Genomic DNA, 144,179 nt, shown 5'->3' with positions numbered 1-144,179 from the left:
CCCCAACCCCATGCCCAGCCTGAGCTTCAGGATCTATTTTGCACACAGTGGTAGAATTATGATTTTTTATATTTTCATTTATTTATTTTATTTCTGTTTTGCAGGGTCTTCGTGGTTGCGCACAGGCTTTCTCTAGTTGCAGAAAGCAGGGACTACTCTCTATAGTTGCAGTACACTGGCTTCTCGCTGTGGTGGCTTCTCTTGTTTCAGAGCAAAGGCTCTAGGGCACATGGGCTCGGTAGTTGTGGTTTATGGACTCAGTTGCTCCATAGCACGCGGGATCATCCAGGACCATTGGCAGGCAGACTCCCATCCACTGAACCACCAGGGAAGTCCAGAATGTTTCTTTATATGCCAAAAGACAAAAAATAAAATAATATGACAAAAATGATTTGCATGTCACAGCTCTGGGCTACATCATGTCACGGAATATGAAGTTAGTATTTATTTATAATACGTTCATTACGCGTGGAAGAAAGGTACTTCCCATGGGGCGTTCTCCTTTGAGATGATTTGCCTGGCTTACACCAGTCATAGTACATTACATCACACAAGAGAATGCTGATTGCCACTGTCAAACGCAGTGTGCCAGATGGAAACTGCCAAAGAAAATTGTCTTTGAGCTTGCATGATATGAATGTCTCACTGCTTCCCCTCATTGTAAGTAATTTGTAATTCAAAATGCATATCATGGGCAGGTAGAATTCTGGAGAATGTGATTAAAGATGTAGTGTTGGTTACATGTGTGTGATTAAGACTTTGCCACACTTTCCTTCTACGACTTTGAGCTCGTGTAGCCAAGTGAGAAATTGTGTAAGGAAAGTAAGGCTGAAGTTTATTGAGTTAAGTCACTTTGCCAGAGAAAGGAAATGGAATTTAGTGGGATTTCTGGCCTCCCTTTATTCCAGGTCTAACAATGGTCTTGTGCAAGTTGGATGGTTCTGGTTTGAAGTTATCCTGTTAAAGTGCTGTGGTTTTCATCTTCTGATGAATATAGCAGATTCTAAATAATTTAGATGTTAGCTTAAGGGCAGGTTTTGTATGGTACAGCCTCTCCTTCTGTTTCTGCATTTAGGGCACACTAATTAAGCATTTCAACCAGCTGTCGGAGGCAAGAGCAGGTTATTGGGTTTGGCTTATTGGCTGCTCTGATAAAGAGGATGATCCATGTTGGTTTGGGTCCTATTAACAAGGGAATCAAAAGGCAATTGGTTTTAAATTTCAGCTCCTGCTGGATCAATGCAATGGATCAAGATACAATAGTGAAAAGATACTAATTTATGAGGGCCAGAATTGGCCCTAATAATATCTCTTTGTATTTCTATAGTTGAATGTTATAAATACTTTTAACCTTATTGCTATGGACAATTAGATAAATACAGCCTACTAAATCACGAGTCAAATTTACTTACTTTCTGGTCTGTTTAGAGAAAAATTGATCATGATTATCTGTTTTTTGCTCAGATTCTTTATAATCAGTCAGGTGTCGCAAGTTTTCCCCCATCCAGACACATGTAATCCTGACAAAGTCTGCTTTCTTCCCTAATGCTGCTCCTGGTTGTTGCTTTCAGATGCCTTCAAGAAATCATTCTTTCCCACATCACATAAAAGATGAAATGCTTGTTCTAAGTAATTAACAGTGGTGGAAGAAAATGGTCAATTATTTTGTATTGTATTTAAGTTAGACTTATTACTCTATTATAAAATCACCTAGATAAAAACATTTATTTAAGAATAAAAAATGCAACTCTAACATGCTTTCTTGTTTGGTAAGTAAATGTGCATTTGAAAAATAAAGCCCTAAGAAAAAAGTGTGAACCGAATACTGCTTTGTCTTTCAATTTACCAAAGAGAAAGATAAAACATGTGAGTCAGAAAGACTTTCCTGAGATAACTGCATAGTCTGTTACAGATAGGCTTCCTTGGTGGCCCAGTGGTGAAGAATCAGCCTTAGCTGCAGGAGATTCAGGTTCGATCCCTGGATCAGGAAGATACCCTGGAGAAGGAAATGGCAACCCACTCCAGTAAACCCATGGACAGAGGAGCCTGGTGGGCTACAGTCCATGGGAACACAAAAGAGTCAAACACAACTTAGCAACTAAACAACAATGAACATTATAGATAAAACTGGCTGGATAAGGAAAAAAATGTTAATAACTTCTGTGTGAAATTGGCTGTAATCTCATGAATCAATATCCCTTTATGTAAATTTGTAGAAAAATGTATTCATTATTACAAAGCAAGGCTTATTTATTCTAGAATAAAGTAGAACATTAATTCATTTAAGAAATCTATAATTTCACCACCCAAAGCTTAATCTCTAATCCTTTGATTACTTATTATATACTTTCCACACAATTTTTTTAGCCCAGATAGTATCAAGAGATATGCAATTTTACTCTGATTTTAACTTGCTTTCTAATTCAACAGTATTTTGCTCACACATTTCTTTTCAGTAATGTGACATCAATATTAGTCTTGATGGCTGCATTAGTATTTCACTCTATGGCTATACCATACCTTGTTTAAACTTTAGGCATTGCTGGACATTATAATCTGTTGTTAAGCAGTCCTAAAATAAACTTTCCTATTCGTAACATTTTTTCAGTCCTTGTCAAATTCTTCCTTTAGGATACATTCCTAAAGTTACAATTTCAGGATTAATGGTATACGTTTTAAGTGTTTGGATACACTCAATTTATTTTATCAAGTGAGAATTTCTTTCATTTCTTAAAGGATATTTTCAGGATCCTTCTTGTTATTTGATCATTTTATACTTTGTAATATAAACAACTCTATTTCTCATGCCAATGTGTGTCTTGGATGACTACTGGAGGTCATCTAGGAAATTAAATATCCCACCTGCGACTCAAATTTTTCAGTCAGAGGTTGACCTTTATGTAAATCAAAGAGAAAAATTGTCTTGAGTTAATGTTTGCTAACTCGAATAACATTAAATATTAAAGTCAAATCTCTTTCCTTCCGCCACACCACCACCTGCTTTTAAAAAATGACTTTGTATTTGAGGAAGACTCAGCAGCATCGGATTGTGTTTTCTTTGTGGTTGAGAGGTAAGTTATGAGCTTATGCTGAGCACATGTTTCTCTTTCACAATCTTCCCTGTTCCTTTCATGTATCTTGCTCTATTGTACTCATTTGCATTAGTTTATGTCAAATAGTGAATCTAAGAAATCTTGGAATCAAAATGCCTGGTGGAGGTTTGCTCCTGCTTTATTAAGGTGGCAGATGTGTTTACTACTGTATTCTTCCTATCCCTCTGCCATGACATAGATTATGTATGGATGTGCCAGGGTTTGGTTAGCAGTTAATGTTTTGTTGATATACTTTCATCTTGATGGGTATATCATAATAATTTTCATTCTTGAAGGCTGTGGTAATTATACTTTTTAAACCATTTAGCCTACATAATAATAAAAAATTTTAATCCATTCTAATAATCTTCTATGATTACTTTGAAGGTATACTAGAGATGAACAACTCCACTTAAATATATGTATTACATATAGAGGTATTAGTTTATATTCTGAACATTTAGGTAGGTACTTATGTATCAAGAAAGTTGTCACACTGATCAAGTGAACACCTTAATTTTTCTTCTTTTTCAGACTTAACTTTTGATTTATTTAAATACTATCTATCTATCTCAGAGTATGTAACATTCCTGATATAATAGAAATTATATAAAGATTTCATTGTGGTTACATTTATATTATACACATGTACAGTGTTTTTAAAGTTAAGGGCTGTCATAATTTGTGGTAAGCTAGGGGCTTCATCCTCTTTCACTGTAGTCTGCTGAAGCTATTTTGACAATCTTTTACAATATGGACTCATTAAAACACATGCAATATAATGTGATAAAAGCATTCAGCTTCTCACATTCTAATTCATACTTCACTCTATTCCAACACAACTAAAAAAAAAAATCGTACTGCATCACCTGACAATAATCCCTTGAAGGTCTTTTCTCATAGAAAAGTAGTCTCAGTGGGGACAGATACAGAGATGAAAATGACACTGAATTTCAGGGTACCCTGAGAACTGCCAGGCTAAATATGTGCCCATTGAAAACCACTTGCATCAGCATGGATGGACTTGATGGTTATCATGCTGAGTGAAGTGGGTAAGACACAGAGAAACAGATGTCATGTGATGTTGCTTACATGTGGAATCTTAAAAAGATATGGATGATCTTATTTGCAAAACAGAGGCAGAGGCAGGGAGGTAGAGAACAGACTTGTGGATTCCAGGGGATGAGGAGCAGAGGGATGGGTTGAGAGAACGGGACTGACATAGACACATTACTGTATAAAATAGGGCTTCCCTGGTGGCTCAGAGGATAAAGCGTTTGCCTGCAATGCAGAAGACCTGGGTTCGATCCCTGGGTCAGGAAGATCCCCTGGAGAAGGAAATGGCACCCCACTCCAGTACTCTTGCCTGGAAAATCCCATGGACAGAGAAGCCTGGTAGACTACAGTCCATGGGATCGCAAAGAGTCAGACACGATACTGTGGGCTTCCTAGGTGGCGCTAGTGGTAAAGAACCCTCCTGCTGATGGAGGAGACATGGGTTCAATCCCTGGGTCGGGAAGATCCCCTGGAGAAGGGCATGGCAACCCATTCCAGTATTCTTATCTGGAGAATCCCATGGACAGAGGAGCCTGGTGGGCTACAGTCCAAGGTAGCAAACAGTCAGACACGACTGAAGAAACTTAGCACACACACGTGCAAGGACCTACTACTGTACAGCACAGGGAACTCTACTTGATACTCTGCCTATATGGGAAAGGAATCTTAAAGAAAAAGAGTGGATGTGGGTATGTTGTAGCTGATTCACTTTGCTGTACACTTGAGGCTAAAACAGCATTGTAAATTAACTATATGCCCATAAAATTTAAAAACAAGGAGGCGGTCCTAAGATGGCAGAGGAATAGGATGGGGACACCACTTTCTCCCCCACAAATTCATCAAAAGAACATTTAAACGCTGAGTAAATTCCACAAAACAACTTCTGAATGCTGGCAGAGGACATCAGGCACCCACAAAAGTAGCCCATTGTCTTCAAAAGGAGGTAGGAAAAAATATAAAAGACAAAAAAAGAGACAAAAGAGGTAGGGACGGAGCTTCGTCCTGGGAAGGGAGTCTTAAAAAGAGAGACGTTTCCAAACACCAGTAAACACTCTCACTGCCTAATCTGTGGCAAGCCTTGGCAGCACAGAGGGCAACATAACAGGGAGGAAAAATAAATAAACAATTAAAACCCACAGATTACGAGCCCAACGCTAACTCCCCCAGCGGAGAAGCAGCGCAGACGCCTGCACCCGCCACTAGCAAGTGGGGGCTGGGCAGGGAGGCACCGGCTGCCTTGCTTAGAGTAAGGATCTGGCCTGAATGTCCCGAGCGCAATCTGAGCGAACTAACTTGGGCTAGCAAACCAGACTGTGGTATAACTACCACGCAAAAAGCAAGCCCTAACCTAAGACACCACCAGGCCCGAGAACAGAACAAAGGACTGAACAGAGATAGCCCGCTGCAGACCATCCCTCTCCAGTGACAGGCAGCCAGAGCCAGAAGGGGGCAATCGCAGCCCCAGAGAGACATTATCTACAAAACTGTAAGCAGGCTTCTTTGCTAACTAAGACTTCTTGGGGTTCTAGACGGTCAACATCCGCTTGAGAAGGTGCGCCGGTTGTACACCCAGAAAACTGAGCTGCAGAGACAGGGGAGGCGATAAGTCGCAGCGACCGTGCTCACCAAACACCTCATCACCTGAGCTGCTCGGACCTGGGAAGGGCACAAAACGCAGGCCCAACCGAGTCTGCGCCTCTGAGGACTACTCGAGTGCCTGAACCTGAGCGGCTTAGACCTGGGAGGTACATGCAGCCCAGGGCAGGCCTCAGGCGGTTCCCAGTGGAGGAACCTAGGGCCTGAGCAGTGTGGGTAGGGAGGGTACACGCGCCGTGAGCGGGGGCAGGCCCAGTGTGGCTGAGGCACTGCGAACACACACCAGTGTTATTTGTTTGCAGCGTCCCTCCCTGCCCACAGTGCGACTGAACAAGTTAGCCTAAAAAAAGTGTCCACCACCGCCCCCTTTGTGTCAGGGTGGAAATCAGACACTGAAGAGACCGGCAAACAGAAGAAGCTAAAACAGAGGGAACCGCCTTGGAAGTGACAGGTGCAATAGATTAAAACCCTGTCGTTAGTACTGACTGCATAGGGAAGGGCCTATAGATCTTGAGAAATATAAGCCAGACCAAGGAACTATCTGAAAATGAACTGACCCCACAATACCCACAACAACACCAGAGAAAGTCTTAGATATATTTTTACTATTTTTACGATCATTCTTTTTTTTAAATTTTAAGTCCTCTATTACTCCTTTACTTTTCACTTTTATAACCTACTATTACTTTGCAAAAATAAAAAGACTATTTTTTAAAAGCAAACTTCATATATATATATTTTTTAATACTTTTTGTGACTTTTTTTTTTTTCTCTTTCTGTTTTTTCTTCTTTTCTTAAATATTGTATTTTTGAAATTCCAAACTCTACTCTAGATTTTTAATCTTTGCTTTTTGGTATTTCTTATCAATTTTGTACCTTTAAGAACCCAATCTTCAGTACCCATTTTTACTTGGGAGTGAGAGTACTGGCTTGACTGCTCTCTCCCGCTTTGGACTCTCCTTTTTCTCCACCAGGTCGCCTGTATCTGCTCCCTAACCCCTCTCTTCTCTACCCAAGTCTGTGAATTTCTGTGTGTTCCAGATGGTGGAGAACACTTAGGGAACGGTTTACTGTCTGGATCTGTCTCTCTCCTTTTGTTTCCCCCCTTTTATCCTCCTGGCCACCTCTGTCTCCTTCCTCCCTCTTCTCTTCTCTTCTCTGTATAACTCCATGAACATCTCTGAGTGGTCGGGTTGTGGAGTGCACATAAGAAAATGATTACTGGCTAGCCTGCTCTCTCCTCTTTTGATTCCACTTCATCTCATTCGGGTCACCTCTAACTCCCTCCTCCCTCTTCTCTTCTCCATGTAACTCTGTGAACTTCTCTGGGTGTCCCTCACTGTGGAGAAACTTTTCACCTTTAACCTAGATGTTTTATCAATGGTGCTGTATAGAAGGATAACTTTTGAGACTACTGTAAAAATAAGACTGAAAACTAGAAGCAGGAGGCTTAAGTCCAAACCCTGAGAACATCAGCGAACTCCTGACTCCAGGGAACATTAATTGACAGGAGCTTATCAAACGCCTCCATACCTACACTGAAACCAAGCACCACCCAAGGGCCAACAAGTTCCGGAGCAAGACATACCATGCAAATTCTCCAGCAACACAGTAACACAGCCCTGAGCTCCAATATACAGGCTGCCCAAAGTTACTCCAAAACCACAGACATCTCATAACACGTTACTGGACACTTCATTGCACTCAGAGAGAAGAAATCCAGCTCCACCCACCAGAACACCGACACAAGCTTCCCTAACCAAGAAACCTTGACAAGCCACCAGTACAACCCCACCCACAGCAAGGAAACTCCACAATAAAGAGAACTCCACAAACTGCCAGAATACAGAAAGGACACCCAAAACTCAGCAATATAAACAAGATGAAGAGACAGAAGAATACCCAGCAGGGTATTCCTGGATATCCCTGAACAGGATAAATGCCCACCAAACCAAACAAAAAGGAAGAGATAGGGAATCTACCTGATAAAGAATTCTGATTAATGATAGTGAAAATGATTCAAAATCTTGAAATCAAAATGGAATCACAGATAAATAGCCTGGAGACAAGGATTGAGAAGATGGAAGAAAGGTTTAACAAGGACCTAGAAGAAATAAAAAAGAGTCAATATATAATGAATAATGCAATAAATGAGATCAAAAACACTCTGGAGGCAGCAAATAGTAGAATAACAGAGGCAGAAGATAGGATGAGTGAATTAGAAGATAGAATGGTAGAAATAAATGAATCAGAGAGGAAAAAAGAAAAACGAATTAAAAGAAATGAGGACAATCTCAGAGACCTCCAGGACAGTGTTAAATGCTCCAACATTCGAATCATAGAAGTCCCAGAAGAAGAAGACAAAAAGAAAGACCATGAGAAAATACTTGAGGAGATAATAGTTGAAAACTTCCCTAAAATGGGGAAGGAAATAATCACCCAAGTCCAAGAAACCCAGAGAGTCCCAAACAGGATAAACCCAAGGCGAAATATCCCAAGACACATATTAATAAAATTAACAAAGATCAAACACAAAGAACAAATATTAAAAGCAGCAAGGGAAAAACATCAAATAACACACAAGGGGATTCCCATAAGGATAACAGATGATCTTTCAATAGAAACTCTTCAACCCAGGAGGGAATGGCAACACATCCTTAAAGTGGTAAAAGAAAATAACCTACAGCCCAGATTACTGTACCCAGCAAGGATCTCATTCAAATATGAAGGAGAAATCAAAAGCTTTACAGACAAGCAAAAGCTGAGAGAATTCACCACCACCAAACCAGCTCTCCAACAAATGCTAAAGGATATTCACTAGACAGGAAACACAAAAAGGGTGTATAAACCCAAACCCAAAACAATAAAGTAAATGGCAACGGGATTATATTTATCAATAATTACCTTAAACGTAAATGGGTTGAATGCCCCAACCAAAAGACAAAGACTGGCTGAATGGATACAAAAACAAGACCCCTATATATGTTGTCTACAAGAGACCCACCTCAAAACAGGGAACACATACAGACTGAAAGTGAAGGGCTGGAAAAAGATTTTCCATGCAAATAGAGACCAAAAGAAAGCAGGAGCAACAATACTCATATCAGATAAAATAGACTTTAAAACAAAGTCTGTGAAAAGAGACAAAGAAGGACACTACATAGTCATCAAGGGATCAATCCAAGAAGAAGATATAACAATTATAAATATATATACACCCAACATAGGAGCACCACAATATATAAGACAAATGCTAACAAGTATGAAAGGGGAAATTAACAATAACACAATAATAGTGGGAGACTTTAATACCCACTCACACCTATGGATAGATCAACTAAACAGAAAATTAACAAGGAAACACAAACTTTAAACGATACAATAGACCAGTTAGACCTAATTGATATCTATAGGACATTTCATCCCAAAACAATGAATTTCACCTTTTTCTCAAGCGCACACAGAACCTTCTCCAGGATAGATCACATCCTGGGCCATAAAGCTAGCCTTGGTAAATTCAGGAAAACTGAAATCATTCCAAGCATCTTTTCTGACCACAATGCAGTAAGATTAGATCTCAATTACAGGAGAAAAACTATTAAAAATTCCAACATATGGAGGCTGAACAACACGCTGAATAACCAACAAATCACAGAAAAAATCAAAAAAGAAATCAAAATTTGCATAGAAACAAATGAAAATGAAAACACAACAACCCAAAACCTGTGGGACACTGTAAAAGCAGTCCTAAGGGGAAAGTTCATAGCAATACAGGCATACCTCAAGAAACAAGAAAAAAGTCAAATAAATAATCTAACTCCACACCTAAAGCAACTAGAAAAGAAAGAAATGAAGAACCCCAGGGTTAGTAGAAGGAAAGAAATCTTAAAAATTAGGGCAGAAATAAATGCAAAAGAAACAAAAGAGACCATAGCAAATATCAACAAAGCCAAAAGCTGGTTCTTTGAAAAGATAAATAAAATTGACAAACCATTAGCCAGACTCATCAAGAAACAAAGGGAGAAAAATCAAATCAATAAAATTAGAAATGAAAACAGAGAGATCACAACAGACAACACAGAAATACAAAGGATCATAAGAGACTATATCAGCAATTATATGCCAATAAAATGGACAACTTGGAAGAAATGGACAAATTCTTAGAAAAGTACAACTTTCCAAAACTGAACCAGGAAGAAATAGAAAATCTTACCAGACCCACCACAAGAATGGAAATTGAAACTGTAATCAGAAATCTTCCAGCAAACAAAAGCCAAGGTCTAGACGGCTTCACAGCTGAATTCTACCATCCTACTCAAACTCTTCCAGAAAATTGCAGAGGAAGGTAAACTTCCAAACTCATTCTATGAGGCCACCATCACCCTAATACCAAAACCTGACAAAGATGCCACAAAAAAAGAAAACTACAGGCCAATATCACTGATGAACATAGGTGCAAAAATCCTTAACAAAATTCTAGCAATCAGAATCCAACAACACATCAAAAAGATCATACACCATGACCAAGTGGGCTTTATCCCAGGGATGCAAGGATTCTTCAATACCCACAAATCAATCAATGTAATACACCACATTAACAAATTGAAAAATAAAAACCATATGATTATCTCAATAGATGCAGAGAAAGCCTTTGACAAAATTCAACATCCATTTATGATAAAAACTCTCCAGAAATCAGGAAGAGAAGGAACATACCTCAACATAATAAAAGCTATATATGACAAACCCACAGCAAACATTATCCTCAATGGTGAAAAATTGAAAGCATTTCCCCTAAAGTCAGGAACAAGACAAGGGTGCCCACTTTCACCATTACTATTCAACATAGTTTTGGAAGTTATGGCCACAGCAATCAGAGCAGAAAAAGAAATAAAAGGAATCCAAATTGGAAAAGAAGAAGTAAAACTCTCACTGTTTGCAGATGACATGATCCTCTACATAGAAAACCCTAAAAACTCCACCAGAAAATTACTAGAGCTAATCAATGAATATGGCAAAGTTGCAGGATATAAAATCAACACACAGAAATCCCTTGCATTCCTGTACACTAATAATGAGAAAATAGAAAGAGAAATTAAGGAAACAATTCCATTCACCATTGCAACAAAAAGAATAAAATACTTAGGAATATATCTACCTAAAGAAACTAAAGACCTATACATAGAAAACTATAAAACACTGGTGAAAGAAATCAAAGAGGACACTAATAGATGGAGAAGTATACCGTGTTCATGGATCAGAAGAATCAATATAGTGAAAATGAGTATACTATCCAAAGCAATTTATAGATTCAATGCAATCCCTTAAGCTACCAACGGTATTTTTCACAGAGCTAGAACAAATAATTTCACAATTTGTATGGAAATACAAAAAACCTAAAATAGCCAAAGCAATCTTGAGAAAGAAGAATGGAACTGGAGGAATCAACCTGCCAGACTTCAGGCTCTACTACAAAGCCACAGTCATCAAGACAGTATGGTACTGGCACAAAGACAGAAATATAGATCAATGGAACAAAATAGAAAGCCCAGAGATAAACCCACACACCTATGGACGACTTATCTTTGACAAAGGAGGCAAGAATATACAATGGATTAAAGACAATCTCTTTAAGAAGTGGTGATGGGAAAACTGGCCAACCACTTGTAAAAGAATGAAACTAGAACACTTTCTAACACCATACAAAAAAGTAAACTCAAAATGGATTAAAGATCTAAATGTAAGACCAGAAACTATAAAACTCCTAGAAGAGAACATAGACAAAACATTCTCTGACATACATCATAGCAGGATCCTCTATGACCCACCTCCCAAAATATTGGAAATAAAAGCAAAAATAAACAAATGGGACCTAATCAAAATTAAAAGCTTCTGCACAACAAAGGAAACTATAAGCAAGGTGAAAAGACAGCCTTCAGAATGGGAGAAAATAATAGCAAATGAAGCAACTGACAAACAACTAATCTCAAAAATATACAAGTAACTCCTACAGCTCAATTCCAGAAAAATAAACGACCCAATCAAAAAATAGGCCGAAGAACTAAATAGAAATTTCTCCAAAGAAGATATACAGATGGCTAACAAACACATGAAAAGATGCTCAACATCACTCATTGTCAGATCAGATCAGATCAGATCAGTCGCTCAGTCGTGTCTGATTCTTTGCGACCTCATGAATAGCAGCACGCCAGGCCTCCCTGTCCATCACCAACACCTGGAGTTCACTCAGACTCACATCCATCGAGTCAGTGATGCCATCCAGCCATCTCATCCTCTGTCGTCCACTTCTCTTCTTGCTCCCAATCCCTCCCAGCATCAGAGTCTTTTCCAATGAGTCAACTCTTTGCATGAGGTGGCCAAAGTACTGGAGTTTCAGCTTTAGCATCATTCCTTCCAAAGAAATCCCAGGGCTGATCTCCTTCAGAATGGACTGGTTGGATCTCCTTGCAGTCCAAGGGACTCTCAAGAGTCTTCTCCAACACCACAGTTCAAAAGCATCAATTCTTCGGCGCTCAGCTTTCTTCACAGTCCAACTCTCACATCCAAACATGACCACAGGAAAAACCATAGCCTTGACTAGATGAACCTTTGTTGGCAAAGTAATGTCTCTGCTTTTGAATATGCTATCTAAGTTGGTCACAACTTTCCTTCCAAGGAGTAAGCGTCTTCTAATTTCATGGCTGCAGTCACCATCTGCAGTGATTTTGGAGCCCAGAAAAATAAAGTCTGACACTGTTTCCACTGTTTCCCCATCTATTTCCCATGAAGTGATGGGACCGGATGCCATGATCTTCGTTTTCTGGATGTTGAGCTTTAAGCCAACTTTTTCACTCTCCACTTTCACTTTCATCACGAGGCTTTTGAGTTCCTCCTCACTTTCTGCCATAAGGGTGGTGTCATCTGCATATCTGAGGTTATTGATATTTCTCCTGACAATCTTGATTCCAGCTTGTGCTTCTTCCAGTCCAGCGTTTCTCATGATGTACTCTGCATATAAGTTAAATAAGCAGGGTGACAATATACAGCCTTGACGTACTCCTTTTCCTATTTGGAACCAGTCTGTTGTTCCATGTCCAGTTCTAACTGTTGCTTCCTGACCTGCATACAAGTTTCTCAAGAGACAGGTCAGGTGGTCTGGTATTCCCATCTCTTTCAGAATTTTCCACAGTTTATTGTGATCCACACAGTCAAACGCTTTGGCATAGTCAATAAAGCAGAAATAGATGTTTTTCTGGAACTCTCTTGCTTTTTCCATGATCCAGCGGATGTTGGCAATTTGATCTCTGGTTCCTCTGCCTTTTCTAAAACCAGCTTGAACATCTCAAAGTTCACGGTTCACATATTGCTGAAGCCTGGCTTGGAGAATTTTGAGCATTACTTTACTAGCGTGTGAGATGAGTGCAATTGTGTGGTAGTTTGAGCATTCTTTGGCATTGCCTTTCTTTGGGATTCGGATGAAAACTGACCTTTTCCAGTCCTGTGGCCACTGCTGAGTTTTCCAAATTTGCTGGCATATTGAGTGCAGCACTTTCACAGCATCATCTTTCAGGAATTGGAATAGCTCAACTGGAATACCATCACCTCCACTAGCTTTGTTCGTAGTGATGCTTTCTAAGGCCCGCTTGACTTCACATTCCAGAATGTTTGGCTCTAGGTCAGTGATCACACCATCGTGATTATCTGGGTCGTGAAGATCTTTTTTGTACAGTTCTTATGTGTATTCTTGCCACCTCTTCTTAATATCTTCTGCTTCTGTCAGGTCCATACCGTTTCTGTCCTTTATCGAGGCCATCTTTGCATGAAATTTTCCTTTGGTATCCCTGATTTTCTTGAAGAGATCCCTAGTCTTTCCCATTCTGTTGTTTTCCTCTATTCTTTGCACTGATCGCTGAAGAAGGCTTTCTTATCCCTTCTTGCTATTCTTTGGAATTCTGCATTCAGATGTTTATATCTTTCCTTTTTTCCTTTGCTTTTCGCTTCTCTTCTTTTCACAGCTATTTGTAAGGCCTCCTCTGACAGCCATTTTGCTTTTTTGCATTTCTTTTCCATGGGGATGGTCTTGATCCCTGTCTCCTGTACAAGGTCACGAACCTCATTCCATAGTTCATCAGGCACTCTATCTATCAGATCTAGGCCCTTAAATCTATTTCTCACTTCCACTGTATAATCCTAAGGGATTTGATTTAGGTCATACCTGAATGGTCTAGTGTTTTTCCCTACTTTCTTCAATTTAAGTCTGAATTTGGCAATAAGGAGTTAATGTTCTGAGCCACAGTCCGCTCCTGGTCTTGTTTTTGCTGACTGTATAGAGCTTCTCCATCTTTGGCTGCAAAGAATATAATCAATCTGATTTCGGTGTTGACCATCTGGTGATGTCCATGTATAGAGTCTTCTCTTGTGTTTTTGGAAGAGGGTGTTTGCTATGACCAGTGCATTTTCTTGGCAAAACGCTATTAGTCTTTGCCCTGCTTCATTCTGTATTCCAAGGCCAAATTTGCCTGTTACTCCAGGTGTTTCTTGACTTCCTACTTTTGTATTCCAGTCCCCTATAATGAAAAGGACATCTTTTTTGGGTGTTAGTTCTTACCTGTCTTGTAGGTTTTCATAGAACTGTTCAACTTCAGCTTCTTCAGCATTACTGGTTGGGGAATAGACTTGGATTACTGTGATATTGAATGGTTTTCCTTGGAAACAAACAGAGATCATTCTGTCGTTTTTGAGATTGCATCCAAGTACTGCATTTTGGACTCTTTTGTTGACCATGATGGCCACTCCATTTCTTCTGAGGGATTCCTGCCCGCAGTAGTAGATATAATGGTCATCTGAGTTAAATTCACCCATTCCAGTCCATTTCAGTTCGCTGATTCCTAGAATGTCAACATTCACTCTTGCCATCTCTTGTTTGACCACTTACAATTTACCTTGATTCATGGACCTGACATTCCAGGTTCCTATGCAATATTGCTCTTTACAGCATCGGATCTTGCTTCTATCACCAGTCACATCCACAGTTGGGTATTCTTTTTGCTTTGGCTCCATCCCTTCGTTCTTTCTGGAGTTATTTCTCCACTGATCTGATTTTATTTGCGTTTCACTCATTATCAGAGAAATGCAAATCAAAACCACAATGAGGTACCATTTCACGCCAGTCAGAATGGCTGTGATCCAAAAGCCTCCAAGCAATAAATACTGGAGAGGGTGTGGAGAAAAGGGAACCCTCCTACACTGTTGGTGGGAATACAAACTAGTAAGCCACTATGGAGAACAGTGTGTAGATTCCTTAAAAAACTGGAAATAGAACTGCCTTATGACCCAGCAATCCCACTGCTGGGCATACACACTGAGGAAACCAGAATTGAAAGAGACACGTGTACCCCAATGTTCTTCACAGCACTGTTTATAATAGCCAGGACATGGAAGCAATCTAGATGTCCATCAGCAGATGAATGGATAAGAAAGCTGTGGTACATTACACAATGGAGTATTACTCAGCCATTAAAAAGAATACATTTGAATCACTTCTAATGAGGTGGATGAAACTGGAGCCTATTATACAGAGTGAAGTAAGCCAGAAAGAAAAACACCAATACAGTATACTAACGCATATATATGGAATTTAGAAAGATGGTAATGATAACCATGTATGCGAAACAGCAAAAGAGACACAGATGTATAGAACAGTCTTTTGGACTCTGTGGGAGAGGGCGAGGGTGGGATGTTTTGGGAGAATGGCATTGAAACATTTATAATATTATATATGAAAAGAGTCGCCAGTCCAGGTTCGATGCATGATACTGGATGCTTGGGACTGGTGCACTGGGATGACCCAGAGGGTTGGTACGCGGAGGGAGGAGGGAGGGGGGTTCAGGATGGGGAACATGTGTATACCCGTAGCGGTTTCATGTTGATGTATGGCAAAACCAATACAATATTGTAAAGTAATTAACATCTAATTAAAATAAATAAATTTATATTAAAAAATCAAAAACAAGCAAAAACAGTGTTTATATTATCTTGTTTTCTCTCTCTATGCTCTGGTGCTGACAGCAGCATGTTCTTCAGATCTCAAAATTTTTATTCTTAGGGTATCTCTAGACAACAGAATGGAAAAGACTAGAGATCTCTTCAAGAAAATTAGAGATACCAAGGGAACATTTCATGCAAAGACGGGCTCGATAAAGGAAAGAAATGGTATGGACCTAACAGAAGCAGAAGATATTAAGAAGAGGTGGCAAGAATACACATAAGAACGGTACAAAAAAGATCTTCACGACCCAGATAATCACGATGGTGTGATCACTCACCTAGAGCCAGACATTCTAGAATATGAAGTCAAGTGGGCCTTAGAAAGCATCACTACGAGCAAAGGAGGTGATGGAATTCCAGTTGAGCTATTCCAGTTCCTGAAAGATGATGCTGTGAAAGTGCTGCACTCAATATGCCAGCAAATTTGGAAAACTCAGCAGTGGCCCCAGGACTGGAAAAGGTCAGTTTTCATCCCAATCCCAAAGAAAGGCAATGCCAAAGAATGCTCAAACTACTGCACAATTGCACTCATCTCACACACTAGTAAAGTAATGCTCAAAATTCTCCAAGCCAGGCTTCAGCAATACGTGAACCGTAAACTTCCAGATGTTCAAGCTGGTTTTAGAAAAGGCAGAGGAACCAGAGATCAAATTGCCAACATCCGCTGGATCATGGAAAAAGCAAGAGAGTTCCAGAAAAATATCTATTTCTGCTTTATTGACTATGCCAAAGCGTTTGACTGTGTGGATCACAATAAACTGTGGAAAATTCTGAAAGAGATGGGAATACCAGACCACCTGACCTGTCTCTTGAGAAACTTGTATGCAGGTCAGGAAGCAACAGTTAGAACTGGACATGGAACAACAGACTGGTTCCAAATAGGAAAAGGAGTACGTCAAGGCTGTATATTATCACCCTGCTTATTTAACTTATATGCAGAGTACATCATGAGAAACGCTGGACTGGAAGAAGCACAAGCTGGAATCAAGATTGTCAGGAGAAATATCAATAACCTCAGATATGCAGATGACACCACCCTTATGGCAGAAAGTGAGGAGGAACTCAAAAGCCTCTTGATGAAGGTGAAAGAGGAGAGTGAAAAAGTTGGCTTAAAGCTCAACATACAGAAAACTAAGATCATGGCATCTGGTCCTGCCACTTCATGGGAAATAGATGGGGAAACAGTGGAAACAGTGTCAGACTTTGTTTTTGGGGCTCCAAAATCACTGCAGATGGTGACTGCAGCCATGAAATTAAAAGACCCTTACTCCTTGGAAGAAAAGTTATGACCAACCTAGATAGCATATTCAAAAGCAGAGACATTACTTTGCCAACAAATGTCCATCTAGTCAAGGCTATAGTTTTTCCAGTGGTCATGTTTGGATGTGAGAGTTGGACTGTGAAGAAAGCTGAGTGCTGAAGAATTGATGCTTTTGAACTGTGGTGTTGGAGAAGACTCTTGAGAGTCCCTTGGACTGGAAGGAGATCCAACCAGTCCATTCTGAAGGAGATCAGCCCTGGGATTTCTTTGGAAGGAATGATGCTAAAGCTGAAACTCCAGTACTTTGGCCACCTCATGCGAAGAGTTGACTCACTGGAAAAGACTCTGATGCTGGGAGGGATTGGGGGCAGGAGGAGAAGGGGACGACAGAGGATGAGATGGCTGGATGGCATCACCGACTCGATGGGCGTGAATCTGAGTGAACTCCGGGAGCTGGTGATGGACAGGGAGGCCTGGCATGCTGCGATTCATGGGGTCGCAACAAGTCGGACTCAACTGAGGGACTGAAGTGAACTGAACTGAACTGACTCATCTCTAGACTCTTAAAAATTATTGTAAATGGAGTGTAATTATTTTTTAGACATATTCTTGGACTACAAGAAGAATTATTGAGGCTCTGAAAAAGCTTTTCTCTATGAGTATATATATCTAGAGATACTTAGTGTATTCAAACTTAAAACTGAAAAATAATTAATATATGGATGATTTGTTTAGAAATAGCAATCCCCATTACATGTTAACATAAATAATGTCTTAATGAAAAATAATCTTGGGAATTCCCTGGTGGTCCAGCAGTTAAGACTTGTGCTCTTATTGCTGAGTTCCTGCTTTCAGTTCCTGGTCGGGGAGCTAAAATCCCACAAGCTGCATGGCACAGCCAAAAAAAAAAGTCTTATTTTCTAAAACGTAAAAATTAACTTTAGTGAGAAGAGTAGTATTGTTTTTATTTTTTTGCAAGTGTCTTTAATGTCTGGCTTAATAGAAGACATGTGTATTCTTATATCTGCTTCTGCGTTCAATCTGTTGTGACATCACAGGTCAGGCAGCCTCTGGTGAACTTCACTGTGGGCTCATAGCGGAGTGAGAGTAAGAAGACAAATAATGTTTTCTCATTATTATGAACATAGTTTTGATCTCATGGTCTCCCTGAAAAGGTCTTGAACACCCCCAGGGATTCCCAGACCACGCTCGTGAAACGCTGGGCTAGATTATAAAAATATGGATATCCTTATACATATGTCTTTCTTTTGGAAGAAGGGCATTTATGGGGACGGTTCCTGCATGGCAGTCCTGGGGAGTCCAGGCTAGGGCTTGAAGAGCTGCTCTACCATTCAGGCGCTTTGTTGCCATGGGAGAGTCAGACATCCCAATCTTAGTTCCCTCATGTGAACAATGAACATAGCAATGTTTACTTCACTCTAAGTGACCTATGATCTCTCTCTTTTGTGCTGTTCCTGAGAAACTGCTGGGCTCATTGATCAAGACCCCTTTCTGGTTCTGCAGTGTGGAGAACCTGGCTCTATACTGGGGTCCATTCAGAGAACAATTGAATGACTGGACCTGTGACCCTGGGGCATCTGTGTACCGTCTTGGGGCCCACAGGAGGACAGGCAGGTGTCATGAACCACGGACAGGGCCAGCGGCTGCACAGGTGAGACGGGAATCGGAGCCCACCTCCAGAGTCTGCCTCCCTAGCCTGTTCCTACGCAGCTTCTCTAGGTAGCATGTTGATGTGATACTTCACATCATGGAACTTGAACCTAGAGTTTGTTTCTTGTCATTTTCTGAACACATTTTACATTATGGAAAAGTTATTAAAATTTACATCAGTCCCACCTTTGTGTACTCATGGATACTGCGGTAAGAACTTTTACTATAATTGCCATTCTTTGCATCTGGTTTGATTTTGTCAGAATTTTATGTTACTGATGGTGTAGCTGTCTTCATTGTATAGAAAGTGGTTCTTTCTATACAGTGTCTCAGCCTGATTGTGTAAGGAATAATTTTAAGCATGGTTATTATCCAACCAAGATGTGCTTTTTAAATTTTTTTAAATTATTTTATTTTTTTCTTCCATTTTTATTAAGATATAATGACATAGAGCACTGTATTAGTTTAAGATGCAAAGATTTAATGTGTATATATATCACAGAACAGTGACCATTGTTAAAATTTTTTAAAAAAGAGAACTGTATGACTCTTACTTTAAAGATAATTTTTTTTCATGTTTGATTTAATTGAATTCTTTTATTTAAATTAATTTTTATCTATACTGGACTACCCTATGGTATAAGTGACATTCAGTTACCCCAAAGCAACTGAAATTAGGGTAATAGATTTAATTTGGTTGCCTCCAACACATATTTGGTACAAAAACTGTATTTTTACATATATGTAGCAGTTAGACTTCACTTTCACTTTTCACTTTCATGCATTGGAGAAGGAAATGGCAACCCATTCCAGTATTCTTGCCTGGAGAATCCCAGGGACAGAGGAGCCTAGTGGGCTGCTGTCTATGGGGTCGCACAGAGTCGGACACGACTGAAGTGACTTAGCAGCAGCAGCAGCAGCAGCAGTTAGACAGCTACGTCAGATCTCAGTGTTAAGAGAGGGTCAGATTAATCTTTTCTGAGAAGTTTTATTTTATCAGGGAAGACACTTCTGTGTAATTCTGGACTGCTAACAGTCATTGATTAGCTTGGATAAACTACATGGCACAGTTTAGGTGATAGGCACAGTTCAGTTTAGTCGCTGTCATGTCCAACTCTTTGTGACCCCATGGACTGCAGCACGCCAGGCTTCCCTGTCCATCACCAACTCCCAGAGCTTACTCAAACTCACGTCCATTGTGTTGGTGATGCCATCCAACCATCTCATCCTCTGTTGTCCCCTTCTCCTCCAGCCTTCAATCTTTCCCAGCATCAGGATCTTTTCCAATGAGTCAGGTGCTCAAAGTATTGGAGCTTCAGCTTCAGCATCGTTCCTTCCAATGAATATTCAGGACTGATTTCCTTTAGGATGGACTGGTTGGATATCCTTGCAATCCAAGGGACTCTCAAGAGTCTTCTCCAACACCACAGTTCAAAAGTACCAACTCTTCGGTGCTCAGCTTTCTTTATAGTCCAACTTTCACATCCATACATGACTACTGGAAAAACCATAGCCTTGACTAGACAGACCTTTGTGGGTAAAGTAACGTCTCTGCTTTTCAATATGTCTAGGTTGGTCATAGTTTTCTTCCAAGGAGCAAGTGTCTTTTAATTTCATGGCTGCAGTCACCATCTGCAGTGATTTTGGAGCCCAAAAAAATAAAGTCTGTCATCGTTTCCATTGTTTCCCCATCTATTTGCCTTGAAGTGATGGGACCGGATGCCATGATCTTCGTTTTCTGAATGTTGAGCTTTAAGCCAACTTTTTACTCTCTTTTTTCACTTTCATCAAGAGGCTCTTTAGTTCTTCTTCACTTTCTGCCATAAGGGTGGTGTCATCTGAGTGAGGTTATTGATATTTCTCCCAGTAATCTTGATTCTAGCTTGTGTGTCTTCCACTCCAGTGTTTCTCATGATGTACTCTGCATATAAGTAAAATAAGCAGGGTGACAATATACAGCCTTGACGTACTCCTTTCGCTATTTGGAACCAGTCTGTTGTTCCATGTCCAGCTCTAACTGTTGCTTCCTGACCTGCATACAGATTTCTCAGGAGGCAGGTCAGATGGTCTGGTATTCCCATCTCTTAAAGAATTTTCCACAGTTTGTTGTGATCCACACAGTCAAAGACTTTGGCATAGTCAATAAAGCAAAAGTAAATGTTTTTCCGGAACTCTCTTGCTTTTTCAGTGATCCAGCACATGTTGGCAATTTGATCTCTGGTTCCTCTGCCTTTTCGAAATCCATCTTGAACATCAGGGAGTTCACAGTTCATGTACTGTTGAAGGCTGGCTTGAAGAATGTTGAGCATTACTTTGCTAGCATGTGAGATGAATGCAATTGTGCAGTAGTTTGAGCATTCTTTAGCATTGCCTTTCTTTGGGGTTAGAATGAAAAGTGACCTTTTCCAGTCCTATGGCCACTGCTGAGTTTTCCAAATTTGCTGGCATATTGAGTGCAGCACTTTCACAGCATCATCTTTCAGGATTTGAAATAGCTCAACTGGAATTCCATCACCTCCACTAGCTTTGTTCGTAGTGATCCTTCCTAAGGCCCACTTGACTTCACATTCCAGGATGTCTGGCTCTAGATGAGTGATCACACCATCATGGATATCTGGGTCATGAAGATCTTTTTTTGTATAGTTCCTCTGTGTATTCTTGCCACCTCTTCTTAATATCTTCTGCTTCCATTAGGTTCATACCATTTCTGGTTTTTATTGTGACTATCTTTGCATGAAATGTTCCCTTGGTATCTCTAATTTTCTTGAAGAGATCTCTAGTCTTTCCCATTCCATAGTTTTCCTCTCTCTCTTTGTATTGATTGCTAAGGAAGGCTTTCTTATCTCTCCTTGCTATTCTTTGGAACTCTGCATTCAAATGGATATATCTTTCCTTTTCTCCTTTGCCTTTAGCTTCTCTTCTTTTCTCAGCTATTTGTAAGGCCTTGTCAGACAATCACTTAGCCTTGCTTTTTCTTGGGGACGGTCTTGATCACTGCCTCCTGTACAATTTGTGTTAATAAGGGTCAACATTGCCATCTGGACCCTAAAAGAAGGCCACCTCTTGAGGAAAGAAATGATCTCGTTTCTAAGCTTGTTATAAGAGCTTCCTTTTAACTACATTTATTTAATTATGATATTGAAGGGAAATTGCATCCTTTCAGGGACAGTTTTTTAAATATTTCGTAGTTAAAGCTGGCACAGATGCTGTGAAATAATATGGTATCAGTGGTTTGAACAAAGAGCTGAACAAAGTGTGAGAAATTAGAGATTGATTGTGGTCCTGTGCTCGCTGGCTCCCTTATGTAGAGAATTTCTGGCTCTCTCTGCCACCCCATCTCCTCTAAGCGTTTTGCTTTTAATCTCTTTTTAACCCTGAACTCTAAGTCTTGCCTCTCCAGGGTTTCTCATTGATCAAAGGCATCAACATCTTTCTTGCTCTTCCACTAATTCTCTCTAAAACAGACAGACCCCTACCAGGCTAAGTCTATAAGGTTTCCAGATCATTTTGTTGCACGTTTTCATTTCTCAGGTCTGCACCATTTCCTTCCCTACTCCCAGTCCATCTCCATCTATATTTGCTATAAAGAAGGATCCTCTTTGTGTGTTAAAAATAAAACTCCACTTTATAGTTTTTTTCTTATAAGAAATACAGTTTGATGTTGTTGTTGTTATAAATAGGAATCCTTGTTGTTGTTATAAATAGGAATCCTTCTGGTGGCCCCCCAATTAGGTGCCATAAAATCGTATACATCAGCCTCTGTAACTTGGTAGAATAATTATATATCATTTATATACTTCTGGGGATTAATAAATCAAATGAGATTTTAAACAATTTCAAATATAAGTGATTTTGAATAAGGCAGATCTAAACATTTGGCTTAGAGAAACACTGAAAAATCTCCTTCTGGTTTGGTTTACATTATTGGTGATTGATTTCCATTTTAATGAATTATTTCAACCCCAGACTAGAAAATAAGAAAGAGAACACAGATTTTGGGACACAGGAGACCGTACAGATGAACAGTATTTTTGATGTCCTGAAAGGATTGCTCACTTCATATCTTGGAAAATTATTAAAGATTTTACAGATCTGTTTTCCCAGGAATAGCAACAAGAATTGCTTTTAAAAAAGCTGTGCTGAAGGCGAGGATTCTAAGATTTCTCCATTGAAATCCCATGGGGGAGAAAGGACTCTAAGCATATCTCCTAAAAAGTTTAATGCAGGTTCAAAAATTATGTCTTAGATTAACACAGTCTCCCATGTGTGGGAGTCAATGTTTTTTCTTGTTGCCCAAGTTGCAGCTGACTCTTTTGTGACCCCATGGACTGCAGCATGTCAGGGTCCTCTGTCCACTGTCTCCCAGAGTTTGCTCAAACTCATGTCCATTGAATCAGTCATGCTATCTAACTATCTCATCCTCTGTCGTTTTCTTCGCCTCCTGCCTTCCATCTCTCCTAGCACCAGGGTCTTTCCCAATGAGTCAACTCTTCACATCAGGTGGCCAAAATATTAGAGCTTCAGATTCAGCATCAGTTCTTCCAACAAATATTCAGGGTTAGCTTCCTTTAGGATTGACTGATTTGATCTCCTTGCAGTCCAAGGGACTCTCAAGAATTCTCTCCAGCACCACAGTTTGAAAGCATCAGTTCTTTGGTGCTCAGTCTTCCTTATGGTCCAACTCTCAAGTTGGTATATGATTCTTGGAGAAGCCATAGCTTTAGCTTTAACTATACGGACCTTTTGTCAGCAAAGTGATGGCTCTGCTTTTTAATATGCTGTCTAAGTTTGTCCATGTCTTTAGTGATTACAATTTGAAACAACTTTTTCTGTCAAATGAGTACATTTGCCAGAGTGAGATGGTACACTGCATTTTTCTTTCCGGTGGCTCCTTAACTTGTCCCGATAGGGCTAAAATAGGAAGCAAATGAGCACTGGCATGTACAGACTGAATGGTTAAGGAAGCAGATGTGATCAGTACATTTCTTCCTAAAATACTTTCAGATTCATAAACTCTTTTGAAGCACAAGAATATTCCAAAGGGTTCTTTCTTCATCTCTAATCCAGATTGGATTGAGAACATCCAAGAAGGAAATATTGATTCTTTTTCTGGGGCAAAAAAGACATCTGCTGTTGATTCATCAGTTAATCTATTCTTTCAGTCAACAGCTATATAGTGAATACTTACTATCGACTGTCTACGAGGTAGAAGGTATTGTAGTGAATAATAGACAAATACTTCTGCCTTCTTTGGACTAGTTGAGATGAGTGGCTGCTTGAGGGGAGAAAGAAAATTGGGTTGTTGCCCGTTTCCAATTTTTATAGATTTTGTTGCTATAAATATTCTTGTATGCAGCTTTTGGTGAACATTATGCATATATACATATACATCTCTTTGGGGGTTCTAATTAGGAGGAAATACTTAGGATTGTGGAAAAGATATATATTTGGCTCCAGTCAAAGGTAAGATGTTCAGAAAGTTCCTCTTCAGTGATGTCACATTAGTAGCTTGAAATTGGCTCTCAGGGGAGCATTTGCATCATAGGCAGTACTAGAATCCACACCCCCCTTTCCCAGTCCCGTCCAGTGTTCTCCTGAAAGTCAGCTGCTCACCATTTTCTGGCATTCCACTAGCTTTAGGAGTTATTTTCTCATAGTTTTCCAAATGTGTATTTACCAGCTTACCAGTTTATACTCCTGTCAACAACATAAAAGAATTCATGTTGTTCTATATTCTCACCACCATTTATTATCTTGATTTTTAATTTTAGCCATCCTGGTGGGTATGTAATAGAATGCCACTTTGAGTTTAATGGCACTGGGGAAAGTTTTAGGTTATTTAAATTAGCCTGCTATGTGGATTTGTGAACATAGACAAGCACTGCACGAATAAAATTACCTAAAATTCATGCTACAGGAGAAATGCTTTTCTTCTACAGAAGACTAGAAATGCCCCCTATGTTAGATAATTTTCATCCTTTTAGAGAGATTTGAAACTTCATTTTAAACTTTCTCACTACTTCTTTCAGATTTTGATATCAAGTGAAATTTACCAATGCCTCTTTAAAAAAAAAAAAAGACATGTGTGATGTCAATATAAAAGATGAATTTCCTCTTGACTCCTACTTGTGTGGTCCGGTGGGATGACAGATGATCTGAACAACAATGAGATATTGGCTCTAACACCGCATCAACTTCTTCATGGGTGTTTTGGGGGGGGGGGGGGTGGGCGCTGCCTTTCTGTCTGTGTCACAACTGCGAGCAGCCTTCTCACTGGTGATTTGTGGTGATTGTTTCAGCCTCTTTAGCTTTATCTAAGTTACATGTTCTTCCATGAAGCGACTGACTGATGGTGGCAGAGTTTAAAATAACTCAGTGCATTTGGATTTGAAAAGTTAAAAACTCTTTTAAACTAAAGCAGTGTTTGCTACCATATTTGAAAATGATCTATCTATCCAGTTGGACAAGCATAGCATATGCTTTTTGGTACATCTATTATTTCTTTCTTAATTTGGTAATGGGAAGTAAATGAGGGGATATAGGAATATATAAATACACACACTTTCAAAGAAGGGACACATTCTACAAAACACTGCAGATATTATATCCGAGAAAGAATTTGAATGCCATGCAGATATGAAAAGTGGAAGTGGCATGGATGGAAATGAGTCCGAAGATGCTGGTGATATAATAAAAAAGATACTGAGGAAGAACGTATGGAAAACTCTATATGGTGATTCTGGATCTTGCCACTTTGGGGGGCCACCTTTAATTTATCCTTTGTCCTAAAATGTTTTGCTTATCACATTATGTTGTATAAACAAAACTGTAGGACAACTGTGTTAACAAAACAAACCAAAAAATCCTGTATTGACTTGGCTGTGCATAGGAAAGTAAACGATTATTTACACGGAATTCTTAGAGATTTTAAAGCAGATGGGATGTGTCGATGGTTTGAAGCCAGAAAGAAATTTGAGAGTCAAAGTGTAAATGAGTGTGATGGTGTAGCTCGGAAATTCTGAGGTAGGGAGGAGGTGAGGGTGACAGGGAACAGTGTTCTCGAAGCTTCTACCAGTAATTCCACACCTTGACTTATGTCCAATTTTTTCCTATCTTTGTCTCTCTTCATATTCTGTCTTTCACTTGTCTCTTGGGCCCCATCCTTGCTTCTCAACCATAACTCTCTCTCCCTGGACCATTCACAAGCCTATCAGAACACAAAGATGCTCTGATGTTTCCTGCCTTTGGGACAGAAATCTCAAATATCCCCCCCACCAATATCCCCTTCTTAGCTGAATGTGAGAGAGACAGAGATGTGAGTGTGTTACCCTGCTGGCTTTCTCTCCTACTCATCCTGGCAGGAGTCTTGATGCTGGCTCTCCCATACTATTCCCTGAACCTAGATACAGTGAGGGACACCGATCACATTGAGGTTGCCAAGACACCAGACATCTTCCGCCCTCATTTTCCTCTTCCCCAGTTCATCCTTCCTTCTCTCCTCTTTGTTTGCCAGGCTCCAGTCACAGTTGTCTTCTCTTAGATCTTTGAACAAGTCTAGCTCTCTTCCTCCTCAGAGTGTATACACTGCTTCCATCTTGGCAGGAGAGGGCTTCTCTCCACTCTTTGCATGATAACTTCTCACTATTAGGTCTGAGCTTTAATGTTATCTTCTCAGAGTTGCCTCCCCTAATAATTTCATTTAAACTCATCCCCTCAGTGCTTCTCTCTCTTAGCTACTTGTTTCTAGTTTGCATTTATGATATACTTTACATATTTGTGTATTTATGGTCAGGGGCTTCTCATTTTCTCCATCTTCCTCATTAGAATATAAACTCCATAAAGACTCCATTATATTCTAGGGACTAGGAACCATATCTGTGCATTATTCACGGTAGTGTCTTTGTTACCTAGAACTGTGCTAGGTATTATCCATGAATGAGTAAAAATGGAACCAGATTACAGTTCATATTATTACTATGTTTTCATTTCAAAAAATATGTGGTTTTGAATTCAAATAATTAAGTGAAAGAGGATAGTCTCAAGTATTTTGTGTGTGTGTTCGGTCGCTCAGTCGTGTCTGACTCTGCAACCCCATGAACTGTAGCGTGCCAGGTTTCCCTATCCTTCCCTATCTCCTGGAGTTTGCTCAAGTTCATGTCCATTGAGTCAGTGTGTTTTTTAAGTTTCATTTTTCATATATGTGATACTGCTATAAATAACTTTTCAAAGAATTTTCATCCAAAAAATTTAGGTAACATTTTAAAAGCTTTGGATTTCATCATAACACCCCACTTAACCGAATCTGAGTGCATTCAATTTAAGTAAAAGTGTGTGCCTTTGTGCGCTGTGAAAGCCTCTAATGTTCCTCATCCTCAAATCCACTCCTCTCCACTGGGTGACTTTGAGTTCTGCCTTCCTTCCGAGCTCTAATGTCATATGATTTGGGTCACTCCCCTTAGTCTTGTTAGCTTCCACTTCCCAGTGTAATTGCAGCCAGAAGTGCAGGGTAATTTGAATGCTTTTGACAGGAATAGCTTTGGATAATCTTTTATTAATGTAATTAGCTTGGCTTAATTAAGGGTCAAACCTGAGGGGCTTCTCCAACCATTGCTATTCTATACCCTGCTTTAAATGCTTTTAGTCTTACCCAGGGAACTTCCATTCCTGGACAGATAAATCCCAGCAGGACGTTCTGACCTGGTTCTGTCCCCAGAACACACAAATAGATAAATTCAACTTCAGCTCCATGGTCCTTGTTTTTGACTTGTTAATCTTTTCCAAGGCTGCATTGCAGAGATATTACTTCTGTCCTGTTTTTATTCTCTAACTCCCAATTCTTTTTCAACACTAAAATCAAAGGATTATCTTCAAAAAGTTATTGATAACTACATATATGTCTGAGAAGAGTGGCAGACCCTGATAGGGGCACAAGGGTTTTCCATTATTCCTTTTCTTCAGAAGACGAATTCTTACAAAATAGCTTTAAGGAAAAAAATAGGTATTATTGCTTCATACTGCTGTATCAGTTTCTGCTGTACAGCAAAACGGATCATCCACACATATACATATATTCCCTTTTTTGGATTTCCTTCCCAATTAGGTCACCACAGAGTTCCCTGAGCTATAAGTAGGTCTTCATTAGTTATCGATTTTAAACATAGTAGTGTATACATGTCAATCCCAATCTCCCAGTTCATCCCTTTCCCCCTTGGCATCCATATGAATATTCTCTACATCTGTGTCTCTATTTCTGTTTTGCAGATGGGCTCACCTGTACCATTTTTCTAGATTCCACATATATGCATTATTTTTTTTTCTCTTTTGGCTTCCCCCTGTATGACGGTCTCTAGGTTATCCACATCTCTGCAAAGGACACAATTTGTTCTTTTTTATGGCCAAGTAATATTCCATTGTACCACATCTTATCTGCTCATGTTGGTGGGCATATAGATTGCTTCCATGTCCTGGCTATTGCATAGTGCTGCAATGAACATTAGGGAGCACATATCTTTTAGAATTATAGTTTTCTCTGGGAGTGGGGTTCCTGGGTCATATGATAACTCTATTTTCAATTTTTTTTTTTAAGGAACCTCAATACTGTTCTCCATAGTGGCTTTATCAATTTACATTCCTACCAACAGTGTAAGAGGGTTCCCTTTTCTCCACATCCTCTCCAGTATTTATTGTTTGTAGATTTTTTGATGATGGCCTTTTAACTGGTGTGAGGTGATACCACATTGTAGTTTTGATTTGCATTTCTCAAATAACCAATGACATTTTTCACAGAATTAGAACAAAAAAATTTTAGTTTGCTATAAAAACACAAAAGACCCCCCTCCCCAAGCAACTTTGAAAATGTTCTATTTCATTCTTTCACATGTAGCTGTCCAGTTTTCCCAGTACTACTTGTTGAAGAGTCTGTGTTTGCTCCATTGCATGTTCTTGCCTTCATCATAGGTTAATTGACCATAGGTGTCTGGGTCTATTTATGGGTCTTCTATCCTATTCCATTGATCTATGTCTTTGTTTTTCTGGTAGCCTTGTAGTATAGTCGGAAGTCAGGGAGTCCGATTCCTCCTGCTTTATTTTTCCTTCTCAAGATTGCTTTGGCTATTTGGAGTCTTTTGTGCTTCCATACAAATTTTAACCTTTCTTGTTCTAGATCTTAAAAAAAAAAAATGCCATTGGTACTTTGATAGGGATTACATTGCATAATACATGCACATGAATCAAAAACCTAGAATTACATTTCAAGAATCTTGTCCTAATTTTTATTACTCCTGATTGCCTCTTCTCATAGGAAATTTTTTTTCCTTTTTCCATAGGAAATCAAATTTCATTTTGTTCTTTTAGTTGTTTTTAAAAAAATATTACCCTTTTTATCAAACACCCCTAAGTGCAACTTCAGAGCCAGACAACCTGACTTGCCTCCAGAGTTTGACTACTAGCTTCCGTCATCTCTGCAGGAACCAGCTCTGGGGCCCTACGTCACCTCCCTGAGTCGTGTACAAACAGGCTCTCACGCCCAGTCTACCTCCTACCTCCTACACCTCTTACCTCACATGAAGACTTCCCTATTGGCACTGACGTATCAGCTGGCACACGTGGTGACTATGTTTGCTTAACTTAATGTGAAGTGAACCTTTGACCAGTGAGATATGGAAGCTGGTGATTGTCTTCTTCCCTCTGTTATTGTTTAGTTGCTAAGTTGTGTCTGACTCTTCTGCAACCCCATCGACTGTAGCCCACCAGGGTCCTCTGTCCATGGGATTCTCCAGGCAAGAATATTGGAGTAGGTTGCCATTTCCTCCTCCAGGGGATCTTCCCGATCCAGGGATTGAACCCAAGTCTCCTGCATTGGCAGGAGGATTCTTTACCACTGAACCTCCAGGGAAACCTTCTTTCCTGGATTCCCACCAGAATGGGCTGTCTCCAGTCATGGCCATTTATATGGCCTCTCACTGATGTTCTCGTGAGAGTGAACCAGTGGTTGTGCTTGACGAGAGAGGCTGATCTGTTTTACACCTTAGCAACCACCTTTCATTAGTGCCCTCATTTCCCCATTTATCCTTCTCTGCCCCTAATAAAGGAGCAGCTTGTCTGCCTTTGCCTCAGGGTCTGCATTCTGAGGAACCCAGGTCAAAACTCTATTTCTAAACAACTTGTTCAAAGTCATAGCTCTTGATTTTTCAATTTAAGACATTATCAATTGACTTTCTTCGTGAAAGATGAGGACTTAGTGGTTTTATATTTTTATTCACCACCCAATACTTTTTTTCTCTCCCTATTCCCTCTAACCCTGGAGAACGAAATGGCAACCCACTCCAGTATTTGTGCCTGGGAAGTCGCATGGACAGAGGAGCCTGGCGGGGTACAGTCTGGGGCCAGAGTTGTACACGACTGAGCAACTAAACCTATCCTCTCTATTGGCTTCCTCGGTGGCTCAGGGGTAAAAAAAATTGCCTAATACAGCCAAACACTAAATCTATAAATATCCTGTTTACACACATAATTTTCATAACCACTTTATAATGTTGCTATTACCATCACCATGTAGCAAAGATGCGTTGAGAGGTTGAGTGGCTTGGCAGAGGTTACACAGTGGCGTGATTTCTAATTGGTTGTCTTTCATATTCATGTGAGATTCTCTCACAGTGAATCCAGGGAAGTTTACATAATCTAAATGTCCTTGGTGAGAGCTGAAACACATTTATAATCACACTCTACCAAATGCCTAAGTCTTTTAGAAAGTTGCTTTTGGCTAAATGGTGACAGGATCATAAACCTTACAGTCTTACGAAAGCACTCAGGGGCTACACATTTTTTAAAAATTTCATTTCTTGTGGAAAAAAGAAAATGTTCTTAGTTGTACTCTGTTGCTGAATTTTAACCCGGAGTGAGAGATGCCTTTCTCTGTGAAACAGAGCAGGACACTTTTCATTTGTTTTTCCCTGAGGGGTTGGCTTTTGGGGCTAATTTTTTGTGGTAAGCTGACTCAGGGTCAGGGAATGTCAGGAGTGCAAAAGCCAACAGAACCCTGGACAGGAAGAAGAAAGGATGGGATCAGGTGAGGACCATACATAGAATACCTGTCCGGGAAGGGTCAGACCCTGGTGACACGGAGATAACCCATCAGTTAGAGCTGGATTCAGGTTCTATACACCAGGTTGGGCCAAAATTTGGTTAATGAAGCTTAAGTCCTACCTGGAGAAAAAAAGTTTAAGCTGGGGAAGCTGCAAAAGTCACCTTTTATAAAAGTGAACACATGCTGGGATTCCCTGGTGGCTCGGTGGTAAATTACCCGCCTGCCAATGCAGGAGACATGGGAGATGCAGGTTCGATTCCTGGGTCAGGAAGATCCGCTGGAGAAGGAAATGGCTCTCCACTCCAGTATTCTTGCCTGGAGAATTCCATGGACAGAGGAGCCTGGGGTGCTACAGTCCATGGGGTTGCAGAGTCAGACACGACTGACTGACCACCACCACCTGCAGCTAAATGCTGGGGGCAGGGGGGTAGTATCACACCACAGTTCTGCTTAGTCACTATATCACCAAAACCCAAGAAGGATATGTTGCTGCCCAAATCCTACTGCACTTCTCCATGGGGTGGAGTTCCCTTATAATTTTTCTCCTCAAATTCCTACATCAACTTGCTTTAAACTACATTAATGCTCCTCAATTTATTTCATCATCAGTAACTCTCTTATACTTCCTTTCTGTGCTCAGCGGTGCATTATGGAATAAAAATGCATAACTAAGAATGCAAACTCTTTAAAATCAAAACCACCATAAACATTAGTAATGCCCAGCTGGGCTAAAATAACTAATGAGCCACGAACAAGTTCCTCTGATCTCCCCCAACCATTACAAATACACTGACTTGATCACATTACTCCATTTTAAAGAGAAACATGTTCATGTTATTTAACAAGTTTAAAAAAGAAAAAAAATCAATGCTATTACCACACTTACATCTTTAACACTGTAAACTCCATGATTGCAGTTCTGTGAATATACATTACCATATTTTTTCACAGTGAATGCTGTATGACCCAATGAACCTCCACTTAAGATTTTTTTGGCAAATGAAGCCCAATAAAATATCCAAATGTGATAAATACAATCTCTCAGATGTCTTCTTATGGTCTCAGCCCTATTCAAATCAGTTTCATGATATAAATCAACATTCTCTAGATGAGGGTGAATTATAAACTGTAAGTAATTCTATGCCAAAGGATCTACAAATAATTATGAGACAGGCTCAACAGCACAGCCTTCTCCAGGGCTAATTTTTACTGTTTTTCTGTGGTCATTTAAGAAAACTGACAGGGAAAGTCTTCTAACCAACCATAAATGCTGATCATTATACAATTAAATATAAAAGGAAAGTGTTTTAGAAAATGAGAAAAAAAAAAAAAGCTTATTTGGCAATGTGCTGTTACTTATATACTAGCACCTCTGAGCCCTAAAACAAATTCAACATTTACAACTCATGCTACATTTATTTTAGTTAGGTGAAAGCTCATCCAAGAGCAGAGGTTAAAGGAACAGGGAGCAGAATAAAATACATATTTAGTGGGCACTTATGAATTGGATGGAAATTAAGTTTGAATATGGCCCATTAAACTCTTCATTAAAGACATTCTGCTGCAGAAGATCCACACATTATTACTGGCCCCACCGATATGATGCTGCTGCTAATGATTTGATTATGTGGGAGTAGAGTTTTTTTGAAACTAAAAGTTGGGATGCTCAAACTGTAAAGATAATGTAATTTTATCAAGATACACTCTTAATTCTATTACAACAAGGATATAGAAAACTTGACCATAACCAAGCTGTAAGTTCAGCCAGGCACATAGTTTATTATCTTTATGAAGAACTATGAGTCGCTGTATTATTTAACTTATTAACAGAAAAGGTGACTATAAATGTACTTAGTTTTCAAAGTGGAAACTTATATTGCATTTATTTCCCAAGCAGAGGAATAGTATGCTTAAAAAAAAGTCTCATGAATCATTTTACATAAAGACTTTCATCATCTATATCCTACCCCAAACTACAGTGTCTTCTTGATTGAATGTAATTTTTCTGTCTTCTTGGTTGGGGTGGGGGGGGGGGGGAAGAAAGAGAGAGAGAGAGAGAGAGAGAGAGAGAGAGAGAGTGTGTGCGTGCGTGCATGCATGCATATTTGGGGGGGGTAATATTAAAGTACTACAAAACGTTTTATTCACAGTTAAACCTGAGACTTAAAATCCAGTGAAATTAAATCAGAATGAGTAGAACACTTTATCAGGTTTCGACTTAAACTCTATTCAAGAACCATTTTGCTTAAGAAATAAAAAAATTGATAAATAATCACTGATACTGCCTATACCATGTACATCAACTGCATTACATATGAAGCACTATAATCAAACATGGAGGTTAAATAGCTTTTAGTAACTTTAAAGTGGATAGAAATGGAATTCAGTGGCAATATTCTGAGAGGTAGGTCATTTACTAAAATTTGACATAGTATCACCCCACTTTTTGAACTTCGGCAATAAAACTAGTTTTATTTCATTAACTTTACTCACTTAAATGGCACACATTTATAACTCCCAAGATATTCTTATAAACACTACCTAAAATAATACATAAAAAAAACAAACAGACCAATAACCTGGAAGTGTTATCACCTATTATCCATTTACTAAATGTAATTCTTTATACATCTATTATACATTGAAATTTCTTCTCTTACTTATTATTCCAACATGTTAATGTAGAAACCATGCTGGGGTCTTGAGTCGGCAATGAGCTGGCAAAGTGGCTTCGAGCTGGCCAGAACACACAGCACGTGGCATTTCAAAATTTCTAATCCAATTCTTAAGTCAAATTCAGTCATTTCTCCCCTTTTTATTTCTAAAGTTAATATACCATGGTTAGAGCAGTCCATTTCACATCAAATCCAACTGAATAAAAAAAGCTCAGTCATATAATATTAAGGTTAATGTGATTATTTTTCATGGTTCTTTTAATTTTGACCAGCTTTTGTAAAGAATGCATTTGTAATATTATAAAATATACCACTGGTCTTAAAAAATTTCATAAACTAATTTATAAACTAGTAAGACTCATAGAACAGTTATCTGGAAGAGTGGCAATTTATTCCTGGCCATGTACATATGTATACCCTTATCATTACAGCTTCTATTATTAATACCAATAAAATAGAATTGCTATGTAATAAGAAATACGGCAACTAAATACCCCCCTCCCCACCTCCCAAAAAAAGAACAATGTCATCACTTTAATTTTATTAGGAGTCACAATATTTTTTATTTAGGAAAAATATTTCCTTCAATGTTCATTAGATAATGAATCTTATTTAAATGAATAATTGACTTTTACTTTTCTGTGTAGACCAATTAAAAAGTATGCCTCTTTCCTTTCATAAGCAAACTCTATTTGTCTAATTCTGCATGGCAGATAAGAAATTAATACTTTACTTCCTTCTACCTTAAAAATTATGAAATTTTCCTCATTATGAATCAGTTATTTCTTCTGGACTGTTGTCACGCTGCTGTTGAAAGAAAAAGTTAGTAAAGGATGGATACATGGGAAACAAATCATAAAGTATAAGACTAGTTTATAAGGAAATATATTAAACATTATTTAAATATTAAACAAAATATTCCTACATTAAATAAATAAGACTTGAATTTGTCATGTGGAACTCATAGGCCAATACCACCAATAATGGGGATGGTCTAGTGCAAAAGGTGGCCACAAAAGAAAAAAACAAAAACAAAAAAAGGAGGAGACGACACAATATTTAATTGTTTTCATATTTAACCAGTGATTTTCAATCCTTTTTGAACATAAAATTACCTGAAGGACTTTTTAAAAATACTGATGAACGGGTCTCATCCCAGACAAATAAAATCAGAAACAGGATTCAGGTAATGGAATGTTTTAAAGGCCCCCAAGTGATTCTAGTATACAGTCAGAGTTGAGAGCTGCTGATGGAAACCCACAAGCTTCTGATTGTTGCCCGACTCAGAAAGGTACCCTATGAATGAAGAAAAGGAGCTTTATTTTACTGGTGGGACAAGACACGGGTGTCTCCAGTTACTTGTGGATAAATCAAGCTTACTAATGTGTATTTCATTTCCATCAAAATATGTGCATAGGAGTCTTCATTCACTGTAATTCTATATTTTTAAGCTCCAAGATCAAGTAAAGTCAATGCTTTGTAATAAACCAGTTATACTGAAACTCCATCACTCATTCATGCACAGAACGTTTCCTGAATGCCTACTATGCGCAAGGCACTGTGACAGGCACTGCTACAGGACCTGGAGTCATGACAGAGGAAGAGTGATTGGCCAGAAGCTTGGTTTTTTTTTTTTTCCTTAGAACTAATGGCTATAAAATGAATTCCATGGACCTAGACAAAGGAATGAATTTTTAAAAAAGGAAAAGAAATTAAGTATGTATTAAGGGTCTGAGTTTAAGATACATGAAATAGCATATTTGTACTTTTCCTAATGATTTCCAGAGCCTTTGAATACAAGTAAGGCAATTCAAGATAGAAAAATAAACCCTATTGAAAGTAGATGTTCTGAGTTATAACCACACTCTGTAAAAGTAAATTTCATACATAAGTATAAATACTAAAAATCTTTATAGAAAGGTAGTTCATGTCCACTTGTAGTAGTCTTAACAAGTAATCTTACATTAAAATATTACAGATTCTAGTCCTTGACTATTTCATCATGGAGAAAGTTCATACAATACATAATTTATTTTGAAAACAATTTATATACTGAGAAATTCTAATGTGAACAAATTTGAATTTTCAAGAAGAAAGGATGCAGAGAAGGTAAGAAGTGGGGGGCGGGGCACAATCTGTTCAAATCTTATACATATCCTAAATCCTAATAATTTAAAATGCTGACCGCTTTTTTCCTGAAGAACCTAGTAAATTTCATATGAATAAATACTTTTCCTATTCATTACTGACATGGACTTTTGTGGTTACTTAAAAAATAAATAATAAGTGCTTCTCATTTTTATGACAGCATTAAGTTTCAAAATGAGGCTAGGTAATGTCAGCTTAACCCAGAAAGGAGCTAAATGTCGGGGGAGGGGGAGGACGGGAATGGCATAAGATGAATGATCAGCAACAATTCTAGTGGTAAAAACTCTTTAGGGGAGTAAAGGGTCCAAGTTGCTTTTTAAGGAATAAAAGATGGATCAAGACTCAAGAAAAATGCTCATTCATTGTACCTTGGAGGCAACACTCTGTCTAAAGTACAGAAGTAGTAAAATATTTTACTAAGTTAAAATATAGGTTTTATATTTTATACGATATTGAATACACACATAAAAATACCAGTGTTTTCATCTTGTTTCTGTTCAGACACTTAATTAAGCAAATATGTTCTTTGGTGTCTGGGAGAGTTATCAATATTAAAGATAATGGAAGATAAGAACATGCCTAGAAACAGAAGACGCAAAATCCTACACCATATAAAGGAAGAACTGAAGGTGGACTTAAGAGAAAAGATAAAGTTACACTGCAGAAGGACTTACACATTTCTTTCCCCCGAATCATATTCTGGCTCCCAAAATAAAAAGTATTATAGCCTATTAGGTTTTTAATCTTGTGTTTTGAGATTTTTCAAGTGGAAAGATATCACAGATAGAAATATATCACTCTAAGTTTTAAAATTACCAAAGTCAGTGAGAAGAATGTACATTCATTAAATGTATTCATTATAAGTAAAGAAGTCTTGAAAAACTGAACAGTTCAACCAAAGCTGAAGAACTGTTCTTGATTTTTCATTATTCCTTTTTAAATAAAGAGAAAGTATAGTACACATACAGGCTGACATTTTGATTCATTCAAAAGTCACATCCCTTTGCTTGGTTTTTGAAGTTTCAGAGACTAAAATTTAATACCATTCATAACATAGTATTTTCAATAAAAGGAATTAAAGAGCAATGAAAAATCAGAAGCAAGATGGCTTAGAGAGCCTTATAACCTCTACATATACACACATTTGTAACCTGTATTTATTTTCTAGAGAAACAAATTTTAAGTGATGCTAATGTAACCAATGGAGAAAAAACTTCTATCAAAATATACAATTTCCATTACAGACTAGAAGACTAATATTAAAAAAATAGTTGTAAGCCAAAAAGTTTGCTTATATGGATGACAGGCATCATCCCTTTGAAGCATAAATCATCAAATAAGGTTTTATAAAAGATCGATCCGTGACCTTCTTCATTTTTAAGTTCTTGATAAATTCATAAAGCTTCAGTCCCAGTCTTTTGAGCATGGTGTATCATGGTATATCCGCGGTGTTATCATCTTAATTCAGATTTCCAGAAAAGCAAGAAAACAAGTAACTCAGAATCTCAAGTGGGATTTGTGCTTTACCATGTACCTGAAAAATATTATAATAGGTCATAATGATTATAGGAATTTTAGAATTTTTAGAATACTACATGTAAAAATAAGTATTGGTATTTTTAAAGCTTAAAATCAACAGTGGAACAGGATGTTTTGCTTTCTAAAAAGTAGATACTGTAACCTTTGGGAATATGAAGATTCCTGAAGTAAGCCAGAAAAACCATTCATCTTATTAATTTCTACAATGTAAGGGCTTCTGGCTAGGATAATAAATGATTCTCTTTAATATATTATCAATTACAACCACTGGGTTATCTCAATCATCTCTGACTCTGAGGAAACACATAATATTTGGAGAGAGACCAAGAAAGTTACAGGCTTTAGAAAGTACCTCAAATGAGAACAGGTTCAGTGGTACTGTGATCATATGCTGTCCTTACTTTCCAATTATAAAACTGATATTATTGTAAAGGGCTTTAGAAAAAACCAATTTATACTAGTAATCAGGATAAATTCAAAAACCAAATTCCTTTCACAAGCTACCAGGTACCCATACCTCGAGTCAGAAACCTTTCGAAAGGTCCTGTCAAAAAATGAAGGGACTGCTTAAAGCCAGTTCCTTGGATAGACAGAAAACAAGGTTCAGAAAAGTCACAGGGTTCATTAGAGCCAAATCACAAAAACAAGACCAAATCTGAGTCTTTGAACTCAGCTTTAGTATTCTCTCTACTAAGCTTTAAGCCCTTTCTCCCTTTGTTTCCAAAGTCAATACAACAAAGATACTTTGCTAATTACCTATTTTAGATCAACATCAAATTAAGCAATGTTTGAAAGGGGAGCTGCGGGATATGGTTCACAACTTTAAGGAACCTAAAATACAACTGAGAGACAGGAAAACTACTGCAGTAAAGCAGAAGTAAGTGCATTTTAGGATCATGATTACCTATCCAATGTTTCCCAGAATCGTAAGAAAACTGGTCTGTCCAGATGACGTTTGTGATAGCTGAGTTCTAATACTGTTACGTCCCATTTTTGAACATTTGGGTCCAGACGAACTTCATCATATTTGAGATGGAAGGCTTTAACTAGAAGTAGGAGAAATAATGTTCTTTATTCAAACTGTAATCAACATTATAAAAATATTTTATAAAGGAATAAAAAACCAACCACAGACAGTAACCAAAAAAACTTAGAAAAAAAAAAAAAAGTTCAACCTTTCTTCTACTGAAAAAGCTTCATTACAACCTAAGTGATCTCTAAAATAGAGGCTAAGCACTATAGTATCTCCCAAAACATTTAATTCAACAAAAATTTACTGAGGCATATACACGTCAGCCACTGGGGACTGCAATGAAGAATGAAATAAAATGTGTATGATCCAGTGAAGGATAATAAGAAAATGCCTACTCACATAAAGCATGATAAAGGTAGTAGAATATCACAGAAACACCAGAGAGTAGTTTACCCAGATTACGGGATTCAGAAAAGGCTTGGATAGGTAGGGTGGCATAAGAATTAGGCAAACACAGAACAAAAGTGACCCAGTTAACAGAAGAGCACGTTCAAACAGAAACTGGTTTAGTTTAGAAACTAAAGAAATTTAACAAAGTTGTATCATGCAAAGTAACACAGGAAATGGATGAAGACCACAGAGGTTCAGAGCAATGTTCGTCCTAAAGGTCACATTAAGGAGCTTGCATGGTTGCCTAAGAGGCATGACGACCCACTCTGCAAAGTGTTTCAGTTCAGTTCAGTCGCTCAGTCATGTCCTACTCTTTGCGACCCCATGAATCGCAGCAGAGACCACTGATACAGTATAAAACCTAGAGGAGAGAGAGCGAGCTCTGCTCTACTGGGGAGAAGAAGATACACATATGACAGGAAAGATTCAAGAGCATGTTCAAAGAGAAACTGGTTTAGTTTAGAAACTAAAGAAATTTAACAAAGTTGCATCATGCAAAGTAACACAGGAAATGGATGAAGACCACAGAGGTTCAGAGCAATGTTGGTCCTAAAAGTCACATTAAGGAGCTTGCATGGTTGCCTAAGACATGACGACCCACTCTGCAAAGTGTTTAGCAGAGACCAATGATACGGTGACTGCAGCCAAGAGATTAAAAGACACTTACTCCTTGGAAGGAAAGTTATGACCAACCTAGATAGCACATTGAGAAGCACAGACATTACTCTGCCAACAAAGGTCCGTCTAGTCAAGGCTATGGTTTTTCCTGTGGTCATGTTGGATGTGAGAGTTGGACTGTGAAGAAGGCTCAGCGCCGAAGAATTGATGCTTTTGAACTGTGGTGTTGGAGAAGACTCTTGAGAGTCCCTTGGACTGCAAGGAGATCCAACCAGTCCATTCTGAAGGAGATCAGCCCTGGGATTTCTTTGGAAGGAATGATGCTAAAGCTGAAACTCCAGTACTTTGGCCACCTCGTGCGAAGAGTTGACTCATTGGAAAAGACTCTAATGCTGGGAGGGATTGGGGGCAGGAGGAAAAGGGGACGACAGAGGATGAGATGGCTGGATGGCATCACTGACTTGATGAACGTGAGTCTGGGTGAACTCCGGGAGTTGGTGATGGACAGGGAGGCCTGGCGTGCTGCGATTCATGGGGTCGCAAAGAGTCGGACACAACTCAGCGACTGAACTGAATGATACGGTATAAAACGTAGAGGAGAGAGAGACAGATCTGCTCTACTGGGGAGAAGATACACATATGACAGGAAAGATTCAAGAGGTAATTAGCAAGTGGGACACGGTAAGAAATGATGGGACATGGTAAGAAATGATGAAAAAGAAGAAGAACTGGAAGCTCTCTAGAGAAGGTGACCTAGAAATAGATATTTACTTGATATAAAAAGAGTCTAGCAAAGATCCTGAAAAACAGGATTTCGGGCAGAAGCAAGCTCAGAATGCCCTACCCAAGAACAACTCTCTGTAGGCAATGTCCTACGTGTAGATCCTACTCAGCCATGGTAAAAAAAAAAAAAAAAAAATTCTGAAATTTATTTCAAATGTGATAATAAACCACTGGGTAGTTTGAACCAAAAAGGTGAAATTATTTTCACTTTCAAAAGCTATCTCTAGGGAGATAAGAGACTCCAGGACAAAACTTCCCAACAAATGTATGCTGCCAAGGTTGACAGGTGACCACAAAACACTGACTCTGAATCTTCCTCTTTGATCATCTATCTGGCTGGACCATCCTCGGCAGTTTATCACTGTATCTGCAATCAGTTTATCATCAGTGGAGTGTTAGTTTTACTTGTGCACATGGAGGACGTTTTGCTTTTCTTTCCGTTTTTTGCTTTCTCTTCCAACATTCAAGATATAAACATTACTATCACCATTATGATCTCTAGTATTAGGAGTTTCTAAAGAGAAAAATGATTGACTGTTAATTGTTTTTAATAGCTCTTTATAGACTGCTTGTTCCATATCATTTGCAGGCTTACTGGCTTTTGATGTTAACAAGTAATCAAGGTCTAATTCTTGATTAAAATACAAAATAAACCATTTGTGACCCTCCAATGGCCCAAAAAACACATAAACATTATTGCTAAAGTATTTGCTTTTATACATAAAGGTCTCCTCACTGAGTATATTATTTATTTTGAATTTAATTCAAATTAATCAATTTAAACCAATTCATTAAAGGGACTGTATGTTATGGATTCAGAAAAGCCATTTTCAAAATACTTATTATATATGGAAAAAATATTTGTTTCTTTAAATTTTTAAATCAAATGAAGTCACTATTCAGTATTCTCTGCTTATTACACGTTTCTCTTTTCTGATCTTCTCATTATTTGTTTCAAATCATTCTTAAAAATACATGAGTTATAATTTTTTAAATGACTTATTTAAAGTCACAAGGGCCAATAATCCCCTTTACTAATTTCAGTAGATTTAGTTTACATAGCATTTATTTTTTACATTTTGTGTATTATTTACAGAATACACAATTTTTAAATTAAAACTGAATATCAGAGTTCAAAAAGTTTATGTCACAAAATGAGGAAACAGTTTCTTTCATCACACAAAGTATCTTATTAGCATGAAGCAATGGTGGCAAGCAAACTTATCTTTCTTATTCAGAAAAAGACATAGTTTTTAAGCCTCACCCAAAATAGAAGAAATAAGATTCTTTTATATATAGACAGTTATCTGGGAGTACTAAAGCAAAACTTTACAAAATTTGTTGTTGTTCATTTTCTGCAAACTGCATGACTGTTGTCAATACATTTTTTGCAGAAACAAAAAAACAGAAAAGGTGCTCTCATATAGCATTTTGGTAGATGATGGCACGGAAAATGACAAAGGGACAGAATAGAGAAGATTATTAAATCAGAAAATTTTCTCAATGATAACCAAAAAATTTGAAGAAATTGTCACTTAAAAATCTTGGACTTGAAGCCTAAAAAACAGTATTTTTAAAAATCAGTATCAAGCTCAAATTTCTCATAATTTTGAAAAGATTTTATTTGGCAATTTTATAGAGTTTAATATTTAAGATCTTCTCTAAACCTCTGTATTTTATTATGCAGCACAAAGAAAATACATTTTTTCACCAAGTACCCTCAGTTTATCCCTATGCTATACAGATATTATCATTTTCCATGTAGATTGGGGGAAAGGTGAGAAGCTAGAACAGTCAAGAGTTAATTTACAGCAAGCAGACCAGCTAAAAGCTGGAGATGACATATTTCTAAATTTCTGGCTTATGCAAATTATTAAAAAAACTGAGGAAAAGAACAGTCTGGGGAGGATGGAGAACGTAAGACAACAGATTCCTCTCGGAAGAGGCAGAGTCCAATGCACCAATGGGACTTCACAGGGAGCCACCTGGTCATCGGTGAGACAGAGAGGCCCATACATCAGCCAGAGACATAACTTAAAACTAAGGACAGAGATGGTGACGGGAAGCCACCAGATCTCCTCGAGTGTCTATAATTAAAGCAGGAGAGAAGCAGGAACACAAAAATGTCACTGATGTCACTGAAAGCCAGAGGAAAAATAGCTAGAGTCTGAATAAATTTAACAAGCCCTCAGAAAAGAACATTTTAAGAAGAGGAAATGGATCAAGAGTAATATTATAAGGAGACCAAAAGTAGCCACTATCTGGATCCCTGTGGGAGCGGTTCAGCAGGTGAGCAGGAGAGTACCACCACAGCTGCTTGTGATCAAACAGAAAGCGAGACAACTGTTTCAAAGGCTTGGCTGTGGAGGGAAAGAGGAAGCCAGAAGAAAAGGTGAGGGAAGAGGAAAGGGTTTTTTCCCATGTGTTTAGATGGAAGGGCAAGAGTACTTTCATTTTAAATGCTGGTTAAGTAAAGAAGGAAGGTTTAAGAGAAAGAGTAATTCATGGAAGAAAATCATAATTGTTAACTTAAAAAAAAATTCTCTAAGTCCTTATCTAAGTTTTTGAAGACTAATGATCTGAACAAAACCACAATTAAAAGTTATGTTCTTAATGAAATTTGGAGAGTATTTTTATCTTCAAGACATTCTAATCACTGTTTATTACAGTACCAGTCAACAAGGCAAGCAAGTAGGTAAAACACAACAAAATTAGTGTTCAGTGACATTTTGCTTTCATTAAAATTCCCACTCTCTCTGTATCTTTGACTTCTATTTATCAAATCTGTGCATTACTCAGGTTTTGGAAATAACAAAAAAAAACTATCGTCATATTAGCATTCATTTTAAAAACTGAATGAAGGTAGGAGAATGATGATTAAAAGCTTTCAAGCTTGGGCAGTTTTCGGCCTCAAAGAATGGTGGCACCACTGACAAAAACTAAACTGCTTTATTTAAAACAACAAACAGCTGGATTTCACAGTAGCACAATCTACATTCAAAATAACTAAAGATGTTATTTCTAACAAACAAACTTGTTTCATGAGGACACTTTTTAAAACATGATTTTATTACTGATACTAACTTCACTGGGTACTCAAATTAAATAATAATTTGAATATCCCTACGAATAAAAGGGCTTCCCTGGTGGCTCAAATGGTAAAGAATCTGCCTACAACGCAGGAGACTCAGGTTCAATCCCTGTGTCAGGAAGACCCCCTGGAGAAGAAATTGGCAACCTACTCCAGTACTCTTGCCTGAAGAATTCCACAGACAGACAGAGCAGCCTGACAGGCTACAGTTCATGGAATTGCTATGCAGTCAGACTTTAATTCTTCTACTTTTGGTGTATTAATAATGCCAAAATATGACCCACAAAAGATATGATACATGAAATTTACATATTTAATAATAGGTGTCTACAAAATGCTTCCCAGTGCCATGCTCTTTTCTGTGCTGATGACACGAGACTCAATGAGTCAGACCACGCTGCTCACATCCTGGAACTAGCATTACAGCCACGGAGGACTTACAATACAGATATAAACATGAGGTCAAGTCAAGCAACGAATGTTACCATGAGATCACCAGTAGAAAGTAAAGGCTACTTCCAGGACGGTCAGAGGAGGGGGTTCCCTAAAGGAGAGAGTAATTGGCTGAGATCTGAACAAACAGAAAAGGGCCACTTCTGCTGCAACCATTTCAGACAGCGGGAACAGCAGCCAACAGTCAAGTGGCATTGTTAGTTCAGCAAAAGTCAGCCTATTTAAAGACTGGCTGTATGTACATGCAACAAGATTAATGATTTCTAAGCAACCTACGAAGTAATTATTGATGTTGAAACATAGGCAATAATTCACTTTTAGATATAAATACACAGAAAATATTAATATTCCAAAGAAGACTTTTAAAATATTTCACAGGTGTTTAAAAGTAAAAATATATGGTACTTAATAAGAATCCTTTGATATACACACCACATGTACAGAGCCATAGATGGCTCTTTCTCTTAAATAATAAAGCATTTGTTAAATTTATTTTTAAATAATAAAACATTTCTACATTAGATAGGCAGTAAAAACAAAGAGAATCTTACTTTTAGCAAATATGTCAACTGGTGATCCATCAGGCAAAAGCCACGGCCAACCTTTGAACTGCCAAGCAGGACCCTGCACAAAAACTGCTACGACCCGGTCCCTGTTAGCAGAGAAGAGGAAAGGGAAGAGTGGAAACTGAGTAGCTCAGGCATTCTCAGTTACTACAACCCTTAGGGAAAGAGTCTCACCATCACTCCTGCAGTGGAGTCTCCTGTCCACATGTCTGTGAGGGAAACCACAGTGCTGCATGTCCACCATTCTCTTTATGTTACAGCAGTAGAGAACGTTAACGACTGCTATACTCCCCATGCGTTGTTTTTAACACCTAAGTCATTTAAACATAATTACGTGCACAGTCCTTACATGAGATCCTTTCAGAATTTTATCTCTGCCTGATCTATATTAGTGGGCCTATTTTTCTAAATGTAATAGGGAACAATAGTGTATCTGTTAATTGAAAAAGTTGGTTTTAAAATAAAATCATTTAAAATTCAAACACATCTTAAATGTTTCACTTTAATTAAAAATAGCATAAATTACAATAGTTCAGTATTTTGAATTCACTATTCACTAAAGCTCCAACACCTTATTTTGAGTTCTTCTGATTATCTGGAAAATAATCTGAGTACAGAAATCACCTAAACTTTTAAACTTTTTCGATTGTTTTACAACTATTTCACTCACTCTGAATTCTCTACTTTGTGTGTGTGTGTGTGTGTGTGTGTGACACGTGCGTGCTAAAGCAACTTGTTTTTCCCAGACATTTAACTTCCTGTTCCTAAAAAAGCACAAATCTCTTTCTGGGCCCTACATTTCATTAGTTTACAAAGTATTAATTAACTTGAGAAATTACAATAAAAACAACTACCATGAACAGTTTAAGCCTACAACTAAAGAAGTGGAAGCAAAATCATAACATTAACAGTAATAACCAACATTGTAAGATTTACTACAAGCATTCACAATGTTCCAGTGCTGGTCTACACAACCTATTCATGTCTATACATTTAAACTTCAAAATAATCCTGTGAGGTAATCTATTACCCCTATTTTACAGAACAGCAGAGTATGCTGGAGAGCAGGAGGCAGGACGTGGGGTGGGAGGAAGAGCGTGGAGAAGAGGAGGGTGTGGAGAGAGAGGGAGGAACCAATGACTGACCTTGTGCACCAGTCATGCTACCGTCCTATACGGGGACTGATAAATCATGACAACAGCCAACTCACTGTTATACTGGAAAACAGTTTTGACCTCATGACTCCCTTAAAGGGCCCTGGGAATGCCCAGAGGACCACAGACCATACTGTGATAATCACTGCGTTAGATGGAGACTTTACGCATCCAAGGGAATATTAAGCCAAGGTTACCTTCAAGTTAAAGACCTACAACAACATAGTTACTGTGAAAAACCACAGCTTAAAATTCTTAACAGCTCAAAATTTCTTACGGTTAAAATTAAATCTTAAATTAAAAATTTCATAGGATGTATGCTCCACACTGCCTAAACCATCTTTGGGAATGGAGCACACTATTAAATGGCCTCTCAATTTTATGACGTAACTTGCAGCACACACTAGTTGAAGGACAAAGGTGCCTGCTAAACAAAAGGGAATTTGTCAGACAGAGGTCACCCAGATCCTTCTGTGTCTCACAGGGTCAGCAGGGAAGCAGGATAATAAAAATACTACTCCCAGTGAATTCCCAAAAGGACAATTAACAGAAAAGAGAAGAAGAAAGGTAAGGAAAATACTTTCCCTAGGTTATGACACTGATGGCCAGGGCCCAAGCTAATATACAATAGCAGTACAATGCACAATGACGGCACTTGCACACACTGCATGACCGTTTCCTGCAAATATGTGCAAACATACAAATGACATAACTTTCTACTTATTACAAGTTTTAAACACACCTGAAATTCTCATCTTACACTTCATTTGTAACTCAAAGTATCTCTGTTAGGTACTAGGACAGAATTCTAATATGAGAGCCCTTAATTCTTCACTAAAATCTTTAACATACTAGTATTCTCACTGGCTTGATTTTCTAATATCTGAAGACTAATGAGTATGTCAAAGGTAAATTTCAGCTAATGAGTCAATGTGTTACACTCTTAGTATCAGAGAAATGCACACTCAGACTGTGTATTTTTATTCTGGCTTAGATTAATGAAATAATTTAAGGTAATTCATGTATCTGAATATATAGGCACTTTATATTATAAATAGCTCAATATTTTATTAAAGGATATTTTAATTCAATAAAAGAGCTGAACTGGGATGATGATGCTATTATTTTCATTAAATTATCCCCTCACTATAAAAGTAACAATGCTTTCACTTACCATTTCTTTACCAAGGAAAATTTGAATTCTCCAAATCAAAAATCTAAAATATAGGCCCTCTAAAACATCAGTCTACTTGTTTTGTTCCAAAAGCTGATCCAGAATAAGTGGACAAGTGGAAAGACTTTTTACTGTTTTCCACAAGTTTATGCTTCTTCTTCAGTTCAGTCACTCAGTCGTGTTTGACTCTTTGCGACCCCATGAATCGCAGCACGCCAGGCCTCCCTGTCCATCACCAACTCCCGGAGTTCACTCAGAGTCACGTCCATTGAGTCAGTGATGCCATCCAGCCATCTCATCCTTTGTCAGTGATGCCATCCAGCCATCTCACCCTCTGTTGTCCCTTCTCCTCCTGCCCCCAATCCCTCTCAGCATCAGAGTCTTTTCCAATGAGTCAACTCTTCGCATGAGGTGGCCAAAGTACTGGAGTTTCAGCTTTAGCACATTCCTTCCAAAGAACACCCATGACCAATCTCCTTTAGAATGGAGTGGTTGGATCTCCTTGCAGTCCAAGGGACTCTCAAGAGTCTTCTCCAACACCACAGTTCAAAAGCATCAATGCTTCTTCTTATAGACATCCAAATTATATTTACTTAATACTAGAATGTTAACCGGAGAAGGCGATGGCACCCCATTCCAGTACTCTTGCCTGGAAAATCCCATGGATGGAGGAGCCTGGTAGGCTGCAGTCCATGGGGTCGCAAAGAGTTGGACACAACTGAGAGACTTCACTTTCACTTTTCACTTTCATGCATTGGAGAAGGAAATGGCAACCCACTCCAGTGTTCTTGCCTGGAGAATCCCAGGGACAGGGGAGCCTGGTGGGCTGCCGTCTATGGGGTCACACGGAGTCGGACATGACTGAAGCGACTTAGCAGCAGCAGAATGTTAACATTATTGATGACTAAATTAGATACTAACACAGGTTTCAAGGATAGAATTCAATATCTCGAATTCATGATAAAATTTGGTATTTGTTAATTACACAAAAAATGAAGGACTACATAAAAGCATCAATTAACTTACCAGTCCTGAGGCATTAGTTTAAGGGGCTGGTCGACTACTCTGTAAGGAACTGTGACACTAATGGCAGTGCCCCCCGGTTGCATCTGGTCTTTTCTTCTCTGAATTAGAGTTTCATTTTCTCGTTGGCAGCCTTGTTTCTTCTTTTCATCTGATGGAACAAATCTTTTAAAAAATAGGAGACAAAATGATTCTACAACAATCTTAAATGAGAAAGAAACTGTACTGTGAAATTACTTTTAAAATGATAGTTTTAAACCAAAAACATTATTTTAAAAATAAACTCACTCTGCATGTACAGAATATGGGTCTTTCCTTTACACGCCAAACAGAAGTCAAGCTCGCCAAACAGAAGTCAAGCTCACTTACGTGAGAGGTCGGTGTGTGTGAATCTCACATTCAGACGCAATTTGTTTGTGTTGCTGTGACACTTAGCATCCCCATGGTTCCATACACAACCACACTAATCCTTGATTTCTCAAATGCTAATAAAAGGGAAATTTTACTATAAATCAAAGATCACTTGAAATGGAGCTGATGTGGCTAGATAGAGATAGGTGATTCAATCCATCAAGGAGTGTCACCAAATACCCCTTTCCACAAGGTAACCACCATGCCCACCAAGATACAGAACATGTGCAACAGACCAGAGAAATTTCCTCCTGCACACTTCAGTAATCCCTACACTTCTTCCCTGACAGGCAACCACACAACTCTGCTTTCCATCATCACAGGTGACTTCTAGGAATTCTATATATGGAATCACACAAGAATGTACTCTTCCATGCCTGGCTTCTTTCATTCAATTTAACATTTCTGACATTCATCCATGCTGAGGGGCAGACTGGTAGTTCATTCTTTTTTACTGTTGAGCAAAATTCTATTGTATGACTCTGACACAATCTGTTTATACATTCTCCTGTGGTATATTTGGGTGGTTCCAAAATTGGGGTTATTACAAATAAAGCTACTATAAACACTCTGGTATAAGCCTTTTTACAGACATATGTTTTCACTTCATTCTCTTACATAAATACCTATGAGTGGAACTGTTGGATCGCAGGATATGTTTAACTTTAAAAGAAACTGTCAGAAAGTTTTTCAATGTGGAATAAATTATAAAGAACATTCTAAAGGCATCTCTGAGCTCGCTGCTGCTGCTGCTAAGTCGCTTCAGTCGTGTCCGACTCTGTGGGACCCCACAGACAGCAGCCCACCAGGTTCTCCCGTCCCTGGGATTCTCCAGGCAAGAATACTGGAGTGGGTTGCCATTTCCTTCTCTTGCTAGCTAGCAAGAAGTAAAGAATCCTTGGGCCAGAGAACTGAGTAAAGAATGGAACTCAAAAAGGTCAGGATAACACTGCAGACTTCAACCCATGGAAGGCAGTGGCAAACTAATTAAACTTAAGTTTTGTCTCTTATTTCACTAGACTCTTGGAAGAAGAAACAAATCCCATATTCTGCTCAAGGTAGAGAATCTAACAGAAATTCCTTCCTTCATAAAGTTAGGACTCTGGGAGTTCAGTATAATGTAAACCAGAAATAAACCTACTGCCCACCCGTTTTCCTAACCTCATCTCAGCCCTAACCAACACCCTGACAACTGAAAGAAAAATCAAATCTCAGAATTGTAAACTGGACCTCATTTGGATTTAAAGCAAAAATTAACAACCCTGACCACAGTGGTTGGTTCAGAAATACACCTGTTACACTGTACAAGCCAGGCAAACAGGATTTAATCCCAGGATTTTTGCTGGAATTACAGGGAAATGAGCACTGTCTCTTTGTGGTGACTGGTAACTTGGAGTTTCTGATACGTCATCTTTGCCCCTGAAGAAGGAGAACCTGCCTAAGAGATAGAGGCACCAACTCCTGCTTATTTCATTTAGCACTGAATTCAACTGTGTCAGAAGCCAGGACTTTTCAGTTATGTTGAGCCAATTATTTTTTACAATAAAGCTACTTTGAGTTGATTTTTAATACTTAACACAAAAAATTATCTAACAAAAACAACCAGAACTGCACAATTGCCTGGATGGATATCTGCAATCTGGAGAAATATTCTGACATCCACCGACTCTACCATTATTTATTTATTCCACTTAACATTCTATGACTATGAAGGAGTATGGATAATATGATTAAAGTCACCAGTGTTTAAACAAGTAACAAATCTCTAAAATAATTTCCTTAGTATAATATAAAATGCAAATGAGATATCATTAGACAAGTTCCAGATTTTAAGTCTATGTATCATTTTGAAAAATGAACAATTTTATCAGTATTTCCCAGATTAAAAATACAGTTTTCCTTTCTTCTAAATAAAAGAAGTTGAAATTTGTGTGGGAAAAAAACAAGCAATAATATCTGGTGTTAAAAAAAACCTCAAACTGAGAATTTAACGTGAAGCTATCGATGTTGGATTGCGTATGCCACCAGGTGCTTATCAAACGCAAAAGCAAATCTTCGCCCGCCAGCCATGAGCTCCACGCACTTCAACAAGGGGCCCTCCCACAGGCTCTCGGCCAAGGTCAAGAACCAGCTCCAGTCCAAAAACGACCCTGGAGGAGGTGGAGCTCTAAAGCCAGATTGAGGACTGACCAGCCTCTCCATCAACCCGGACTTCCAGAAGGGTCTGAAGGACGGGACCATCCTGTGCACATGCATGAATAAACTGCAGCTGGGCTCAACCCCTGAGACCAACCGCTCCATGCAGAAGTGGCACCAGCTAGAAAACCTCTCCAACTTCATCAAGGCCATGGTCAGCTACAGCATGAACCCCGCTGACCTGTTGGAGGCTAACGACTTGTTTGAAAGTGGGAACTTGATGCAGGTGCAGGTGTCTCTTTCTTGCCCTGGCCAGGAAGGCCAAGACAAAGGGGATGCAGAGCGGCGTGGACACTGGCATCAAATACTTGGAGAAGTAGGGGCGAGACTCTGATGATGCCACCGTGAAGATGGGCCAGTGCGTCATTGGGTTCCTGTTGGGCACTAACAAATGTGCCAGCCAGTCGGACATGACCGCTTCTGGCACCAGATGGCATCTGTATGACCCCGAAAACCATATCCTGCCCCCCATGGACCACTTGACCATCAGCCTCCAGTTGGGCACAAATAAGTGTGACAGCCAGGTGGGCACGACGGCTCCAGGGACCCGGTGGCACATTTACAACACAAGGCTGGGGACAGACAAATGTGACAATTCCTCCATGTCCCTACAGATGGGCTACACGCAGGGTGCCAACCAGAGTGGTTAGGTCTTTGGCCTGGGCTGGCAGATATACGACCCCAAGTACTGCCCTCAGGGCCCAGTGGCACCCTCAGAGTGCCCCCTCTACTACAGCAGGAGGAGGGCTCCTGAGACACCCGTGTGGGTTGTCTTCCCACATCATTGCCCTATCTGGGTTTTCCTGTTTTTTGTCTTATTTTATGTCAGAGTGCTACCAGTTAAGAGTCTGGGGGAAAGGGAGAAAGGCCATAGCCAGATGCATGTGGGGTGGGGGTTCCCACCAGGGCAGCTCCAGGCATCAGGTTTCCCAGCAGACTTTGGGCCAAGCTGTTAGGTCAGGGAGAAAAAGAAACCCAGGCAGGGAGGGGAACTGGCCCTGAGTAGCTTCCGGTTATACCTACCCCACTTCTCTTTTTCCTGCCAATCAATCTGTGGTTTCTGGACCCACAGAAGTTTCAGGCAGTTTTAGTCAAACGAAAATACATTGTTCAGGGGAGTGTGTGTGTGTGTTGGGGTTGGGGGGGAGGGCGGCAGGGGTGGCAGTGATGCTGACAGAAGGTCAGACCATAGTCCCAAAATATTTTAGGTCTCATCAATTTCCCGAGGACCCTCAGACCACCAATACTGGCCCCTCCCAGGGGCCTAGTGGGGACACTGAGGCCCAGGCAGGACAGTGGAGTTCTGAGTGCTTGAGACAAAGCCGGCCCCCGCTCCCCTCACTGCCCAACCAAGTACTGCACAGGGACCCCCACCCAGAGGCCCCCACAGGGATCAGCCCCTTCCCAGGAGCCCTGGGACCAAGAAATAATGTGAAATACCAACTGTGGACCAAAGGAAATAAAACCTCTTTTGGGGGCGAGGCGGGGAAGCAAATCTTCGTTCTGGAACTCAAAGAATTTCTACAAGAAAAAATTCCAAGGAGAACAAACAGAAATCACAAAATGAAAACAAAGAAAACCACTAAATGAACAGTTAAAAGACAAAAGAAAAACCCCTAAATCACAAGGAAACAAGGTATCATGAATGAAACAACAGATAAAAGAAAGCGATTAGTAAGGACTTCCAATGATGCAGCCATCAAAGACCAAACTTGTGAAACAAGCCTGCAAGTATGTAGAGGGAAAAAGAAATTATTGAAAAAAAGGCAATGGGGAGCGAAGGAGCACCAAAGATTTGAAAAAGAACTAAACAGAACCTCTAAAATAGAAACAATAAGACATCTGAATTTTAAAATGAAATGAACAGACAACATCACACTAGGAGATAGCCAAAGGAACAGACAACTAGAAGTTAAATCTTCAGAAATGATCAAGAATGCAGGTGACAGAGAAACAGAAGGAAAGCAGAGCTGTATAACAGACATATATGATGAAATGAGAAAGTCTATAGTACGTCTCATTTAAGTCCCAGAAAGAAGAGAGAAACAAAAAGGGAAGAAGGGGAAGCAAAGAGATAATGTCAAAGTGCTAAGAAACAAGACTTTGTGAACGGATGAAAAACAAATCCACAGATTCAATTCTGATGAATCCCAAGGAGGGATATGTAAGAAATCTACACCTAGGTATAGCAGATAAACAAATTTACAATGACCTTTAACAAGATAAAGCAGATATCCTTCCAAGTACTGATTATCACAGCTGACCTCTGATCATAAAAAAAGTAAGCTATTATAAAGATGGTGCAATGACATCTTCAATGTAATAAATCAATTCCTATACAGTTTTCCAAAGTGGTTGAAGCATTCTGCACTGCTGTGGCAGCTGGGTACATGAAGCATTCATGGTCCAGTGTGAGCTTCAGACTGCTCTCCTGCCTGCTCTTTCCCAGGCCTTAAGTAGTCCCCCATATGCATGTGCTGAACAGTGTTCTACTGATGCAAGGGGAACTCTCGGTCTATCTCTGGAGCACGCCCTCTATGTAATCTTTCCCCGCTGGAACTCTACCCTATGCGAGGACCGTCATAGCCAGAATCACAAGCACCATTCAACCAGTTTATTTTAAATAAGCTCACGGGCCCAGTGAAACTTCTCTCAAGATCATGTTTATAAATGTCAAAGCACTTAATACTTCCATAATAGAACCTTGATTTTGTTACTTAGAATGTTAAAGGTGAGGGCAGGATTTATTTTGCCTCATTTCATTTACTTACTGAAGGGCTAGAAAACTGAAGAATCCTCAGTTTACATGAAACCAAACAGAATCTATGCCAACATGAGCTATGGGATACAGCCAGTACTATAATTGTGTGGAGGAGGTTTCAATTATGCATTAATTACATAGCAAAGCCTCAAGCTGACTCAAGCTGTAGGGGAGATGTCAGTTGCAATGAGGTGTTAAACAATGAAGGGAGTGTTTTAAACTCAGAAGAAAAATTAGGCATGATCTATCCAAAGAAGGTAGTCTGTTAAAATTCTTTGCTTTCTTGGTAGGAAGGCTAAGGAAAAAGATACTAAAATTTACTTTGTGACTTCTATGTACTAATTACTACTTTTATTATAATATTTTAACTATTATCAAATCTATTTCAAGAGATGGGCAAAAACAATTATGTTTCATATTTGCCCAGCTGCAGAGTACTTGAGGAACTGTAGATTATTTAGTAATCCACAGCACTGTCTCAATATTAAACTCCACAAAAAACAAGCCTAACAAAATATGAGGAAATAAAACCTAAAAATTCCTTCTTTCCATATTGTTATTGGAAAAAAGGTCATTGAAAATTTCACTCGTAAGTATTAAAGAAAAAATACCAAAGATACACTTGCATGTGCCAGTTACATAGGATTTTATACAGCTATTTAAGTCATTGGCACTTAAAATTCAATTGTGCATCTATTAAAACCTAGAGTCAGTAAGTATTACAACTTATTTTGCTACTCATTTTTAAGTTGTAAGTTATCTAGAAGCAGCATGATTTTCTTTTTGAAGGTTGTTTTTGTTTCTTTAAGAACTGTCATCTTTATTTTACTGAGAAAGTTAAGCATCTGGAAATTTTAATACAGGATATAGGTTTCCTCTTTGCTTCTTCAACCAATTTTTACTAATTAACGTCTAGGTTAACAAACTATGGTCCCCTTTCTAGCACCATCTGCTCACGGCACCACCTCTTGCTCCTCCCGCCACCCTGAGTCACTGCCTGCACAGCTCGGGCTGCCTGGCTCCCCGTGCTAGCCACCGATATTTGGCATTTGTACAACACGGCAGATATCAACAACAAAGAACAGTCTGAACTTGATCAAGATTTGGATGATGTTGAAGAAGTAGAAGAAGAAACTGGTGAAGAAAGAAAAATCAAAGCGTGTGAGCTGACTGTTCAGATGATGCAAAATCCTCAGATTCTTGCAGCCCTTCAAGAAAGACTTGATGGTCTGGTAGAAACACCAACAGGATATATTGAAAGCTTGCCGAGGGTAGTTAAAAGACGAGTGAATGCTCTCAAAAACCTTCAAGTTAAATGTGCACAGATAGAAGCCAAATTCTATGAGGAAGTTCATAATCTTGAAAGAAAGTATGCTGTTCTTTATCAGCCTCTGTTTGATAAGCAATTTGAGACCATTAATGCCATTTATGAACCTACATAAGAAGAATGTGAATGGAAACCAGATGAGGAAGATGAAATTTCAGAGGAGCTAAAAGAAAAGGCCAAGATTGAAGATGAGAAAAAGGATGAAGAAAAAGAAGATCCCAAGGGAATTCCTGTTTTGGTTGACCATTTTTAAGAATGTTGACTTGCTCAGTGATATGGTTCAGGAACATGAAGAACCTATTCTGAAGCACTTGAAAGACATTAAAGTGAAGTTCTCAGATGCTGGTCAACCTATGAGTTTTGTCTTAGAATTTCACTTTGAACCCAAGGAATATTTCACAAATGAAGTGTTGACAAAGACATATAGGATGAGGTCAGAACCAAATGATTCTGATCCCTTTTCTTTTGATGGACCGGAAATTGTGGGTTGTATAGGGTCCCAGATAGATTGGAAAAAAGGGAAGAATGTCACTCTGAAAATGATTAAGAGGAAGCAGAAACACAAGGGACGTGGGACAGTTCATACTGTGACCAAAACAGTTTCTAATGACTCTTTCTTTAGCCCCTCCTGAAGTTCCTGAGAGTGGAGATCTGGATGATGATTCTGAAACTATCCTCGCTGCAGACTTTGAAATTGGTCACTTTTTACGTGAGCATATAATCCCAAAACCAGTGTTATACTTTACTGGAGAAGCTATTGAAAATGATGACGATGATTACAATGAAGAAGGTGAAGAAGTGGATGAGGAAGGGGAAGAAGGAGGAGATGAGGAAAATGATCCAGACTGTAACCCAAAAAGGATCAAAATCCAGCAGAGTGCAAGCAACAGTGAAGCAGGATGTCTGTGGCCTTGAGGATAACCTGTACTGATCGACCTTCTGCTTCCCTGGAAAGGATGAATTTACATCATCTGACAAGCCTATTTCAAGTTTTTGGTTGTTTGTTTGTTTGCTCATTTTTGTTTTTGCAGCCTAAAATAAAAATGTCATATAATTTAAAAAAAAAAAACAAACACCAACTATGGTCCCCCCTCCTCCCTCTAGGGTATATACATCAATTAATCTAAAGTACGTTTTACTTTTCTGGTTCTTTCCTGGAACTTGGAAATGAGGAGAAGACAACCTGAATTTGTTTTACAACCCCTTCAAGCTCTCTAGCCAAAGCAAAACAATTCATGTTAAAAATTAAATGATAACCTTTTCATTAAGACTTTAGTCAGAGTTTCTATAGTTTTCCCTAAAGGATTCAGATATAAAAGAATATATTCTGTTTTTGAAAATTATATTTTAGACTATCTGCAAAGACAATAGCACTGAAATTGAATGTTTGTTTTCTCAAAATAAGAAATACTGAATCAGTAACTAGTAATTCTCAACAAAAGCTCCATGTCCTACAAAAAGAACAGTTTAGCAAATTACTTACTTCAGGTCCTGGAGAAGGTCCTTTGCATTAAGCATGGTTATTAAAGAGGTGGTAGCTGCAGGAATTATGATAATGGGTGTTCGAGATCCTATAAAGACAGAATTTTCAAGGTACCAAATAGGTTATTTAAAGGAATTATAGTTACTTTCATAATTAAAAAGTAAAAGCCTGCAAATTTATATTTTTCACTCTTTTGAGCTAAAAGCTACTTTAAGCAGCAGTGATATTCAGACTAGTTAATGATCAGGACAGCTTGAGCACTAACCACTCAGAATGGACACCAAACACAAACATCCGCTACAACTGCATGAGAAGGCCATCAGCCCTGGTTGTGTAAGCAAGAGCTTACTTTTTAAAGCAAGTTTAGAGTCACATGCACAACTTTACCTTTCTTCTGATTTGGGGGAGGTCTGGCTTGAGAAACTGTAAGAAAAAAAAAAAAATCCAAATATTTGAGTGTTATAAAAATCACATTCTTCTTTTCAAACTTACAAAGCAAATAAGGCCAAAAATATTTGTATTTACACGACTCATTAAAATTTTTTTTAATGTACTGCAAGTTTCTTAAATAATATGAAGCTATTTCTCTGCTTCAGAAAATCACTATAGTGCCTCAGCAGTTCAACAATCAGTAGTTATAAACAAAGTGGATATATAGCATTGCTAGGCACTGAGAATCTACATTCATAGACGTTAGGGTCCAGAAAAGGAGGCAAATAAATAATTTCTGAATTAACTGATTACTCTGTGATAAATATAAAAACACAGAGTACTACAAGAGGATATAAGACTGGGAGAAGGGCTGGGAAAGGGAAATGTAATTAACCTCTGTGGAGGAAAAACAAAGATGCTACCCCAGTAACTAAGACCTAAAATATTTATCTTTATCTCTCTTTTCAAAATTTTTTGTTTTTATTTTATTAGCAATGAGTCATGTGAAGGTCTTTTTTCTGGAACTGCCCATATTATCAATAATTTTGTATATTATAAAAACATGCATATTCATTTCTCTTTATTATTTATATATACAATGGACTTTATAATAAATAAAAACATTTGTTGGCATAATAATGGTAACATCAGTCTAGTTCAAGATGAACATATTTTAGGATAGAAAGTGCTGCATGTTCAATTTTCAGTATTTATTCATACAATAAATTTTTACTGACTGCCTTCTATGTGCCATGTGCTGTGCTAGAATTAATTTTTTAAATCACAAAAAATAAAAAGTCAACAGTTTAAAATTCTAATTCAACATCAGTTCTTCGACATACCACTTTTAGAGCAAAGTACACACATCTTTGGAATATGTTCTATTTCAAAAGCAGTAAAATGCTACATTTTAACTAGTACTTTGTTCTCCTTTGTATAGCTATTTGATTATGATAAAACATTATGGAGTCCAGAAGTATGATCTTGTAGCCACAGAAAGCAAAGAAAGATAAAATACAAACACAAGTTCACATGTATATTTATCAAAGTGTTGTCATCTTTCTTTTTGCTGAGAAACAGATACTAAAACTTTCTTAAATTATTTTTAGAAACAGGACTCATGGATACATCAACATGTAGAGCAAGACATTATCATCTGCAATATAATACAATCTCAATAAACACGTGGAATTTGACAGAGAGATAAAGGAAAGGTGGGATGGACAGACAGATGTACAAACTGGAGACAGGAGTAGCTAGGAGAACGAGTAAGGAGAACAAAGCAATCTTTGACTGAAATATCAGATATACTAAGGAAGCCCATAATGGACTCAGGAATATAAAGAAAGATTCATTAAAATCAAAGCTGAGAAGACAGAGTTAGAAAAAGATGAAATATAAAAGCTCACATGTTAAAAATAAACTTTAGATGTTTAGCAAAAAATAAATAAATAAATAACTACAATTAAGGACCAAGGCAGGGACACAGTGATGAACATGCTAAGGATGAGCTTGATCTAAAGGCAGGAGGAGCAAAGAGTGGAATAATGCTGAGTCCATGAGGAGCATGAAGGAAAAGCAATAGCCTGGAGTCGGAGCTTGATTCTGTCTCCATTCTGCCACTTTCTAGACAATGACCCCCCAGCACACTGAGATGAATGCCACTCAGCATCAGCTGTCCTCAGTCATAAAACAGAGACAATAATTTCTACATCTTGATTCTGTTGTAAGACTCATAAGAACAACAAAGCAAGTTAAGTTCTTCTCCAGATCCTGGGCATATTTACTATTTACCGAACCTCACAGCCATGGCCGATGCTAAATGTACTGCAGCAGAACCGCCACAACCAATGCCTTCAGCAAACACCATAACTGACCACTGACAAGCTGAGAACAGGCAATTACTGTTGCTGTACTTGCTTCCAAATAGAATTATATTTTCTCCTTAAGTATTCAGAGCCTACGTACAGGGCACTCTGCTAGGTTTTTATTTTTATAATGATAAATAAAACAAAAATAATCCCTGCCCTCAAAGACCGTTCAAGTAAAGGAGGGGAACCAGACGATAACAAAACAGACAAATAAACACATAAAAACAAATTTGAATACACAATATTAAGGAACAAAATGAATGTACACTGATATTAAAGTGTCCTTTAGACAGAATGCTTAGAAAAAGCCTCTCAAAGGAAATGGCATTTCAGCTGAGATTTGAAGGATAAAAAGGAGCAAACTTGCAAAGAACAAGTGAAAGAACAGTCTAGATAAGAGGTAGGAATGTGGGCCAATGCCAAAGGCAGGAAGAAACTGTCGTGCTTATGGAACTGCAAATGTGTAGACAGGCAAAAGGAAGGGTGCAGGACAGGAGGTTAAAAATATATGTAGGAGCCAATTCATGAAGGGCCTGCTAGGTCATGTTAAGCTTGTATTTAAATTCTGTTAGAAAACCCTGTAACTTTTAAGCCAGAAAGTGACATAATTTGATTTTCATATTACACTTTCTATAAGGGAAAAATAGTAATTTTAGTTAAGAGGTAAAAGGGAGACAACCAAAACAAAAAAAAAGGGGGGCGGGGGGACAACTGTGTAAGCAGCAAGCTCAGGATGATCACCAATATTCTACAGTGGTGCCGCCCAAATTAAATGTGGTTAATTAAGGCAAGGGTTCTCGTAAACTTTCCAAGGTCGACTGAATAACATGCAATAAAAATGAACAGCTAGAACCCTGGCCATGCACCTGGATGCTGTTAACAGTATTGGACTCTCAACTCCTATCTGTATCTTGTTAAGGACCAGAAATAAACAGGTCAGGGACTAATACTTCAAGATGCACTAGTCTAGAGAAATGATGGTAGCTCAGACTTGAATTGTGGCAGTGGAGATAAAGAGAAAATAGATAAATATGGAATACAGAAAAGGTAAATTTAACAAAACTCACTGGCACATTAGATGAGAAGAATAAACAAATATGAGGAATAAAGACTAACTTGTTTTGGACTTAAGAAACAGAGTTGATAGTGGTGTCATTTACTTGTGAAGAAGCAGAAGAATGTGAAGACCTTGTGGGGAAAATATCAAAGAAAAAAGGTTTTAAGCCAGTTTTAAGATACCTATGGCACATCCAAATGTTAAACAGTTAATAAAAGACACCAGAGGTAAGAAGAACTGGAGACACAAATTTGAAAACAATCAGCACATTGATTTAAAACTATGGAATGAGGCAATCCACCTACATTCTGAAGTGGATGACTGAAGAGCGTAAGAAATGTGTTTAAAATATACAAAGGGCTAATCCCCTCTCAATCTCACGTGCAGATCTTAAGACAGCAGATAAACTAGAGCTACAGGGTTATGGGTAGTCACCTGCCCACATCAGCATATCTGCAAGACAGAAGTAACGAATGAAAGCCAGAGAAGTGACTTATGTGTTGTCACTTATGCAAGAGGCAGCAAGAGCAGGGATGTGTGCAGGAGATTTAATCTGGCTAAAAAAGGAAATGACATTAAATTCCACTACGGAGCTTATCAAACGCTTGTGCTTCTTAATTCACTGGAAAACATGTGTCTCTTGTTAGTTACATTCCCTAAATGAATGTTTAGAAATTAGGAATGATTGTAAACACTTTAAAATACTACATTTACCCAGGGACTTGCCTGGTAAAACTAGTGCAAAGTATTTGGTGAAAAAATAAAGAAGAAAGAAACACTGAACAAAAATGGAACATCATCCCTGAGTCCCTTCACTGAAGGCAAAAAGGATAGATGGTTCAGTCCCTATTTCCTAATAATTCAAACTCTACCTAACAAACAACAGTATATAGATCTATGCTGTCTCACGTATAATATGTGACACGACCAGAAATACTGTGGGTTTTTTTTCCATTTTAAAAAGATAATCCAGATGAACCTACCCTATATTACAAAATATCCCTTCAAAACTGGGTAGCACCCAAAAAGCAAATACATTTTTAACAATCTGCAAAACAAAAATACACGAATCAAGACAAAGATGACAAACTGCTAACACCCACTCAAGTCAGTCTTATTGACTAGTGAGTATTAAAACTTATAATCTTTGCTTCTGGAATGATAGGTAGGGACTGTGGATCTATGGGGGTCAATCAGCGAGTGAAATGAGACCTCACATTGATGGACATCAGAATATCTGTTATATTATGAGATATTCTCGAAGATTTATTTCAGTCATTTTAATCACCAGTGCACCTTGGCAGATCTGAGAAAGAACGACAGATTAGGAGGTGAAAGGACCCACAGCTCCCTGCTTCACACGTGACCTTCTCCAAGATCACACACTAGCTGGGAGGACCCAGCCCCCTCCCTGTCCCTCTATTCCATGGCACACGCACACAAGCTGGTTTATGTGGGTGTTAGTGCCACCCCGACCCCTTTCCTTTGTTTGCCATGTGATTTTGAGCAAATGTGAAATGGAGACAATTATTCATACACAGCACAGTACAGAGCTAGAATCCTCGGGTGGTGACTTGTTCCTTTTTATACCATTTCTGAATTTCTCATGTGATCTTCCTTGGACTAACCATCCTTCCCCGTCCAAGGGAAAACAAAGAATTCTACATCAATCATTCCACTGTCTCTATAATATTCCAGGCTGCATTCCTGGGGTCCATGTCAGCCTGCCCATTCCTATTTCCCTGACTTTTTCTTCCTTCCTCTAAGGAGCTCCTTTAGCTCCTTCTTGTTTCTGGCACTGAGCACATGGAAGGCATTCAAATAATATTTAACTGATTTAATTGTTCTTCCTTGTACTCGCATAACAGCTTTTGGCATGGTCTTGTCTACTGAAAAACAGTCCCATAGTTCTGTCATCTGATATAAATTACATCCAGTGTGCTCCAAATTTAACAAAGATTTCAAACCAACCCAATGTCATTAAAAGAAAGAAAAAAAATACTGGTCATGCCAAGATCCAGGTGGATCCAAGACACAGTCAAAGAGCCTACAACACTATCCCAATATAACCCCTCTTAACATCATGCTTTTAATGTGCTTCCAAAAATCTGAACACTTATAATCATATAATTTTAGAATTAGCCTATGTGTGAACATACTATGAATAAAAATATGCAAATCTGTACTACTGACACTAACGAATTGAAAAGGAAGATCAACCAGTTAAATTCCTGACTGGGCCTTTTCAATTAATACCATTTTCTTAATAGCCACTTTTAACAGCACTGATACTAGACTATGCTAAACACTAAAATAAAATGAACAAATGAAAATAAAATGAACAAATGAACAGTAAATCAAACCTAAAACACTGAAAATGAATATAGTGTCTGTATCTATATGCATTTATAAAGATCAATCCTTTTAGGTACCAGGAAAAGGAAAGAAAACATTTTTAAAATAACTTCAGGGAATTCCCTGGTGGTCCAGTGGTTAGGACTCTGTGCTCTTACTGCTGAGGGGCTAGGTTCAATCCCTGGTCAGGGAACTAACATCCCACAGGCTGTGAAGTGTAACCAAAAAAATTTAAGGATTAAATTAAAAAAATAATATTAATATTAGCCTTGTTTATTAATATATATTTTTAAAGTTATAGAACCTAATATGCTCAATAATACAGGTATCTGAAATCCTAAACATCAAACTGCTTATCAATCTATTAGAATTATGGTTCTATGTTTTCATAGGAAAAGACAAAAATCACATCCACCATACTATCACGGAACTCAAACAAAACTGATGAGAGAATGGGTATGTAATAAAAAGCTTTTTAAAACATTTTCCTAAAATGTTAAAAATATTTTCTTAAAACTTTTCTGTAACTCAACCATACCTATTTACTCAAGTAAATATTCTTATGATACTAGTTTTGAAGTATTTTAAGTAAAATTTAATTCTTTTGAAGCAGTACATAGTATCAAAAATTTCAGTTGTGATAATAGAAAAAAACTAAAATTTTTCTATTTTTACCTGGCCTTGGTACAGGTTGTGCTGCAGGAGTCTGCGTCTTCCGGGCTGATGCACCTTCCTTTAAAAGAATAAAAATGGATGTGTTAAAATTCCTTTGCACAATAAACACTTTTGTTTAATTACGCAAAAAAAAATTAATGTCTGTCTCTCCCTCAGTCATGGAACATGCTATGAGTTAAAACAAACAAGCACCTTACCTTTTATGTTACTGGTTGTGAGTTGGTAAGAGAAATCTTTAGTCGAAAATATACTTAAATTGTTACTATTCATTAGTTACTGTAAGTATGTAAGATTTTTCGAATATTCAATGATTTACTTAATTGCTGACAATTTTAATATTCTCAGAAATGTCATTACCAGTTTTAAAATCAAGTCAATCTTTTTCCCCTTAAAGAATCTCAAAATTAATAAGTGATACATAATCTCACATTAGAAAGATGTAAACAGTGTTACTTTGAGTGAATCTTTAAAAAACACAAATATTTCAAATTAAACATCTTTAAATATTCAGGGAAAATAATCCATTTACAAACATGAGATTTGTTACATTTAAGAGTGGTTGAAAATTTCTTAAAAGCTGAATAACAAATCTCAAGTAATTACAAAGCACATAATCTATATAAGGAAATATGCTAGGATTGAAGTACATCAATTATATACTCAAGAACAGACACCTCTGAAGTGCTTAACAGACTTCAAAGTTGTCTATCTTTACTGCAATAGTTTCAATCATACTCACACTAAATTTTCATTAAAATATTTTTCTTTATAGAAAGCTACAAGTATAAATTTCAAAACAGCCAGTAACTCATGAAGATTTTATTCTAGCTGTACTTAAGTGAAGAAAATTTGATAAGTATCAGGAAAATTACACATATCCATAATAAGAAAAATCACTACTACAACCACAGAAACATTTCTAAAGAAGTCCTGCTAAACAATGTTCACTTTAATCATATTACATTTTCTTCAGAATCTGAGATTTTACGATGGTAAAATGTACAGAGAATGCATTTCACTTGGAATACAATAGGATTCCTGGCATTCAGTTTAAAGGCTTTTTAAAAAAAGGGTTAAAAAAGAGGACTCCCCTGGCAGTCCTGTGGTTAAGACTCTGCTTCCAATGCAAGGCACACAGGTTCCATCCCTGGGCGGTGAACTAAGATACCAAACGCCTCATGCATACCTTCCCCCTCAAAAAACCTAAAAAGCTAAATTAAAAAAAAAAAAAGCAGCAGCAGCAGCAGAGGCAACTAGCAAAAACTCTTTGGGGGAAAAAAGCACTTGAGGACAGCAGTACATCCTTTTCCAATATTTTCACTATTATGCATTTAGTTATATACACTGGTGTGGTTGAGACTGAGTCACTTTGGATGCTGGTTCCATGAATGTGTTAACTTTGTAAAAATTTGTCAAGCTTACTAATGATATGGTCATTATACTACAAGCAAATTATATTCAAGTAAAATTTTAAATGTAAAGGAAGTGAGTCACTATTAAGGTGGAGACCATTTTCAACATTTAACTTCCTTTAATGCACTGAAATTGTCTGACCTATATTTTTCTCTAAGTTCATGTTAGAGGACACAACTGCTTTTACTCATCTTTGTAAATCTAGTACCCAGGACACAACAGATGCTCTACAAATGTTGGTCATACTGAACTCAGTTTTACACTTCTAAAAACCAGAAGCCAAAGGATAATCACTAAATAGAAATTAACCAAAGAGATTTTAGCTTTCTCTCCCATCTTCTTTTATAAGGAGGAATCAACTAGATATTATATAATAACAAGGTCTTAACCGTATTCCTTTTGAATTCTTACATGTGAATACTGGGACTTCCCTGGTGCTCAGATGGTAAAGAATCTGCCTGGAGTGTGGGAGACCTGGGTTCAATCCCTGGGATGGGAAGATCCCCTGGAAGAGGGCATGACAACCCACTCTAGTATTCTTGCCTGGAGAACCCCCAGGGACAGAGGAGCCTGGCAGGCTACAGTCCATGGGGTCACAAAGAGTTTGGACACAACTGAGCGACAAAGCACAGCACACACATGTAAAATGGGTCAGTTTAAGTACACAGAAAAGGAAGAAAAATGAAGAAAATGAGACAGGAAGAACAATAAGCACGCACATAGGCAGACCTCCTTCTGTCTACATATGACTAGAAGGCTGGCTAGTCCTGGGCTCAGTCTACAGAGAGTTCTCTGTGTTTAATAAATGGGAGTCAGCTAGTCATAAGCCTATAAGGAGTTAAGTCTAAAATTACAGATAATTGTGTCTCATGACTCATGGAGAAAACCCATCTGCAGAATGATGTAAAGAAGTTACCAGCATGCAAGAAGAGACATGGAATATAATATCCCTCTTGATACCTATCTAGTTCCAGTGGCCTGTAAGACCTCTTCTCCCACTAATCCTTGGAATCTTCTTGATTCCAAGAGTCACCAAAATCCCTCATCTCATTCTATGCAACCCACACACTTTTTTGTCTTACTTACTAGAGCAGAATCTGTTAACTACAACCAGGAGAGTTTTATCTAATTTTGTCTTCTCAAATTCACTGAAAATTTTGAGTTGTCAGTCACTATAGTACAACTTTGCTTAATTTTGGGTAAGTAAACACAAATCAGTTCAAACGCACACACACATATAGCCATGCCACTTCATAGGCTGTGAGCTCCTTGAAATGAAAACAGCAAAGACCTCTGCTAATCATATGGTTAGTTCACAGCCATTTCTAGGTCTCCATAACCAATACAAGAGCAGCTAAAAGCTCATAGTACTCTGATCTGCATTATTTTGTATAAGTCACTACATAAAGGACCTCAGAAACCATATAACCTAATTCTAGCACCCTTTAAAGATGAAGAAAAGAGAGGTAAAATAGCTTTTCAAAGGCTACACAGAGGTCTATCTGGCATATGTTAAGAAACTGAAATAGAAGGAAAACAAAGAATAAAAGAAACAAAATGAAGAAATAATAATTGGCAGTAATATGGAGCAGACTGACAACTCTGTCTTCTTAAAGATATTTGGACTAGGGGAAAAATGCTACTCAGCTGAGAGAAGAAAAGTATCAGCACAAAACAACTGAAAGAGCTGACGAGTTGTGCTAACTGGAGAGGAAAACCTGCTTTCTTTTAAAAAGTCAGAATCATTATAATTTCACCAAGACTTTAGGCATTCTGGAAAAGAAGTAACTGGCAAAAAGGGATGGGGGAAAGTGACAGAATCCTTATCTGCAAAACATAACACAACCAAACAAGGTAACTGTTTACAATCCCTCCTTGCTTTCTTTTAGCAAGTGAAGAGAGTCTAGGTATTGGGAGAAAGAACATTGGTATCTGCCACTGTTTAAGTAGAAAATAACACCATAATATAAAATATTGTAAGAAAAGATATTTGTAACAAGTATCAGTATGAAAAATATACTGTATTTAATTCTGGAAAATGCTGTTTATATAAAAATTAATAAGACACTGAAATTTCTTAATGAAAAAACATATGGACTATATATATGTACACACACACACAGAGATTCTAGGAGTTGATAATCTACCTCTTTGCTGTATTTATGAGACAAAAAGTAACATTTTTAAAAAGTAAATCAATATTAATTGTACAACTGCATGTTTTGTTTTTTTAAAAAGTAACTTATTCCCATGAAATCTGTATTTGATATTCAGAACTCACAAATATTAGGATTTTTTTTTTAAGCAGCTGAATTTTTTAAGTTCCAGAATGAGTCTTTAAGAAAATCATTTCAGAAAAACTAGGTACAAAAAGGGAACTGCAACTCTGAGCAAATCACAAAGAAGCTGAAAAGCATTAAAGGTTTCAGGAGCAAAAAACTTGACACAAATTTTAAGTACAACTTATTTTTTGTTTTTTTAGACTAGTCATAACCTGGAGTATACATATACAATGTTTGCTAACACAGAAAACAGTTGACACATTTCTAAAACCCAGTACGGTGTGTCTATATAGGCACACCTCACAGATACTGCCAGTTTGGCTCCATACAACTGCAATAAAGCTAGTATCTCAATCAAGTGCGCCACACAAACTTTTTTGGTTTCCCAGTGCATATAAAAGTTATCTTCATACTATACTGTAGTCTACACAACTATCTCTGCAAAATTGCAGGATACAAAATCAACACATAAACATCCACAGCATCTCTAGATACTACCAATCAGTAATTTAAAAAAGAAATTAAGAAAACAATTCCATTTGGAATAGCATTTAAAAATCAAATACTCAAGAATAAATTTAATCAAGAAATTAAAAAAAAAACTGTCCACTGAAAACTTCAGATTGATGCTGAAAGAAATTAAAGCCATAAACAAATGGAAAGACATCTATGTTCGTGGACTGCTAAGATTAATAGCATTAAGATTTCAAAATTACCCAATGCAATCTATAGATGCAATGTAATCCCTTTCAAAATCCCAAAGGTGTTTTTGCAGAAAGAAAAACTTATCCTAGAACTGATGTGGAATTTCAAGCAGCCCCAAAGAGCCAAACTAATTCTGAAAAAGAACAAAGTTGGAGGACTAAAACTTTCAGATTTTAAAACTTGTAGATAGAGTAATCAAAATACTGTAGCAGGGAATGAAGGCAGATCCACAGACTAACAGAATAAGATAGCCCAGAAATAAACTTTCACGTACATGGCAAACTGATTTTTGACACAGGAGCTAAGACCATGCAATGGGAAAGGATAGTCTTCAACAAACAGTGCTAGGAAAACTGGATATGCACATGCAAAAGAATGAAGCTGGACCACTACCTTGCATCATCTACAAAAATTATTAATAACTCAAAATGGGTCAGAAACCTAAATTTAGGAGACAGAACTTTAAAACAAATTTAAAAACCTACAGATAAAAAATCAGAGTAAAAGCTTCATGACATTAGATTTGACATTAGTTTCAAGAATATGTGAATGTGAAAGTAGTACTAAAAGGTACAGGAAAACAAAAGAGAAGCAGATAAACCTGACTTGATCAAAATTAAAAGCTTTCATGCATCAAAGGACACTAACAACAGAGAAGTCAATCCAAAGAATGGGAGAAAAGATTTGATAAGGAATTAATATCCCTGGCATTTGGCTAAAACATTATTCTGGACATGTCTATGAGGATGCGTCCGGGTGAGATGAATGTTTGAATCTGTAGACTGAGTAAGGCAGATTGCCCTCCCACTGCAGACGGGCCTCGTCCAATCCACTGAAGAACTGAAGACAACACAGAGGCAGAACAGAGGAGCGTTCCCCTCTGCCTGGCTGCGTCGAGGGGGCACACCAGGGGTTCTCCTGCCCTGGACGCAGACTGGAGCGCTTACACCATGCGTCCTCCAGTTCTCAGTCCTTCAGGCTCAGACAAGAACTGCACTAGCCCATCAGCTTCCCTGGGTCACCAGCTTGCCGAGAGCAAATCCTGGAACTTTTCAGTCTTCCTAACCACATGTGCCAATTCCTCACAATCAATCTATCTACCCTATTGATTCTTTCTCTGGAGAACCCAGACAAATACACCAATAAAAATTTTCAAAAGAGAGTGAGATATAATGCAAAACTCTTTTAAAGAGGCATTCTATCATACTGGGAAAATGTCAGGTTTTTAAAAATTATTTATCTGGAGATTAAAAAATTACATCCACATGAATGTAGTTCCTTAATCTACAAATAAATAATTTAGATAAAATGCCAATTAGAGCATCGCAACTGGAAACAAACCAAAGTGTGTGTTCCGATCTTTAACATCGAAGTCCATAATGAACAATTCTTTCTCACTGAGATTTAATAAAAGTTTTCTTTCTCACTTAAAGTCAGCAGAATTGTTTTTATAGTGGAAGAGGGACACAGGTAATGTAGAAGGTCCACAGGATCATTTGTGAATCTCATGGGTCCATGGACTAAAAACAAATACACTAATGTAACTCAAGACAGAGTAAATCAATGCAAAAAAACACTTGACTTGCAAGTCTCAAGCTCTAGGTTCTACCTTAATGTGGCTTTGCTACATTAAGAGCAAACCTTTGAGAAAAATCTCAACCTCTCAGGGTCTTAGTTACCTTGCCTGTAAAATGAGGAAACTAGATTTTTAGATGACCTCAAAGGTCCAATTCTACTCTGAAATTCCATTATTCTAATGTAAGTAATACTTTTTCACTAGGAACAATGCCATTACAGTACAACCTGAAGGGTCCAATTAAATGATTACATTTGAAGACAATTCAACGTGGGTTTCTTCAAACCTATACAGCTTAAAATTTTGCTCTATAGCTTGTAAATTGGCTCTTCTTTTGTTTCATGTGGATAAACAATACTCTGTTGCCCAGCTCTCTCTATCAAAGGTTACATGTTTGGAATTATATTAATTTGATTATTTTGGGAATCAAAGAATTACAGCTACGGGCCAGTAAGATGCCTGAAACAATTTAAAGGTGCGGACCTAGTAGGCTTCGCAACTCTATCAAACTCAACACATCCCCTTTAAGAATATTTTACACTGACCCCTCTAACCATTTAAAATGAAATGCACAGGCAACATGCTGCTGCTGCTAAGTCACATCAGTCGTGTCCAACTGTGTGTGACCCCATACATGGCAGCCCACCAGGCTCCCCTGTCCCTGGGATTCTCCAGGCAAGAACACTGGAGTGGGTTGCCATTTCCTTCTCCAACGCATGAAAGTGAAAAGTGAAAGTGAAGTCACTGAGTCTTGTCTGACTCTTAGCAACCCCATGGACTGTGGCCCACCAGGCTCCTCCGTCCATGGGATTTTCCAGGCAAGAGTGCTGGAGTGGGGTGCCACTGCCTTCTCCGAGTGTATTCCAATTATGTTTTAGGTTCGTTTAATAATAAAAATGGTCTAACACAGTGGCCCCAACCTTTTGGCACCAGGGACTGGTTTCACGGAAGACAATTTTTCCATAGACCCAAGGAGATGGGGTGTGAAGGATGATTCAAGCACATTACCTTTGTTGTGGACTTTCTGTCATTAATTACGTCAGCTCCACCCCCGACCATCAAGCATTAGATCCCAGAGACTGGGGACTGACTCTCTCTCTCTCTCTCTCTCTCTCTCTCACACACACACACACACACACACGGACATTTGGAAGTCCTGCAGCACACAGGACTAGTCTTTGTTGTTTTCAAAAACTGTCCCAACACACTACATTCCCTGGCCACATATACTAAATGCTCTTCATTTTTTTTGTCAGCCCAGAACACCTTCCCTCGTAAACTTCTAGAACATGTCCTAGGAAAGCAGTATCAAGCTCAATACCAACCTCACTGATAACCCCAGCTCTAACCTCTAAGATTATTCTGTGTGTGCCAAAAAAACAATTGAAAGATTCTAGTTGATTTATGCTGAAAAGAAAGAGCTGTGCTACTGAGAAACCAAAGCATATACAAGCAAAAAGGCATACTTTGTTTAACTGCACTGCATATACTGCACTTTAAAAAAAAAAAAAAAGTTCGAAGGTTTATGGCAACCTTATGTTGTCAGATCACGGTTAGCATTTTTTAATTAAAATATGTACATTGTTTTTTAGACAAAATGCTATTATTGCACAAAATGTACTGGGAACATAACTTTTCTATGCACTGGTAAACAAAAAATTCCTGTAACTCACTTACTACAGTAGCCTGGAATTGAACCCCAAATATCTCTGAGATATGCCTTTATTATTACAGTACTTTCCACATTACTGCTGATTTTAGATGCTTTGCTTTTTCTCTTAGGATCATTTAATATTTTGTGTGAATTAAAATAGACAAATGTCAAAGAGACATTTAAATTTAGTTCCGCTTTCAAGTCAAAAGAAATTCTTAAACATTATGAGTAACTGGAGCATAAGCTTATGAAAACTGAAGGCAAAATAGTAAGGCAGGCAAACACTGACACTTGTGGTCATTCTGAGATTGCTAATTTGCAACCAGCTAATTCCTGCTCTGTGAGTTCAAAGAAAAGTAAAACTGCTTTGTAAAACATCAATAAAAGTCAAAGGAAAATACCAAATTCTTAATAAACACAACCATTTTTTTTCAAAAAGGAAAACTACTACTATTAAATAGTCAAAAATATGCCATCTGTCCAAATCTTTTTATGTAATGAAAAAGATGTCATTTGATTTTAAGTCAAAGCAGTCTCTAGATAAACTCCAAGTAAACACTGCCATGCAAAACTGCTGATTATCTCAATAAAACTGAAGGTGTTACCTAACTAACTGGTTCAAATGGAATTTTTCAGTGTATTACGTTGGAAATTACATCTGCTCCACAACATTAAGATTTTTCTCCAGGAGTGGAAAAAGATAGCTAGTTTTTCAGGTGAAATAAATGGCTTGCATTCAGGGGCCTACTAGCCAGACTAAAGCATAAACAGGAATGGAGACCAATGAAGGGAAAACTGATTCATGTCTCCCAAGGCTGTTTGCTCATCACCCGCCCTGGTTGAAGTGCTATCTCCACATTCTTTTCTCCAGCATTCTTTTTACTAAGGACATTTAGTTGAATTTATATAGACACGTAGTATAATTCCATGAAATCACTTACCTTTCCTTTTACATACTGAACCAATCTATACCTGACTGATCATGTGATAATCACTCAAAAACTATTAACAATATGAATAAAAAAATTATTATTATTTCTGTACCGATTTAAGACTTAAAGAGTTAGGAGGCACAGCAAATTCTGTCTTTAAATTCTGGCTCCTTAAGGGATATTCTAGACATGCACGGGGAAACCCTAATATGAACCTGGATAATTCTGGCCATGATGCATATAGTAATATTCACCTATTTTCCCACCAGGGATGTGCTATAAAATTAAAAAGCAGACCTATGCAAGTAAAAATTACAAGACATTTATAACTATAAAACTTAACAAAATAGCTGCCAGTCTGCTGAGTCTGATAAAGAAATCTGTCACATTTAGTGAGAAAGTTTAACCACAGAATTCAGATTTTAAAAGAAACCAGACTGAAGGAAGAGATTCTACAATCTTGCTTGTCATAAGATTTTTACAGCTTCTCTTGGCTGGAAACATGCAGGTTGCTAGAAAAAGTCACTGAAGGAACTTTTATCTCATGACTGCTGTTTTTCTGTAAAGTTCCTAAGCTAGCTTAACTTAAACATAAGAAACAGAATGCAGTTGTACCTGAAAGTTCAAAGTAAATTCTGATTCGGCACACAGGTATCCTTTCATGAGCTTTCAGGAGTCTCCTTTGCTATATGAACACTTGCTCCTCTGCAAGCACAGTTGAGACAATAGTCTACTGGGAATTCAAGGGCTCCACCTAACACTACAGGGACGACTAAGCAGCAGCTTATCTACGGAGTTCTCTTAATAGTCAAGATCCATAAGAAATTCAGTGGGACAATCAAAAAAACAGCCAAAAATAACTGCTTTATCCTTCCTGGAGAAAGGGCAAGGATGCATCTAAACCATTTTTGTATCATTTATTAAGGTGTGCCAAATTGCAAACGCTGGCACACAGCAGTTGATCAGATACCTATCTATTGATCAAGTAAATAAAACAAAAATACAAACATCCATTTAAAATCCTATGAATGATCTCTGGGTATGCTGTGCTGGTGTGCTCAGTCACATCTGACTCCTTGAGACCCCATGGACTGTAGTCCATCAGGCTCCTCTGTCCATGGGATTTCCCAGGCAAGAATACTGGAGTGAGTTGCGATTTCCTTCTCCAGGGGATTTTTCCAGCCCAGAGACTGAACCCACACCTCCTGAATTAGTAGGCAGATTATTTACCACTGAGCCACCAGGGAAGCCCCATGCTGTACTAGTAACAGGAAAAAAATTCCCACAGTTCTCCAGCAGGGCCATGCAGCATAATGGTTGAGAACAACTTACTTTTGCTTTAATTCCCAGCTGGACTCTTTCTTATCACGAATCATCTGATAGTTGGGATAATTGTTTTATAACTCTAAACACTGGTTCTTCATCTTTAAAATGGGTATTACAATAATAAAACCTTATCCGAAAAAAAGTCATTTATATAACAGCTCAAGCAGGCTTGGCATGCAACATGAATTGAGTCACTGCTGCTACTAGCACAGTCAAATCCTATGTCAGGAATTATTGATAAATAGTGACCTAGTAAGATCTACTTATACTTTTATAAAATAAGTCATTTTAAGCTTATTTAAAGCTTATATTTATATTTATATTTAAGCTTAACCATCACTCTGCCACCTAAGTTTAATTAAAAACAGAGTGGTGAACATGTAATATGTGTGGACTCAGGGACTAAATGCCAAGAAACCTGGGTTTTAGTTCTATCCTTCACACTTTACCAGGAAAAGCCAAAGCTCCAGGCCTTAGGTTTCCCATCTATAAAACTCTTAATGTTCCAACTAACATTTCCAGGAAAATCACATACACCCCTTAAAAAAAGAAGTCTTAGGATTCCTAAAACTACAAAACACAATTCATCATTTGTACTAAAAAATATAACAAAAACAAAAAATTAAAAATATTGGAAGAAACATAAATCTGTATTTGAAACAACATACATTAGTAGGGAAAATAGGTGGGACCAAAAATATATGACCACAAATATATAGCTTAAGTTTCAAAATGGTAAATTTCTATGAGTTAATGTCCCTAAAATCTGAGGAAAACTGATAACTCAAGTTATTTTAATAAAGGACAATGCCCCAGTACTTGTAGAAAAAAAGCAGCAAGGTGCCCAACAGACTAAACATACAAAGAAATATTTCAGAGTGAGTATCTAGTGTTTATGGAAAACTTTGCTTGATGGCAAGTTACTAAACCATCCTGAAATATTAGGACAAATAAATACGATTACTATGATCTCACTACCCAAGAAGATCCTGTTTAACTATGCTTTATCTATTACATTATTTTGTTGAATTCCACCATACAAGTAATTTTAAAGAAAAATAAAAAATAAATGATGACATTAAAAATAAAGTTTTGCTGCCTTCAAGAACACTAGAAACTGCACGTAAAAAAAGAAGTGGCTGTATCAAATCATGTGTCAGTACAATAATTCATGGCAGCTGATTTATATAAACTCCAGAAAATAATGGAGAGGTGTCTAAGTTACTCATTAAAAATGGTCTATGGGTTGTAACTAGATATTAGTAAAACTAAAGTTAGAACAATTTGAGGGGAAAAAAAAATTCAAGGGAAGGAGTGCAATGAAAGGGTTAAATTACACCAAGTTACACACTAACGCTATATGGCTTGTGCCCGGTAAAATCATGCAGGTAACATGAAAACCAACATCTAACACCGAAAACATTTAGAAAATTTGTGCTTGAATGTAAAGTTAAAAAAAAGGGGAGGAGGGATAAGCTGAAAAAAATAAAATAACCATTCATTTCATAATCCTTCCATTGTTGTATTATTCACTTATCACTACACTTACATTGACTACGTATAATTTAACACAAAGAAGCAAAATCTCTAAGCTTCTCCCTACCTTGGGTTTTTAAGCAAAATGAATGCAAACAATCACGTGGGACTCAGCCAAGCAGTGACGTTAAATTCTGCTCTGTCAGAGAGAGCATCTGTCAAGCCCACATTTAAACTGCTGCCTGCCTGTGCAGCAGCTGAGGAACCGTGGATTTCATATTACAGACTAAAACCCCAGTGAAACGGCTCAGTCCTTCCTGCAGCTGCCAGGCAACGACGAGAGAGTTAAATCCTGCTCTTTTCCAATACCATCGAAGCACTCCATTCTAGCTCTGGCTGCTTTACATTGCAGCTCAGGGTTCTTACTAGAAATATGGATACTGAAAAGAGAATAGAGCACTGCATTGTCCGGCCAGGAAGACAGCAGATGTAAAAAGCTTCAATGCATCAACTGTCAGAAGAGTCGACAGTGCTCCAAACAGAACGAAACCACCACAGCTCTTTTGTTAAAGAGAAAATGAAAGGAAAGACCTCAGAAGATTAGCACCCATATGAACAAGGAAGGGTACTCGAAGACAAGCAGACAGATGGACACTTTGGACATGTGATAAGCAATCGCAGGAGGCAGACTGTTGGGGGAGGTGTGTGTGTTCGATAGCGTCTTTTTGCTGGAGCGATGGCGTGCCAAAAGTATCTTCAGTGGGCATAATCCTCGCCACATAAATGGCCTGACCAAGGAAGGTATGTCGATATCTTGTGTGTGATACTCATTTAAATGTCTGTTACCTTTTGATAGCCCAGGAGGCACTAATCTCTAATAAACAAGTTCATACATTTCACTGTCCTTGAAACTGTGAGAGGGTTTCTAAATATGATTTTAAAATTTGTCACTGTTTAGAAGACAAGCTGTCACTGCTTTATTCAAGTAAATATGTAGCTCGCAGTAATTATGGATTACAGAAAAGGCAAATAGTAACAAGCTGTGCTTAAAGGCTTCTCTGAAAAATGAAACTTAAAAAAAAAAAAATCTGAAACCCGCTAAAGAAAACACAGTAATCCTCTATCAAATTAGGTCAAGTTGAATCCTTATCCAGTAAATTAAAGGGCTCTCCTTAAAATGGCTATCAAAGGAGTCAATGCAGTAAAATTACACTAAATGGTATAAAAAAATGATCCTAATATTAAGAGCTTTTTCAGTCCTTTTAAAGCAAAATCTTAATATAGAGCAGGTTTTAGTAACAAAATCTTCCCTCCTACGTCCATCTCCCTAAATAAAAGTAACGAACACAACCTCTGAAGACCATCAACAAATTTTAAGTACCACTGAACTGTAAGATACTAAAAGGAAAGCATTTGTACAGGATCACAGAAGGCAGTGTGTGTTTATGCACAGCACACTACCACAGGAGATTTACATGTCCACGAATACAACTTCAAACAAAGAAATATAAATATTTGCTACTATTACCCCTATTGCTAAAAGCAAGACTTGACTTTAGGCAACAGACTGATTCTAAATGATCAAAATATAAGATTGGTTTGGGTGATCATTTTTAAAGTGAAACTCAAAAACACAATATGAAAATACTCTGATATAAAAATATCCATGTAACAGCAATACAAGGTCAAAAAATTCAACTTAAATGTAGCCACTATGCCAGGCTATATAAATATGTAATAGTGAACTATTGGCACAGTATGTGTGTGCAGGGCAAAAATGAAATCTACTATTTTAGTAACAATCCCAGAATAGCAGCTCATGGCTCAGGAACTCATGTATTTCTAAAATTTTTTACAGGTCCTCTAAGATTCTGATTTTTGCTCAACTTCACAGCACAACTCATTATTTAATAATCACAAAAGGCAAACATTTTTAAGACATATGTAAGCATTCTATTCTAAAATTAAGATTAAACAAGTCTATCAGGCCTATTATTATTACAGTTCAACATCAACTCTCACTCACAGCATTTAGTCCATTAAAGAATGAAATCAGACAGTATTAAATAAACAAAAAAACCTCAAGTCTCTTTTAGAGCCTTTATCTCTCAATGTTAAAGTCACCCATTAAACATTTTTATTAGCTAGCTATTTCAAAATAGGAGTGCAGAGTTTTTATTCAAGCACCCCTAAACTCTAGAACTGTTCCAACAGACTAAAAACATCAACACTTTTAAAAGCCAGATAATAAAATCAGTGCATGCGTGTGTGTGAGAGAGAGAGAGAAAGGGAACAACATTTTACAGTAACATCCTCTCCGTGAGCGTCAACCCATAAGATGTAAATACACATGAACAACTTAACAATATTATCATAAAAACCCATATAATATAAATCAAAGCTACTGCTACTCTGAAAATGTAAAAGTGCAAAGACTATTTAGAATATCAAAATATTTCAACTTTCTAGTTTTATTACCACTTCTTAAGAATTAATGTACAACAGGCAGTAACTGGAAAAGGATTTTATCATTTAATAGCAGGAAGAATCGTTACTTTAATTGTACTTTCTTTTTAACAAAACAATTATGATAAATACCTGAAAAACTTTTAATAAAGAATTTTTAAAGGTTAGACATATGCACTACATTTACCAACGAGAGAGTTTTCAAACGGGTATATATATATATTTCAAGTTTGAGCAGCTTAATATTTACAAACATACAAATATCATGAATTTAAATTAAGATGCATCTCCATTACATATTGCTACAAAATCACACAGGACCATAAACTACGGGTACTATGCCAGATTACAATATATAATTGGCTCTTTTCTGTAACACTGAAATACTTTAGAAACATCACTTCAGGCATATTTTCATAAAAATACAATTTACTAATATATTTACCTGCATTCATTTTTCAGTCCTTTATTCATTCAAATATCTGAACTTCTATTTATTGCTTCTTAAACCATCAAATTTACACTCTTGAAAGATCTAAATGATTAGACTTCAACCAGATTTCAAGCATTCTCTATCAACAGAAAGCTGATACATTTAATTTAGTTTTGGAATGTTTAAAATAGATTATCAAATAAACATTAAAAGCAAGTTTTGTTTCTTTTAAATTTATATTCATAACCCTCGAAGCTATTGGCCTCTTTATGGGGTAGAGGAAGAGTTATTATTATTTATCTAATATTTCATTTGAAAATAAAAGCTTAGTTTTCTCATCTCAGCAGAATGGCCAACTATAAGAAAAAAAGTGAGTTTCTAAATTAGAACACTCAGCTCTATTATTTTCACAACAGAGTTCACAACAGAACTGTTTTACTGGTACAGTGAAGTCTTGGTCTTCATCAGAGTAATGTGAAATTAAAATTCAAGTGAATAAATTCTAATAAATAAATAACTAGATTCTATGTTTCTAAAACCTGAAAACTTAAAAAAAAAAAAACATTGCTCCTATCTCACAAGATGATTAAATAATTTCTTATTTCTGAGAAAAATGATAACTTTTAAAAGTACATTTCATATACTAGAAATTATCAAAAGATGGTGCCTATACTATTATACTTTAGAAGTCCGTTCAAATTCCCACCTACTTGCTCCTCCTAGTGGCTGTTACTAGAATAGTAGTACTTTCATTCATACATGTGTCTAATACTTTCAACCAATATTTTCTAAATACTTCATATTATATAAGTGAATGTTATTCTAGTTATTCAATTTTATGAGGACTTCCATGTAAATGTCATTATTTCCCCCAAATAATTAAATTTCATATCAAAGTATATTTGGTATTAACCATAAACTTCTCAGTATCACAAGCTAGATAAACATTTTCACACACATATTTATATAAAATTTCTAATAAACAAATGCTTACAATAAATTTTTAATTGACCAGTTTTCCTTAAATAATTTTCACGATAAAAAGTTGAAAAAGTTAAAATTAAACATCAGTCCCCATTTCAAAAAGTTTTTATTCTCTTGTAATAGAATTCAAGCTATAGCTCACCTATCCTCTACCCCCACACCTTGATCCAGAAAAACTAAGAACTGAAAAAACACGAACAAATTTGTGCTATGCACTGAGAAACTTCGAATACCGGTTCTTAATACGTGGCATCATGAATCTCCTATATTGACAGCCCATAATTTTTGTCTTCTAAATGTAGGGCTCTAACTGTCAAGCAAGTCTAAGTGTCATGCAAGTCCTACAAATGTAATAAATTCTCCACATGCAAATTTAGAACACAGCATAACTCAAAAATCTTTTAAAATGCATTCTGTGAAATTTAAAATTTTAAACTGAGGATATAACAGTACCTAATGTCTGTATTTTGAAAAACTCGGAAGACCGTTCAAAGCAGTTCTTTGCTAATTCTAATATGGAGATTCAACTGAAGTACATGATAGTACTCTGTGAAGGCCACAGATAATTAGTTGCTGTATTTTAAAAATCAATCTTAAGTCTAAGTAAAGACAGTGATCTGAATGCCTCACATTTAAAGTGGAAGGTTAAAATAAGAAAAGGGTATTTGCAAATGTTCATCATTTATTACTGTCTTAAAATCTTGCACTGAAGTTACTGAACCCTGAAAATTAATTTTGACAGGTGCATCTTCTCATTGACTTTCTCCACACAGTAGGGGCCAATGGAAACATGCCAGGCAGTGTACTGTGACTAACAGAACTCTGCCATAATCAACCTTGCACCGTCTGTCCCACAACTGACACATGACCATTTTACAAAAAAGGCCGCTGACTGTGCACCATACCACCAATGGTATGTCAAATCAATTTTAATTAATGCCAATACATTTTCCATCTGCTCTTAGGCCTTTTTACACGGCCTCTCTCAGGAATCCAGCAGCGTTTCTCTCTCCTCCATGCACACAACTTTCAGTCTTTAACTTTAGTCAAAAGAATAAATGACCAGAGCTACGGAGATGATGAAATAAGTGGAAGAAAAATCCATCACCTATCTTAAAAGTGCTCACTGCACTCCAAAGGTATATTTTTAAAGAAATTAATCCTGTTCTCAGGACATTAGGTTGCCAAGGGAAGACAAATTATAAACTTTGTTCCTGGGCGATCATATTTTCACAGCTTAAAAATTCCCATCTGCCCTAATTTTATTAGTCTCTTTAAAGCAGTTCTGTGGTATTTAGCATTTTTGTAAACTTTTATGATTCATCTTTATAGAATGACTGCGAGGGAGACGACGTGACCGAATTAGAAAATGACTACCAAAGAACAGTACTGATTCAGGAGAAGGACACGTTCCCCAGCCACCAGGATCTCTCATCCATTACTGGGTATTTACAACATGCTTCAGTGGAGAAGGAGACACTGCTGCTTCGCAAAGATGAGCTGGAATGCCAAGAGGTCTCTGTTTCGGACCCATCTTATTGGTGTACTTTCTCTCGTGTTTCTTTTTGCTATGTTTTTGTTTTTCAATCATCATGACTGGCTGCCAGGCAGAGCTGGATTCAAAGAAAACCCTGTGACATACACTTTCCGTGGATTTCGTTCTACAAAAAGTGAGACAAACCACAGCTCTCTTCGGAACATTTGGAAAGAAACTGTCCCTCAGACCCTGAGGCCTCAAACAGCAACTGACCCCAACAACACGGATCTGTCACTGCAAGGAGTCACAGGGCTGGAGAACACGCTCGGTGCCAACGGAAGCATTTACAACGAGAAAGGTACTGGACACCCAAATGCTTACCATTTCAAATACATTATCAACGAACCCGAAAAGTGCCAGGAGAAAAGCCCCTTTTTAATACTACTAATCGCTGCGGAACCTGGACAAATAGAAGCTAGACGAGCTATTCGGCAAACTTGGGGCAATGAGAGTCTAGCACCTGGCATTCAAATCACACGGATTTTTCTTTTAGGCGTAAGTATTAAGTCAAGTGGCTACCTTCAACGTGCAATATTGGAAGAAAGCAGACAGTACCATGATATTATCCAACAGGAATACTTAGATACATACTATAATCTGACCATTAAAACACTCATGGGCATGAACTGGGTTGCAACATACTGTCCGCGTATTCCTTATGTAATGAAAACTGACAGTGACATGTTTGTCAATACAGAGTATTTAATACATAAGTTATTGAAGCCAGACCTGCCTCCTAGACATAACTATTTTACTGGTTACCTAATGAGGGGATATGCACCCAATCGAAACAAAGACAGCAAGTGGTACATGCCACCAGACCTCTACCCTAGTGAACGCTATCCTGTCTTCTGCTCTGGGACTGGTTATGTTTTTTCTGGAGATCTGGCAGAGAAGATATTTAAAGTTTCTTTAAGTATCCGTCGTTTGCACTTGGAAGATGTATATGTGGGGATCTGTCTTGCCAAGTTGAGGATTGATCCTGTGCCCCCTCCCAATGAGTTTGTGTTCAATCACTGGCGAGTTTCTTACTCAAGCTGTAAATACAGCCACCTAATTACCTCTCATCAGTTCCAGCCTAGTGAACTGATAAAATACTGGAACCATTTACAACAAAATAAGCACAATGCTTGTGCCAATGCAGCAAAAGAAAAGGCAGGCAGATATCGCCACCGTAAACTACATTAGAAAAGACAACATTTTTTTTCCCCCCAAAACATGCAACCTGTAAAATATTGCTAAAAGCATGTGTAGTTAAAATGATTATGATTACATCCATAGGACAAGTTTTAGTTAAAACTCATCATATAAAGGAATCCAAAAATATATTTTTTAATTTCTGAAGAAGGTAATTCTTAAAAATACATTATATAACAAAAAAGTATCCCAAAACAACCTATTAAAAAATCTACCTAAAAAATCCACATGGGGGATTCTGTGTATTAACACGCAATAACAGGCATGCATACATCAATGGTTCGAATCTTATGTTAGGGGCCAAGAGGATGTATCTGCATGTTTTCCAAGTAAATTTTAATTTAAGAAATGGAGATGGTCAAAAGACTCTTCATTTTAGATTTAGTTTTCCATTTCAATATATGTAAATAAAACATTACTGTCAATTTTAAGTAAACTTCATAATTGTGCAAAGGACAAATTTTCTGACCTATTCTAGGGTTCTAAAAACCATATTCCATGCAATAAGATTTAATTGAGATATTCCATAAACATAAAGTTCAGAGGTTTCAGCAATGAAGCTCTCATCTAAGTATTCACTTTTTAAAAACAACTGATATGTTCATTTTCTTTTATCAGTACTCACATTTATTGGGGGAAATTATTTTGACATGATGTGATAAAATGTGAAAAATCAATGTGTCTCAGGCTCAAGTTTTTATAAAAAAAAAAAAATTAAATGTTCAAAACAGAAAATTTGTTTTCTCATTGGTGTTCAGGGCCAAGCTAGTATTTCACTGATTTCCTCAATCAGCTAGTTACTCCACTCTCAAGGAGCATCACCACTTAACTTCAAGCATATCTGAAAAAAATCTATCATTCTCCTCTAACTGAAGCAACTGCTGGTTACTTACAGGCACAAACAGGATGCACTGCTGAAAACAGATAAAGGATAAAGAGTGCAGCAGCAGTTTCATTTAATACATTTTAAGATGCATGTCTGCCAAACCACAACATATAGGAAGTTTATTTCCTGACAGCAAGTGTACACATGGCGATACTTCATCACTTTATGGCACCTACTTCGTTCTCTGAGTGCCAAGTTTACAAACTGCCTGCAGTTTTTAATTTGGTGGGTGACAAATATCCTGTTCCACCGATTAAACACTTTCGGGGAGGGATGGGGGAAAAACTACAAATGTTTGATGAACACTTGATTCTAGGATGAACAATGTATACAATGCACTTTTACCAAGTTTTTAATAAAAAGGGTAAACAAAAAACCTTCACTGAGTGTTATGGTCCGAATATTTCACAGAAATTTTGTTGGTTCCATTACAAATTTTAAAATCAAGAAATACTAACCCATTAATTTTAAAACAGTGCTTTTATTGCATACCAGTATATAAATCTATCCATCTTGATTCAGTAAGGATGTTACTTATGCTAATTCTAACATCAATCATTTTTATCCTTGATTCTATTCTGAAGAGTTATCCACTGAAACATCTATTAAAGTTCAGAATCACAGAGAATGTTTCAGTACTTAAAATTTAATGTGCTGAATTCTACTGACACTCAGCTTATCTCCCATTTTTAATTCAGTCATCTAAATGTTCTGTTCTACACAGAATAATTCTGAATGCTGAGCTGTATTACCCCACCTCTTGGTAAGGTCTGTTTTTCACTTACTTTATTCTGTTTGGTCATAAAAAGACTAAAATTACTAAGTACCAAAATTACTAGACAAAGTTCACACATAGGAGGATAATACCAAATTAGTGTGATGAAAAGTAAAAGGAACCCTTCCCTCAGTATAGAGAATTCTATTAATTCTTTTTTAAAAGTGTATGTGCACATGTGTGCATGCACAGGTATACACACTCAAACAGAATCCAAACACTATTCATACAAATTATTACTACAGTGCAGTATCTTTAAAAGCTAGTGTTTTCCTTCCAGAAAAATTCAAGTTTAAAAAGATAACTAATGAAAAACAGAATTCTTAACAGACGATAAATTCCTATCTCAGGTGTTAACTTAAAATCATTTCTATATCCCTGATAACACTATCTTGAAAACTTATGGGAATCTGATGACACTCCAAGTTCTCAAAGAGCACTGAATCCAATAATAAAGTGCTTTAGTACTGCTGAAAATCCTTATTTTAAAATAAATATTCTATCATTAATTTATTTTTGATCTTCCATTCTGAATATACAAGCAGATTTCTTCAGCAAGATGACTTTCATGTTCATATTATGATTTTAAAAATACAATACTTATTTAAACATCTCACCAAATATTCATTAGGCCAAGTACCATGTAATTTTTATTATACATGAAAATATAATTTTAATGACTGCACTTATGTCTGGCCAAAGAAAAAATTATAGGAACAACTATGTAATCTTTATGCTCAAAGTGTCAAGAGATATTATGTAAGATAAAAATACCAAAAGTTTCACTATCCACACTAGTTTGATTAAAATTATAGGTGGTGAAATTCTAATTCAACTAAATAATTTAAAGTTCTCACCTCTGAATATACAGTATTATCACATAAAGTCAATTGGAATCTTATTAAAATCTATTCCCAAACCCCTATAAAAATAGTGCCAGCAAAGCAGCAGGAACTATTTCCTGACTGAGCACACACTGTGTGCCTGGTAGTGTGTTAAAGGACTGTACACACACGATCGTATATAATCCTTCAAAGTAACACTAAAGGACAGGAAAGACTGCAAGAGGTTAAATATCTGAGATCACACACACAGTAAAGCAGCAGGGTTCCAGCTCAGATTCTTCACCATTATGCTCTTCTGCTACACTCTGCATGTATGATTCCTGCTAGAGTCTAAGAGCTAAGCAAAACGACCTGTCCTCTCTCGTAGTCTGCGCTCCTCCGTCACCTTCTGTGAGGCGCTCAGGCTGCACAACCATTTTCCCACACTGGCGGGACACCTGATGTCAAGTAAAGCGCAAATACAGAAAGGGGAGTAAAGCACAAACACAGAGACGGGGAAGGAGAGAAAGCTGGTCCCTCAGTCATTTTTTCTTCTTTTCAGTTATTGATGTCTGGGGGTCAGAAACTTAGACAAGCTACAAATTACTGCTTATCTCTTATTCCTTTGGGCACTGAGACCCATCTGTAAACAAACAGGCAGGTGACACAGAAATTATACAAAAGGTGCTTCTTTTGAAGTATAATTTGATTACTGTTGGTAGACAAAAGCAGCACCATATTTTCTCACTCTACTGGTTAGTCACCTACAGTTTTGTCATGAGCTGGTAACACTCATTTTATCCAACTGATTCAGGTTAGATTCAGTTTTTAATGGTTTGACAACATTTGACTATTAACACAGATTTAAGGAGCCAAAAAGTCTCTACCTTACATACACCCTAACATACCTCACAAAGTATCAGTGTATCACTTAACATGACTCTCATAAGACGGATAATGTATTAATACACCAAATACTAACAAGGGATGTCACAAGTTTTGGCAAGAAACCTGCTGCTGCCTACTCCGTCAGCGCACACACACACACCCTCCCCCAAGTGCAAGGTAACTATAAGCCTTATTACTTTCAAGATCTGATTTGCCAGAGAAGGAAGAAAACCATTTCTGTATTTGCAGGAAGTGTTTCTCCTCCCTCTAACTAGCAAATATCCAAACTGAAGAATGACCAGAGAGAAAGCAACTGCCTCCACCCTGTCACTAATCTAATTTAATTCAACTTCCAAATGAACCCTCCAGACTCTCAACATGAATTTCACCTGAGACAGTGTCCTGAACACTGAAAAAGGAAAACAAACCAGTACACTTCAGTTCAGTCGCTCAGTCGTGTCCGACTCTTTGCGACCCCATGGACCACAGCACACCAGACCTCCCTGTCCATCACCAACTCCCAGAGTTCACCCAAACCCATGTCCATTGAGTTGGTGATGCCATCCAACCATCTCATCCTCTATTGTCCTCTTCTCCTTTTGCCCTCAATCCTTCCCAACATTAGGGTCTTTTCAAATGAGTCAGCTCTTCACATCAGGTGGCAAAGTACTAGAGTCTCAGCTTTAGCATCAGTCCTTCCAATGAACACCCAGGAATGATCTCCTTTAGGAGGTGGCAAAGTACTGGAGTCTCAGCTTTAGCATCAGTCCTTCCAATGAACATCCAGGAATGATCTCCTTTAGGATGGACTGGTTGGATCTCCTTGTAGTCCAAGAGACTCTCAAGTCTTCTCCAACACCACAGTTCAAAAGCATCAATTCTTCAGTGCTCAGCTTTCATTATAGTCCAACTCTCACATCCATACATGACCACTGGAAAAACCATAGCCTTGACTAGATGGATCTTTATTGGCAAAGTAATGTCTCTGCTTTTCAATATGCTGTCTATGTTGGTTATAACTTTCCTTCCAAGGAGTAAGTGTCTTTTAATTTCATGGCTGTAATCACCATCTACAGTGATTTTGGAGCCCAGAAAAATAAAGTCAGCCACTGTTTCCCCATCTATTTGCCATGAAGTGATGGGACCAGATGCCATGATCTTCGTTTTCTGAATGTTGAGCTTTAAGCCAACTTTTTCACTCTCCTCTTTCACTTTCATCAAGAGGCTCTTTAATTCTTCATCACTTTCTGCCATAAGGGTGGTGTCATCTGCATATCTGAGGTTATTGATATTTCTCCTGGCAATCTTGATTCCAGCTTGTGCTTCTTCTAGCCCAGCGTTTCTCATGATGTACTCTGCATAGAAGTTAAATAAGCAGGGTGACAATATACAGCCTTGGCGTACTCTTTTTCCTATTTGGAACCAGTCTGTTATTCCATGTCCAGTTCTGACTGTTGCTTCCTGATCTGTATACAGGTTTCTCAAGAGGCAGGTCAGGTGGTCTGGTAGTCCCATCTCTTTCAGAATTTTCCACAGTTTATTGTGATCCACACAGTCAAAGGCTTTGGCATAGTTAATAAAGCAGAGAAGATGTTTTTCTGGAACTCTCTTGCTTTTTCGATGATCCAGCGGATGTTGGCAACTTGATCTCTGGTTCCTCTGCCTTTTCTAAAACCAGCTTGAACATCTCAAAGTTCACGGTTCACATATTGCTGAAGCCTGGCTTGGAGAATTTTGAGCATTATTTTACTAGCATGTGAGATGAGTGCAAGTGTGCAGTAGTATGAGTATTCTTTGGAGTTGTCTTTCTTTGGGATAAGAATGAATACTGACCTTTTCCAGTCCTGTGGCCACTGCTGTTTCCCAGATTTGCTGACATATTGAGTGCAGCACTTTCACAGCATCATCTTTTAGGATTTGAAATAGCTCAACTGGAATTCCATCACCTCCACTAGCTTTGTTCATAGTGATGCTTCCTAAGGCCCACCTGACTTCACATTCCAGGATGTCCAGCTCTAGGCGAGTGTGAGTGATCACACCTTCATGATTATCTGGGTTGTGAAGATCTTTTTGTATAGTTCTGTGTATTCTTGCCACCTCTTCTTAATATCTTCTGCTTCTGTTAGGTCCATACCATTTCTGTCCTTTATTGAGCTCATCTTTGCATGAAATGTTCCCTTGGTATCTCTCATTTTCTTGAAGAGATCTCTAGTCTTTCCCATTCTATTGTTTTCCTCTATTTCTTTGCATTGATCACTGAGGAAGGCTTTCTTATCTCTCCTTGCTATTCTTTGGAACTCTCCATTCAAATCAGTGTATCTTTCCTTTTCTCCTTTGTTTTTTGCAGACAACTAGCCAATCTGATCACATGGACCACAACCTTGTCTAACTCAATGAAGCTAAGCCATGCCTTGTGGGGCCACCCAAGACGAACGGGTCATTGTAGAGAGGTCTGACAGAATGTGGTCCACTGGAGAAGGGAATGGCAAACCACTTCAGATTCTTGCCTTGAGAACCCCATGAACAGTATGAAAAGGCAGAAAGATAGGATACTGAAAGAGGAACTTCCCAGGTCGGTAGGTGCCCAACATGCTACTGGAGATCAGTGGAGAAGTAACTCCAGAAAAAATGAAGGGACGGAGCCAAAGCAAAAACAACACACAGTTGTGGATGTGACTGGTGATAGAAGCAAGGTTTGACGCTGTAAAGAGCAATATTGCACAGGAACCTGGAATGTTAGGTCAATGAATCAAGGCAAATTGGAAGTGGTCAAACAGGAGATGGCAAGACTGAACATCAAAATTCTAGGAATCAGCCAACTAAGATGGAGTGGAATGGGAGAATTTAAGTCAGATGACTATTATATCTACTATTGTGGGCAGCAATCCCTTAGAAGAAATGGAGTAGCCATCATGATCAACGAAAGAGTCCAAAATGCAGTACTTGGATGCAATCTCAAAAACAACAGAATGATCTCTGTTCATTTCCAAGGAAAACCATTCAATATCACGGTAATCCAAGTCTGTGCCCTGACCAGTAACTCTGAAGAAGCTGAAGTTGAACAGTTCTTTGAAGATCTACAAAACCTTCTAGAACTAACACCCAAAAAAGATGTCCTTTTCATTATAGGGGACTGGAATGCAAAAGTAGGAAGTCAAGAAACACCTAGGGTAACAGGCAAATTTGACCTTGGAGTACAGAATGAAGAAGGGCAAAGGCTCACAGAGTTCTGCCAAGAGAATGCACTGGTCATAGCAAATACCCTTCTCCAACAACACAAGAGAAGACTCTATACATGGACATCACCAGATGGCCAACACAGAAATCAGACTGATTATATTCTTTGCAGCCAAAGATGGAGAAGCTCTATATAGTCAGCAAAAACAAGACCAGGAGCAGACTGTGGCTCAGATCATGAGCTCCTTATTGTCAAATTCAGACTTAAATTGAAGAAAGTGGGGAAAACCACTAGACCATTCAGGTATGACCTAAACCAAATCCCTTATGACTACACAGTGGAAGTGAGAAATAGATTTAAGGGACTAGATCTGATAGAGTGCCTGATGAATGATGGACGGAGGTTCATGACATTGTACAGGAGACAGGGAGCAAGACCACCCTCAAGAAAAAGAAACGCAAAAAAGCAAAATGGCTGTCTGCGGAGGCCTTACAAATAGCTGTGAAAATAAGAGAAGCGAAAAACAAAAAAAGCAAAGGAGAAAACAAACCAGAAGCATCATAAAAAATAAATGTTAAACAACAGAAAGCTATAACATTATATGCCAAATCTTAAATTCATATCTGTGTAAGTCTTAATTAAATGTTTAAAAGACACTAATTTACACAATATAATAAAATTAATAAGGGTTGTCTGTATCACTATCATATCTAAAAGGCTACTCAAAACATATCTTTGAATATAACAAGAACCAGAATCAGTATTATACTCTACCGGCAATGAGAACTTTTCAAACATACCTGCAGATGTCCTTTGGGAAGCTACTCCATCCTCCAATAAGAAAGTTCCAGGAAAACTTTCAATCCAGACACCCTGCCTGGCACTGGCTAAGACAACCAGAGAACCTCTCTCACGGCCATGTGAATTCTGAAGGAAATACACACATACACGCATACTGAGGTGCAGCCACATACACAAAACGGCTGGGGCTGGTTCATTTGGGCTCAGTACCTGCAGAGATTACCCACTGATTCTTGCTCTCTACATCCCCAGAGCTGCTATGGTTTCCATCCCTTCTACCACTTGGTTCTATCATTTTATGAACTCACTCATAGTATTCTGATACTTTTTGTTTTTCTGGCTTCAGTTAGCTAAAGTCGATTTTTTCTCATAACCAAAGAATCCTATGTGAGAGAAAACCCACAGCTAGCAAATGCTGCAGTAATCAAATTGTTCCTCGGTTCTGTGATGACCCTAGAATGCTCCATAAGACCATACCCTCTGTGCGCTTCACCATCTGAACAAGTCAGGAGCGCAAAGGGGTCCAAGAACAACTTCTCTGTTAAAGAAAATAGGGTGAAAATTTTAAGAGTTCTTCAGAGTCCACATTCATGGCCAAGCCCCACAAGAGCAACAAAGTAGTTTTTGTGCATATGACATGAAACTCCCAAGAGCAGGGTGCTGTCGATATCTTATTACTGAAGAGCAATGAGGGAAACTAGCTTGGGAGCTGTGTTTCTAGTCATACCAGTGGGGGGCGAGCCCACTGTCTCCCACGTAACCACCAGCAGGGGAGTGACCACCAGCATGGCTGCCTGAGCCCCCCAGCACTGTAAAATGCTGTGAGCTTAGAAATGAATGCAGGGAGAAGCCTGCAATGCATTTTGCACTTCCTGTTTAAAACTATTCCTTTATCAGAGATCTTCTCATCTCTGGGTAAGGTTTAAAAGAAAAAAGTTACAATGTTCTTCCTGGCAGATTTAGAAAAGAAAAAGCTAATAACTGGGCCAAAAAAGACAACTAAAGTTAATTCTTACAAAAATAAAATGCAATTTCTTAACCAAAGTTCATAAGTATAACTCCAAATTAAAGTATTTGTATGTTTTGGGCATCTTTAAGTACAAACATTTAACAGTAATATTTAAATCCAGTTATCTTCTCTCATCTCCAAATTTAAGAACTTTTAAAATCAAAGATCCTATCGCAATGAATGGTTATATCCAGTCAGTGGTCACATAAAAATATGAAGAGTCACCCTCGTCTCCATAGTCATCCTTGCCACTGCCTCCTCTTATTATCACCCATATCAATCTATCCCCAAGACCTGGATTCCTGGTGAAATCCACCCACTTCTCTTCACCTCACACCTCCAGTAGTTCAAGTGAGCAATACCTTAACAACTGGTTTCTTCACAGTCACCCAAACTGCTTCTCGTACTGCAGTCAAAACAGTACTTTCAAAACCACAAAGCTATTCATTAAAGCAATGGGGATGCTGTTTATTGCCACAATGAAAAAGTGAAAGTGAAAGTCACTGAGTTGTGTCTGACTCTTTCCAAGCCCATGGACTACACAGTCCATGGAATTCTCTAGGCCAGAATACTAGAGTAGGTAGCCGTTCCCTTCTCCACGGGATCTTCCCAACCCAGGGATCGAACCCAGGGTTCCCGCACTGCTCGCAGATTCTTTACCAACTGAGCCACCAGGGAAGCCCACTGCTGCAATAAACAAACCTAAAAATCCTAGATTATAAACACTGAACTGCAACCTGACTCCATAAAACATCCTCACCTTTTTGGTTTGCAGCATTCTCATCTTACTTGAAAGGAAACTTATTTTTAAGATGTCAAAATCAATTTTTCTCTACAGTGATGAGTCAACCACTGGTTTGGATACGGGCTCATCCACATTGCAAGTAAAGCAACATAAAGATAAATATATGTTGACAAAAAGAAAGCACAAGTATTCTTAAAATAATTACTATAATCATTTCTACAAAAATGAAGGTCCCTCATATCACAGTGCATTTCTAAGCAGCAACCATGATGCTGAAGAAGATCAAGAAGTGTTAACTTTCCTCAAGAGAAACTCAATGCCGATGAAACATCATTTCCCAAACAGACCAGTTTACCATGCTAAATTCCAGAACTCTAACACTAGCTCAATAGAAATTTCCTGAGTCAACTCCTCCTTAGTGTTGAAGAAACTTCCAAAGGTCCACTCGATAAATATTTACTGAGAGCCTAGGCATTAATACATGAGCTGTAGATACAATGATAAGCAAAAACAATCATTAAGTTGTTGCAGTAATACTCCTTTGATAGAGAAAGTCATGAATCAGATCTTCACAGAAACAACTGGAAAAGATAACTATGTTATCTGTCACAAAGGTCAGAAACACAGTGCTTTCCAAGCATAACAGAAGGACCCAATCTGTGTTGCCTAGAGTCAGAACAGCCTTCTCTGAGGAAATGTTTATGTTAACATATAAGAGATAACTAATCAGGCAAAGGGCGAACAATTCCAATAAGAGGAATCCGCAGGCTGGAGTAAACCAAGGCACAAAAATAAAGAGGAAGATTGGTATGAGCCGTTGACAAAAAGGTAAAAACAGGTAAAATCACATGAAGACTTGTAGCACAGAGTATTATTATGGCTTTTATCCGTAAGAGAAATGCAAAGCAACTGGAGATACAGCAGTATTTGGAAAACAGAAAAAATTGAGTCTAGCACATGCCTAACAGCTCCTCTCTTAGTGTGAGGCATCCTGAAGAGATGTTTGAGTGACACGAGAAGACCAATTCAGAGACCACTGCACAATCCAGGGAAGAAACAAAAGTAGCTGGACCAGGAAGGACGGTGGTGGTGTGCAAGTAAGAACTGCAGAGATGTTAGCAAGCAAAGTCCACAGGCCTTCAAGACATGCGGCTATTGGAGGTGAGGGAACGGAAATGAGTGGCAAGGCTTAAGATGCTGGCCAGGGCACTGAGGGCAAGGAGGGAAGACGCTGTATGACAACCTGATTCATCAAGGATAACATAGTGAAAAGCCACTGGAAATTGTACAGAGGACCGTCAAGCGGCCTGATGGCCTATACAGCACAAAATACTGACAATAATGATAATAAATTTAACTACAAGTCTACAGGCATATGAAAGGATGGGAAGTAACTAGAAATATATGGATAATAAGAGCTTAAGATTCATTCATTCAATAAATACTTTTCAAGCAACACCCATGTGACCACTACTCTGTGCTCAGCACTGGGGATGTGGTGGAGAGCAAAAAAGATGTGTTTCCTGACTTCAGACCCTCATAGGCAAAGAAAATCATCCATGTACACAAATACGTAAAATTACTAGCAGAAAAAAACTGGGAGGGTTTCCTGGTAAAGTGACCATTAAACTGAGATCTGAATTCTGAGGAGGCAGTCTTATGAAGAGCAACAGGAAAAATGAGCCAGGCAAACAGAACTAAAAAGACAAAGGCCATGAAGGTTGAGATAAGCCTGTAGAAAAACCAGAAACGAGCCAGTGAGGCAGACCTACAGCCAGGCTCTTTCTTAATATGTTTACTCTAGAATAGGGCGTTGTGGATAGAATTCAGAGTCCCTAATTTAGATGGGAAAAAAATCCATAATTTAATTTTCACCAATATCTGACAGAAATTGACACTGCCTTCTCTCATGATGTAGGCAACAAACCACAGTACTATTAACAATGGTTGTGGCTTTGTCACCAACAGAACTGAATATTTTCATATCACAACTGTTACAGATATATTCAAACACTGTATATAGTAGTACTTTAAAATTCTGGCATTTATTAGTTTTGTCCCTACATCTTGTTATATAATGCATTAGTAAAAGCAGCACAAAGTACCATGTGCATAAATTTGTATTTTTTTTAATTTTGATAACTTATTTTAATACAATTGGCTTTCTGTGTTATCTTATGTATTTTATGCATTAAAAACATGATAGAGAGAGGACTCAAAAGATTCATTAGTCTACTAAATGGGTCCACGGCACCAAAAAAAAAAAATCATGAATTTCTAACCCTGAATGAAAGAAATGTAGGATTCCTATCAACTAAATGCAACTCCTGTAACTACCAGTGGTTCTTTGGATCCTACTTCCAATAAACAAACTACAAAAAGATTTTTCAGGAAAATCAAATAAGCTGGAAAATGAACTGGATATTAGAGAATATCAACCATTACTATTTATTTTGTTGTATGTAATAATGCGAGGTTAAAAAAGAGCATTTTTCTAAGAAGTGCAAAGTACATAGGAACAAAATGTCTGTCTGGGTTTTGGGGAAGGCGATGGCACCCCACTCCAGTACTCTTGCTTGGAAAATCCCATGGACGGAGGCGCCTGGTGGGCTGCAGTCCATGGGGTTGCTCAGAGTCGGACAAGACTGAGCAACTTCACTTTCACTTTTCACTTTCATGCACTGGAGAAGGAAATGGCACCCCACTCCAGTACTCTTGCCTGGAGAATCCCAGGGACAGGGAAGCCTGGTGGGCTGCCATCTATGGGGTCGCACAGAGTCGGACACAACTGAAGCGACTTAGCAGCAGAAGTTCACGAGAAGGGGGAGAGGTGAACAGTTGAAGTAAAAGTGATTAAAAAACAATCATAGAATCTGTGTGATGGACAGATTAAAAAATCATATATTACTTTCCTTAATTATATGTACATCTGAAATTTTTCATAATGAAGAAAAAAGGAGGTTTGGGGAGGGGGGTCAGTGGGGAGGGATTCAGTCACTACTAAAGGTCTCCTGGCCTTTGCACTTGGTCTGACTTTACTGGGAAACACAAATACTATTTCTGATTTCCAAGAAGTTTCTCTGAGGGAGAGAAGAACTGAGTGCCTGCTGTCCTTGGCCATTACCTTTCTCACTGGAAACTGATAACTCAGCATTTGAAATGTTAGTTTCACAAGCTTGACAATGAAACATTAACATTACCCAGTTTCTCAGCCTTGCTCTGGGCCACGGCAAACTGCTAAGGAAAGGCCACCTTTTAAGGCAACCTGGGATCCACACGCGTGAACTCTGCCAGGGAGAATAACCTTCTGCACTGTGGCTCATCCCCAGCAGTTATTTATGCTTTGATCTGTTACTACAAAGACAGTGGTGGAAATTCTTCAGGTACTCACAACCAGATTGTATGACCAGGGACTGGTCTTCAGTAATCTACAAAGAGGGTTCCAATGTAAATTATAAGTGTAACACTACCATGTGTTACATGGGGAAGTTACATGGGGAAGCACATTTTTGTAAAATCTACTATCCTATGACCTTCGTGCTGATGATGAGTGCTTCTAAAAAAAATTATATGAACTTTTCAAAACTACTGAGGACTCAGGAAGTTTAGAAATAAGTCAAATGTGTGCCATAAAGTCACTCAATCGTGTCCAAGTAATTACGACCCTATGGAATGTGGCCCATCAGGCTACACTGTACATGGAATTCTCTAGGCAAGAATACTGGAGAGGGTAGCCATTTCCTTCTCCAAAGGATCTTCCCAACCCAGGGATCAAACCTGGGTCTCCCACACTGCAGGCAGACTCTTTACCATCTGAGCCACCAGGGAAGCCCCCAAATGCATGTCATAGATCTCCCCAAAACTGGTATCTATCAATTTATTACAAGGTATTAAATCAATTATATCTATTACATTTAATCCAGATAAAGAAAAAATGTTCCCTAAATCAATGTATTTAAATAGTTAAACTTTTAACATTTACTTTTCCTGTTAAAGGAACTTGGAGAAAGGGGCAGATGTGATAACATACACTAAAGTTATTGATGAATTATAATGTATCCACAAATTTACCATCAGAATGACTGTTATTAAAATGTAGCTCTCTCTGTTAAAAGCCAACAATTCCTAAGGATACAACGAACCATTCTGTATTGCCTTTTAGGGTAAATTATAATAGTCTAATCATATTAGAAACTGAATTTGCGGCTGTGGGGATTTATAAGGAAAACTAAAATTTTTTTGCATAATTAAAGTTAAAATTCTTCTGAAAAGTCAAAGACTTGCATAATTTAAATTCTCAGTTCAGTTCAGTCGTTCAGTCATGTCCAACTCTTTGCAACCCCATGAATCACAGCATGCCAGGCCTCCTTGTCCATCACAAACTCCCGGAGTTCACTCAGACTCACATCCATCGAGTCATCCTCTGTCATCTCCTTCTCCTCCTGCCCCCAATCCCTCCCAGCATCAGAGTCTTTTCCAATGAGTCAATTCTTCACATGAGGTGGCCAAAGTACTAGAGTTTCAGCTTCAGCATCATTCCCTTCAAAGAAATCCCAGGGCTGATCTCCTTCAGAATGGACTGGTTGGATCTCCTTGCAGTCTAGGGACTCTCAAGAGTCTTCTCCAACACCACAGTTCAAAAGCATCAATTCTTCAGCGCTCAGCCTTCTTCACAGTCCAACTCTCACATCCGTACATGATCACAGGAAAAACCATAGCCTTGACTAGACGAATCTTTGTTGGCAAAGTAATGTCTCTGCTTTTGAATATACTATCTAGGTTGGTCATAACTTTCCTTCCAAGGAGTAAGCGTCTTCTAATTTCATGGCTGCAGTCACCATCTGCAGTGATTTTAGAGCCCAGAAAAATAAAGTCTGACACCGTTTCCACTGTTTCCCCATCTATTTCCCATGAAGTGATAGGACCAGATGCCATGATCTTAGTTTTCTAAATGCTGAGCTTTAAGCCAACTTTTTAACTCTCCACTTCACTTTCATCAAGAGGCTTCTGAGCTCCTCCTCACTTTCTGCCATAAGGGTGGTGTCATCTGCATATCTATTGATATTTCTCCCGGCAATCTTGATTCCAGCTTCTGTTTCTTCCAGTCCAGCGTTTCTCATGATGTACTCTGCATATAAGTTAAATAAGCAGGGTGATAATATACAGCCTTGATGTACTCCTTTTCCTATTTGGAACCAGTCTGTTGTTCCATGTCCAGTTCCAACTGCTGCTTCCTGACCTGCATACAAATTTCTCAAGAGGCAGATCAGGCGGTCTGGTATTCCCATCTCTTGAAGAATTTTCCAGTTTATTGTGATCCACACAGTCAAACGCTTCAGCATAGTCAATAAAGCAGAAATAGATGTTTTTCTGGAACTCTCTTGCTTTTCCCATGATCCAGCAGATGTTGGCAGTTTGATCTCTGGTTCCTCTGCCTTTTCTAAAACCAGCTTGAACATTAGGAAGTTCACGGTTCACATACTGCTGAAGCCTGGCTTGGAGAATTTTGAGCATTACTTTACTAGCGTGTAAGATGAGTACAATTGTGTGGTAGTTTGAGCATTCTTTGGCATTGCCTTTCTTTGGGACTGGAATGAAAACTGACCTTTTCCAGTCCTGTAGCCACTGCTGAGTTTTCCAAATTTGCTGGCATATTGAGTGCAGCACTTTCACTGCATCATCTTTCAGGATTTGAAATAGCTCAACTGGAATTATTCTCAAGCTTGGTATATTAAAATAACTACAGAATTGAATTACAGGATATTAATGGCAACACACATAAAAGAGAGAAATGACAAAAAGACACTGAAAGAAGACCAAACCATCTAAAATATCAAAATTAGGGGAGGTAAATTAGTGTGATAGTGTCCAGAAGTCATTGTTGATAAATGATGATAATACACTGAAATCAACTCTTTTCTGGCTTAACTAGTAATTTGTAAAAAATGTTACACTGACTTGATTTCAAAATAATTTTGTGTTTGGTTCTGCACAAACCTAAATGTTAAGGAACCAAATGCTTTTTCAATAACATAAAATATGACTTCAACAGCAAGACAACTACTTGAGTTCTACAGTATGACTTTTGTCTCCAATTAAAACAAAACTAAAAATGTTAAAATATTTAATTCCTTAGCATTTCATATGTGTATGTCTTCAACTTATTCACAGTAAAGCACCATTCTGAAATTTCAACTAAAAACCTTAGTTCTAAACAGTAAGACTTGTCCAGACTAAGAGTTTTTTAAAAACAGGTAATAAGCCAGGCTTCAGCAATATGTGAACCGTGAACTTCTGATGTTCAAGCTGGTTTTAGAAAAGGCAGAGGAACCAGAGATAAAATTGCCAACATCTGCTGGATCATGGAAAAAGCAGGAAAGTTCCAGAAAAACATCTATTTCTGCTTTACTGACTATGCCAAAGCCTTTGACTGTGTGGATCACAATAAACTGTGGAAAATTCTGAAAAGAGATGGGAATACCAGACCACCTGACCTGCCTCTTGAGAAATTTGTATGCAGGTCAGGAAGCAGCAGTTAGAACTGAACATGGGACAACAGACTGGTTCCAAATAGGAAAAGGAGTATGGCAAGGCTGTATATTGTCGCCCTGCTTATTTAACTTATATGCAGAGTACATCATGAGAAACGCTGGACTGGAAGAAACAGAAGCTGGAATCAAGATTGCCGGGAGAAATATCAATAGCCTCAGATATGCAGATGACACCACCCTTATGGCAGAAAGTGAAGAGGAACTCAAAAGCCTCTTGATGAAAGTGAAAGTGGAGAGTGAAAAAGTTGGCTTAAAGCTCAACATCCAGGAAACAAAGATCATGGCATCCGGTCCCATCACTTCATGGGAAATAGATGGGGAAACAGTGGAAACAGTGTCAGACTTTATTTTTCTGGGCTCCAAAATCACTGCAGATGGTGACTGCAGCCATGAAATTAGAAGACGCTTACTCCTTGGAAGGAAAGTTATGACCAACCTAGATAGCATATTCAAAAGCAGAGACATTACTTTGCTAACAAAGGTTCGTCTAGTCAAGGCTATGGTTTTTCCTGTGGTCATGTATGGATGTGAGAGTTGGACTGTGAAGAAGGCTGAGTGCCAAAGAATTGATGCTTTTGAACTGTGGTGTTGGAGAAGACTCTTGAGAGTCCCTTGGATTGCAAGGAAATCAAACCAGTCCATTCTGAAGGAGATCAGCCCTGGGATTTCTTTGGAAGGACTGATGCTAAAGCTGAAGGAATGATGCTAAAGCTGAAACTCCAGTACTTTGGCCACCTCATGCGAAGAGTTGACTCATTGGAAAAGACTCTGATGCTGGGAGGGATTGGGGCAAGAGGAGAAGGGGACGACAGAGGATGAGATGGCTGGATGGCATCCCTGACTCGATGGACGTGAGTCTCAGTGAACTGCGGGAGTTGGTGATGGACAGGGAGGCCTGGCGTGCTGCGATTCATGGGGTCGCCAAGAGTCGGACACGACTGAGTGACTGATCTGATCTGATTTAAAATAAACATGGGAACAGTCACTCACAGAGGAAGATGAGAAGCAGGAAAGACCAGAAGAACAACACTAAAAGAAAAATCCATCAAGAAAATGACCTGGAAACAAAACCAAAACTTAGAATTAAAGACCCAATGAGTTTGTCAGAGTGTGGGACAGAGGGGACAGTGAGGGATGAATTAACAATCCAATGAGTTTTAAGAGAAAACATACTAAGACGCTTGGAAAATAAAACTTGAATGTAGGATTTATATAAAAGATTGGAAATTCACTGAAGATTTAAATCAATTTATGAAGACCTAGAAATTGATACAGCAAACAAAAACTCAGCCAACAACAACCTAACAGAAAAGTACCCATCAAGAGAATATCTAAATGCCCGATTACTAGTTATTAGTGAAAGTGAAAGTGAGGTCACTCAGTCGTGTCTGACTCTTTGCAACCCCATAGACTGTAGCCTACCAGGATTCTCCGTCCATGGGATTCTGCAGGCAAGAATACTGGAGTGGGTTACCATTTCCTTCTCCAGGGGATATTCCCAACCCAGGGATTGAACCGAAGTCTCCTGTATTGGAGGCAGACGCTTTAACCTCTGAGCCACCAGGGAAGCCACTTCCCTGGTGGCTCAGACGGAAAAGTGTCTCCCTACAATGCAGGAGACCCGGGTTCGAATGAAATGAAAAGCTACATTAATGGCATTTAACCATCTCAGCTTACACCAAAAGTACTATCCTCTGTGTAATGGATTTTCAGTAATCTTAACAAGATACATAAACTGAAAGCAACAGTATAGAAGAGCAATATCATGAAAATACCTTTTACTTTATAAGCATTAAAATTCCCTGACACTTATTAACATGATCTGTACTATTATTTGTTTTTTCTAAGTATATCAGCATCAAAATGCTGATTCTGTTAACAAAGTATTAAGGTAAAATGAGATTTTAATACCTATAAGAAGGTATCAGTGTTAGGACATGAATACCCACCCAAAGAAGTGTTCACTCTACATAGTGCCCAACTAATTTAAAAAAGGGAGTTGGTATACCAGGTTTGATGCACGATACTGGATGCTTAGGGCTGGTGCACTGGGACGACCCAGAGGGATGGTACGGGGAGGAAGGAGGGAGGAGGGTTCAGGATAGGGAACATGTGTACGCCCGTGGTGGATTCATGTTGATGTATAGTAAAACCAATACAATATTGTAAAGTTAAAAAATAAAATAAAATAAAACTTAAAAAAAAGGGAGTTGGGGGCACTGCATTATTCAGTGTAGAAAGTTTATAAAATACCTATAATATAAATATTCCTGCAATAACTACAATTAATTCAGTGCTACAAACAGCACTGAAAGAACAATGCTAAACTAGGTACATCTGTGCACATTTAAAACCCTCAAGACCTCAAAGGAGGTTATCATAATCCCATTTTTCAGATGAAAAAATCAATACCTAATCTGTTGCAACAAAGAGGCAAAGAAATCAAAACAAGGTGCTCTCCTCAGTCTCCCTTATGTTAACAGTATGTCCCAAATCTACAATAAGCACATTATAAAAGAATTTTTAAAAACCAGTATGGAAAAATCACTTGGGGAAAACTACTATAAGAGGGATACAAGTGAAGCTAAGAGTACAAAGAAAACATTCAACTTAGTGGTGAAATCTTAGAAAAGTCTATGAAAATGCAGATATAATAAAAAATAAACTATGTACAAAATATTAATATGTTAAAAGTTAAGTATTTACTTCATGTAACAGGTAAATCAAAGATATACAATTGACTTTCAAAAGCTTAAGACATATAACAAGTGACTGACAGAAAACATACAATGCTCTGTTTTGTTTAGGGGTACACCTTTATGTTGCTCAGGCTGACAAAGGAGAGAGTGCCCCTCCCATTTCCCAAAACATCAACAGAGTCAACAAGTTCTGAAAATTATTTCAAGTGTAATGTTCTCAAGCAAAAACATGCCAATCTAAATACAGAATACAGAAAATTATAAAAGTAATATTCTTACTTACAATTATGTGACCATATATTAAAATCTCAACACTTTATATACTTTTTGGATCAAAATAAATAGTTTAAATCTAAGTAAATTAAGCCTCTTTCTATATATGAGCCCTAGCAGGTAAATGGAAAAGCCTTAACTAGCTAAGCTGTCACACACTCAATATGATAACATCTTTGTAGTGATTTTATCTCAAAGAATAAAGAGCTCATAAAAACACACGGCTACAGTAAAAAACATTCCAGTTACTGGAGAAGAAAAGGGTTCTCATAATATTTAAATAAACTAGTCTTCATAGCTTTGAATGAAAATTGTATCATTAAACATGTAATATTAAGTTCATCACTGAAAGTAGAGTTGCCTACATTTACACATACAACAAACTGAGATTATACATAAAATTATAAGTTCATAATAAAAGTAGCCATCATTTATCTATTGAGTCCTTTCTGTGCTAGGCACTTTACTCACTCATTAATAATACTATGATGTAAATTCTACTATCCTTATTATAAAAACAAAACCTCTGGCAAAAAGGTTACATAACCTTCTCAACTTAGTGGCGGAATGAATGGAAGAGCTGAGAATCAAAGCCAGGACTGACTTCAAAGCTTTAAATTTGTGTTTCCAACTGACTGACTTCTCTTTAGCAAGCCAGTACTGCCTTTATTTAGAGCAGGGATTTCAAACTCAAAGGCCAATAGAACCTCAGTGGTGTACAGAAGTGAAGAAGGTGGCATAAAAGACCAGAGTAGTGAAGCTTGGAGCAACCCGGAGAACACACAGCAGGTAGAGAAAGTAAACTGCTCAGGTGGACATGGGGCTGTCACGGTGGACTGTGGGCCCAGAGGCTTCTCAAGGGGCTGGAAATGCAAACTGTTTATGTGACAGACTCTGATCTTTTAAGTGTTGATGAATAAAAATAAAATTCATGTGGGGCCACAGTGAAGGACCCCAGAAATGCACTAAGAGGCCCTGGCAAGCACAGACAGGCAAGCTGCACCTAGCTCTGGAAAGTTCCTTTCCCAGAGGCACCCTTCAAACCCACACAGTAACCCATCTTCTTTCCAGTCTTTCAAAGTGACACATCCTTCCCCCCGGGCATTGCTCCTTCCTGCCTTCTGATCCCTCGCTGTAAAAATGTGTTCTTCTGCAATCTTTATGTCAGCTCCTACTCAAACTCTGGACCTTACTTCAAGAGCTACCCCCTCAGTGAAGTGTTCTAACTCCCATAGAAATCCTCCAATTTTAGGTTTTATGGCACAATGGGTTTGCACACACCTGGCACAGTCATAACTGCACAAGAGCCATGTGCCTCTCCAACAGTCCATTTAAAAATAGTCCACATGCATGTCTGGTTGTGCTCACCAGTGATGTGCCAGCACCTAGCCTAGCACACAACAGGCACCCAGCAAACATCTGCTGAAGGGAGAGTAGAGGGAGGCGGGTCCCACATGACAAGTCTTGATCAGCTATCCCCATCTCCCACTGGCCTGGGCTCTGAACCCACCTCCACAGCAGTCCTGGTACTAGCACTCCCGTGACAATTCAATCCCAGATGAGCAAGTTAACTGACAGTGTAACTTTGTGAAAACTGAGATTCTGGATCCTTCTGAAAAGTGAAAATTGATGGTGCTAGTATTAAACCTCTCGCACAGATATGGGAAACCCACCCCAGTTTACTATCAGGAAAATGGTTTCCCAAAAAAAGAGATCATAAGAACTATGATGAGTGTTGGAGTGGCTTCAAATAACAACCTGAAATGAAAGCTTTTGATCTGTATGATTTCAGACTGCAAAAGGTTTCCTCAAAAATAAAAACAGCAAAAGGAGTCAATGATATTCAGTAAGAACAGGGGCTACAACATGTAGCCCTTTCACATAAACAAGCTAGATTGGGAGGTTAAAATAAAGTGGTTCGTGATGAAGGATTTCCACATCTTCTTATTCCCTCTCCAGTGGAACCACAGGTTTGCTACTACCCAACAAAAAAAGGTCTTCATCACCAGCTCTTATTTACTATACAAAGAAAAGCATGTTCTAGTGGCATTTTTTCAGTCTAAAAAGGCCCCTTTCATTAAAGAAATACATGAAAATATACTCTGATGTCCTCCATAGTGAACTGTTCCTACTCCCAAACCATGACTCCTAAGATCACGTCAATTAAATTGATGCCATGCAACTCTGGTTCTCTGCAGCATTCTCAACAGGAGGGAGAAAGGGGCCAACCTGGGGGGTAAACAGCCCGGGAAAGAGTTCACACTCTTTCAGTTAAGATATTTATAATTTTTAAATGACAACATTCCTGTACCACAAAATATGTTTAATCCAGTATTTCTTAAACATTAGAGAACCCAAGTGACACATGTGGAGGGAAGTCTCCCAACCAGGAAAGCCCCCAGCTATTCTTCAGCATAAAGGTCCTGTGACACTGCATTTCTTGGCACGATTCAAAATCTAACCAGAGGCCCAACTACACAAACTTGTGACTTTAAAGATGCCTGGGCTTCTGTTTCTATAATAAACTTCAATAAATCATCATCTTCATGAAACATTACAAAATACACTGCCTAGGCCTTTATTTCTATAGATTTCAATTATGATTCTTACGAAGTATTATCAAAACACATATCCTTGGAAATTCCCCAGTGGTCCAGTGATTAGGGCTCCGTGCTTCTACTTCTGGGGGCATGAGTTCAATCCCTAGTCAGGGAATTAAGATCCTTCAAGCACCACAGGGCAGCCAAAAAAGATGCAGAAAAAAAAAACCCACATATTCCTTCTGTATAATACATGTAGAGAACTCATCTGTACAAAAATTTTCTAGTCTCCATAAGTCAACTTACTAGTTTAGTCTAAAATCTAAGAGAACTCTAGCGTCTTCAACTTAAAAGATATGCAGATCAATCCTAATGTAGACTGAAACTAACCTTAATAACTATGTATATCAACGAGGCATTTCAAAACCCTGAAGAACAAGGGTAGCAAAAATAAACTGCACATAAATTAGTAAGGAAGTCATATCTGTACAACAAAGCCTTTAACATACTCTTAATAGCTTTGTATGTTTGTGTGGATCTCACAAGAGAAACTTTCTTAATTGGAGAATAAGGCAGAAAGCTAGTGAAACTCACAAGCTCACAAACAGGTAATAATTGAAAAAAAAAAAAGGGAGAAAAAAATTACATTGAAAGGATGAGTCAGAGGTTCATTTAAAATTTCAAAGCTTTTAGATTCAAAGTTCTCAGTGTATTATTCTCTAACAACGCTAAAATGACTCAGGTCACGAGCAGGACAGAGATTCAAACCGGGCATTAAAACATTAAAAGTACTAACAATTTAACCATGTTTAGTCTTTCTGCTGTATTCCTACACAATGTGTTTCTGTGATTGGTCCTGTAAAATCACACACCACAGAACTGTTTAAATTTGCCTCTTACAAGTATATTTAGGAACAAAGACTCTGATAAGGAAGCACAGCCTCATCATTCTCACCCTGTTTAATTAAGAAGCTGTCCTTGGATTTTAGAAAAACGGTTCTGTAAAAAGCATCTATTAAAAACTATCACACATTTTACTACTCGCATAGAAGTTCAATTATGAAATCTATTTCACAGCATTTCAGATGAGACAAAAGTAAAACCAACAGTGACAAAAATAACCACAAAAACCTTACTTTGATGGCTACATAATAGCATCAGTTCTATAGTTCACTATAGAACTGGCCAATAGGCAAGTTCTGCCCCCAAATAAACATCAATAAATAAATCTTTAAGAATTTAAGTTAAATCTTACAGCTGTGAGTTACCTTTTAAAGTCAGGAAGAACTAAGCAGATCTCATAAAACGGTTTACCTAGTCTTTTATCACATTCCCCTCACCCACTCTACTCCAGTGACCTGGCCCGGACACCGTGGCGTGTGGGGCCTTAGTCCTGACGCCTGCATGTCTTTTACACAACGCTCTTCACCAAGCCTCTCCTCAGCTGTCACCTTCTCAGAGAGGCCTCTCTGACTCCTCTGTCTAAAGAGTCCTATCTGGTTTAGTCACAGCAACAACCCTAGCAACCAGAACAATGTCTGACACAAGTACTCAATAAGCACTTGTTGAATGAATAAGGAGTCCTCATACAGTTTTAATAATATAAAATCAAATCTGATGACAATTTAAAAATCAGTGTATTACCAAAACAGAGATAAAGACAAATACCATGTGATTTCATTCATATGCAGAAACCGAAAAAAAAAATAAACCCCACAACAAATGGAAACACTCAAGAAAAACTCACTGATACAAAGATTACTGCATTAACCATAAGTAGTGACCAGAAATATAGGTAGTTGGGAGCTAAGAGACATGGGTGAGGGGGTCAGCTGTATGGCAGACTTGTGGTGATCGCTCAGTAGCGTACACAGATGTTAAATTACAACACTGTACAACTGAAACTTATTTTTTCTAAAAAAAAATAGGGCTTGGTCAGATCATCTAGAAATAATCATCTTTAGGAGGTTAAAAAATAAAAAAGACAAATTTGCTAAAAGTGAGCCAAAGGCTTACAATCACAGACATTAAGTATTCGGTTGTGTCAAGTATGCAATTCGTAGCATGACATGAACTACTACAATCTGTCTTTTCAGAACGTAAAACGTTACATTTTAAGGACATGAGATACTATGGCAAAGAACTCTCCCAAATGTAACCTCTTATCTCATCACTAACTTTAAAATCTCCAACCAGGTAGCATCCAATCTACTTGCAAGTTAATCAAAACAACTTTCATTTAAACATACTCAGCTTAAAAAAAAAAAAAAAAAGACACCCATGAATCAAATAATACCCCTCAGCTCTGTCAGCACAACTGGCCATTAAAGATAAATGCCTGAAATAGAAACTACTAGAGAACACAGATTTCCTTCAACATCTGCTACTCACATAAAATGACTGGAACATAACAACCTCTGGAGTCAGAGTGACTTACCGTCACAGACTTGAGAGTCATCCCATGGTAGGTGCCCATAGTGTCAATTTTGAAACCTTCCGTTTCTATAAAGAAAGTGAGGTTACCATTAGATTTTATATATTTTATGATAAATAGCAAATCTAAAGTAATAATCTACATTATATCTGATAGCTCAATAGAATAACAAAGCCTTGAATCTACTAGACATACAGTTAACTTACATACTTGTGAAGATGAAAACTTTCAAAGGAATACCAGGCTCAAAGATGCAAACAACACACACCAATGGGCCCAAAGTACAGAAGCTGGTTAGGACTGTCTCTACAACTGTGTTCAAGTCATATAGCTGGTTGGAAATACAAAAAGTGAAACTGAATAAAATATTTTATAATCCCCAAGTTATTTAGTCCTAATATGAACTCTTTAACATAAAAATCTGTGTTCCAAAGTAACAATCACCAGTACCTGCTATGTAATTCGTAGAAAAGCAACACTAAATATCGACAGGCACTCCAGGACAGAGTCTCAGTATACCTTTCTGTAACAGGTCAGAGAGGTAAATATTTTACACACTGCAAACCATACAGTCTCTGTCACAACTCCTGAATTCTGCATTTGGAGTGCAAAGGCAGGATGAACAACATAAGTATTCAAATGAGTATAGCCTGATTCTACCCCAGGAGGTTCAGATTTGGTCTATGGGCTGTAAGCTGCCAACCCCTACTTGACAAAAATCATTCCAAGAGAAAAACTGGATAAAAGGACAAACTACCATCTTTCTCGGAGAAGGCAATGGCACCCCACTCCAGTACTTTTGCCTGGAGAATCCCATGGACGGAGGAGCCTGGTAGGCTGCAGTCCATGGGGTCGCTAGAGTCGGATATGACTGAGCGACTTCACTTCACTTTTCACTTTCATGCATTGGAGAAGGAAATGGCAACCCACTCCAGTGTTCTTGCCTGGAGAATCCCAAGGATGGGGAAGCCTGGTGGGCTGCCCTCTATTGGGCTGCACAGAGTCGGACACAACTGAAGTGACGCAGCAGCAGCAGCAGCAGCAGCAACCGTCTTTCTATGCCATTCAGTACCTACCTTTATCCAGCCAATGGAACAAGCACACAAAATTCACTGCATCAAGGCAACAAGTTCTTTAATAAACTTATGGGGATTTCAGATTATGCAAGAAAGAAATCATAAATGCTACCCTTTTACAGTTGCTTCTGTCTCATTTTTTCATGAATGAGATAAATGAAGAGCCCAAGAAAAGTTACACTGACATTAGTCCCACCCTCACTAAGCACCTCGCTGATGTGGAAACGGCTCACTGCTGAATGAGCCTTGGAGCCATCACAAAGCCAGTCCTCACGTGGCTACTCCAGTCTATGTGCCCAAGTCCTCAATGCACACATTTATAACTGGGGAAATATGATTTGATATGTAGAGTTTCTACCCTAAAATAAACTTCTGAGAAACAGAATTAAGGCTAACAATAGCAATTATTTATAGGTAGCTTATTATATACACCAGTCACTATTCTGGGGACTTTATTAACTAGTTTAATCCCCACAATAACCCAAAGGGATTACTATTAATACTATTAGTATCGTAATGACACACAGAAGGAAACTGAGACAGACTACTGTTAAAGGAACATCAAAACTTTTCTGTAAAATGCCAGACAGTATTTTTAGACTTTGTAGGCCACATGATCTCTGTCAAAATTCAACACTGCTGTCACAGTGCTAGAGGAGACAGGAGTAATACAAAAATGAATGAGCGCGGCTGTTTTCCAACAAAACATAATTCAGAAAAACATGTGGTGGCACAGACTTGGCCTGCAGAAGTTAGCCAACTCCTGCTCCCACACATGAGGTCGCACTGCCTCTCAGGTTCAGCACAACCACAGCAAGGGAAAGAGAAAGATCAAGTAACTCACCTTCTTTTCCTTTGAATCGTTCCTGGTCATATCTGTTGTAAGCAGCCGGGATAGGCTGTTTGGTACGCAATGTGGGATCCTGCAGAAAAACATCGTAAGTTATATGTCAATATTGTCTAAACTGTTACTTAATACTTATAATAAAAACCACAATAAAGCTATTGTTTTCTAAGCTTTCCTCTTAATACCTTGGCCAATAAGACCAAAACAAGGAGTAGACAAAACTGGGGAATCGTCTGAAGCTGATTTTCAAGATACTGTTTACTGCTAGAAAACCATCTCAACTAGGGAGGAGGTAAAGAACACCAAGTAAATGTGCACCGAGGCGAAAAACAAAATTCTCAGAAACTGCAGAAATAAAATGGGTGCACTTAATAATTTCATTACGATTCAATTTCTTTAAAAATAAACTCACTCCAATCATAAACTATTTTTCTTTAACCCAAAAAATAAACTTTTAATTCAAACCTTATATTCAACTGGCATGTTGGAGTCTATTAACTGAATTATTCCCCAAATTATTAATCCTTATATTAAATAAATAAAATAATGACAATAAACCCATTTATCAATGTACAGTGCAAAGCTGAAGTTAACAAAGCTGTTTTTTTAAAACACTCAGAAAAACGTGCCAATCTAACATCTAATTAACTCACAAATACTTTCTATAAAAGTCTGTGATAAACTAAAAAAGTGTATTTAAAGAATATTCCCAAAATTGCTTGGGAAATTCATGGTATTTATAAAGACTGAAATATTTTTCATTTTGTTACAATAGGATGCTACCACAATTATTACTCCAAATAAAACATATTCATTCAAGACTGTCACTAGGTATATACTTCCACAGTCAAATGCCAAACATTAAAATTTTCAAGTAGTTTAATGATTATGAGAATACAGAGAATATTTAGTCACAAAGTTAACAGTTGAACTGTTTTAGGAGTTGATGTAAGTTTCCTACCAGTTGCTATTCAACAAGTCCACCAATTCATAATTATAAACACTCTGTTTTGCAATAACAGCACCTATCCCTGCCTTTTTTATTTATCTGTCTGTCCCACTAAACCATAAGTGCAAAGGAAGCTTTTCACTCTTATACGTCTTGTATCTCTGTCGGCACACTGCCTGACAAGTAAGAGGCACTTAAAAATGCGCACCTGTGGTTGACTCATGCCGATATATGGCAAAAACCACAACACTGCAAAGCAATTATCCTCCAATTAAAAAAAAAAAAAACCTGGCCAGCAAGTCACCTGAAGTGTTTATCTAAATACCAGCAAAAATTCACTACCTTGAAAAGGTTAAACACCAAGAATTTCATGAACAAATAAACCTACTTACTCTTGCAAAGACTGTATTAGTACTCTACCAAATTTTGACATACTTTTAGAAATTATAAAATGAAAAAGGTTTTATTTGCATGTTATTTTTCCTTTGCTGAATCTTATGAAACTGGCTTCATAGATTTCATTTATATGTGGAATCTAAAAAAAGAAAACAAATCAACAAACCAAACAGAACAGAAACACACTCACAGAAAGATGTAGAACAAACGTGTGGTCATTACAGGGGTTGGGAGGAGTTGGAACAAAACAAATAAAAGGGATTAAGAGGTACAAACTTCCAATTATAAAATAATTAAGTCACAAGGATACAAAATACAGCATGGGGAATACAGTCAATAAATAATAATATTGCAATAACTCTGTATGGTAACAGATGGATACTAGACTTCTGGTTCTGATCAATTTGCAATACATATAAATGTCAAATCACTACGCTGTATACTTGAAAAAATATAATTTTGTATGTCTCAATTCTAAAATAAATAAGCAAATAAATACTTAAAGATGTTTTCAATATGACAACACTGAATAATCACTTTTAATAAAACTACTATAGAAGCAACAAAATGTTCTTACAACAGGCGCTGCATTTGGGGCCGGTCGCTGTTCGGGTGCACGCCCTTCTTCTCTGGCCTTTACTGACTGAAGAATTGCAAAAATATTCTTGGAAAAATTCTGAAACAGAAATGGATTTCGATTATTGAGTCCACTTAAAATTAAATACTCAATAAACAATTTCAGATTCAGTTTTCTCTATTAATTCTTCCCTTACTACATCATAATGAGGCATGATTACTATACGCACAAAAGTAAAAATCAACTACTACTAGGAAGTTCATCCAAAGACCACTTATTATAAACCCAATGTTATTCACTTATTTTCATTTTACTTAAAGTACATAACTAGCTATAAATTCATTGATATTCTCCATTTATTCAAAAAATGTAAGCAGAAAACAAGGTAACATTTAAAAACAAAACTATAGCAGATCTACTGTCAAGGGAGCTTCTTAGTTGTAGAAGAAATTATTTCTTCTGAAAGAAATCAACTATTAAAGCTTCTTCTTGATAAACTCCAATGCTAATTTCAGACTACTATACTTTATAGATGTTGAAAGTTTGAGATACTGTTAGGAGTCAACATGCACTTTTCAAAGCTGTGTAAGTTGGAAAGATTTTTAAAAACATAACAACTTTTACATGAACAACCTTAGCAACATTGAACAAAGCTGGCAAATCTGACCACTCCTTCATGAAATACTCTTCTTTCACCTGAGACTCTCCCTCAGTTCCCTTGGGGCTCTTCTAATTCTGCCTGTTCATCACTCATCATTTTAAGCAACATTCTGTCTCCTGTTGAAGAATATAACCTTTGTGAAGGCCAGGACCAAGGCACCCCAAGTCAGTGCCCCCACGTGCCTGCTGGAGGATGTCACATAAATGTCACACAAATAAACATGGATAGGAGAGGAGAGACAGCCTGAAACATAATGTTAACCACTGCCACAGTAACAGCACGTACTAGTTCCTATAATTCTTTAGGACAACAAACACACATCTCACAACCACTTACTCTTAAAAATCATGGCACACCCCAAAGAGACTTGGTTTATACAGGTTATAATATTTATCAAATTAGAGATTTGCGCTATTTTTAAAATATTAATTCCTTCAAAAATGAGGGGAAAAGGTATCCCAAGTAAAAATAACTTGTTTTTATGAAAAACTATTTTCCAAAATGTTAATGACAAGCAAGTGTGACACTATGTTAAATTTAGGAAACTCTATGGTCTCAGTAGCAAAAAGGAACCTCCCAAATTCTAACTTTCTTTTAATTGACAAAAAAATACTGTCAATTTTATTTCTTGAACCCACAGCCTTTCCTCCCTCATTTTCCAAAAAATGCCAAATGCACATGTGCTTTTCATGGAGACAATCATCATATTTTGGTGTTCTGATTTCATCACAGAAAATACTGGTAAGAATATACTTAAAGGTTAAGATTTAATAAAATTAGTGAATTTTTTAATTTCATCAAGGCCATTATTAGTGGACAAAATTGCCACTAGCAAAGATTGGTGCCAATGCTTTAATTCACACCAAGATACTAGCAGTTAACTAACCACTGCTTTTGCACCAGAAGTGCAAATGTCAACACAGTGACAAATGCAAATCAAAGTCTTAATCTTATTAAGAAAATAGCTAAAAACATGAAAAGCAAATTTCACTATTTTAAAAATAAAGCATTTCATGAGAGACTCAAACTCCAGAAAAAAATTAATTAAAATGTTGCTATTTTTATGTGATAAAATTACAAGTGATTATTATACCTTCCTTTTAGTGATCTCTTTTATCAATTTTTCAACAATGACTATATATTAGTGTGTGTAAATTTAAAAGTATATCTTAAACAGTATCATAAAATTAGACTGCTTTTTTGTAAGGTGCTTGCAATGGAATTTTGAAAAAATAGCTTTTGCTCAAGAAACTCAGCCAATAAGAAAACCCTGCTATGTGGTAATAATGAAGATCTGTTTAAAATCATAGGGCCATTCAGGGCAATAAGCACCTAAAAGTTTTTTGTTTGTTTGTTTTAAGAGTTTGTCAGATGAAAACAGTATACAGAGGGACTACCAGTCAAAATCGTCATTTTGATTTTTAAAATGTTAATACTCACAGAAGCAAACCTAGCTACAAAACAGTTCTTCTAATGCTAACTTATTTTTAAATTACACATTGGTGCCAACAATGCTAAATTCTACTGTAACACTTAGTTGTGAAATGGTGGTACAATCCTGCCACCTAGAGCTCAAAGAAGTTATTCATTTCAAAAATTACAATGAACACTGGAAGAACAATATAAGTAGTAATACTTAACTATTAGCCACCCTAGGCACTAAAAATGAGTATCAACAGATCTACGACAGCTCCCTCATAGCTCAGTTGCTAAAGAATCCGCCTGCAGTGCAGGAGACCATGGGTTTGATTCCTGGGTCAGGAGGATCCGCTGGAGAAGGGAAAAAGCTACCCACTCTAGTATTCTGGCCTGGAGAATTCCACGGACTATACAGTCCACGGGGTCGAAAAGAGTTGGACACGACTGAGCGACTTTCACTATCTTTCATCAACAGATAAATTAAATACAAACTTAAGGTTTACTCATGTCTTCAGATTTCTTCATAATTCTAAGCTCTGGAGAATGATTCTTAATCTTGACATCAACTACTCTACAAAACAAGTCAAAGTACAAGAGAAAAAACTCTTCCCTTCATATATTATTCCTTGTAGTAGCTATTCTACTAAAATGGCACAGTGAACTTAGGGCCAGAATCCAAAAACAATGTGCAAACAAAATGCGTCTGCCTAGACCAATGATGAAGTTCACTTTCAACAGTAATCTCACCATTTCTAAAAAATCTTCTCACCAAATCATCACTGTGAACTGTGTCTCAGTGAACAATTAACATTTAAGAGAAAATTCAGATGTGTGGGAGGAAAAGAGAGGTGAAAATAGGTAAGTGAAACAGAACTGACTCAACCTTTTTGGAGATATATTAAGACACTAAATAACCAGTATCTTTGAACTTATCTTTCAAAATTTAAAGTACATGTCTCCTTTAACCAGCATTTGGCTTCTAGGCATTAATCCCTCTGCTATGTAGTAATAAATGCATGAAGGTGTATGTACAAGGATGTTTTTTAATGCAGTTATTTATAATCATGAATAGGAAACGAGAGAAGAAGACAGGAGAGAGGAGGCAGGAAAAAGGGGGAAAGGAAATGAAGAAAACCCACCATTCTGCAGCCAAAAACAAAACAACTCCATTAATGAGGAACCAGCAAACACTGCCACAACCACCCAACAGAAGAGAATGTATCAAATAAACAAATAAATGTTTGTTGGGCCATTTTCATTAAGTCCTCTACTTTGTGAAGAAAAAAATTAATATTGGTATTAATGACCAGAGAGCTCACCATCAATATTCCCTGTTCACTGGGTTTAAGCAAAAAATCTCACCAAAATTGTAAATCTCTTTGGATTTATAAATAAGGTGGAAAGAAAGGGACTCGCACTTTGACTCAGACTTTTTCATCAGCTTATCTGATGACCAACCACCAATCATACACTAGCATGGAATGGTAAACAGGTCAGTTAGAAAGCTAAATGATTACTGCTCTCTTAGATACAAAAAATTCCTCCTCACAGGAAATTTTAACCAACTTTAAAATCAACCGTAGTTGAAATACACACAGACACTAACAAACAAGAAGTGGAATATTTTAATTACCTTTCCTGTGCTCTGTAAAATAGTTGTTCGCGTCCGCCACACTCTTTCTCTGCTGACAATATCTCGGGTCACATCTACTTCAGCGTCCACAAAACTCCTCTGTTTTAAGGCAGTTATATCATCATCTAAGTCAGTCTTAATGGTAGATCTTTTCTTAGCCATAATTTTGGCTTTGATTGCGGCAATTTTTTCCACTGACATAGCTTCAGACAAAGACCTGAAAGCAACGTCTTTTTTAATATTCACAGCAAGGATCTCTTGAGCACACTATAAACTATTTTGTTACATTTATAACTTCCTGGTAATAATACTTTAAGTGGCAATTATTAACATTTCCTCCATATACATAAAACTGACACACTTGATAACTTATAACCATCTAAGAGTCCACATAAAAATACTACACTATAAGCAAATTAGTAATTTTTAGGAGGAACGATGCACAATTATTTTTCACATTTTTAAAAATATCTTCCCCTACCCAAATAATTCATTAATATAGCCTTTTAGATTGATCACCATCAACCAATCAGAGAATTCTGCACAAGCCAATCACATACCCTGGGACACCGCTCCCTCACTGTCTTTAAAAATACTTTGCTGAAACCCATCAGTTTGGGTTTTCTGAGCACAAGCCACCGGTCCTTCTTATGTGGCCCTGTAATAAAACTTTCTCTGCTCTCCCTCCACAAAAAAGCCTTTTATATGAGACTTTTGTTTGCTAACCCTCCCCATCCTGTATGCAAATACACACACATACATACATACATACACACAAACACACACACACACACCCCCCCCCATAAGCATGTGCACACAACACCTTGAAAGGCGGGGTGGGGGGGGGGGGAGGAATTTCATTCTGTAAAGAATCCAAAGTTTAGGTTTTCCTTGAAATTTATTTCAAGGTTTCAAATCTATGTTATAATACACAACATATCAATTTTACAGCTGACAGAGACATTTATGTGCCACATAAACATATACCCCTTTTAAAGTCTGGAACATAAAACGATACTTTGAAGTTCTCATTTTCTTTCTTTTACTTCATTTTCAAAAAGCACTGAAATAGCAAACAGAAACTATGCTTTCAGAAGTAATAAAAAACAGACTTAACAATGAAAGTATAGATTTCATTAAAATGATAAGCTTAGTGTCATTTCTTACAACATAAAAACAAGAAAAAGAGTTTGGATACCTTAACAGCAGTTGATAAAATTATTACTCTAATCACAAGATGACAATCTTGAAATACGTTTAAACAACATGTGGGGAAAAGACAGGAATTCCTGCAGGTTTAAACATGGTAGTATTATGTAGTATGCTATTTTATTTCCATTAGGTATGAAAGTACTTTATAGCAGATGCTCAATATGTTATCAGCATTTGATTCATTTTATATAATACTATGCAGCTTTCCCTTAAAATCGAAAGCATACCAGCATACCTTGAGCCAAATTCAAACACTTTTCTAAACTATAATCAAAACGTGCACTGGACAAGCTCTGGAGTTTTACTTCTAGCCAGGATGAAGTAACAGGCATTGGTTAATCATCCTACCTTGAAACAGTCAAAATATATGAAACAACAGTTTACTCAATATCTTCTATCAAGTAATGAAAGACAGTGATCTCTCACACATGAAAACTGAGTAAGTAAGCCCTATGGAGGTTGCAATTTACACCCTTGTTAAGTTCCCAACACAGCACAGGGGGGAGAACTCAGGCAAAACTTACCGTATATCCTGATTTGGGAAAATAGAGCTGGGATTCCAGCAAGATCAAAGAGTACACGAACTCACAGGCCAGAGTGCCTGAGAAGAGAGAGTTGCACAGGACCCCTCGAGTACTCTGGCAGATTACTGATTAGTCCATAAGTAGTTGGAAACTAAAGCGAGGAACAGAACCACCTAGAGGGAACGGAGTCCAGCACCCACACAGGAGGAAGAGCAGAACCTAGTCCCACCAGCCAGACTGAAAACCTCATATTTATGGGGCGTTAGATGGCGTAATGGTCAAAATGGTCCTGTCTCAACAATGGTGGGCAGTAACTACACACAGTTCAAACAATTCTTACACCCTAACTAAACACTGTTCAAACAACAATTCTTTAAATTAAAAAATCAAGACTCAAAAGGAACAAACTGTTTCAAAGGAGTAACTATGTCCCAAAACAAAACAAAAAAGAAAATTTAGAAAAACACAAAAACATCCAGCACTCAACAATGTAAAATGCACAATGTCTGGTATCCAAACAGTACAGGCATATAAAGGAGCAGGAACATGTGAGCCAGAACGAGGAGAAATCTAAACTGGAAAAAACTGCAGGACTGGCAAAGGCACCAAAATAATATAACTATTCTACACATTCAACAGAAAGACATGGGCTGTATATTTAACTTGTAAAGGTAAAAAATACAATGTTCGAGACTACCAATATAATACGAATATAATTATATAAGAAAAAATGAGAGAACTACATACAAAACTACAGAAACTATCCAAAATGAACAGAAAAAAGAATCAATCCAAAAAAAGAAAAGAACATAAGCGAGCTGTTGAACAATTATGAGTACGAGTAATTAGGTCAGAAAGAGGGGAGAAAGGGGGAAAAAAAAATTGAGGAAGCGGTATAAAAGCTTTTCTAAATTCACTGAAAATTATGAACCCAAAAATCCCCTCAAAAACTCAAGCACAAGAAACATGAACAACACTCTCCAAAGTTATGTGATAATTAAATAGTTCCAAACCTGCAATACAGAAAACTTTTTAAGTAGTCAAAGGAAAAAAGCCACATTAAAAGACACAAAAGAGAATTCCCTGGTGGTTCAGTGGTCAGGACTCCATGCTTTCACTGCCAAGGACCCCAGGTTCAATCTCTGATCAGGGAACAAAGATCCCACAAGCCACAAGCTGCCACCAAAAAAAGAAAAAGGGGTAACAGCAGATTTTTAACCAGAAACAATGCAATCAAGGAGACAGTGGTATATCACACTTTAAAAAGAGGTAGTCTGGAATTCCACATCCAATGAAAATTTTTTAAAAAGGGGGGGGGGGAGGGGGATTTTTTCCAAAATAAAAAAGTTGAAAGAAACACCAGCAGTCCTAAACAGAAAGAAATGTTAAAAGAACGTTAAGTTAAAAAAAAAAAAGTAAGTCAGCCAGGCCAAAGAGGAAAAAAACGGGTACATAAGTCTACAACAGGGAAGAGGAGGCATGGAAATAGTACACACAATTTTCCCTAGATGCTTAAACAAGAGTAAGAACAATGCACTGTGGTGTTTGGAACACGTTTATGAGTAAAACGTATGACAACAGCAGCACAAACGCCAAAAGAGAACAGGAAGCGCCTCGTGCTGAGGTTCCTGCCCTGCACACAAGGTGGCAGACCCTGCAGGCAGACTGTGATGCCACACGCCACACACAACGACCCCCAGCAGCCACTCGGAGAGAACAGCAGCACACACTACTCAGCCAACAGAGGACAGAACAGAATCATAGCATATATTCATTTAATCCAAAATCAAGTTAATCTGCGCTTTAGGGAACAAAATTTTGAAAAGAACAAAGAGACAAACAGAAAACAGCAGCGAATTATTGACCTAGAATTAAGCATGTTAATAATCTCAATAAATGTAAATATTTAACATATGGTACTTTACCGGAAAAGTCTGCTGATCACTGCTATAAACCAATAAGAGATTTCATGACAAATGAGTGGCTTGGATATGGAATAATTTTTTAAAAGATCAATATGGTATCAGAATCAAGAAACTTCCAGAAAGCCTAAGCAGCACAATGGCTTCCAATCCTCCATCATAAAAAATGCTCGAGCATCTTCTTTCGAACTGAGGGCAGGGAGACACACACTGAAGAATGTCATATATGTAGACAGCATGTTAATACCCCTGTTTCCACATACACTTATATATACTGCCTAAATTGCCTATTTTCTATCAAAGAAATTCTTACCTGATCTGTTCAGTCTGTACAATCCCTTCTTTGTGACCCTCCAAACGAGCAGCCAATCTCTCTTTATCAAGGCGTACACACTCTTCATCCTGAAAATAGTCAGTAAATATTTTAAAATTTTACTTAACTTTTAAAACAACAAAAAAACCATAAACACTGCACGTAACTTTTGCCAAAGGTCCCACCTATAAAGTCCCAGGCATCACTGGCCTTGGGTCAATTTTATAATACTTTTAGTTACATAAAGAACTGACTCATTGGATAAGACCTTGATATGCGGAAAGATTGAAGGCAGGAGGAGAAGGGGACGACAGAAGATGAGATGGTTGGATGGCATCACCAACTCGATGGACATGAGTCTCAGTAAACTCCGGAGTTGGTGATGGACAGGGAGGCCTGGCGTGTTGCAATCCAGGGGGTCGCAGTCAGACACGACTTAAGCAACTGAACTGAACTTTACATAAAAACAGTAACAAATGTATGCTGGAGCACCTAAGATTAGAACTGAAAGCTTACAAATAAACTTTAGTAAGTTTTTCCTATGATTAAGGCTTTTTTATAATATAGCATAGCTACTCTTACTCAGAAAGACAATATACAACAAAAAATTCCTTCTCCTCAGAAAAGTAACATTTTATTAGTTCTAAATGTTCACTGGAAGGACTGATGCTGAAGCTGAAACCCCAATACTTTGGCCACCTGATGCGAAGAACTGACTCCTTGGAAAAGACCCTGATGCTGGGAAAGACTGAAGGTAGAAGGAGGGGATGATAGTGGATGAGATGGTTGGATGGCATCACCCACTCAACAGATATGAGTTTGAGCAAGCTCTGGGAGATGGTGAAGGACAGGGAGGCCTGGCGTGCTGCAGTCCATGGGGTCGCCAAGAGTCAGACACGACTGAGCGACTGAACTGAACTGATGAGGAGCCTTAACCACAGTCAAAACTTTCATCTTGGATCCAGATGGTTTTCGTATATTGCCCCAGGTCCTGAACCTTTTAGCACAGAACAACACCAGAAGTGAAAGCTGAATGTTTTTCAAAGGATCTTCTTCAGAACGCCATGCACTTCCTACAAAGTGCCCATGAGCCATTTCATACCTGACTTCAACCTTTGCAACTCAGCTTCTACCTTATTTAGGTATTAGAATCTCAGGTAAAAGTTAAGTCTGAAAAGTGGTTACTTAAAAAACAAAACTTACTAACTCTGATCTAGTTCAATGCCTACATTCAACAAATGAGAAAACTGAGAACCAGAGTCAGTGTCTATGGCTAACAAATATGAAATTGTATAAAATCCATCAGTAGATTCTACAAACCCAGAGAAACGCCGTGCTCTAACTGTGTTCTAACCATGTTAAACTTAAAACTGCCATGTTGCCGGGGTGAATGCAAAGACTAATATCTCAACAAATGTGTTAAATTACATCTAAAATAAAAGTTTAACACATATTACTCAAGTTCCTTAAGAGACTGATTTTAAAGACAACTGCAGCCTAGGTTTCAACCAGATCCCAAGGTTTCTCTCTGCTGGCAAAGTGCCTAGCAGGCCCTCAACAGATATTTGAACTGAAAACTCTCGGTGTGTAATATGGCTATTTATGTAATTCAATTTAACTCTACAAATACTCTGGAAAGAATTTTATTATGCTATTTCTTGTTGATTTTTAAAGTTATCAGAATCCTAGCAAATCTGCAATTCTGAGATATTCAACTCTTTCAAATAATTAAACCATGGATTTCAGTTTTTCCCCAATAAATGAAGAATTTAAATTCACTTATTTTGTACACAATGTGTTACAACCTCCTTTTACACACAAAGAGTTGTGGAAAATTTCAGTTTTGCTGCCACAAAATCTGTACCCTGCAGAGGGGAGCAGCCAGGAGCCAGACTGCCTGGGCTCTAATCCTGGTTATGTGCTCCCCAGCAAGTCACTGCTCTCTGAGCCTGTGAGCTCACAGATGACATATGTGGTACTGCCGACTTCAGGAGGTGATGGTGAGGATTACAGGAGTTAACAAAGTACATCAAGTACATAGAGTATCACCTGGCGCAGAATAACAACAATGAGCTAATTATCTCTATCATTATCTGAAAAAACAAGGCTCAGAGTACACTGAAGCAAAATTACATAATCTTGGCATGAAATTTTGTCAGTGATTCTACTGTATGTATTTACCAACCAACCTTGCCCCTAAGAGTTACTTTCCTTATCCTTTTCTAACTGTGGATGCTTTGCTGTTCATGAAGCAGGCAAAAGGTACAACTATTGGATTGTTACACAAGTATCAAATGAAAAGACTTACAGTTTCTAGTAATGTTAACCCTACCAGTGATTACAAGTGTTATTCCTATACTGGTCATTTATTTATAGCCGATTTAGTCATTTCTCAGATTTTAAGCAAGCCTCTAATGCATTATCTTCCATTTTCAGAATGTTTATATGTAACTGATCTGAGGCTTGTTATAAACTTAAATAAACAGTACTGTAATTATACAATTTAAATTCCTAACATTTTAAAACTTTGTAAAGTTTTAAGACAACTGACCTAGTTAATAAATTATCTTTTCAACATTAGCTGCATTTCTTAAAGGGTTCTATTCAACATAAACTGTCCTTGTTTACCAACAGTAATATTCCACTTGCTGACTATAAAATACTACCAAATCATCTAACCTGACAAGTTAACATAGGAAAAAGTAACTGTTCACAGCTCTTCAGAGGGGAGCAAACTCCCACACCACCTTATTCCAAGGGAAAGTGAACCACAACACAAAGGCCAAATCTGCCCCATTGCCCGTTTTATGAAGTTTTTTTGGAGTACAGCCTCGCCTCGTCATTCATGCACCGCTCTGCCTACAGTGCAGAGGGGAGGAACTGGATGAAGACAAGGCCCCAAAAGCCTGAAGGAGGGCTTGTCTGGCCCTTTATAGAACAGGCTCTGACTACTCATCTAGTCCAACACTTCCATCAACAAGGATATAAAGGCAAAGAAAATAAAGTAATTTGTCCATCATGCAGCCAGTATGTGAGAGATCTTATAGAATATAAGAGCTCAAGCTACTTATTAATCAATTGCAAATATAACCACTTTTCAAGAAAAAAAGCTCTTAGGACTACAATGAGCAAAGAATTCTTACTACTACACAATTTCAATCTCCATTTAAAAAAAAAGAATCACTTTAAAAATAAAGTTCCATTACCTCAATTCGTGGTTTTTTTGCTTCTGCCAAAACTTCATCTGCAGCTCGTTTGACTGTAAGAAAAAAAGAAATAAATGTACAGTTTGGGGACAGGTGTTTGAGAGTTCAGTATAAACATGAAACAAGACATACCTTGAGTAGATCTCTGCAGACCTATTTCTAGAGGGGCACTTCTGTCTATACTGGCTGATGTTGCTGAAGATTTAAAAAGATATGTGAAAAGATAAATATTTGAATATGTAAGATCAGAAATTTATGCAAGGGAAATACTCAATATCTGTTACATTTCTTAATATAGGATTACGTCTCTTAAAAAACTAAGTTTTAAAGCAAGTTTGTAAAAGCATTTTATTATAAAAGATTGATCTGTAATAAAAAGTATGTAAGAGGACAAACTATTTTTGACCATTTAACTTACAATGTGACTGAAATCAACTATAAAGAACATATTCCCAACATATTACAACGTAGGTATGTAGAAGTGTATGACAACATAAATAAAAATATAAACGTACGTATTAATTCACAAGGGATCAACATTAGAGCACAGCTCTGAATCGGGTGGCGAGTAGTGAGCCATGTGACAATGTGAAACAAAATTAACACAGAGGGAATAGCAAGTGCATAGGATCTAAAGTCAGAAAAGCTACAAGAACCAGGGAGACTGAGAGCTGATGAGGTCACAGAGATGAGCAGAGCATGACTGTGCAGGTCAGGGAAGGAGGATGAGCTGTATTCCAAGTGTGATGGGAAGGTACAGGATGGCCTTGAGCAGGTGAGTGACACAATCAAGTTCAGATGCTCTTCAAAAACAGGTCCCTCTAAGTGGTGAGCAGAGACTACACGGTAGGAAACGAACAGCAAGGACCTTCAAGAGGGCTGTGCAATGGTCTAAGGAAGAAGGTGGATCAGGGTGGTTATACAATGCTAAGAAGCTGTCATACTTTCAAAGATAAAGAAAGGATTTGCTGGTGGAAAGGATGTGAGCTATGAGAGAAGAGGAATCAAAGATTTCTCCAGGGTTTGCAGCCTAAGCCACTACATGAATGGGGGACCATTTGCTGAGATGGAAACACTGGGAGACCAGACCTGCTCTTTCATTGTCTGTGGCGAGAAGGGAAAGAGGGAGTCGGCACTCTATTTAGGATATGTTACATTTCAGACACCTGTTCAATACCCAAGAGAAGATGCTGACAGTGAATTTATAAATGTGAAGCTCAGTAAAACGTCAATGTTGGAGATAAGGAATCAAGAAAAAAAGTGAGGTGGACAATGAGTAGAAAGAGAACCTCAAGAGTCTGTTGCCCCAGATGCCAAGTCAAGAAAAGCTTTCCAAAGAGGAGTAAGCAGTCAACAGTATCAAATGCTACTGAGGTCAGGTTAGCTGTGAAAAGCAGAGACCAAAGGATCTGCCAATCATGCGTCAGCATTGACCTTATAAGAGTGATGTGAGTGAGACAGTGAGGAAGAAAGTTAGACTAGAGTAGACTCAAGAGAGAATCAGAGGTAAAGAGGAAGCAGTGATACCACACAACTCTCACAAAGAATTTTGTAATAAAAAGGAGAAGAAAAATGGAGCAGTAGAGAACAGGAAGCGTGTGCATTCTAAGTCTGTTAAGTTGTGTCCCACTTTTTGCGACCCCATGGACTGTATTGCCAGGCTCCTCTGTCCATGGGATTCTCCAGGCAAGAATACTGGAGTGGGTTTCCATTTCCTCCTCAAGGGATCTTTCCTACCCAGAGATAGAACCTGCATCTTATGTCTCCTGAATTGGCAGGCAGGTTATTTACCACTAGCGCCACCTGGGAAGCCCAGCAAATAGGAAGGAGGGAGTTTAAAAAAAGTTGTTAATGAGAGATATTACTGTGTACATCCTAAATGGAATGATTCAGAAGAGAACTGATGATGCAAGAGAGAAGCAACCATTTACAAAGGAAAAGTCTCTGAGAGTGCAAAAGGCAATGGACTTCACATGCAGGGAAGGGCTAGCTGGTCCTAGGAGTAAAGTGCATACACGGTAACAGGAAAGAGAAAGCAGCACGTGGACAGAGTTGCAGGTAGGGGAAGTTTATAATGAGAATTCATAATCTCTTCCCACTGATTCTTATTTTACAGGGAGTGGAAACCAACTCCTGTTTAAGAATGAGACCAACTTAAAAATTACTCACATGCTTCACCATTGAGATATCCAAGTAGATCTTTTCGGTCAGGTCTTCTAACCACTGGAATATTTTCGGTCTAGAGCCAAAATTTTAAAATAGATTATCAAATCAATAACAATTATAAGAAGCTTTAGTAAAGTTAAACAACTTTTAACATCTGAATTTTATTCCAACTTATCTTGGCAACATATATTAGAATCATATTTCCAGAAAATAACCAGACTGAACAAATCTAATAAAATCTTGAAAATTTTTAAGCATATTGATTTTTGGTAACTTTATTCTCAGTTCCAGTAACATATACAAAAGATAACCATTAGAAATGAAACAATAATCCTAACCCTCTTCAAAATACCAATTATATTCTTATTTTTTCCCTTGGATTATTCTAAGTATTTATTAATTCTACTCATGATGTTTTGGATTTAGTCCCATAGACTGTTCATTTTATTTAGGGTTTCCAAAGTACTTTTGTTTCTCACACCCTAACCATACCTCCTCAAAATATGGTACCTGAACTCTTTCAAATAAACTAAATTAGCACTTAAACTAAATTTTCATAATTAACAATAAGTACATGTCCCAACAATATACACTAGGGAAAAGACAGGCTTTTCAAGAAATGGTGCTTGGAAAACTGGACTATTACAGGAACAAGAATCAAACTGGGCCACTTTCTTATAACATATACAAAAATAAACTCAAAATGGATTAAATACAACAATAAAACTCCAGGAGAAAAAAACAGGCAGTGTGTTCTTTGATATGAATCTAAGCAGTATTTTTCTGGATCTGCCTCCTCAGGCAAGGGCAACAAAATAAAAAAATAAACAAATGGACTACATCAAACAAAAAAGCTTTTGCATCATGAAGGAAACCATCAACAAAATGAAAAGGCAACCTACTGAATGGGAGAAGATATTTGCAAACAATATATTCAGTAAGGGATTAGCCTCCAAAATAGAATAACTCACACAACTCAACATCAAAAAAACAATCAATCCAATTATGAAGTCAGTCATGGGAATGTAATGTATAGCATGAGGACTATCATCAATAATACTGTAAAGATGTTGTATGATGACAGTCGGTTACTACTTAGACTTACTGTGGTGATCAAGTCACAATGTATATAAATGCAGAGTCACTATGCTGTACACCTGAAACTACTATTGAATGCTGACTATACTTCAATAAAGAAAAAAGAAAATGACTAAAAAACAGGTATGTGTTGTTTAGGAATGGGAAAAAATTTAGGAGACTATACAGTAAAATGTTAATGACAGCTGTTTACTTTCTACATTACATATCTCTTTTCTCTACTGTTGAGTGTGCATAAATTTGTAAGCAGGAGACAAAGAGTAAAAAATTAAATTTGGAAAATGTGTCTATTGTGATAAATGAGTAGTTCTCCTTTGTTCTCTTATATTAGCAATTTGTAAAGAGGTGAGCAAAACAAATAAAACTGTATACTTTAGGCACCAAGTCATCCTTGGTGATAAATCCAATGAATTCTGTCATTACCACAGTTTTCTCCACAGTTTTCATAATGTAAGCAAGCAATAGCAGAGTACAGGGAAAAGCTGGTTACAGGATTATACAGTTAGAAACTCTCTGTTACTTTATTTAGGCAACAATGAGTAAGCACCCTTAATATTTTGGCTAATTACCTTATACTAAATACTGACCATATTTTACTGCACCAAATATTCTGCACATACACCCTAATGACACGAGATAAACAATATTTAATCACTTGAAGTTAATTTGTTTTTTAAAAGTTAGGTTAAATTTAAATTTCTGCTTATGAGTATAAACAAGTAAGAGCGCACAGGTTTTTTGGGGCTTGTTTTTAAAAACTAGTCTACATGGACTACCATTAAGTTAAAAGATTTGAATTAATTTTCTTTAAATTACTGTATCTAAGTTTGATAATACACTTGACCATTTAGTCACTAATGGATTATGTATGTTATCACCAACAGAAAACAGGGGCTATGAGTCAGAAAAAGTTGTTTCAGAAGGTCTGCTCAAAGGAAAGAGCAACAAAGGAGTTAAAAATTTTGTAGAACCCTAGACTTTCCAAATTCTACCCTTTCAATCTAGCAAATATTCAAGAGAAATGATAGTTAAACCTTATGGGACCAAAGATCCTAAGGACCACAGTAACAGTTATGGCATCAGTTATGTGCTACAGTCATTCCCCAGAGACATAATGTAAACCTAAACAAAGAGTCTGGACTATCTTTATTACCTCAAAATGAATGGACCTATTCAACAAAACATTCTAATCAGTGCCTGATTTCATTTTTAAAGACCTGAGTTAACAGAGCTTTATAGAGCAAGACGCTGCTATTTTATACCACAATTTCCCAAGTCACAAATACTTTCACCCCACATAGTGCATTTTTCAATACACACTTGACACTAAACATATATTTCTTGTTCAAAGAAGCTGTGTTCAAGCACTCTGAGGCAGAAAGCAGGCACCTTTCAATCATCTGAAAACAAATAAATTTATCAACAATGAAAAAAGTTTGTTGATTAAAAAATTCATTTTAAAAAGCTGTCTACTGGAACTTCCCAGCAGTCCAGTGGTAGAGACTCTACACTTCCACTACAGGGGGTATGGGTCTGATCCCAGGTCAGGGAACTACAATCCCTGAAAAAAGGGGGGGAAAAAAAAAAAGGGAAGGGAAAAAAGCTGTCTACTAAACCTGACTCTTTTTGATGCCAAAAAATCCTTTTTTCTTTGAGATTAAACTAGAGCTCCAAAATCACTGCAGATGGTGACTGCAGCCATGAAATAAAAAGACGCTTGCTCCCTGGAAGAACCTAGACAGCATATTAAAAAGCAGAGACATTACTTTGCCAACAAAGGTCCATCTACTCAAAGCTATGGTTTTTCCAGTAGTCATGTACAGATGTGAGAGTTGGACTATAAAGAAAGCTGAGCGCCGAAGAATTGATGCTTTTGCACTGTGGTGCTGGAGAAGACTCTTGAGAGTCCCTTGGACTATAAGGAAATCCAACCAGTCCACCCTAAAGGAGATCAGTCCTGAATATTCATTGGAAGGACTGATGCTGAAGCTAAAACTTCAGTACTTTGGTCACCTGATATGAAGAACCGACTCACTGGAAAAGACCCTGATGCTGGGCAAGATTGAAGGTGGGAGGAGAAGGGGATGATGATTGGATAGCATCACCGATACAATGGACATGAGTTTGAGTAGGCTCCAGGAGTTGGTGATGGACAGGGAAGCCTGGCGTGCTGCAATCCATGGGATCGCAAAGTCAGACAAGACTGAGCAACCGAACTGAACTGAAACTAGAGTTCTGAATATCTGAGTCTTCCCACAGGCTTACACAATTTTTAAAACATCCCTAAAAAACAGCTCTGAAACTCCTACTAATATAAACATTACTCACAACTCACAAATTAAAAAAAAAAAATCACAAATTAAAAAAAATCCACATAAATTGATCTAACTTTGACCCTCCAGGAGACTTTATTACAGATAAACCTTTCATTCTTTTGATCTGAAACTCATGAGGGAAGTTATCGCCAAATAGGATCAACTATCAAATTCAAAACAAGTCTCTAAATGAATTCTACTTACAGCTGCACGTCGGACATAGACAGGATGCGATAGGTGCACATTATTAAGTAGAAATAAGATCGAATCCAATGTGTAGTACTCTCTAGGTTGGCCTTCCTTCCCAGTCCTGAAATGATTAAGACAAGATTGTTACTCACAATTCTAATACAACTCCTTGGGCTTAATCATATAATATTATCTACACACACGGTGCTATCCAAAGAAAAATATTCTTAAGAGTATGAAATCTAATAAGTGAAAACGGCATTTGGGCAAAAGAAATACAAATGCAAACAATGACAAAAAGCAAGAGGTAAGGAAAGTACTATTCAAACTTTATTACTACAGACTTTTTAGAATTTGGTCCAAATTAGCTTCTGGGCTTTGTTAATAGAGAAACCTAATCAGTTAGGAAGGATCCTTAAGAGAAACAAACTGATTAAAAGAAGCACACTAGTCACTTAGGCTAAACTTGCAAGAAACTTACCATGTTTTCTAAGTAAGATTCTGCTGAGAAAACACCCTTACCAACATTCTTTAACACTACAATTAAATTCAGAGATTCTTATGATTCTTATGACTTCTCTCAAATTAAATCAGTGATGTAAAACCAAAACTAATTCTACCTGTGATAAAACAGTCGTCCAGGAGTGCAAGCCCTTTCATGCAAATACATAATACTACTTGCTCAACAAATGTTACTGTCCAATCCCACTGTCCTATTACATTCTCCCCATCTAGAAATATCAACGTATTGTTTAAATCCATCTGAATATGGCTCAATATAATCAGTCTCAAACTTATTTTTCTAGCCTCTATTTCCACTTTTTCTCTAAATCAATATACTTCAAACCACATATCACTTATCACTGTACTATGAAGTAGATAATACATGATTAACAAGTTGTATCTCTTCATGATACATTAAAAAAAAACAATGCACTGCATTCAGTAAGGGTAAATATTAAGGTCATGCATATGTGTGCATTTCCCTATACAAAGAGAATAACACTCAATGAAAATACATGTATTGGTGTGATTCACTGCTGCAAAGGTTTGAAATCTACTGTTCTAAGCACACTTTTCTTACTACTGGCTTCACTCAGCTATCAAAACATTTCCTTTCCAGCTCTCAGGTCTTTAAGCACGCAGTTCCCTCAGCTGCGAAGACCCAGCCCACTACTTCGTCCTCAGAATTCCTATCCATTCCTTAACATTTGTTCATTCATTTATTCAAGAAAAACCTAGCATGTCCATAGGTCAAACACACTTCTATGAAAACTTTCCCAGTTAGAAGTGATTGCTCTCTTTAGGAACTGGAATTCGATTCTTATCAACTTATGTGTCATCTCTTCCACTCTGACTGAGGTAACCTCCTTTGAGGCACCGACCCAGGTTTTCAAAATATTTTCCAGTTCTCGGACTGAACACCCTCACACTGTGAATACTCAACCATTTTTTCAAGAAAAACCCATCAGTCAAAAATCCAATCAGCGCTGAGCTCCTACACAATGTGTGGGGCAGAGGACTCCTAACCTTTTCCAGCTTGTTCCTCCTCAAATCAAATAAACTTTTCTTCACATAAGCTGTTAATTTGTTTTTAAAATGTAAATCTGCCTGTGCAAGTTCCTTTTGAAAGGAAAAAAAAACAGAAAACTCAGAATGATTTTAGCCATCTGCACAAAGCTAATTAAACCATAAGCAGCCCAAGATGCCAAAAAAGTAAATAAAAACCAAGGAACTAAACTTCCCCTAGCTTTTCATCAACTCTTCCTAAAGTCCACTGCTCCCATTCAATCAAGCAAAGCAAGTATGGAAGTTTCCGTCTAGGGTTCTAGCTATCCAAATGAAACGCCACTGAGAGACGGTTCACTCAAAAAGCCCCTCACGATGATCAGACCTTTTTTTCTTTTGAAGTACATATGCATATATCTATTTTTTTCAGATACTTTTCCCATGTAGGTTACCCACAGACCTCCCTTCAGGTGTCTTCCTTAAGGACTTAAAGTCGGGCAACCCCCACCGGAATCAACATTCCCAGAAACACTCTCTTCACACACATTTCCCCCAGTCGCACACTCTACCCGTTTCCCATTTAGAACGGCAAAGTTGACTTCATTTCAATGCAGGAACTTTCTCCCTGAGGAAGACCCCTGCCTTCAACTCCAACAGATTCCGACGACTTGTCCCAGGTCGCCGAAATCTCTTTCCCGTCCTAACCTGATGGAGTGGGTTCCCTTCTCTCTCTGCTTGACGGAATCGCGAAAGGAGACGGAACCGACCAGGAGCTGCCAAGGGCCAGCAGAGACCAACGCAGAAAAGCCTCAGAGAGAAATTTAAAAAACAACAACAACTAAAGGACAAAAAGAGCAGCCCTAGGACCCGGCGGGGCGCTCCTTTATATGCACCTATGCACCCGGCCGGCTCTCCAACACACAGGGGCAGAGACCTCCACACGGAGGCAGAAACCTCCATACGGAGCCGCGGAGGAGGGACCCCTCCGGACGCCGCTCCTCCTCACAGACGAGCTGCAACTTCTGCTCCCGGGAAAACTTTTCCCCGGAGCACCCTTGGTTTTCCTCCACCCCCAAGGGGAGCGGGGGGGAGGGGTTCGGAGAGAGAGGGGGGGGGGACCCGGCGGCGCCCAGCCCTGCCCCCCGCCGCAGCAGACTCACCCCCAAACCACATAGTTGGTCTTCACGTTCTTGGGCCAGGAGAACTCGCCGAAGATCACTTCGTCCCCTTTCACCACAATCTCCTTCTTCTGGATGTTGTACTGTCGCAGGACGCTGAGCACGTCCGCCATCTTCGCCCCCCTCGCCGCCGCCGGCCCCGGGCCCCGCCGCCGCCGCCGCGCCCGCCGCCCCCTTCGCCTGTCGCCTCAACCCCCCCCACCCCCCGCCCCTCTGCCTCGGCCGCCGCCGCCGCCGCCGCCGCCGCGAGCCAACTGCAGCCGCACTGGCAGCCGTCCGCGCCTACGACAGCAGCGGGGGAAGGAGCCACCCAGGCCGCCGAGGACCCCGCGCTAGGAGGCAAGGCCCCGCCGCGGGCTGCCCGCGGAGAACGCCTGACCGCGCGCGCCGCCGCCGCCCGCCGCCAGGGGGCGCCGCGCCCGCCCGGGAAACGCCCCGCCCAGACTCCCACTTGGTGCGCGGGGCCGACTCCCGGCCCGCAACTCACAGGACGCGGGGACGCAGCGCCCACGTACGGCGCACGTACGGGGTAGCTTTGACCGACGCACGCGCGGGAGCACGTACCTCATCCTCCTCCCCGCCCCCGACCCCGCCCCCACGCGCAGCGCGCACGCGGCAGGCGACAGGTGCGCGCGCACCTGCGCCCGGGGTCTGGGAGTCAGTCCTCAGAGAGCGCACTGAGTGCTCCCGGACGGCCCCGCAGTGTTGGCCCCTGGCCAGTGCAGTGTGGTCTCTGCTTTAACCAGGCTGCAGCCTGGTGAGAGGTTTGCCGAGCCAAGGTTGCCGTCCCGACGAGGTCGTACCCACCTATCAAATGGCCTCTTGATAAACCCCTATAGAAGGGAAAGCTGTTTGGGGGAAGGTGTTGCTTTGGGGGTTATTTTTTATTTTGTGTTTTTAGTGGACTCGCCTAGATCAATGCCGGGGCACTGGTGTTTGTTAGCTGCCTTTTGACCTCAGTCAAGTTACACACCTTCTCACAGAATCAATTGGTTAATGGAGAACATGGAAGGTAAAAGCATCACGCAAATCAAAAAATCATAAATATTGGATCTTCCCCCTCTCCGTTCCTTAGATGGTGGCTTTTTCCATCTTGTCCCCTTCTCCTGGCCAGCCTCAAGGGGCTACAGTTTAATAGCTGTCTAACGAGATGCTAATAGGAGAGTTGAGAACACAAGCTCAATTTATTGATATAAACTCAGTTTACTGTGGCATGTCTACCTTAAACATACCCCATGGGCCATTTAAAAAAAGTATCTTACTATAGAAGAAAAGGGGAAAAGTCAACTTTGTGATTGACATAACCAAATTCTTTTACCTGATTTGAAAGAAAGCAATTTTCCTTATGTGCACTGCAGAGAGATCTGTAGAAGAATGTGGTTCACTTTTCTGTATTCACTCTTCAGCCATTTTGCAGCTGAATTTGAGAAATTTTGACTATTCTGTAGATTTTCCTGTTACAATAGTATTTTCCTAAACTTCACCACAAACACGTTAAAAAGAACCTTTTTATTTATCCCCAGTACTATCTACTCTATTTATACTTGTATCAGAACATCCAGTACTACTTGACTATCTCACCACAGAGGAATTCGAGGAAGTCAGGGTTTTATGATACGACTCTTTGCGACCCCATGGACTGTAGCCTACCAGGCTCTTCTGTGCATTGGATTTTCAAGGCAATAGTCCTGGAGTGGATTGCCATTTCCTTCTCCAGGGGATTTTCCCAACCCAGGGATAGAACCCGGGTCTCCCGCATTGTAAACAGACACTTTACCGTCTGAGCCACCAGGGAAGTCCTATGATACATTAGGAGAGTCAATTAGAGTCTCCTCAGAAGATACTGAAATTTACTTCCCACACAAACAGTGACTTGGTCCATTAAGGCTGCTACAAGAGAATGACCTATACTAGGTGAATCCCAGGGACGGGGAGCCTGGTGGGCTGCCGTCTATGGAGTCGCACAGTCAGACACGACTGAAGCAACGCAGCAGCAGAAGCAGCAGGTGTCCTATAGACAGATTTATTCCTGATAATTCTGAAGGCTAGGAAGTCCAGGATGAAGGCACCCGTAGACTCAGTGTCTGGTGAGAGCCTACACTCTCTCCACTCTCAGAGAAACACCTGAGTCTTCACATTGCATCCTCATCTGGTGGGAAGAAGAGTGGTCTCTGAGGTCTTTTTTGAGTAAGGTCTTAGTCACCCCCACAAAGGTCTCACTCTTAGTACTATCACTCTGGAATTAGAATTTCAACTTATAGAAGAAAAAAAAAAAATTTCAACTTATGAATTTGAGGAGGACACAAACATTCAGTTTTATAGCAATAAGCAAAAGCAGTTTCTCTTTGGGGGTAAATTATGTGTTTTTTTTTTTTTTTTTGAAGGGTAATGATTCTTTTTTTTCCTATTCCATTAAAGTTTCTTACAAGATATTGAATGTAGTTTCCTAGGCTATACAGTAAGCCCTTGTTATTTATCTGTTTCATGTACAGTAGTTTGTATCTGCTGATCCCAAACTCTTAATTTATCCCTCCTTCTTTCCCCTTTGATAACCATGTTTGTTCTCTGTCTGTGAGCCTGTTTCTGTTTTGTAAATAAGTCCATTCGTATCATAATTTAGATTCCACATATAAGTGATGTCATACTATTTGTCTTTGACTTCAGTTAGTGTGATCATGTCTAGCTCCATCTATATTGCTGCAAATGACATTATTTCATTATTTGTTTGGCTGAGTAGTATTCCATTGCATACTACGTCTTCTTTATCCATTCATTCATTCAGGTTGCTTCCATGTCTTTACTATTGTAAATAGTGCCGCTATGAATATTGAGGTGCATGTATCTTTTCCAATTGGAGTTTTATCCATACATATGTCCAGGGGTAGGATTGCTGGATCATGTGGTAGTTCTAGTTTTACCTTTTTTAAGGAACCTCCAAACTGTTCTCCATAGTGGCTGCACCAATTTATATTACCACCAACAGTATAGGAGGGGGTACCATTTCTCTACACCTTGAGAGTAATGATATTTAATGTAGTAAGATATAGCATTAATAATCTATTGCCTTTAACAGTCAAGGGGCTGAAAATTGTAGATCATTTAGTTTTTAAATCCCTTAAAACTGCCCCACTAATGTTGGTTCAGTAATGTTGCTGTCAAAATACAATAAAAGGCAAGATCAGTTGTAGAGCTGAAAAATTAGAAAATTAATTTTTCCAGTAGTCATGTACAGATGTGAGAGTTGGACCATAAAGAAGGCTGAGCACCAAAGAACTAATGCTTTCAAATTGTGGTGCTGGAGAAGCCTTTTTTGAGAGTCCTTTTGGACTGCAAGGAGATCAAAGAAGACAATCCTAAAGGAAGTCAACTCTGAATATTCGTTGGAAGGACTGATGTTGAACTGAACCTCCAGTACTTTGGCCACCTGATTCGAAGAGCTGACATATCAGAAAAGATCCTGATGCTGGGAAAGATTGAAGGCAAAAGGAGAAAGGAATGGCAGAGGATGAGATGGTTAGATAGCATCTCTGACTCAATAGACATGAATTTGAGAAAACTCCAGGAGATAGTAAAGGAGGGGGAAGCGTGACATGCTGCAGTCCATGGGGTGACAAAGTCAGACATGAGTTAGCAACTGAACAACAACAAATAGAAAAATATTGAGAAATTAGCCTTGTTTCTTGGTCTTAGAATGAAAGCTGCTCATTTTCTCCAGTCATTATCATCTTCTAAAGAATTCCTAACAATCCTCAATTTGAAGTCTACTAACGGAGAAGGCAATGGCAACCCACTCCAGTACTCTTGCCTGGAAAATCCCATGGATGGAGGAGCCTGGTAGGCTGCAGTCCATGGGGTCGCTAAGAGTCGGACGGGACTGAGCGACTTCACTTTCACTTTTCACTTTCATGCATTGGAGAAGGAAATGGCAACCCACTCCAGTGTTCTTGCCTGGAGAATCCCAGGGACGGTGGAGCCAGGTGGGCTGCCGTCTATGGGGTCACACAGAGTCAGACACGACTGAAGCGACTTAGCAGCAGCAGTAGAATAAAGCCCAGCAGGACTTCCCTGGTTGCCCAGTGGTTAAGAATCTGCCTTGCAATACGGAGGACTTGGGTTTGATCCCTAGTGAGAGAACTAAGATCTGACATGCCATGGGGCAACTAAGCCAATGCACAGCAACTAAAGTCCCTGTAAGCTGCAACTAGAGAAATAAGCCCATGCACCGAAACAAAGACTTAGCACAGCCAAAATTTAAACAATAATTTTTAAAAAGAGTATATTGGAAGACAGGAAACCAGTAATTCTCTCACTAATTTTTTTCTCCGTGAATGTGCATTTTTATATCATTTTAATAATTTGGAGGTAGTAAAAATAAGCATACATACCACCCAGAGACATATGTGTATTTTGTTAATCCATTTCCTTTCCTAAATATAGGAGTAAACAAAAATTATGTTTAGTATGCCAGCAAATTTGGAAAACTCAGCAGTGGCCACAGGACTGGAAAAGGTCAGTTTTCATTCCAATCCCAAAGAAAGGCAATGCCAAAGAATGCTCAAACTACCGCACTCATCTCACACGCTAGTAAAGTAATGCTCAAAATTCTCCAAGCCAGGCTTCAGCAATACGTGAACCATGAACTTCCAGATGTTCAAGCTGGTTTTAGAAAAGGCAGAGGAACCAGAGATCAAATTGCCAACATCCACTGGATCATCTAAAAAGCAAGAGAGTTCCAGAAAAACATTTATTTCTGCTTTATTGACTATGCCAAAGCCTTTGACTGTGTGGATCACAATAAACTGTGGAAAATTCTGAAAGAGATGGGAATACCATACCACCTGACCTGCCTCTTGAAAAACCTGTATGCAAGTCAGGAAGCAGCAGTTAGAACTGAACATGGAACAACAGACTGGTTCCAAATAGGAAAAGGAGTACATCAAGTCGGTATATTGTCACCCTGCTTATTTAACTTCTATGCAGAGTACATCATGAGAAACGCTGGGCTAGAAGAAGCACAAGCTGGAATCAAGATTGCTGGGAGAAATATCAATAACCTCAGATATGCAGATGACACCACCCTTATGGCAGAAAGTGGTGAAGAATTAAAGAGCCTCTTGATGAAAGAGGAGAGTGAAAAAGTTGGCTTAAAGCTCAACATTCAGAAAACGAAGATCATGGCATCTGGTCCCATCACTTCATGGGAAATAGATGGGGAAACAGTGGAAACAGTGTCAGACTTTATTTTGGGGGGCTCCAAAATCACTACAGATGGTGACTGCAGCCATGAAATTAAAAGACACTTACTCCTTGGAAGGAAAGTTATGACCAACCTAGATAGCATATTCAAAAGCAGAGACATTACTTTGCCAACAAAGGTCTGTCTAGTCAAGGCTATGGTTTTTCCTGTGGTCATGTATGGATGTGAGAGTTGGACTGTGAAGAAAGCTGAGCACCGAAGAATGGATGCTTTTGAACTGTGGTGTTGGAGAAGACTCTTGAGAGTCCCTTGGACTGCAAGGAGATCCAACCAGTCCATTCTAAAGGAGATTAGCCCTGGGTGTTCTTTGAAAGGAATGATGCTAAAGCTGAAACTCCAGTACTTTGGCCACCTCATGTGAAGAGTTGACTCATTGGAAAAGACTCTGATGCTGGGAGGGATTGGGGGCAGGAGGAGAAGGAGACGACAGAGGATGAGATGGCTAGATGGCATTACCGACTGGATGGACATGAGTTTGAGTGAACTCCAAAAGATGGTGATGGACAGAGAGGCCTGGTGGGCTGCAGTTCATGGGGTCGCAAAGAGTTGGACATGACTGAGTGACTGAACTGAACTAAACTGAACGGAACCAGTGGTTTTTCATCCTGCTTTTTACTTAGAAATTGTCCAGGCATCAAAAGATTAATTATTAGTTAATTTAATTCTGTGTCTCACATCTTAAAGTTAGTTAAGGATCTGGAATTTATGATTTTTAGCTAACACATTAATTCCTCATTATTTGTAGCATTCTAAGAATTTAACTATTGAAAAAGATATCTGTTATTACCATTTCTTTTAGTTAAATATAATAACATATATTTTATTTTTATATATGTATTTATATATGCACACATGTATGAATATAATTTTAACCATGTTGTAGAAACAATGATAATTCATTTAACTCATAAAACCAACTTTGCAAATTTAAGAAATTTAAATTATGAGAAGTTTAACCCTAGTCCTGTATAAAACAAAACATTGTGTTGACATTATTTTTATATAGTAAATTAAAATGTAAAATACATACCATAACGTCTTCTTTTCTTTTGGAATTAAGTTAAGCTTTGTATTCTTATAAGTATATAACTAGGGCTATTCAGTATATAACTAGGGCTATTCAGTATAAACACTTCTCAGGGTTCACAAAATAAACGCTAAAAGTGTGACAACTTTTTTTTTTAATATTTTGACTGTTTATCTGGACTAGATATTCCTAACTATGCCAGTTAGAAAGCTAAGCGTACAAGTTAATGTTGTGGTGTGAAACATGAAGGAAGAAGGTTTGGGACATGGAAGTGGCAGTTTTTGATTGCAAGGAACCCACGAGAACTGCAGTGTTCCCCAAAGATATGCTTGTGCAATGCTGCATCTCTGGAAGTTGGCCAAAGGCTCAGCATCACCAAACACAAGTTGGACAAACCTCTTGCTTTGAAGTAGGTGGAATTAAAGGAATCAGGGACACAAAGACAATACTCAGGAGAAAGTCTTCATATAATTTTAAAACAGAGACTTGAGGCAAAGTTGGTTCAGAGACACTGGTCCGAGGAGACTGCGCTCATCAGCCCAGGACCAGCTCAAGCATAGACTTATGAGATCTCTGCCTATCCTCTTCCCATAGACTTTCCTTCTAATAGACAACAAAAGAAGCAGACAGGCCTCAGGGAAAAAAATGTTAGAAAGCTAGAAAACAATTTCACTAAGGAGCAGTTCAGATAACAGATATCTGATAACAGATACTCTTCTGATCAAATAACAGAAGGATCCCTGACACTTTATTCCAAGGAAAAGAAAGTAAAACCCAACACGAAGGCCCTCAACAAAATATTGCTGCTGCTGCTGCTGCTGCTAAGTCGCTTCAGTCGTGTCCAACTCTATGCGACCCCATAGACGGCAGCCCACTAGGCTCCTCTGTCCCTAGTATTCTCCAGCAAGAGTACTGGAGTGGGGTGCCATTGCCTTCTCCACCCCATTCCAGGAATGAGGGCTTTAACCAGGAGACTATGGAAAAGATTTCAGCTGTCCAGCCTAGCAAGTTGTGGGTCCTGTTTGTAGCCATGAAGATCTGAACTCAGTCTTGGTGGAAATTTCACTTCTGTCAATGACCTTCAAAGAGTGACCACCAGGAGCCCACTGTAGGGGAGAGGCAGTCCATCAAGGGACCTGGGTGCCCCTGTGTGTTCTTTCTGAGACTGCCAGACTGCAAGGCTCACCCATCTTCTCATTGTAAATAGTTTCTGTGTAAAGTAATAGAGGCAACTAAATGTCATGGTAACTGCAACCTCACTTCTGTTCAGGCGGCAAGCAAGAGACTGGTTTAACTGTTATAACCTTTGCTGTTGCTTGAAAAGTGCTGGACACTGCTTCGCCCTGGATTCTTTTTCTGTAAAGCAACACCCTGAATATACTGGTGTCATCTGGCCCTCCACATCTCCCTGTTAGAACTGGGGCTCAGGAAACCAGTGTAAACATGCTGACAATCTAGCTACTGCTTCCAGTAATAAAGTCCTTCTTCTCTGATCCAGGAATCTTGTGTCTTTTGTCATCATCTATGAAACTGATGCAAATTAGCTTGGCAGCTTGTAAGTACAGTAAAATCTCAGACCCTTCACAGTTCTTGACCAGGAGTTGGCAAATTTTTCTTGAAGGGTCGAATAAGAGATATTTTAGCATTTGTGAGACATATATAGTCTCTGTTACATATTCTCCTCATTTTGTTTGATTTGAAACAATCCTTTGATTTACAAAAAATCACTCATAGCTTTCAAGTCATAGGAAAAAAAGGCCACAGAGAGGATTTGGCTTGAGTTTGCTGGCTGTTGTTCTTGATACATTTATTAGTCAAAGGAAGTTGGGCATACTGACTGCTCTAAGAAAGACTACACATTATGTGTATCTGTACAGTATCTCTGTAACAGGATGTTAGGATTACTGTAGGCTTTGGGGCCTGACTTAGGTAATTTGGGGAAGTATTTATGGATGTGGAGCTTTTCTCAGCTTATGACTGGATATCTTAATTTTCTCCAACGCTATGGTTGATAAACTTTTTCTGTAAATGGCCAGATGGAAAAAACATTTTAGGCTTTGTAGGTTACCTATGGTCTCTTTCACATATTATTCTCTGTTTTTATTTTTATTTTTTTACCTTTAAAAAATGTTAAAAACCATTCTTCACTCAGAGGCTATATGGGAACAGTCAAGGTCCAGATCTGGTCTTATCTCAAAGGCGAGAGGAATGAAGTGAGACCTAAGCTGTAACTGGCAAAGGAACCCCAATAATGCTCATGTTTTGATGTGTGCTCAGATCTGATTCTTGAGTGATCTTGTTTTGTCTTGATCCATCGTGGTCACAGAGTGATCTCATTTGAAGTTAGTGCTCTGTAAAATTCTCTGTATTTAGCAGGAGAGCATCAAGGCCTCGCTGTTGGTGTGGACCCAGACCCTAGACGGCAAGGACAACTTTTCTCTTTGTGAACAGACAGAGGGCCGGACTGACTTCTCTCACTACTGTTGGCCTAGCTGGGCCCGCCTCAGGTGCCCAGTAAGATTTACACTTTACAGCAAACAGTTTAGTGGGCCTTTTTTTCTGTGCTTGATCCTCATAGCATACTGGAACATTGGTGAGATTTGAATTAGAGAAACCTGAGATCAAATTTCAATTCTGTCAGCAGTAAGTATAGCCTTGGTCCTGTTACTTGCCCTTCCTGTTTTCATTACTGATTAGAGATAGAAATATTTCATCCTGGGGTTTGGTTTCGGACTACTTGGATTAAAAACCCAATCTATCAGCTGCGTAACTCTAGACAAGTTACTTAACCTTGTGGTGCTTTGGGTTTTTTATATGTAAAATGGAGGTAAGAACAAACCTGTTTCATAGAGTGGCTAAGAATAGTCAATGAAAAAACATGTCAAGTACACTTGATCCTTGAACAACAGATTTGGAATTAATGTGTCCACTCGTACATGGATTTTTTTTTCTACAGTAGATACTATAGTCCTGCACAATCTGAGGTAGGTTGGACTCCCAGATCCAGAACCTTAAATATAGAGAAATCGAGGATACAGAAGACCAACTAGGAATTACACGTGGGGATTTCTGACTGTCCAGTGCCCTTAACCCCAGCATTGTTCAAGGGTCAACTGGATTTTCCAAGTAAGCTGTTGTTTGCCAAGTGAGTTTCTATATTGGGATCACTCAAATGCGGCATCTGACATTATCATTAAGTGTGAGTTATTTTCCCTCTTCATCGCGCTGAAAACCTCCTTTTCACCTGGGAGATGGTCCGGCATTTTGATCTTTGTTACCTAGTAGGAGGATGGAGTGAAGACAGCAGTGGTCTTCTCTAGGCTCCAGGTCCTTTCCTTCTAGCTCAGACCTGGAGCATTGCTGAGAGGTTCTCTGTGTGCCTTGGACCTGCCCCTTTACCTTTTTTTCTCCTTCCTTCACTTCAGCTGTCCAGACCACCTGGGCCTGCTTCATACACAGCTTCACAATCAATCCCTTTGCCAGTCACTTCAATCTGACTTCTGCTACCTCCATGACCATTCAATGAGAATTTGGTCCCTTGAAAGATAACAATATCTTCCTCTTACAAATCTAAGAATCTGTATAAGTTCTCAGTCCCTCACTCCCATTAATGTCCTTTTTTTTTTTTTTTTTGCTACTATAGCCTCACCTCTCTTTTCAGAAAACTTTTTCCCTTCATAATTCTGCCTACATTGTCTTGTGTGGATTTTCGGAAAGGATAAAAGATAAAATTCAAGGAAAATGAAATGGATTACTGAAGTCCCTCTATGTCCCTTGCCACTTTTTTTTTTTATTATTACTATCATTTTAATATTTCCTTGGCTGTGCCATGCAGGATATTAGATCTTAGTTCTCCAACCAGAGACAGATCTCACACCCTTTGCAATGGAAATGGAGTCTTAACCAGTGGATCACGGGGAATTCCTATCCGCACCTCCCCACCCAGAACTGTGCCATCTCTTGCTTGTAGAAAAGCTGAAGCTTCCCAGGCTTCCCAAAATCACAGAGTAGCATTCTCGAGCAGTAGATGATTAGGACAATACAGTCAGAGACTCAGTGTCTGATGCACATCGCTGAGTTGTTTTACAGATACTGTAACTGCCACCAGAGGACATGACATAGCTATTCCAACCTGAACAGTACTGAATCTATGGTTGTTGAGACTCTAAGAACTGGCCTCAAGAGCATGGGATTAACATGATTGCTCATAGTAATCTATATCTTTGTGGGCATCAAAATAATTGTAACCTGCTCTGCCCATATACGTAAGGGGGCAGATAAAATTGTCAGCAGAGAGATGCTACAGACCTGTGTTGACATCTTCCCCTCAAAGGAGATGGCGCCCTATGTCAGCATGAGAAAGTTACAAAAGATAAACCTTGGCCCCCAGTCCCACAGAAACGAAATGATGTCTGACAATGGGGCATTGAAAGCAGCTCTTCTGACCAACCAAAGACAGCATATTGAAAAGTAGAGACATTACTTTGTCAATAAAGGTCTGTCTAGTCAAGGCTATGGTTTTTCCAGTGGTCATGTATAGCTGTGAGAGTTGGATTATAAAGAAAGCTTAGTGCTGAAGAATTGATGCTTTTGAACCATGGTGTTGGAGAAGACTCTTGAGAGTCTCTTGGACTGCAAGGAGATCCAACCAGTCCATCCTAAAGGAGATCAGTCCTGGGTGTTCATTGGTAGGACTGATGTTGAAGATGAAACTCCAATACATCGGCCACCTGATACAAAGAGCTGACTCATTTGAAAAGATCCTGATGCTGGGAAATATTGAGGGCAGGAGGAGAAGGGGACGACAGAGGATGAGATGGTTGGATGGCATCTCCGAGTTAATGGACATGGATTTGGGTGGACTCTGGGAGATGGTGATGGATAGGGAGGCCTGGCGTGCTGTGGTTCACGGGGTCGCAAAGAGTCAGACACGACTGAGTGACTGAACTGAACTGAACTTCTGCCCCTTTCCTGTTTACCCATTTCTGTCCCCTCTGACCTTGAAAGAACCAATATAGCCTAACTCCAGACTTATGCTCTCCTAAATGCACACCATGCCTTGTCTAATCTGTCAGTTTTTTTCCTAGATAAAAAGAAGTAAGAATTAAATAATTGGAGAATGAACTCTTTCTCCCCAAAGACCTCCTAAGGACCTGCAGGCAGATCCTTCAGGTAAGATAACATCTGAAGAAAGAATCAGCCAGTCTGCTGTCTGCTTACAAGGGACAATGATGCAGAACCCAACCACCTGCCTCCATGATTCACCGAGATTCTTCCCTTCACCCCAATTTTCCCTTTAAAAATCATCATGGTTGAGCAGGATCTTTGGGATTGGTCTCTGGATTTTAGTCCAGATTGTCAACTTTTCTGGTTAAATCACCTTTCTTTTCTATTAGCACTTGCCCTCGGATTATTGGCTTTTGAGCAGCAAACAGCTGAACCTGAGTTCTGTAACAAGTCCAGCCTCCTCTTAAAAAAACAGATAGGACAGCACAAAGCAATATTGACCTCCATGGAGACAGAGAGAAGAGATAAAACTTTGGCACGCAAAGGTTGCTGCTGCTGCTGCTAAGTCGCTTCAGTCATGTCCAACTCTGTGCGACCCCATAGATGGCAGCCCACCAGGCTCCTCTGTCCCTGGGATTCTCCAGGCAAGAATACTGGAGTGGGTTGCCATCTCCTTCTCCAATGCACACATCCATGCTAAGTCACTTCAGTCATGTCTGACTCTGTGTGACCCTACTGACGGCAGCCCATCAGGCTCCTATGTCCACAGGATTCTCTAGGCGAGAATACTGGAGTGGGTTTACATTTCCTTCTCCAATGCAAAGGTTAGGAAACATTTATCACAAATGCTGTTTGTTCAACACCAGATGGCACTCTGAGTTATTAATTTGTCTAGTGCAAGGCTTAAAGACTACTCAAGATCTTTTTTTAATGTGAGGTATGGCTGATTTATAATATTATAGAAGTTTCAGGTATGCAATATAGTGATTCACAACTTTTAAAGGTTGTACTCCATGTATAGTTATTATAAAATATTGGTCCTATTCTCTGTGCTGTACAACATATCCTTAAAGTGAAAGTGAAGTTGCTCAGTCATGTCTGACTCTGCAACCCCATGGACTGTAGCCTACCATGGTCCTACCATGAGACTTTCCAGGCAAGAATACTGGAGTTGGTTGCCATTTCCTTCTCTCTGTAGCTTATCTATGCATAATGGTTTGTACCTCTTAATCCCTAACACCTATCTTGCTCCTCCTCTCTTCCCTCTCCCCCCTGGTAAGCAATAGTTTGTTCTCTGTATCTGTGTGTTCACCCAAGATTTAAAAAAACAATTTGCTCACACTTCAAAACATAATATTTTCTGGTCTTGTCCTTCCAAGTCTGTTGACCAGAGACTTAAGAACACACATATTAGGAATGTAGAAATGACACAGAAGTTAAGAAGTGCTTGACAAAAAATAAAAGCTAAATAAATATTTTCATTAGAGCATGTGTGTGTGTGTGTGTGTGTGTGTGTTGCTCAGTTGTGTCCGACTCTTTATGACCCCATGGACTGTAGCCTGCCAGGCTCCTTTGTCCATGGAATTCTCCAGGCAAGAGTCCTGGAATGGGTTCCCATGGCCTCTTCCAGGCGATCTTCCTGAACCAGGAATCAAACCTGTGTCTCATGCCTCCTACATTGATAGATGGGTTCTTTACCACTAGCACCACCTAGGAAATTCTTCATTAGAGCCTACTGGATGCTAAATCTTCAGTGAATTAAAGTAGTAGAGCTACTTTTTAAAAAGTTCCCTTAATTCACGATTTATCTTTCATTTCCTTCTTAAGTATGTCCAGGTCATACTTGGTTGAGGAATTCCAAGTCTTCCATATGGGTATAAAATACTCCCTATCTTTTTTTCTGTCCCCTGTTCTCCAGGCTAAAGCATTTAGATATCTCTCAGTTTGACACTTACAGATTCTGAGTAACTTTTGACATAATCCTTTCCCTTCTTGCTATGCTGGCTGATATTCTAATCTACCTATCAAATGATATTTTCTTATTCATTTCATTCTTGAATTAGGAACCTTAGCTATATGCCTTTTGAGTATAAGAACTTAAATAACATTTGACATGCCCATTCATTATGGCTTACCCTGGGTTTCTACAAAAAGATCAGATAGGTCCTTGTGGTGTAATAAAAAAATATATATTTGAGTTTTGCTTCTGGTTTGGTTCCCAGCACAGAGCTCCTAAAACTCTTGCAATTTCCTGAGTGATTGAAGTGTCTTGTTATCCATAACAAGTCTCTTTCTCTCATAACTGAGTTTATGTTAATGAAGTTATTATTATTTTTTTTATTCATTTATTTTTTGCCGTGCTGGGTCTTCAATGCTACTCGGGCTTTCTCTCGTTGCAGTGAGCAGGGGCTACTCTTCATTGCAATGCGCAGGCCGTGGCTTTTCCTGTTGCCAAGCACGGGCTCTAAGACACATGGGCTTCAGGAGTTGCAGCTCATGGGCTCAGTAGTTGTAGCACACAGACTTAGTTGCCTTGCAGCAAGTGCGATCTTCCCAGACCTGAGATCTTCCCAGATCGAACCCCTGTCCCTTGCAGTGATAGGAGAATTCTTAAACCCTGAACCACCAGGGAAGACCCTGTGAAGTTATTCTTGATGGCTCCATATTTAGTTTCAAGGGAAGCACTGCTGCTGCTGCTGCTGCTAAGTCGCTTCAGTCGTGTCCGACTCTGTGAGACCCCATAGACGGCAGCCCACCAGGCTCCCCGGTCCCTGGGATTCTCCAGGCAAGAACACTGGCGTGGGTTGCATTTTTTTCTCCAATGTATGAAAGTGAAAAGTGAAAGTGAAGTCGCTCAGCTGTGTCTGACTCTTAGCGACCCCATGGACTGCAGCCCACCAGGCTCCTCCATTCATGGGATTTTTCAGGCAAGAGTACTGGAGTGGGGTGCCATTGCTTTCTCCGAAGGGAAGCACTAGCTCTGCTTAAAAGATGGACTTTCAATGCCTCTTGCCCCTTCCCCAAACACACATCTCAAAGGAAGGGACTGTTTCAAGTACCACCAAGTCAGTGGTCCAATCAGCGTCACCCACCCAATGGGATTTTAATACAACTCTGGAGTAACAAGGTTTCAGGGACCTTCCAGGTTGGTGAACAGGGTGATTTGCTGGGAGGGTGCTGCTCCTGGAGAAGTTGCTGGACTTTGGAACCCAACCTCCTCCCAGTTGCACCCCAAGCATTGCTTCCATTTGCCTGTTCCTGGATTGTATCCTACATAATAAAACTGTAATTGTAAATACAGTGCTCTCCTGGGTTTTGTTTGTTTTGTCAATTATTGAACCTGAGGTGAGGTCATAGTAACTTGTAAGTTACTGGCTAGGCAAAAGTGTGGGCAGCCTGGACACCCCATTAGTGGCTCGTGTTTGAAGTGGAGGCAGTGTTGTAGGACTGAGCCCTTGATCTTTGGAGTCTGTGTCAATTCCGGGTAGTTAGCGTCAGAATTAAATAGAATTGCAGAACACCCAGTTGATGTCAGAGCATTGGAAAACTGGCTGCTGTTTGAAAAACCGGAGTCCTTATCAAGCTTTCCTGTGAAATAATGTGTTGTGATTTTTGTACTTGTTGAATGAGAAACTCTGTAATGCCAAAAAGCTTGTAATGAATTTCAGGCATAGTTTTAAACTGCTGCTGCTGCTAAGTCGCTTCAGTGGTGTCCGACTCTGTTCGACCCCATAGACAGAAGCCCACCAGGTTCCCCTGTCCCTGGGATTCTCCAGGCAAGAACACTGGAGTGGGTTGCCATTTCCTTCTCCAATGCATGAAAGTGAAAAGTGAAAGTGAAGTCACTCAGTCATGTCTGACTCTTAGCGACCCCATGGACTGCAGCCCACCAGGCTCCTCCGTCCATGGGATTTTCCAGGCAAGAGTACTGGAGTGGGTTGCCATTGTCTTCTCCAAGTTTTAAACTAATGTGCTTTTAATTTAGAGTTGGAGTCTATTTGGGAGGAAAACACAAGGGGGAGACATTGTTCAGAATGAGACAGTGGATGGGCACATATAAGTTTGTTTTTGCCTTTTCAGATGGGGGTGTTTTTAACAGCGATGTCAAAGTAAAAATATGACACACCTTTGTAAACGATGAAGTTTACACTGAACTTTACAATGTTCAAAAATTTATTGAATGAAAATAAAAACAACAAAAAACAAATGGGATCTAATTAAACTTAAAAGTTTTTGTACAGCAAAGGAAAAGAAACCATGAATAAAACAAGCAGACAACCCTCAGAACGGGAGGAAATATTTGCAGATGAAGCAACCAACAAGGCATTAATTTCCAAAATATACAAGTAGCTCGTGCAGCTCAATATAAAAAAAGAAACAGACAACCCATCAAAACTAGGCAGAAGGTCTACATAGACATTACTCCAAAGAAGATGTACAAGTGGCCAAAGAGTACATGAAAACATCAACAGCACTAATTATTGGAGAAATGCTAATCAAAACTACAATGAGGTATTGTCTCACACTGGTCAGTACAACCACCATCAAAAACCTACAAACAATACATGCTGGGGAGAGTATGAAGAAAAGGGAACGATCCTACACTACTAGTGGGAATTTAAATTGGTACAACCACTATGGAGAACAGTATGCTGGTTCTATAAAAAAAAACTAAAAATAGAGCTACTATGTGACTTAGCAACCCCACTCCTGGGCATATACGTGAAGAAAACCAGAATTCAAAAAGATACATGCACCCCAGTGTTCTCTGCAGCACTTTACAATTGCCAGGACACGGAACCAACCTAAATGTCCATCAGCAGAGGAATGGATAAAGAAGATATAGTACATGTATACAATGGAATGTTACTCAACCATAAAAAAGAACAAAATAATGCCATCCATAGCAACATGGATGAACATAGAGATTGTCATATTGAGTGAAATAAGTCAGATACAGAAAGACAAATATCATATCAATTATATGTGGAATCTAAAAATAAAAGGTACAAATGAGCTTATTTACCAACAGAAGTAGAGTTACAGATGTAGAAAACAAAATTATGGTTACCAGGAGATAAAGGAGGGGAAGGATAAACTGGGAGATTGGGGTTAACATATACACACTACTATACATGAAATATAATAGTGTATATATGTCAATTCCCTGGTGGCTCTGATAGTGGAGAATCAGCCTGCAATGCAGGGGACCTGGGTTCAATCCCTGGGTTGGGAAGATCCCCTAGAGAAGGGCATGGCAACCCACTCCAGTTGACTTGCCTGGAGAATCCCATGGACAGAAGAGCCTGGCGGGCTACACTCCATGGGGTGGCAAAGAGTAGTCGGACATGACTGAGCAGATAACACTTTCACAGTAATCTGTAATGGCCTATATCAGAAAAGAATCTAAAAAAAAAAAAAAAAGAATATATATATGCATGTGTGTGTGTGTGTGCACACTTAGTTGCTCACTTATGTGCAAATCTTTGCAACCCTTTGAACTGTAGCCTTTCCTCCGTCCATGGAATTTTTTGGCTAAGAATACTGAAATGGGTTGTCATTTCCTCCTCCATGGGATCTTCCCTACCCAGGGATTGAACCCTGTGTCTCCTGCATTGCTAGCAGATTCTTTACCCACTGAGTCATGGGGAAGCCCATATATATAAATACACACACAATTCAGTTCAGTTCAGTCGCTCAGTCGTGTCCGACTCTTTGCGACCCCATGAATCGCAGCACGCCAGGCCTCCCTGTCCATCACCAACACCCGGAGTTCACTCAGACTCACGTCCATTGAGTCAATGATGCCATCCAGCCATCTCATCCTCTGTCGTCCCCTTCTCCTCCTGCCCCCAATCCTTCCCAGCATCAGAGTCTTTTCCAATGAGTCAACTCTTCGCATGAGGTGGCCAAAGTACTGGAGTTTCAGCTTCAGCATCATTCCTTCCAAAGAAATCCCAGGGCTGATCTCCTTCAGAATGGACTGGTTGGATCTCCTTGCAGTCCAAGGGACTCTCAAGAGTCTTCTCCAACACCACAGTTCAAAAGCATCAATTCTTCAGCGCTCAGCCTTCTTCACAGTCCAACTCTC

The 144,179-nt window shown here is 38.6% G+C and overlaps 2 protein-coding genes, 1 non-coding gene and 2 pseudogenes across 3 annotated transcripts; 4 read left to right on the top strand and 1 right to left on the bottom strand.

The window, feature by feature from the left end:
• Window positions 1–35,377: 35,377 nt before the first annotated feature.
• CDC73 (cell division cycle 73) lies at window positions 35,378–126,967 on the bottom strand. Its single transcript, XM_005897399.3, has 17 exons — window positions 126,780–126,967; window positions 124,126–124,231; window positions 120,512–120,581; window positions 118,475–118,537; window positions 118,343–118,395; window positions 115,137–115,225; window positions 111,166–111,382; window positions 107,453–107,551; window positions 105,528–105,606; window positions 103,611–103,675; window positions 62,024–62,081; window positions 56,021–56,056; window positions 55,634–55,721; window positions 47,459–47,620; window positions 44,090–44,190; window positions 38,075–38,216; window positions 35,378–37,165 (listed from the first exon to the last, which is right to left on the bottom strand). Exons 1-17 carry the CDS (start codon window positions 126,908–126,910, stop codon window positions 37,129–37,131), a joined length of 1,596 nt encoding a protein of 531 aa, XP_005897461.3. The 5' UTR covers window positions 126,911–126,967; the 3' UTR covers window positions 35,378–37,128.
• On the top strand, window positions 49,459–51,018 carry LOC102274579 (calponin-2 pseudogene; annotated as a pseudogene).
• Window positions 53,092–55,043, top strand: LOC102274297 (nucleosome assembly protein 1-like 1; annotated as a pseudogene).
• TRNAK-CUU (transfer RNA lysine (anticodon CUU)) lies at window positions 61,469–61,541 on the top strand. The gene has a single exon. It is a non-coding gene; the product is annotated as a tRNA-Lys (tRNA).
• On the top strand, window positions 73,611–81,148 carry B3GALT2 (beta-1,3-galactosyltransferase 2). Its single transcript, XM_005897398.3, has 2 exons — window positions 73,611–74,188; window positions 78,603–81,148. The coding sequence occupies exon 2, from the start codon at window positions 78,727–78,729 to the stop codon at window positions 79,993–79,995; it is 1,269 nt and encodes a 422-aa protein (XP_005897460.1). The 5' UTR covers window positions 73,611–74,188; window positions 78,603–78,726; the 3' UTR covers window positions 79,996–81,148.
• Window positions 126,968–144,179: the final 17,212 nt, after the last annotated feature.

Source organism: Bos mutus, chromosome 16 (genome assembly GCF_027580195.1).
Source record: "Bos mutus isolate GX-2022 chromosome 16, NWIPB_WYAK_1.1, whole genome shotgun sequence".
In the NCBI taxonomy this organism is placed as follows: Eukaryota; Metazoa; Chordata; class Mammalia; order Artiodactyla; family Bovidae; genus Bos; species Bos mutus.
The sequence above is the reverse complement of the archived record's forward strand: the minus strand, read 5'-3'. Positions and strand labels throughout refer to the sequence as shown.

Bases quoted from the DNA above. Each gene is read 5' to 3' on its own strand.
- B3GALT2 (XM_005897398.3), top strand. From the start codon at position 78,727: ATGCTTCAGTGGAGAAGGAGACACTGCTGCTTCGCAAAGATGAGCTGG.
- CDC73 (XM_005897399.3), bottom strand. From the start codon at position 126,910: ATGGCGGACGTGCTCAGCGTCCTGCGACAGTACAACATCCAGAAGAAG. The intron at 111,383-115,136 runs GTAAGAATTTCT...CGTTGCTTTCAG, and splicing joins GTACAGACTGAACAGATCAG to GTCTTTGTCTGAAGCTATGT. The intron at 44,191-47,458 runs GTAAGTTAATTG...CTCTGCTAACAG, and splicing joins AAACTAATGCCTCAGGACTG to GGACCGGGTCGTAGCAGTTT.